This window comes from Dicentrarchus labrax, unplaced genomic scaffold (assembly GCF_905237075.1).
Source record: "Dicentrarchus labrax unplaced genomic scaffold, dlabrax2021, whole genome shotgun sequence".
NCBI classification, from domain to species: Eukaryota; Metazoa; Chordata; class Actinopteri; family Moronidae; genus Dicentrarchus; species Dicentrarchus labrax.
The window spans coordinates 7,938,518-8,064,247 of NW_026136706.1; the positions used below are offsets into that span (position 1 = coordinate 7,938,518).

General features: G+C 38.4%; 8 protein-coding genes and 1 pseudogene across 9 annotated transcripts; 3 read left to right on the forward strand and 6 right to left on the reverse strand.

Annotated features, from left to right (window-relative positions):
* Positions 1 to 31,001: 31,001 nt before the first annotated feature.
* LOC127365884 (olfactory receptor 4M1-like) lies at positions 31,002 to 32,436 on the reverse strand. Its single transcript, XM_051404440.1, has one exon. The coding sequence runs from the start codon at positions 32,383 to 32,385 to the stop codon at positions 31,453 to 31,455; it is 933 nt and encodes a 310-aa protein (XP_051260400.1). The 5' UTR covers positions 32,386 to 32,436; the 3' UTR covers positions 31,002 to 31,452.
* A 2,692-nt stretch (positions 32,437 to 35,128) lies between these two features.
* On the reverse strand, positions 35,129 to 36,665 carry LOC127365883 (olfactory receptor 4M1-like). The gene has a single exon (XM_051404439.1). It carries the CDS (start codon positions 36,488 to 36,490, stop codon positions 35,558 to 35,560), a length of 933 nt encoding a protein of 310 aa, XP_051260399.1. The 5' UTR covers positions 36,491 to 36,665; the 3' UTR covers positions 35,129 to 35,557.
* A 1,584-nt stretch (positions 36,666 to 38,249) lies between these two features.
* On the reverse strand, positions 38,250 to 40,304 carry LOC127365881 (olfactory receptor 142-like). Its single transcript, XM_051404437.1, has one exon. It carries the CDS (start codon positions 39,871 to 39,873, stop codon positions 38,941 to 38,943), a length of 933 nt encoding a protein of 310 aa, XP_051260397.1. The 5' UTR covers positions 39,874 to 40,304; the 3' UTR covers positions 38,250 to 38,940.
* Positions 40,305 to 41,005: 701 nt separating this feature from the next.
* On the reverse strand, positions 41,006 to 43,870 carry LOC127365880 (olfactory receptor 142-like). The gene has a single exon (XM_051404435.1). The coding sequence runs from the start codon at positions 42,865 to 42,867 to the stop codon at positions 41,935 to 41,937; it is 933 nt and encodes a 310-aa protein (XP_051260395.1). The 5' UTR covers positions 42,868 to 43,870; the 3' UTR covers positions 41,006 to 41,934.
* A 60-nt stretch (positions 43,871 to 43,930) lies between these two features.
* On the reverse strand, positions 43,931 to 45,192 carry LOC127365885 (olfactory receptor 51E2-like; annotated as a pseudogene).
* A 32-nt stretch (positions 45,193 to 45,224) lies between these two features.
* On the reverse strand, positions 45,225 to 46,972 carry LOC127365882 (olfactory receptor 6N1-like). Its single transcript, XM_051404438.1, has 2 exons — positions 46,832 to 46,972; positions 45,225 to 46,649 (listed from the first exon to the last, which is right to left on the reverse strand). Exon 2 carries the CDS (start codon positions 46,524 to 46,526, stop codon positions 45,594 to 45,596), a length of 933 nt encoding a protein of 310 aa, XP_051260398.1. The 5' UTR covers positions 46,527 to 46,649; positions 46,832 to 46,972; the 3' UTR covers positions 45,225 to 45,593.
* An 8,446-nt stretch (positions 46,973 to 55,418) lies between these two features.
* On the forward strand, positions 55,419 to 60,006 carry zgc:162396 (uncharacterized protein LOC555292 homolog). The gene is made up of 6 exons (XM_051404188.1): positions 55,419 to 56,640; positions 56,889 to 57,049; positions 57,178 to 57,394; positions 58,287 to 58,387; positions 58,734 to 58,871; positions 59,060 to 60,006. The coding sequence occupies exons 1-6, from the start codon at positions 56,530 to 56,532 to the stop codon at positions 59,148 to 59,150; spliced, it is 819 nt and encodes a 272-aa protein (XP_051260148.1). The 5' UTR covers positions 55,419 to 56,529; the 3' UTR covers positions 59,151 to 60,006.
* A 102-nt stretch (positions 60,007 to 60,108) lies between these two features.
* On the forward strand, positions 60,109 to 67,105 carry zgc:162780 (uncharacterized protein LOC555377 homolog). The gene is made up of 6 exons (XM_051404187.1): positions 60,109 to 60,810; positions 60,928 to 61,088; positions 61,939 to 62,155; positions 63,080 to 63,183; positions 63,755 to 63,892; positions 64,053 to 67,105. The coding sequence occupies exons 1-6, from the start codon at positions 60,700 to 60,702 to the stop codon at positions 64,147 to 64,149; spliced, it is 828 nt and encodes a 275-aa protein (XP_051260147.1). The 5' UTR covers positions 60,109 to 60,699; the 3' UTR covers positions 64,150 to 67,105.
* A 5,709-nt stretch (positions 67,106 to 72,814) lies between these two features.
* Positions 72,815 to 117,364, forward strand: ube2f (ubiquitin-conjugating enzyme E2F (putative)). Of its 2 annotated transcripts, none has more exons than XM_051404861.1 (10): positions 72,815 to 73,062; positions 76,665 to 76,851; positions 78,690 to 78,719; positions 81,922 to 81,987; positions 90,983 to 91,050; positions 93,867 to 93,937; positions 94,354 to 94,411; positions 102,173 to 102,205; positions 103,424 to 103,486; positions 113,861 to 117,364. In XM_051404861.1, the coding sequence occupies exons 2-10, from the start codon at positions 76,737 to 76,739 to the stop codon at positions 113,909 to 113,911; spliced, it is 555 nt and encodes a 184-aa protein (XP_051260821.1). In that variant the 5' UTR covers positions 72,815 to 73,062; positions 76,665 to 76,736; the 3' UTR covers positions 113,912 to 117,364. The 2 variants fall into 2 exon arrangements, with proteins under 2 accessions (XP_051260821.1, XP_051260822.1); XM_051404862.1 differs by lacking the exon at positions 72,815 to 73,062 and adding an exon at positions 73,175 to 73,313.
* Positions 117,365 to 125,730: the final 8,366 nt, after the last annotated feature.

Genomic DNA, 125,730 nt, shown 5'->3' on the forward strand with positions numbered 1-125,730 from the left:
TGTGTGTGTGTGCATTTTTAACAGTATAATTTGCTGCATGATATCAGAGTCACCAGCTGCTGAGGGAAGATTTTCTACATCTAATCCATTGTGTTACTGAATTACAATTCTGTAACTGAGCGCGGTACTCTACTCAGCTATATTTTGCTACCCATGAATGGGAACTCAGTGATTCAGCAGTGAGTGTTGATGATTCAATAGCTTAAAGGGGAGTGTTACCATTTTTTAAAAAGAAAAATAAGTTTTTCCATCCATTCTAGAAACTTCCAGGTGGGCTGAAGCAGGTCATATGACTTCTTACCTTGGATGCTTAGATCAAATGGAGACAATGGAAGCAAAACTTATTAAAGAGTCTTTATTCGCAGGGAGCTTAAGTTTTTATTTTTCCAAACAGATTCTCAAAATGATGTCTTATAAACTATTCTGTTTATCAGGTATTTCACTGCTACACCGAATGAGCACCAATAAACAAGACATCTCTTGCTTTCACCAAGGTAGCATTTATTTTTAGACTGTTTACCCCAAATTTTACATGCTTTGGTGTCTGAACTCGCATATCTGTTAAACGGAGCCCCTTTTGCCTGAGTCCTGAGCCTTCAGTCACTTCCTAGCAGCCACATTTTTGTTTGTTGTCATTGTTATGGTTGATGTACCATATGTGCGCTCATTTTCATCTCCTGCCATGAAGTGTAGCTAAAAGCAGAGTCAATTTCGTAACTGTTTGGGAAACTAAAAAAAGCTGTTGCGAAAGAGTCAGTGGAAATAATTTAAGTCATCTGGAAGGAGCCGCTCAAGCTCTCAATTTGTTTTCATTTGGCCAGCTTCACGTCGGTTTATAACCCTGAAAAAGGTGCGTGGAAAATAGGTACATAGCTGCTTGTGATCTGACGCATCTAGGCCTGGTAATTATGGCTCTGAAAATGATACAAACGTCTTACCTACAATTATGACACTCTTCAAAGTTTAGAGAAAGAGTCGACAGCAATAAATGTATAGTGTTTAGAGTCTCAAGACCAGCGGGGAAACTCCAGATTAGAAAGGTCAATCAGCAATGTCTCGGTGCCCTTGATTGAAACCCTTTAAACACTTTTGCTCCAACTGCAAGATTTACATTTATAAGTAGGAAAAAAAAAAATTATTTTAATGAGTGGCTCTACATGGTAGTAAAAGTACGTTATAGTATGAAGACAGTTGCTGAAAAAGAGCATGCACATGGTATAAGAAGACTTCAAACCCTTCTCCTATTATGACCACAGGCTTTTGTAAATCCCAACATGCGATGATAAAATGCATCATTCCTCCAAGTGCTTTAAGAGTCCAGTCAGCCATGTCTGAGATATCACTTGTGACACATGGACAAACAGCGGAGAACACCCTTGGGCCAATTGGTATAATTGCAAAAATGCCAGGACAGAGTGGTAGAAAGTAGCCATCAACCCCCACAGGTTTAATTAAAACATGATCAATAAGATAACAGGTCAAAACAAATGAAAACAAGGAAACACGGTGTTGTTAATTTTCTTAAAAACCCTGACAGACTGTCATGCAAAAATGTTGTGACATGACTGTAATATAACCTACTACTGGAAGAAGTAAGATCAAAGTTTGAAACACAAAAGAGGCAAGGAGAAGAGAGGCAAGTGACTGAGCCCTCAGAGGAAAAACACACCACTGCAGCGCCAAGCGATACTGTCATTTATGTCCAGCAACCATCATCAAGGCATGTTCCCCAGCTGTCGTGTTGTGACACAGGGACAAACATTCAATCGGAATTACTATCCAACAGTGTGTAGTGCCTTGAGTGTCAACACAAACGTGACAATTATATCAATTCACATCAATTAGTGAAATGCACTGTGCACCCTCAGCCAGGAGCCAATCACATATAAAACTTTAATTTGTACCTCAAAGCAACATTTCTGCTCCCAGTTCCATGAAAGAACATGTTTAACATGGCTGTTAACTGTATCAATAAACTGTAGCTATTTGGATTTGGATGCAAGGAATCATGAGCCAAGTCTATAGGCTCTGTCTGGGTAAAATAGATTCTCAGAGGACAATTCAAACAAAGCTACACTTGGCTGTCTATTGTTTGTTGCTGAGCCATTACAAGTGGCATACACTAGTTAAGAGGGTATTCCAAAACAAAATACCAAATTGAGCTCTTGGTTGTAAGCCTGCAACACAAATGAATGTGTATGAATTTGTACTAAAAGTTATTGTAAGATAAGGTTGCAACGGTATATGATTTTCACAGTACAATAACCATCTCCGAAAATATCACAGTTTCATGGTACAATGATATACAGTAGCACTGTACTTGACACAGAATTGTTTGATTAGATTTGGCTGTACAATGCAAGGTTCGACTATTCATTCTCACTACACTACACTACACTACACTACAGCACTACGGTGATGTGAAAACATCAGATTTCCACACAGACAGAGAAAGTAAAAGGGTGCATCCTGCTCACAGTTCACTCATAAAATTCCAGCACACCACAGAGCGTCTCTCTTGCTGGGCTGCTGACAGCGCTGTCAGCCGAAGAGTCAATCACAGTGGACTGCAGTAGAGAAAACCGTCTGGTTTGTAGTTGAACAAAAGCTTTATGATTTTTTTTTGCAACCCTTATACAGTAAAATTCAATACCGTAGATATGTAAGATGGTATGTGGATGGTTCCTTTTCCATACTAGGGCCTGAGTTATAATTGCATATTGACCACTGCGGCTGTGATTTAACATCTGGAGGAAGCAGGTGTGAAATTTGCTGCTCTGTTGCAGACTGCTTTATCGGGCACACCCGGAGGGACAGTCGGACACAGCGAGAGACAGATTAGACAACATCATCTTGAATATTTTTAGTAAAACTGATATGACCATTAAAACTACTTCAGTGACCAAAACAGAATACTGTAGCAGATTAAGGGATGTGTGCAAAGTCCAGGAGGACTGAAGCTCTCTGTTCAGCAGAAAACATCCAGCAATGCACTACAGCATTTTTTCCCCCCATTATCTCACCACCATTCCTCAGCTGCCTTCCACTTGTGTTTTTCTAAAATAAATGTAACAACTGAAACATTTAAATACATATATTGGTTTCTTCAACTAATATTTTGAGTTCAGCTGCAGAAAACACACATTTAATACAGTCCTGTATTAAATCTTAATTAGCAGTACTGCATACAAATTAATTGAACTGCGGCTGTGCTTATTTACATCATCAGTCTTACTATAAATACCCCACTGAACTGGAAATGTGGCAGCATTAGATATTGCAGCAGTGATTTGCGATTGCAGAATAAACCCCCCTTGTGTATTTTTTTCTTGCCTGACAAGCTTCTTATTTCACAGCAGAAGGTGCGTGAGTCTTTCTCGTACATCCTCTTAAATTAGACAAGAACTGAAATACAGCAGAAGCAATGTGAGGCAAAGCTATGCGTGAGGTGAAAGGGACAGGTTCAAGCGGGTGATCTAAAAACAACCAAAAATGATGTATGTTTGGCCTGTTGTTTTTGCAGATTTTTTCATCATGGTGAGCAATTGGCGCATCGGTGACCCACAGCTTAAATAAGGTCATTCAAAACCGTAAGTGCCGGATTGCAATTTGTGTCAAACATCATACTCATAATCTGCACATCTGCAAAAACACACCAACATGATGCTTTAATTCAGTGTCACACTTTACAAGGTTATCATTATCTCTGGTATCCATCACAATTAAACATCCCTGCATCCACTTAGAAATCACAGAAAAAAGTTGATCCTTGTCATGCCAGAACTTGCCTTACCACGAAATTCTACTGGGCACAGCTTAAGAACGTCGCCTGCGTCGCAGTTTGGCTCTGTGATCTGCGCATCTTCATCTCCCACGAGAGTGTTTCAGAAGCAGAGCGTCTTCAGAGCACGCTGCCTGCCACACGTTGTCTACTTGTGTAATTTGTCCTTAAAAAGGGATACAAGATGGTTTCTTTTTCCGCTTGATACAGAGTTTATACGCTGTATTTTATTTAAAAAAATTACCTGATTCTCTTTGCCATTTCTGTGTCTGACTTCCTGTTAGTGCGATCTGCTCTGTGCTGCTTGGCGCAAATGGGTTGTGGTTTGCCTAGAATGGGCGGCTCTGGCGACCGCAGCAGAGCTGTAACTGATCATGGCTGTGCCTGGTGGAATTTGGGGGTGAAAATAATCCTGTTTTTTGGTACGTTCTAGTAATCTAGTGATACTTGTCTGTACATCCACACGTTTAAACTGGAACTGCTAATAGCTAATTCGGTGTACATTTAATGGTGTAAATGTTTTAGAATGTAAACAGATAGAACAAATAACAAAGAAGAACAAATAACAGGGCTTATGATGTAGCCCACAGTTAAGTGACTCCATGGCTACATTATACTTCCTTCTTATACCCCCAAATTATGGGAGCTGTAGTTACAGAACTTAGAGCATGATTATCTCTCAAATAGAGACAAATACAAATAATTTGAAGCCAATTAAAATTAAATGTCAATAGTTGCTAGCAGCTAAATGGAACTGGGTTTTCTCCCAAAGTAACGACAGTCTTAGGACCAGCAATGATCGGCAACACCTCCATGATTCATTGGTCGGCATAAAGAAAAAAAATCAATCACCAGGCAACAACTAGCTCACTGATGACAGAGCACATATAACTGTCACTAAGTAATCAATCAAAAGCTTTTGTCTTAGAGTTTATGATGGCTACGCTGAAAGGGTCTTGATGACTGCGACAGAGCGATGCATTCGAACAGAAATGCAGACAAACAGACACGGGGCCCAGCTCATTGGCTGGTTAACCACAATCCCATTTATCTCTGCCATAGCGCGATCAAACGTTGGCCTCATAAATCATAAAAGCTGTCATCATTGTCTATGCTCCTTTTAGCTGCCCACAGACTACAAACGAGAGGAAGGAAAATTAATATTATAAGAGTAATTGAGCTGCGGGCACGAGTCAGATATCAACTAGCGTCACTGAGATAAATATTTCATCCTCTGTGGTCTTTTCACCGACACAGCGGAGCATTCCTGGGCTCAGACATGTGTCAGAGGTCTGGAAAAACAATGAGAACAACCAAAGGTCTTAAGTCCAAATACAAAGCTCTGTGTTTTAACTTTGTGGAGGAAAAGAAACCCCATCTTCATTAAGTAACTTCCAACATTTCATAAAATGTTATCTATGTGTTATCTAATTAATCTAACAATTAGTCAATGTGCCTCATTCGTGACACATTCATATGCAGGCCAGAGACACTTTTCTCTGCCAGGCTCTATGTTTCTCCGGGCCCTTCCACAAAATATTAGTCATTTAAAAAAGTAGTAGTTCATCTCTGTCATGGTCACGCAGAAGCAGGTCAGCCTACGTGACCTTTTCCTTCGCAACATTATCCAGCTTGTCCTGGGGTATCTCTGTGACCTGAGTGATGTAATCCCTCGTTCTTAATTTTTCTATATTCTGATGTATATTTTCCACAAGTAGACTGTCTGCATCTGCACATGGATGAGGGATAAGGATTACTGCTCATATATTTATTTTGGTGTTTTTTTCCTTATAATCACAGGCTGCAGGGTGCGTCCAAACAAGAACAATTATGATTCACAAAGGTTCACACAAGGGTACAAACAAATCAGTGGACTGCACGATTCATGAATCAGACGTAGGTGTTCTTATTTCTCCTCTTTATCTTTCCCACACTTACACAGATTTAGGAGAAAACTCACAGTGAGGCTTGATGTTACTCGAGGCAAAACCAAACTGTCTTATCATAATTATTTACATACATGACTTAATACGATTACTAAAAGAGTTTGTGACATACTGTAAATTACATAAATCTGTTCCAATTGATGGTCACAACTCTGTTCTGAGCTTTACTCAAACATCCAACATAAGCAGGCATCAGAAATGTCCCCTCAAATTAAAGGGGGCCATAAACAACAACCAAATTCCACAAACTAGCAGAATTCACCAATGTGGATTACAAGGCTCCTTAGAGAAAATTTAATTTTGGCACAAAAAGCTCCTCTGACAAAAATATCTATTACAAATCTGTGGGGGTGGTATCGGAAAGCATGGTCTGTCCTGCATAAAGTCACGATGTTGAACTATTGAAGCAGTTGCACATGAGAGAGATGAGTAAGGCCTGCCGGAGGCGCAGGTTAAGCTACAACGCTATGCCCTTGACATCTATATTGGGAGTCATCCTCCATGTACAAAGGTCTCTCTAACTCCTCAGTTGGTTCAAGTTGCGTAATGAAGACAGAGTTCAATGGATGACAAAATGGCTTCAGTTGTTCAGCTGTAGCTAAAACTTCCGTTGAACTGACTTCTATACAAGTATTTGAATTACAGCATGCCATTCTCAAACAGACAGCCAAGCCCTCGAGGGCGAAGAGCGTACTTCCAAGTGATTGTACAATGAGTCAACACCAAATTTGACGAACGCCATGGAATTCTCCAGTAAAGTCTAATTTAGTGGGTGGGGGAAGTGTGTGTTTCGGCTTGCCAGGCAGTATCAGTGTTTCCCCTTAAAAAAAAACTAAACAAAAGAATAAAGACATTTTTTTCCACGCATACAAATCACGCTCGCACGGAGAAGCAAAGTTTAGTCTTAACATTAAGTAGGGGATAAAGTGATAAACTATCAGCACTGCTGTGCAAAACTCACCGTTCCAGAGTATTTTTGCCTGTGTGTTTCGTAATAGACAAATTCCCCAGCTTTCTGCACATAAAATTTAATCTGTAACAGGAAGGCTGACTACAGTCTTGCGTGAGCTGTATGTGACATAACAAAAGCCCATTTGATGAGCTTGCAGACTTTTTGATTTCTCAATGGCTTTCCTTTTTCTTTGCGTTGCTTACTTTTACTGTTTAGGCATCCATTTAGTGCAATATGTCGACCGAAACGGCCTCATGTCCATAAGGTCCTTTAAAAGATTTTCCATTAAACCTCACAGAACTAAAGTTTAGTGAAGGAATGATTGAAATTCAATCACAGGAAATTCAGCTATTCACATGCGAACACAAACAACGTGTCTACGCGGATAGCACTTTAATCATCAGAAGACCAATATGTAATTAGTGCTTTTGAGTAAGCACTATTAGCACCAACAAGTAATTAATACTGGATTCAGGGAGGGAAAACAAAAGAAAGGAAATTAAACATGTGCCCCCCATTAATCCCTTAAACAGCCCCGAACGGCTGCACTGCTTCCGATTCAACAAACGTGTTTCAAACTCCCCTCAACACCGTCTCCTTTAAAGCCTCCAAATCTTGGAAGCAGGGGGAAAAGAGCTCCAGTTAAAAAGTCTTTATGTACTCTGCTATGAACCCGTCATTCCTATACGACACAGCAGCAGCCATTCAGTCTGTAGGAGACAGTACGCTCCAACAGAAACCCCAGCAGTGTCTGTGACCGTTAACATTACTGCATCTAAAGACAAAAACTAAAGTTGGGAATTAATTAGCACTGAGATTTAAATGAATCTTACACCACACAGCACACCGGCAGGAAGCTAGAAGTCTTCTTTTGGAACAACTTGTTTTTGTATCCTTGCGCTGGTTTTACCTGACCTACTGTAGTTTAATCTGATGTATGGACCATGTTTAATTAATAGAATGATAAATGGGTATCCAATCTGATTCTTGAGTGATGCTATGGGTTTATGACTCCTTACATAAACCTTTAATGAGCAATGATATGACTAAACTCCAAACTGCTATTACATTGAATTTATTTTTCCACTCTCTTATCACATATTGGATCACGTTAAGGTGTTACCTTTATAATTTAATATCCTTTCCGCACTGTCTGGTGACTTTAAATATAAGAAAAAGGCACTTTATATAAAGAACTTGACTCTCTACATACGTAGTGGATGAGCTGAATATCACCTACAGATCAATTCCGAAATTCTGGAGGGATGACCTGGTCTCGACCCAGCCAACTCGAGACATTCAAGCTTGCAGGGAACTGTACACACTGTACAGGACTGTATCCTCTGCCTCTTCTGCATATCAAGTTTCTAATTTTGAGAGTGTGTGCACAGCAAGGTACAGACCAGTGTGAGCATCATGAATGTAAAGTCCGTCAAAATGAATGGCGCCACTCTGTTACACAGTTCACTTGCGCTCATATAGAGTGTCTTTTCACTCACTACTCTTTGGCAGGGTACAGTCAGTGGCTTGGAGAGAGCACACTAACAAATGGACCAAAGTTTCAGTGTACTGTAGCTGGTGACATTAATTACATACAGTAGATATAATCTACCACTGGTGACATTGATCATTTAAACCAGTGAAAGCATTCGTCACTAGTAACATTACCTGCATGTTTCCAACATTGGCCTTTGTGAATAAAAAAGAGGAGAAATTGTTGGTGTCGGAGCTTAACGAATGCAGGTATTTTGGTGACCGGGTACGAGATCCAAAATGGAACTGGCAAACCCGAAATCAGTCATAGATTGTCCTCAAAGTTGATCTCTCTAGTGACTGGCAGTTAATCCAAACCAGTGTTTGCATACATCTCAAGGGCTTCTTTGCCTCATCCGTTCTCTAAGTACCAAAGCCAGCTTTGATATACAGTACTTGCAGCCAGAGCCATAATTTTCAGTTCTTGAAGCCCTGAAAGATGCTGCTGAAGTAACAACACTTGATAGTCAATAACACAAAGCAATGTGTCCCAGAAAATGTCATTTCGTTTTTTTTTTTCTAGACTTCAAAAAGAGAAATGGCCTTCAATTACTGAAAGGCTGGCGCTCACTTGTACAGTTGAATTAAATAAGTGGGTTTCAATGGGCTTAAGTAAAAACTAACATATATAAAACATGCTTGAAATTTCAAAGGCTTGCTGATCTTGTCACTGTGGTCTATGAAACATCACCTGTTTGTTACAGATATATGTCAGCCTGCTTCCTGGCTGCCGCTGAGTTTTATCTGTAAAAAAAAAATATCACTAAAAAAAATGTCACTTCACCAGCTTCCTCACGTAGCTATAGTGCTGTCAGCTCCTCACTACAAGGATCTGTGTTAGCAGATCCGCCATTCAGTACCCAGCCATTGGTATTCAACATAGGCTAATTAGGCTGTCACTGGCCTGAGATCAATGGGGAAGCTTCTCTGTCACACGTCACTCGCTTGAGCACACCTTTCCCGTTAATTTGGGGAAATGTTGTGGGTAGACTAACAAGCTGTATTAGGACAACTCAACAAAATGTGCAGGTTTTTTTTTTAAGTGGTCTGTGTGTCAAGTTTGCCTCAGCCCACAATGGTTAATGGTTGCATATTGGGCATGGTGTAGCTTACTGTCTGCTAGATACTTGTCACTGAGGTGGAAAAATTATTTTCATTTTCAACTCGTTATCCTGTGATATTAACTTCTTTTCCAGAGTGTACACTGTTCTGGCTGCAAGGTGTGCATTATGTTCAGCAAATGGCTTCAGAAGACCAATGTTTATGGTGACCGTTTGACCTTCAGGTGAGCTGATCCAGAGTGGTAATTGGTTGGATGACCCAGTGGTAAAACACCTTCACACAATGTCACCTTGACTTTATGCCTCCTGCGTTATGTGCTCAAAAAGGGCCTGAATGCTAATTGGTATGTGCTTTAGTGTATGCATACAAGCTCAGTTCAGCTTGAAAAAAACCATCAAAGAAGTCACCCTTGCAAGCTTGTCCATCCATGGATCCTCAGTCTATATCATTACAGGAAAATATTAAAACAAACTACGATAAAAGGACACATTGTCAAAATTAAAAGAAGCATTATATTAATTAAAGATGGTGCTTGGGGGGTTGTCTGTTTTTACACACCATCATCCTTTTACAAATGGAATCTGGATCAAAAGCCTTTTATAACCTTGAGAGGGGATTTTCCTTTGCTGCCGTGTCCTAATAACAGTTTCAGTATCAAGAAACTGTGTTACATGTATATAATAACAGTGTTTTCCCACATAACATTTTCTGGGCGGCCCATCCAAACAGATTGCCCCAACCTAAAAACATTTGGAAAGTTAAGCATTTATTACACTGAGCCAAGACAAGGAAGGCAGGCAATGATCAAAACTCTACAACAAAGTCGTAAAGGTTATAGCTAGTCTTTATTCTACAGATGGTAGTCTAGTTTCTAAAATCTGTTTTCAGTCAGCAAGGACCACACCATCCACAAATACAACAACAGCACTATCATAACCCATTCTTGTTTACTAATGGGTAAGTTGCCAAAGGCATTAAATGAGTTGCATTTGGTAGTTCTGACTGCATCTATTCATCTGGAGCCCTCCACAATGCAATACATATGACCTTAGAAAAGGCAGCTTCTGGTTTTGCAGCTCCTTTTTTACACACCCTCCTTAAATAGAATTGCTCTCAAGCCATCTGTAAACTGGAGAGCCCGATTACCAAGGTATTACCAAGGTATAATAGCAGTAAAGCTGGTGAACTGCAGACCAAACCTGGGCATTTCATCTTCTACAGTCCTTAAAGGACGATGTATGAAGCTTCAATAAGAGCCAGAAAGCTTTTGACCTCTGCTATTCCATCACGGTGTCAGACAATTGAACACGAAAACTGCCATGGGGTCAAAGTCTTCGTCTCCCTGCGAGGCATGTTGGGCCATTTTCACATTTTAGGCTTCAGTTGTTTCACACAAGAGTCATCTGACACTAACACATTTATTGATATGGCCTGACTTATTTTAATAACAGCAGAATAAGAGCACGTAAGAGCAGTTGGCGTTCATATGCTGCCAAACCAAGTACAAAATGTAATATTCTATTTTAGTAGTTATTATTAGCATGTGGCCAATCAGTATAAAGGTTTAACTGCTAAAATAAGGGGGATACATCTGCCTTAGAGATAAATAGTATGTTGCATTGTTTAACTCAATGAGATAAAGTGGAAAAAGAATTGGGTGTTAAGATATACTTTTCATATGGAAATTAAATTAAATATGCAATAACACAGGTAGGTAGGTTTAGTTATAGTCTAGAATTTGTATTATTCTTTAAATTTTTTTACATATTTGGAGAAAAAAAGCTACATAATAAGAATTTGATAATGACAGGAGACTAACAATACTGTACTGGTAGTAGATTTGGATCAAAATGGCAGACAAACTAAGAATTACCATGCTAGAACATATAAAGCTATTTTTAGCCTCATGCGCTCATTAGACTTAATCGACATGTGGAGAATGCAGAATCATAACCAAACAAGATGAGATGAGGAAATCAGGGAAGTAGAGCAGAATATGTCTTAACATCATTTTCACTGACTTTGAAAATTAATAAAGTTATGATTAAAGAGAGGTTCAGGCCAGATCGTCATCTTAAATTTTACATATGCATCAGTACCACAAAATTTCAAAGGGGCCTGTGGTATTGGAATTTAAACCTGTAGTTATTAAAAGATAAAGATGTCAAGATATAACAAATTCATTAAAGAGTTCAATTTATTTTGTACTAAATAGTGACATTGCTGAGTCATTTATTACATTGGATGCTTTAAAATGCTCCTGGATCCAATATAGTTTGAGAAAAAAAAATTATCCTCCATAGCCAAAATAGACGGTTTAGCACAACAGGTAGATAACAATATGAGTGTGTCACAAACTTTACTGGACAATATTTAACACAAGGAAAGAGAGTTAGAAAGATTATATGCAGAGTAAGCTAACATATTTGAGGAAAAAGACTGAATGGATGGAAATGGGTGAGAGAGTAAGTCACACAAATCCACACCTTTGTCCAGCAGAAAAAAATATTCAAAGTCTACGGGGATTTAAAATAGTGGCAGTTTATAAATATATGTAATCCAGCCAGTTCCGGCGTTTAATGTGTAAGCACAGCCTGCAAGAAAGAACACTTTATACTTAGAGCAGTCACATCCACCCGTCAGCTTATTCTAACCCATCCCTGTGGCACACTGGCTTTCACCCTTAACCTCATACTCTGTGGGGAATATTACACAATGACAAAAAGTTTCAACTCTAACACGCACACACACGCACTCTGTGACATATGCATCAGCAGACCCGACCATATGACAAGGAAGACTCCAGATTTGCAAGGTCATACCAGAGGACGTGGAGCCAGATCGGGGAGCATCACAAATAGAGCAGCACAAGGGCAACAGGAATAGAGACTGACTGCAAAAGACGGGGGAACTAGTTGGTGAGGGGGAATGAATCAACAAAACTGTGCTGTCAGCATCCCTGGGGCCAGGAGCGAGCATTAAGTGAGTTGACGTGGGCCGCTGAGTCTCCCCCTTTTCTCCTTCCTCCTCTCCTCCCTTCCATTTCTCCTTTTGTCTTTCTCTCTCATCCATATGGCAGAATCCACCTCTTCCCCTCCCCCTGCCCTGCTACGCACTCTATTGAAATGGCCTCTCTCCCACACACACAAACCCACGCTTGCTTGCACAAGCATCCCACATCCCCTGAGCCATGTCTTATTTACGGTTCGATTACGGCCGACCGCCCTCCAGGACAAACGTCCTCCTCCGCCTCCTCTCCGCCTTGTGCCCAGATGTTGTCCAAATAATTAGGGGAAAACCTGTTTTGTTCACTGGGGTCATAACAACATCTGTGGCAAATGCTGCAAGAAAGCTGCAGCGGTATCTTCACAGCGCTGGTGTCGGAGGAGGAGAGGAGAAGGATGAAGCCTGACACGCACATATGACCTGTGGCAGACACAGCTATTTATCTAAAACACACGGGAGCGTTTTTAGAGGTTGATACATAGAAAAATGCACCTCAAACAGCACAAATGCTACTGTAAATATAAAAAACAAAACAAATCCCTCTGCAATACATAAGTTAAGAGTAGAGGGGCTCTGCAGCAAGTGCACACACACACACCTCCACAGAACAAGGTAATAAAGTGTGCGCCAATGATTGAACAGAACCCCTGGGAGGCACAACACAGCACTATCCCTGCTACAGAGGTGAGTAATAGGACTGCTACATCTTCCTTCCAAAAACCACTAGCGCTGCCTGCCTGCCTGCTGACGCATTCCACTGGAGTCTGCAACGCACTGCTCTGCACCCTGTAGCAAACTGTGAGGATGCAAAGCTCCTCTGTGGTATACAAACACCTCCTTCATATGGGCTGGTGAACGTAGCAGCCAGAATTAATGTGACATGCTTCTGATGAATATTAAGAGGCCCTTTTTACCACACTGACTGTGTGTACGCCCAGGTCGGGGATGATGGGTGTAGACCACCAGAGAGAATTTGGCATTTACAGTACAACATAAAACGTATGGTTAATATATAAAAAGATAAAGTTGCAAGTTAGCAGAGTGAGGAATATGATATGAACTTTGATGGTATAAAGATGGATTTAATAGAACTTAATAAGCCTTTCTTTCATCGCTTTGTCTACATCCACCTAGTACTAAATAGCATGAGACCTCTGGGTATGTCAAAGTCAAATTTCTCTAAAAATATCTGTAGTGTAGGCATTCCCTATATATTGAGTGCAACTACTGATTATTTCCCATGGCAGGAATCATCAATCAATTGTTCTGGTCAATTGGAATGAGGGGAAATAGTGAAAAATGTCTGTAACAGTTTTCCAGGAGCCACAAGTAAGGTCTTTAAATGGCAAACAGACCAGTACCCAAATGTAACGCATTGACTTTCATAGAAGACCAAAAGTTCTGCTTACTAAAACTGAAATAGACTGTTGCCAGTTATTTTTTAGATTTATCAAATAATATACCAAACATGAATTTGAGACACTGTAAACAAGAATGTTTGGCATTTTTGTTCATAAAAATGACAAAATGCTTTATTGATCATGAAAAGAGTTGCAAATCAATGTTCCCATAATGGACTCTTTGTGGTCTTATGGTTTATTAGCAAATATCAGAATCACTTTATTGGCCAGGTATGTGCACACATACAAGGAATGTGACTCTGGTTTTTACTTGCTCTAAATGTACAAAGTTCAACAAAATAGATATAAGTGAACTTATGGAAACATGTTTTAAGAATAAGTTCAAGAATGAAATGAGCCTTTGTCTGTGAGAGGTGAACAGACAGGATCACATAGCTGTGGATGTGAAGAGTACAGTGGCTGGCCGTCAAATCCAAACAAAAAGCTTTGTGTTCAACAGGCAAAGGGAACAAGTTTCAACAAAAGCGACTCACAGCAGAGCACAAAAACAACACAAACATAACAGCCCAAAATCTAAGTGGCACACATTCCTTAACTTGAGACTGAGCCCTCCTTTCTGAAGTATCAGATGTATAATCATACCATGTTTGAAACCTGTGTAGTTTCACTGTACTTTTCCTTTTTTTACACAGCCATTTAAGCAACATATGTATATTTGTAACACAAACACTCAGCTATGGCTTTGACCCCTGCTCACTTAAGTAATAGTTGTTTATTTTACTACTGTAATCATTTTAAGTCTCTTCAGACAAGTGGATCAGCAAACTGCCAAAAATGTAATTTAAATGGAAGTGTACAGAACGGCAGCCATCTGCCCTACTAATCCCAAACAAGCTAGAGTGTTACTGAAAGTGTTGTTCCCAGACTTCCAAATACCCCTTGCTGTTACACTGCCATTTAAAGGCAGCACAACACTTCTGTGTGCGAGGTCACTGTTTAGATTCTGCCCGTTAGCACTCCTTCCCCCACTGTGTCTATTTAGATCATCAGGTTGAGTTACACAGATCAATCGGTTCACATTATTGAAAGACAATCATCCTGGTAAGTGCATTTTGTCCGCAGTGGTTACTGTTTTTAGCACGCAGGGCATTACATAACTTTATTCACGCCTTGCCACACACATAAAGCTCTCTGAGATACTATCAGATGAGTTCACAAAGGTATTCTCTCTGGCTGTTTTTGTTTCACACTGCAGCAATACGATGGGTAACTTTCAAATAAAAAAGGTTTAAACTCATCGCCAGGGGTGGCCGGTACAAATAAATAACTCCTGGTTGCCAACAACACATCGCTAATTCCATCAGCCTATCAATAACTGGAAGGCTGGAATATGTTCAAAGTGAAAAATTAGCTGCTGGTATTGAGTTGTATTAGGAGTAGATTAACATTGATCGGGGAAGAACGTAAAAGTGAAATGAGTGAAAATAATTTGGTGATTAAAAAGGCCATTTCAGTCAGAGAAGAGACAGTAGCAGAGACATTACTCTCGTACTGATGCAGTAAGTCCTGAAAAATATACAATTTACTGAATTTATCAAGACAAAAACATAAACACGGAGAACGTACTGAGCTTGCTTTAACTATCAACCATGTGAAGTTAGGAATGTATCCTGTCTCTAATATAAATTCCAAGTAAAGGCCTGGTTCTCTCTGACATCGACATAAATAAACTAATTGAAGTGGTTTTGTTTTTTTCTTTTGTTTTGCACAGGCATGTTGTTGTTTTTAAAGAGCTGCCACCTTCGGCTACAACAAAACTGAAACTGTTACGCATCCAAATACTTGTTAGATTAGGGCCATCAGGTCAAGGCTACCTTTCCACTTCATGATATCAATAAACCACTGACTGCTTCCAGCCTGTGAGATAAGAGTTATATTTAATATTCACAAATACTCCCCAGGAAACTCAAGATTTTCACTTAAGGAAAACAAAAGCTTTGTGCCACACACACAAGGGACAGACTAGCAGGCTTAATTACATACTGCATTTCAAGGTGTTGATGGAAATGTAAGCCTCTTATAGAGGGAAAAAAAAGAAAAAAGCTGCTAATGAAAAGTTCAGCACCATGCAGTGCACATTTGAAAAGTGTAAGATTTGGGAGAGGTGCTAAAAACTCACACCTGCCTCTGGTACAGCAGAACATCCTAATTTAGGCACATCTTTCATCACCACTTGGTCTAAGTGAGAGAGTGTGTTGCCTGGAGAGAAAAATCCTCAACCCTGGGAATAACAAGGAGAATGTGCGTGTGTGCGTTTGTCCATGGAGAGATGTCTCTTAGGCATACAAGCAGTTGAAAAACTGACGGAGGAAAAAAAAACTAATGTGACAGTACAGAAAGACATAAAACACTCATGATTCTGGTGATTCACAAATAATAGACTACTATAATATAATAGGCTTCTACTAATACTTTACGTCTAACTATCAACTTGGCTGAAGAACTGCGACACAGGAAATGAAGATAACTATCAGTGTTAAAGAGTCTCATTTGACTGCAAGTGATGAACTATGATGTGATCCAACTACTGACACACTTGTCAGATGAGCAGTCGAAGGCTGAGCGCCAGAGCTGAACTGACAACATAGTGAGCGTTCACCCAAAACTACTCAACAGCAGGGGCCACACTGGGAGTCTCACACTATATAAACTTTATGAACTTCTTCTATCAAGAGTAGATGTGAATTCAGCTGAGTCGCACACGATTCGTTAAGCTACAATGATGTGGCTGTAAATATATTAGGATTTAACATTTAAAACACTATGGTATGCTGTATGTTTGTGGCTACATTGAACAAATGACAACAAGCAAGAACAGAGACCAGAACAGAGGTGGTACAGCACAGCAGACCCACGACCAGAACTGGCATAACCTGGAAAAACAAAGCGACCCCCATTATACAGACACATGCGCATATCTAAAGACACATGTAGAACGAAAGTTAAGGCTTAACAACACAAACTAGCAATAATGTGGAGGTGGGAAACCTTTCGGAACTTTATTATTAGATTTTCAGTTTCGGACTCATGTTTCAATTTAAATATAAACTCTCCACTGTAATTGACATATTTGAGTGTGGACCAAAGAGGTGGACCAACCAACCAATACTGCCATCCCTAGAAATAAAAAGTATAACATTTAAAAGAATCTGTGTAGAAGGATAAACAAGATATAAATAAATAAACTAAAAAAAAAGCTAAAAGACAGCCTGTGGTGACACTTGAAAACTAACTAGTAAATTAGCAAAGGATCAGCTGATTGTAACAATCATCAGTTTTCATTTAAAACGAATACAAACTGTGATATTGAGGAATAAAATGTAATATTGAGTTGTGATGATTTGGTTTTTCAGAGCATACGATCTGCAACTTTAAGCACGTAGAGACAAAAAACAGAGAACATTCCAGAGTGGCATACATGGATTTTCCACTACTGAAAAAACAATACTGTCTTTATCTATTGCAAATGCAGGCTGTGTGCTGAAAACAAAATTCCAGCATTTGACTCGTCTTAAGTATTCTCAGAATCAATGAATTATTTATCATTTATCGTGGCCAGACGAGAAAGATTTCTTTCGGATTGGCAAGGTGGAATTTTTGATCCAGGTAAGTCAGATCCCTCTATTCACTGATAGTGTGTGATCTTATGCATAAAGCCAAATGAAAACTTAAAGGACGCATTAAAGCGGCACAATAAATGTCCAGAAACCGAGTGCGTGTTTTGACGACTGTTTCTGAAAACACATGGAGCTGCACCTTTTCTGCATCACTACAGCGGTTTCTGTACAAGCGCTGACACAAATTGCCCAGGGGTAGAACGAATCCTGACCTGTTTTATAGAAACAAAGGGATCAAATTAAAATGTTCCCACTGAGTGAGCAGAGTACACAAATATGCCCCCATGGGCCAGCAGCACCTGCTACGCTCTGCTCCCAGCAAACCCCCCCCAATTCATCTGAACCATGTTCAAATCCAAAGCATCTCTATCAGTTCTAAATATCCACAGATCAGCATGGCGAGCAGATTTTAAAACAGTTATTTACTCTAATTTAAGGTGCCATCGTTTTTATATCTGGCCAACTAGCTTTCTGTCTACATTAATAACTAGCCTTCCTTCCATGGAGCACATTATTAACTAACTAATTTGTGGGAGTTACGGTATAAAAGTCCCATTTTCAAGTAATGCATCTACTGTGTAGTATCTCCCCTCAGTGTGAAGGCAATTAGAGTTAGCACGTTAACATTAGCACCACTGTCCGAGTCTTAATTGGATTCACCCTCTGCAAGCACAGCCAACATTACCCGATATAGTTATGTTTGCAAAATACATGTAAGTCTTCATCCTAAAAGCTTTTTCTCTTGTAAAATTAGAAACGAAAAGCGAAGATCTAAGCTATATATTCCGCTATCACAATTAATACACTAGGATTGTCTTGGCTTTCTCCCTGGCCGCAGTCTTATAGCATGATTTCAAGGATGTAGCCATCAAGGACATAATTAAGACCCCTTTCACAACATTCTTATTAAAATACAAGTCAGCGGGCCAAATAAGGTAATTTCAGTTAACAAAATTGACAGTTGGCTGGCTGGAAATGAGAAGCCTGCTTTTATCTACCTCTGTCTGAAATTAAGTATCCATCCCTTCACCAATAACAAGAATTTCGAGTGGTAATTTTGCCGTTATTAGCAACGTAGACTCCATATGTGCCGTACGAGAAAGGAAGGCTGAGGCGTTAGAAACAAGTAAGGTGAGTGGTGGAACTGACATAAAGAGCCCGTCTAGGGAAGCTTGACAAACAGTAAATAAATACGTATCTGATCGCAGCGGATAACACATATACAGATCCTTTACTAGTTGTGTCCAGGGACTTAAAGTGGACACTGAGGGACTCCTCTACTAGCCACAAAAGCGATAGAAAAACAGCATAGAAGCCTTGACTCAATGTCAATAATGGGCTGTATAAAGAAAACAGGTTTTGCTCAGTTCTGAAACTTCATAGCCATAATAACAAAGGAAGCTAGAAACTGGAGAGGCTGTTCTTTCACAAAGGGCGTTTAGCCAGAAGGTATTGTGGTTAATTGAGGAAGTCTATCTCAGACTGCTGAGGCTTGACCTCCTCACCCTGAGTCACTCCAGGACAGACAAAAACAATCTACTGGCTAAATCTGAGCTTCGTGAACCCTTTCAAACAGGAGCGTTGAATCGAGATCCCCAGGACAGCACACTAAAAGGCACTCACATTTTCCTTAATCTTGCTCCTCCTTTTTTCCTTCTATATATAGCCATATCACCAAGGGGTCTGTGCAGAGCTCCATAGAATATGGAGGACGAGAAGGAAACAGAGAAGGTTGATATATATTAAAAAAAAGGGCATGCAAGAGAGGGATACTTCACTCATTTATCCAGCTGCAGACTCTCTTCAGACACTCAAAACTTTAAAGAACAATTCGTTGTTCATGGGCAGAGGATTTACTGTCTGACTGTACCTTCTGTAAAAGGCCAAGGAGCAGAGTAGAGCTTATAAAACAAGAAAAGAGTGTTTTCACAGCTACTCCATGTGGACTGCATTATTGATGGGCTTAGCCTAATCCACTGTGAATACATGTACAGCCACATCATGACACAATCCATGTCTTCTGGGGTGATACACACATGGTGAACTCATATGACGTGAACCTTTGCGTGGATATGTTTTTGCACAAATGTTCACAAAGCCTGGCCGAGACTGTGTCGGAGAGGCACATAGCGGCTATACTGAAGGACATGGCAGCCGACTACAGCCGTACCCTAGGGCAATGTGGCTTTTTTTCTCCAGTATGCTGAAGATCTCCTGCAAGCTCTTGTGAAGGCATTGACAGGTGCACTTCTGTCTGAAGTACATTTGGGAGACATGAAGAGCAGGGGTAGCGCAGGAGTACTCTCCCACAACTTGAAAGGGGTGTCCAACGTAATAGCAAATGGACTGCGTGGATGCAAAATTAAATACTTCTAGAAAGGGAACAAGGTTGGCCTGTTATATTGTGTGTGGTGTGAAACGGCTGATATAACTAAAGTTATAATCATGTGTGTGAAGTCAGAACAAAATGTCTTTTAAGAATTTAAGAATAGGTTAATCAGACAGTTTCACTTGTATTTTCAGGCTTTAGTTATAAGTTGCTATATTCACATTAAGCTCAACTTACAGCAGTACAACAGTAAGAAAGCTTACATGCACAAAATGAATGAGAGAGGATGTGGAAATGAAAACAGATGTGAACATTGGGAAACAATAATCAGAGATTTTAATTCCATTGATCATGATTATCTTAAAATTAGGACAAACTATCATTTCCCATAAGGTGTAATAAGAAATTACTTAAGGAAATAATACATACACACAATATAAATGCTTCATAACACGTCAGTTGCTTGATAGAAAATAAAAATGTCAGCAGCAAAGACTTCCTAAAGCTAGCATTTACTTATATTAACCCTCACTTACTGGATTCTGGACTCTATGTGGCCATGAAAGTTGTGGTCGGAGTGAGACGCCTGCAGTTATAAATGACTGGAACCATTTAAAATGTGAAGTTCAGCAGAGAGCAAGCATGAATATTCAGCCAGACGTACTTCAAACCAGCAAAGGTTACAGAACATAAATAAACATTCTGACCCTTCTACAACCAGAATACTTTTTTATTTTATTTTGCATGATATTATTGCATAATGGGGGATGCTGAACATGCTAATGCATTTAACTATAATATTTAATTCATATCACCTAAAAGCAGTGAGTCCTTTCGATGCTGCTGACAGCGTTCAGTGTCTGACTCCAAAAAAGGCAACACGGGAATGGCAAAATATGTAACACCCCCAAACATGAATGCTTTCATAAGGCGGCGCGTAAGCATTATTTTCAACCCAGCAGGAACACAATTCTCAAATCAGAGTGACTGAAGCATTTTCACACTGTGACATACGCCTTTTCCTTGCTGCAGTGTAATTTACTCTGTTTAAGCATTATTTTTACAAACAGGCTACGTGAGCGTACGTCACTGACTGTTGTGTCATTCACGCTCTGATTCTAACCTCGTCTGGCATGTGCATTAGTGCTTTCTTCTGTTCTCACTGAGAACTCATCTCCACTACAAGTGAAAAGAGGTTGCAAAATCCCTTGATCAATGACGAACTCCTGTCCTTTTATTCACATAACCCAGCATCGACACTTACTGTTTCCCCCAAAGTAAAGAGTGATACATTATGCATTCACGAGTGTGTCACTATCTTAATGTATACTGCATGAATAATGGCCACAAACCTGCAGCTTTCTTGCTCGCAACAATGTGGTGACAGGGGTGATGGGGCGGCATTGATGTGGCCCCCTTCAGGGATGTGCAGAATGTCTCAGTCAAGCAAGCCAGCCTCATGCTGCTTTATTTGCACAAAACCCCAACCCCGCACCACCATCACCCCATCCTCCAAAACTACAGCCTGTTGTCAACTGACTCAACTGCTAAGATGGCTATAGCCCCATATAGTGGAGTGTATAAAGAAAGAGGTCTGATCCCCATGTGATCCACAAATGTTGAGAGTGCATGAGACTGCAAGGTGGAAGGGATTACATCTGTACATGGAAGGTTTCTTTTATTTTTGTCTTTTGTTGGTCTGAAATGCAAAGTGCACTTAACATGGCATGCCTTGCAGGTCAAGGGAAACTCAGAAGAAATTAGTTGCTTTGGTACACTTTGTACAAATGCACGACAGAGGCGAAAGGTTCTCAGCAGACTTTGTCCTTCCCTCCAAACAAACTTATCTTTTACTGGAAATGGTGGTGAATTAAAAATAGAACAGCCTTGTTAGAAACTTTGTGACATTCCTTTTAAAAAGATATTCCGCATCGTATGGTTTCTGAAAGAGTTTTAGGAGTGGTGCGATAAGTGTACACAAAAGGTACCTACAAATACACAACATCACAGCTCTATTAGATCTTGACACCCCTGACACAAGGTCATACACCCCCTCTTTGGGACCAGATGTATAAATGTACACACAAAAACCATGCGTATGTCTTTTACCACACATAAAATGCTATTTATAAAAGAAGAATGTGCGGTGAGAGTGTGAGCAACCTCACACATACACACGGTTTTCAAGAGATAGCTGCGGGTAAAATGATGTGAGGTGGACATGAAATATAAGTTGAGAGATTTAACCTTAAAACATTGTTTGCTTTAGGTGTTTGCTATTTTTCGGTCTACACAGTGTTCTGTAAAATGTTACTCATTACTCATTTATAAACCTAATTTTGAATTATTTATGAGTAATGAATTATTTTTATCCACCATAATTTCCCAGCTAATGGTCTTTTCATTTGATTCGTGAATCGTGAAGCACCAAATTCTGTTTTGATATGAGCTCTGTAAATGAATCGTTGATCATCATTCTCACCCTCCTCTGATGTTATATATACTATGTAATAGTCATAAAAATGATTGAAAGATTATGATGGTTTACAGGTACTTCTGATGAATTAGTGGTACCAGCGTTTATAACCATCACAGCCGTTGTGTTTTCTGTTGTTCTTCTCACTGACAGGTCTGATGAGTGGTGGAGCGGGCACAGGTAATAGGGGTGTAAGAAATTATTAAAAAAATATCCTATCGTGATATTTTGTTTTGTGATACTGTATCGATTCTCAGAAGACACTGGATTGATTTTTGGGTTTAAACCCCGAACCATTATATTGCTTATGTGATTAAAATAATGCCCATGCTTATTTCTGTCTTTGTGCGCACCAAGGTTATTATAGTTAACTAAAACTAAACTAAACACTAAAACTAGGTATGAAAACTCATTTTAGTGAAATAAAATACTGAAATAAAAATCTTAATTAATACTGAAATTAAAATTTTAATTAATACTGAAATTAAAATTTCAATTAACACTGAAACAATATTATTTACTTTAAACTAACTAAAATTAACTAAAAATATACAAGAAATGTGTTTTTTTGAATTATTTTAATTTTAGTCTATCAATTTGGTCAAATATGTCAACACAACAAGCATAAGGAGGCATTGGTGCATACGTTTATTGAGACTGTTAGTCAATGTGTTTGTATTGTAATACCTATTCTAAACTATATAAAATAAATAAATACAACTGAAATGAACACTGAATTGTAGAACTAACAACAACTCTGGTGCTTACACTCAGCTTTAGTTGTGAATCTACACACAGTTTTATGCATCTGGGCCCTGGGTGTGTGCGTAGTACTATCTGGTGTTAAATTCTTCAAACAACAACAAATATGACAGAACAACGGTGAATAGTAGAGCACAGTAAAAAAGTATTTTGGTAGTTACACCAAACAAAACAATATCCTCTCCTAAATAAAGCTAAAGTTAATGATTCTACAGTATGGGAGCAAAGCCTTGGAGACAGCTTTGTTCAAACCTTCATTATATCTGTGCAATAAACCATAGATAAATATATATCCTTGACCCTTTACTTTCCAGTGGTTCAGCAAAACATTTTGTGATTCCTAATAATAAAAAGGCAGCCAGGACAGTCTAAAAATAATGTAAAACAAACATGCATCTTTTATACATCCTGTACACAACTGAGAGGACATGGCTTTTGCGTTAACATACACAGACAGATCACCCAGCTCATTCCTCTCCAGGGGTGCCTTTGATACTGTAGTTAGTAACAGTAGCCTTGAGCAAATATTATCTATTACAGAATGTTTTACACAGACTGATTAATTGATTGAAACTGGCCACTCATGTAAAATTAAGTCAAAAATCAATTTCAGCTCTAATTTGAACTGGACGGGTAACAACAGCGTTGTAGGGCGACTTTTCTGTAAGTGGCAGTGAAATGTGAAACAGCAAGGTCAACTGTAGCCTCATTATATTGTGGCAAAGACTGCACGGTACACGGACTGTATTTAAACTGTGCTTTTCAAGCCGAGTAGGCTTCACAAAGCCTCTCAATCACCCACACATCCACACACATCACTGTCGCTTCAGACTTGGATAAAAGAACAATAAAAAATGAAAGTGTGATCAAAGCAAAATGTCTTTTTGTTTATTTAGTCTTTGTCCTACTCAGCTGCAGGAATATCAGGGTACGAGACTGCTGGATGCACGGCGACAAGAGCACGAGTCAAACAACAGTTTCACCACATCTTGTGAAGCCCCTGAACACTTATTTAATGTCCACTCTGTCCCATACCTCCGAGGCCTGTACGTTATATGCTGCAAATATGGAGCAGAATAGCACAGGAATATACACACATATTACATACCTATCAAGAGGAAATCCCACAATTCTCTTCGTCTGTAGAGTCACCGACCAAAGCTGACTCGTGTTTTCGCCTATGCTCTACCACTGTCCCTTTTAGACTGTATGACTCCTCTGAGTGTCCTCCACCACAGACGCAACATATCTTCCCACAAGGACTGGGACCACTGCGAGTATACTGCTGGCTGGCACTGTCATTCCTATCATTTACCCTTACAGGCACTTTAAAACTCTTCTTCTAAACTGATTACGTATTATAAGCAACCCCTTTCTATTTTTCAGTGAACACTACGCAACTCGTGTGTTCCTTCCTCTTAAGGCTAACGGCAGTAAGGATAACTTATTTGGTGAAAACAGAGACAGGAAGGTGGAGAGACTGCTGAGTGTCACACACAGGACTGACTGGTTGACGCAACGCCATGTAATACTAGCTGCTGTTTGCTTAAATCAATAACTAAGTGAGGGAGAAGAAAACAGGATGCCTGCTGTGTTTCAGTCAAAGTATACAGGACAAAGGATAAATAGTAGTAAGCAGAAAGTGGCACGCAAGTGGCCACTGATAAGAAACACAAGGAAGTCATGACGGGCCCCCTTTATAAGAAAATGTTAATTGGAGAACCATGCATCCCTGCAGATAGGCTGTTTGTTTCCATCCACATTACTGCTCGTGGAATTGTTCATGACACCTTGTATTAACAATTCTTGAACTAAAGGAAGACAAACTGACTAAACTTTGTCCTACCAACCGCGCGATAAGACTCGACTGACATTTGTTTTCGCAGCACTAACACTATCCTGCTGGGGAACGCAAATATGCTCAGGAAGGCATCCAGAGTGGAGGTAGCCAGAGCAATTTCATTTCATCCAGCCTATGCACACAAATATTTTGCTTGCAAACAATTACTGGCCCGTCTAGCAGGTGCTCCTCTCGCCAAAGGAACGATTTGCCCAAATTTGGGGCTTGGCAGGTGTTCGTTTGCTCTGCAAACACCAGAATTCCTGACAGTGCGACAATCCTTTAAACACCAAACTAGCTGCTGCTAGTGACAGTGAGAAGTTGCACAAACTGTCAAACAAGACTTGCCCTTTCTCTGAAGGTTGAATATCAGTTTTAAAGGTCGTGTTTAGGTCATGAATGAAGGATTGTATGAAGGCCTGTATTTGCTGAAGGGGAGCATGAGTAGTAACAGAGTAAAAAGGATGTTTATCCAGCAGCTTATCACAGTAACAACTGACACCGAGCCCCTGTGGTTATCATCAAATGTGTATCCTCATCAGCGCCCATCAGCCCACAAATCCCGGGGAAGTGTACTGTCTTTTTATAGTGCCTTATCCCCATGATATAGCAAGGGTGTATTCATCCAGACTCAAACAACGTCCTCAGGGAAGGAAACATATGGATCCCTGACAAAAGCTGCTGTGTCCACATGGGGCTGTGTGAAGGTATTGGCTACCATTTTTGTTGCCTCCAGTTATACTTTACAGGAGAATAAAAAGGAGAGCGCGGTTCCCTTTTCCTCTGACAACCAGCAACAATCTATTAACGTGAGCAGCAGCAGCAGCAGCAGCAGCAGCAGCAGCAGCAGCGGCTTCTCTCCTGCTGCTGCTGCTGCTGCTGCTGCATGGGTCCACTAAACACAGAGCCAGTGCAGCATCTCAGCTGCATGATGCTTTCCAGTGATGGCACAATGCTGCAGAGCTGAGTAAACTTTGCTCTCTCACACACACACACACACACACGTAGCCACACAGTCAGTTTGGCACTGTACATCGGTGCCTGGCCTAAGCGGTTTCCTCCTCTTTAAACTTGTCACCTCAGCAAGTGGAGCCGTACTGCAGCAGCTCTGTGAAACACACAGAAAGGGCGACTGTAGCCGGCCCTTCAACTTAGTTTTGATCAGTATTTGCTAAAGGTGAAACAGTGTTTTGTTTTAGCTGACTACTGCAACTGGAATTTGCAAAACCTCAATTACTCCCCTTTAACTCAGCAAATCAGCAAAATTGCTCTTCCCACACAGTTGCGAATAGATTCGATCATTCCACATAATTTCTTTAAGCAAAAACAAGTGTTTGTCAGCACAATGCTTCTCCTGCATTGCCTTTCTGCACAATAATCCAACTACGCCACTTTGTCTAAAAGGGGAAATGTGAGTCTTTGTCACTTAGGCCAAATCTCACACTAACTTGGAGGGAGGCTGCCTCTGGGAATGGGGTACCTTCAAGACAAAAACAGCACTTTCAAACAGTCTTTCTTCAGGCGCAATGGTGACACTAACAAACACACACACACACACGAACAACTGGGCAGTGCTACATAGCAGCTTGTAGCTTGTGTCTCCACAGGTCAGATGCAGTATACCGGTCCTTTAACTGATTGCAGATATATCAGTGTCAGCCAAGTAAGACGCAATTTCGTTGCAGATTGGGCTGTACAGCGAGAGTCAATGAGAACTTATCAAAACGCCTGTTCGGCGGGCATAAACTCACCGACTTACTCAGCCACAGATTGTTCATCAGGTAGAAGAAGCATCACTGTGGAATACCACTGTACAATCACGTGTTTTTGTAGTTCCAACAGAGAGACGGGTCTTCTCTAGTCGCGTTACGTCAGTCTCTCGCGGTTAATTTAATCGATATCATATAATTAAATTATTTTAAATAATATGTATCTATTATACATGTATATTTATTTAACTATGCACACTGAGAAACTTTGAAATTTCTTTCAGGCTGAATTAAGTTCTGTCTTATCTTAATTAAGTCTTCTAAATCTAAACTTTAAGCTGTAGTGATTTCAAAAGCTGAACGCTAAACATATATAGGTTCACTAGGAGGTTTGAAAGGATTCTCACTCCAACTCCAACCGGAACTTCAAAGTCAAGACTTGAAGTCAATGTCGTCATCAGATTTCAAATATTGATATTGAGATTCAGTACTGGTCAGACAGGCTACAGTTCTGACTGCAGCTGTCACAGAACTTCTGCTTGGTCTTCATCTGTCTAGGCACTGCAGCGTATTCTGAGTGCACAAAGCAATGCATTGTTGGACTGACAGATTAAGGATTAGTGCCCCTCGTATGGCCAATGCATACATCTGCTGATAGATGACCGTTGCGAAGATTTGATCTGCATCAAAAATGGGCCTTCAGAGCAAACTGGATGTAGAATGTAGAAGATGGGACCAAAAATACTAACTTAAAGATTTCTCAGAGAATTTCAGCGGGACAAGGGGGCCACACTTCGAAAACTGGAGGCTCCATCTGTGTCAGGAAAAAATAAACTGTTTCTGTTATAAAAAATACGCGAGAAACAGAATCACACAGAAATTTAATTCTGGATACTTTCCTCACATGACACAGGGATGCAAAACAGCCAGCGCATTCACAGGTTAAAATATGCAATGTGGTGAAACTTCACCCTCTATGATATGCACGATTATAGAAATACCACATACCAGCTTTAAGTTATAAGTAACAGAGGAGAGTCAAATAAAATGTCACTGACTTTTGCATGTCAATAAAGCAGCTGTTACACTTTTATGCAGGAATTACTTCCTAAAGAGCCTTTATTAGACAGCAGCATGCAAAGAAGCACTTCTTTGCACTGTGCTGCATGCACAGTAGCCCACAGCGGTTAAGTCCTGGTCGTCCAACAGGGAAATTAACAGTGTGTGCAAAAGATCTGGACCCTGCAGCGCATGCAACCTGCACCACTCTCGGATATGTTGCAGCAGCCAGTATGGCGTTAATATTACTGTATCTCTGTGAACTGTACATGATGCGGTCTCCCCGGGAAGACCTTCACAGGCACCACTGACAGGGTAAAGCTGAGGTAAGATGACAGCCATAAATCCCACTGTCGCGCTGCACACACACACACACACACACAAGGTAATACCACAACGCGTACGGAGGCTGAAGTGCACATTTTATGGTTGAGCAGCGGTGTTATTTTGACCGGTGAGCCACCAAATGTCCGCGGTGTTTCTAGAGGATTACCAGCCTAATATTACATAAACACAACCGGAACCCAAATCATATTAGCAAACCCCGTCTGTTTCATCCTCCGCAGCCTCCAGAATAACCCGCTGTAACAGCCTACTCACGGTTTCGGGTTGTAACCGGAAAGTTAGGGTCTCCGCATACGCTGAAAATCGTCTCCGCCACTTCACTTCAAAACACAAATAGTCTGTTGTCCTCCGTGTCGTCGCTGGCGGCGGAGAAAAAGGAGCCCAGTGCTGAGAGCGGTTGTACAGTCGCATGTACTGCAGTGTACACAGTCTGCTGTCGGCCCTCTTCTTCTTCCTCACAACCTCGGCGCGGTCGGTGGAGTCGGTGGCGCATTACCGCCGACACGTGGTGGGGTGGAGTCAGTGCAGGTCGGGTAGTTCTCCTTGGGTTGTTTTTGTTTTTGGGGGGTTATTTTCTTTTATTGAATAAGTTTTTAAATCATACTATTATTTTTAAATAAAACATTACACCAAAAACACATTACAGGACTATATAGTATACACACACATGTCTAACATATATAACACATATCCTGCTAGTATATTCATATATATATATCTATAATGTTATTTTTTATATTTATATCCCTCTACATATGCACATCACTACTGCTTGTTGTTCTTCTGGTTAGATGCTTAACTGCATTTCGTTGTCTTAGTACCTGTACTTTGTGCAATGACAATAAAGTTGAATCTAATTAAATATAAATATATATATATGTTAAAGTTCTACTGTTTACATTGCTTTACTATTCTGCAGTCCATGCAGCTTAGTGTTTCAATATAGTGTCTGAATTTTCAATTATTTTAGGCTGTTTGTGGTTTCTTTTTAACTTGTGGTTTCTATATAAAAATAAATAAGTCTTTTACAATCAATATCATTCTTATTATAGAAAAATATAATGTCAGCTTCTTAAAAATCTATTGTACACCTAACCAAAATAATTTAAAGGTCCAGTGTGTTATATTTAAGAGGATCTATTTGCAGAAATTGAATATAACATGTTTTCATTAGTGTAAAATCACCTGAATATAGGAACTGTGTTTTTTGTGTCGTTATCTTAGAATGAGCTGTTTTTATCTTATATGTTGAATGACCATGTTTTCATCTAATGTCATCTGAAATAAGGATTACATTTAAACTGCAGATTCACATCAAACATGACGAGACCAGAAGGCATTGCATCAAAAACAACTGTAAATTCTTCAGGAGTAACTGGATTTAATTTTAATATATTAAATATGTCACCAACAAGTTGTGTTTATAAATAATTATCCAGGACCGTATAACATATCTACATATGGTAGACAGTTTGACAGGAATCTTTAAATTAAGGAGGAATTCAATACAAATTGTTAAATTAAAACAAAAATAAGTTCTGGAATAATGTAGCATAGTTTATCCTCTCCTTGTATATACTTTTTTATTCAATTGACCTTGAACATTGAAATATCAAAGTCTAATACATGACAATATGTGTTATATAACACTCTCTCAAAAATGGGGTTTATTTCTCAAAATAGAAAACTCTAGAGTCAATCTGTTTGACTATTGCTTGAGGAACATCCAGAAACATTGCAGTATATACTGTATATATAAGTACATACTTATATATAGTATATAAGACTGATGACCCTTCACTTTTCCACAACAATAAACAACCATGTAACAATAAATCTCTCAGTAACCATATATCAAATTTAGTTTTAAGTTTTCCAATCAGTGGATTCAAATTCACGTCCACTCATCGATTTAGATTCTTGCATATGTTAATGTTATGATATAAGATCTTTTATAGCAGTACTGCATATTTCAACCAGGACTGCTCTCCCGCTGTTGGCCTTGCTGACTCACTGAAGTGTCGACTTACCTTCAGTAAAATTAGAAGGTTTTAGAAAAAATCAAGTAAAGGAAATAAAGAATGAGAGCTGACAAAATGAGGGATTCAAGGACATTAGTTTCCAACTGTTCTGATGACATGTTTTCATTAAAAGCCTAAATTAAATCTTAAATCTGGTCTGTATAAAGGACTTTATGTCATGACATTGAGTGGTGGTGGAATGTACATCAGTACTGTGAAGTAGTGAGGTAGGCCCTGTTTGTACTAAAGTCTTTTCTTTTAATGCAACTTTCTACTTCAAATATTATACTTTTTACATTACTACAGTTGTTTGACAGCTTTGGTTACTAAGAACTTTACAGATTAAGAAATACATAACTAGGTAACTTTCATAGTCATGGAAGATTACTAGTATACAATAATCTATTTGTTTATTCAGTACAAGCTTAGATTCAAATATGTTGTCATTCTAGTGAGCAGTGGTATAGTGGTGTGGGTATATACTCTTAATTTATGCCCTAATTGTTTTGTTTTTTTAACACTGCTACATAAAGGTGAGGATTTGCTGCTTTTCCTTTTAATCGTTTTTTATTAATATTAAATTATTTTGAGTGTTGGACTGATGGTTGGATACAATAAGCAGTGTGAAGGTGTATCTTTGGGCTCTCTGTAATTGTGATGCCATTTCTCATTATTTTCACCAAGTGAATTTTTTCAAACTAAACAGTCAGCCAATTAATTGAGAAAATAGTCAGCATATTAATATTAATATATAATATATATAAATATTAATTAAAATAGTCAGTAGTTGCAGTCCTATACAGAATAGTTAAAAATGAGCTCCACCTCAACCAAGTACAACAGTAAAATCCTGCATTTCCATTAGTTATAATGACATAATTATATAATATATCATCGTATAATAGTCACAGTGGGTTTTTCTGCATTGAATATGTTTACTTTTCATACTTGAAGTACATTTTCCTGATTATACTTGATTTAAGTAACACTCAAAATGCAGTATTTTTACTTGTACCAGAGTATTTTTACAGTGCCGTATTAACGCTTTTACTTAAAGATCTGAATACTTCCTCCACCACTGACAATGAAACAAAAAAAGGCAATGATGTGATAAGACCATGACTACAAATTCTGGTACAAAATAAAAGGCAACAAAGCTTTCAGTTTATTTACAATATGATGCAGATATTTCACAGCATAAGCTTTTCTTTATTGCTTTACCTGCATCTTTCTTTTTATTTTGACTTTGAACTTTATTACTGACACAGAAAAGTCCATGTTTTACAAAACATATAAGAGATAAAAACCGAGACAGAGAATAATGAAAAAGCAAATACATACTAGATGCTACCACTGCATTGTATTCTGCACGTTTCTTTTTTTTCTTTTAACAGAAGCCTAACACATAAATCCCAAAACAGGCTTTAAGCTTAGCACTTAACATTTCCAAGAGTGAACACACATTTTAATTTAATCAAATGTAATCTTTAGGTTGAAATCAAATTCAAAATATACACTCAGGGTTTTACCAACATCAAGTGTAAAGTAAAGACACAATTTCTTTAATTTGTAGGAGTGAAGTTTATACATTTATTATTTTAATTTAATAGTAACAAAACACAGAATTCTGTTTCGAATTCCAGACAATTTAAACCCATAAATCAAAGGATTCACAATAGGAGGTATGATAAGAAATTCCATTGCAATAAAGTTTTGAAGGGTTTGAGGGAAATCTTTTGAACCATATCGTATAAGCATGATATCAAGAAGTATAGTTAGAAGAAAACTGAATAAAGAGGTTAAATGTGGCACACATGTTTGCATGAACTTTGCCCTGTTGTCCATAGAATTCACACACGTTTTAATGAGATACACGTAGGACCAAACTATAAAAACACCATGAAATAAATATATGATTATTGTAATGTATGCAACTATGTTGTTAATAATAGTCTCAGCTGGAAAACAAGCAAGTTTAACAATAACCCAGTTCACACAAAAGAGCCTGGCAATATGTGGGCTGCATAACTTTACTCTAGATGTTAGAAAAATATTTATGGCTATAATGCAGAAAGGTGTTAACCAAGAGAAACACGCTAACTTAATGAGTCTTTGCTTTGACATGACAGAGTGATACTCCAGAGGTCGACATATGGCCACATATCTGTCATATGCCATGACTGCAAGAATTGACAGATCACTGCCGACATATAAGTATATCACTAGAGCCTGAACAAGGCATCCAGAATAAGAGATAACATGAACAGGAGAGAGCAGATCCCAGAGAAACTTGGGGTAGAAACCTGTTGTCCCATAAAGTCCATTCATACAAAAAGTGCACAATAGAATATACATCGGTTCATGCAGGTGTTTGTCCAAGATGATGGTCACAGTAAGAGAAAGATTTACCAGCAAAATAAAACAGTAACACAGCAAAGTGAGACAGAAGAGAGCAATTCGGTAGTTCATAGTTTCATTTAAACCAGAAAGGAAAAACATTCTTATTAGAGAGACATTATCCATCATGGTTAGAAAACCTTTTATTTTTATCCTGTATAGCTGTATACCTCTGTGAGTAGCCCCGTCCTTAAGTGGATGTTCCCTCATCTCGCTGTCATTAATATGTTGTCTGAATACAGCAGCGCACGATCTGGGAATTCAAACAAACCAATCAACAGTCTAGAAAAGCTTTCATTTTTTATCACCTAGTTGTCTATCTATCTTTAGGAACTGTACAAAATTAACAACAATAAGAGGGGAATTCTCCACCAACACTTTTACCTTCTTTTCCTTTTGTATTTTGAAAAAAATACATAATTACAAATCTCTTAAGGCCACTTCATTGTAATGGATGATTACTAGTATAATAATCTATTTCTTTATTCAGTACAAGCTTGGACTCAAATATGTTGTCATTCTAGTGAGCAGTGGTATAGTGGTGTGGGTATATACTCTTAATTTATGCCCTAATTGTTTTTTTTTAACACTGCTAGTATGTTTCTCTCATAGACAATTACTACAAGAAAGTGCAACATTATGATTTCCATTATAAACACCGTACTTAAAAAAATGCTAAGTTTCTATACATTTCGTATCATCTTTGTTGTTCACTGCCAAAAGTGTTGTTTCCAACATCAGAAAATATCATTAGACTGGGTCAGTAGTGGTCCTCCCCTGCTGAAAATAGCCCTACCTAATAAAGAGTCATACCGAGTCATCTAATGCCTCTTTGAAGCCTACAGTCCTTCTCTACTGTCTCCTCAAACTCTTTCCACGTTCCAAGTTTCTGTGTCCACAACCACAGAAACTGCAGTCCCTCTGGTCACCCTGTACCTACCACTTTACGCTAAAACAAGGTGTTTGTTATGCATGGTCCAAAGGGTTGTGCCCAAATGCAGGGAAATTTAGAGTTTGGTGGAAAAATGAACAGGGATCACATTGTAAGACCAGGTTTACATCACTGTGTTTGTTTATGTGCAAAGACTAATGAAACCCTCAATGTCCTCTGTACCAATCGTGACGTCAGCAAATCAAATCAAAGCAGCTTTGTACTGTATGGTGCTTTCTACACAATGTATGTGTGTGTGATTGGTATAAGGAACAGCTGTGTTACATGTTATATGAGACGTGGTGACACATCTCCGGTGTTAAGCTACCAAAAAGAAAACATGAAGCCAAAGAGAGAAGTCACAGAGGTCTGCATTTTTGTGAGAAATGGTGTCCGAATGATATAGGAACCCCGAGATCCTGGCTAAAATATGAAGCTTAAAAGGTTCAGAAAGGCTGAGAACAAGCGGTAGTTGTTTTTAGTCAAATAATCCATGTTGCAGTTTAATGTCCAGTAAATGTTTTCAGTTTACCAGCCATTGTAAGTTATTGTTAGTGAGTTATGGCATCTGTGTTTGCTTGCAACGCACACGATCCTTGAGTGCAGCCATGCAAGTGGTGGGCCATAAGGCAGAGGCCCCATGTCATCACTTCAGGCCGAATCCGGGCCCCATTGGTGTAGCCCCGGCCATTACAGAGCTTCTCTTGCAAGCTTAGTTCCAGGAGAAAGGCCTTGAGCTCTCTATTTTGGGATACGTGAGGAGGATTTGGGAATTGTTCCTAGTCTAACCCCACGTCCAGGAAGAATTTGACTTGTGCGACCCTGCCAATAGCTATTGCCCCCAATAACACAGCTCCAGTGGTTTGGAGTGCACACACCGTTCTACCACGTTAAGGTGGCAGTTCTTATATGCAGGAGGTTAATTCATAATACATTTGATTTTTTGTATTTTTCACAATTCACACTTTCATTGTTGTGTATCACTTCAAAAATAAAAGCACAATAATGCTGGATTGTGCAACACAGTCAACATTCCCCAGTAAAGGAGTGTTTCCATGCCCTAATGAGTCAATTTTCAACATAAGATCAATATTCAATTTAAAAGCTGTAAACCAGTGAAAAGGTAGGTATTATATTAAGAAATAGATGAATTATGAAAAACATAATATTTCAGCTCTCATCTTAAAATATTTGACTCTCAAAAGTGTAGAAACCCTTGGCCATAATTCTGCTGATTGCAAATGGCATGTTAGAAACAACTTCATGGCCACCACCACGCCCTGTGAATAATTAGGTAAAGGTCATCTCTTTTATAAAGGTCAAACTTCTCTCAGCTGAAACATTAAAGAGTTTACTTTGAAAATTGAGAATACATTTTTTTTTTTTTTTGTTATGCAGCCCATGAATGATATAGGTAACTCCTCACATTTTTGTTCTAGATTGCCAGTCCATCTGTATCTTATTTGACAGGTTGAATATTATATTATGTTTAGTTGTTCTTTCTATTTTGGCATCAGTCTATTGTTAACAAAGACAATGAGAAATTTCAGGTTTTGTATTCACATTAATTTCCGAAAGAAGTTAAAAATTAGCTCCACCTCAACCAACTACAAGAGTAAAATCCTGCATTTCCATTAATGCTTGAGTCATAATGAAATAATTATATATCATCGTATAATAGTCACAGGGGATTTTTCTGCATTGAATACGTTTACTTTTAATACTTTAAGTACATTTTCCTGATTATACTTGACTTAGGTAACACTCAAAATGCAGTACTTTTACTTGTACCAGAGTATTTTTACAGTGCTGTATTAATGCTTTTACTTAAAGATCTGAAAACTTTCCTCCACCACTGACAATGAAACAAAAAAAGGCAATGATGTGATAAGACCATGCCTACAAATTCTGGTACAAAATAAAAGGCAACAAAGCTTTCAGTTTATTTACAATATGATGCAGATATTTCACAGCATAAGCTTTTCGTTATTGCTTTACCTGCATCTTTCTTTTTATTTTGACTTTGAACTTTATTACTGACACAGAAAAGTCCATGTTTTACAAAACATATAAGAGATAAAAACCGAGACAGAGAATAATGAAAAAGCAAATACATACTAGATGCTACCACTGCATTGTATTCTGCACGTTTCTTTTTTTTCTTTTAACAGAAGCCTAACACATAAATCCCAAAACAGGCATTCAGCTTAGCACTTAACATTTCCAAGAGAGAACACACATTTTAATTTAAGCATATGTAATCTTTAGGTTGAAATCAAATTCTAAATATACACTCAGGATTTTACCAACATCAAGTGTAAAGTAAAGACACAATTTCTTTAATTTGTAGGAGTGAAGTTTATACATATATTATTTTAATTTAATATTAACAAAACACAGAATTCTGTTTCGAATTCCAGACAATTTAAACCCATAAATCAAAGGATTCACAATAGGAGGTATGATAAGAAATTCTATTGCAATAAAGTTTTGAAGGGTTTGAGGGAAATCTTTTGAACCATATCGTATAAGCATGATATCAAGAAGTATAGTTAGAAGAAAACTGAATAAGGAGGTTAAATGTGGCACACATGTTTGCATGAACTTTGCCCTGTTGTCCATAGAATTCACACACGTTTTAATGAGATACACGTAGGACCAAACTATAAAAACACCATGAAATACATATATGATTATTGTAATGTATGCAACTATGTTGTTAATAATAGTCTCAGCTGGAAAACAAGCAAGTTTAACAATAATCCAGTTCACACAAAAGAGCTTGGCAATATGTGGGCTACATAACTTTACTCTAGATGTTAGAAAAATATTTATGGCTATAATGCAGAAAGGTGTAAACCAGGAGTAACACACTAACTTAATGAGTCTCTGCTTTGACATGACCGAGTGATACTCCAGAGGTCGACATATAGCCACATATCTGTCATATGCCATGACTGCAAGAATAGACAGATCACTGCAGGCATATGAGTATATCACTAGAGCCTGGAGAAGGCATCCAGAATAAGAGATAACATGAACAGGAGAGAGCAGATCCCAGAGAAACTTGGGGTAGAAACCTGTTGCCCCAAAAAGTCCATTCATACAAAAAGTGCACAATAGAATATACATCGGTTCATGCAGGTGTTTGTCCAAGATAATGGTCACAATAAGAGAAAGATTTACCAGCAAAATAAAACAGTAACACAGCAAAGTGAGACAGAAGAGAGCAATTCGGTAGTTCATAGTTTCATTTAAACCAGAAAGGAAAAACATTCTTATGACAGATATATTATCCATCATGGTTAGAAAACCTTTTATTTTTATCCCTGTGTCATGTAGTCCGTGCTTAAGTGTCTGTTACCCCATCTTGCTGTCATTAATATCTTGTCTGCATACAGCAGCGCACGATCTGGGAATTCAAACCAACCAATCAACAGTCTAGAAGAGCTTTCATCTTGTATCACCTAGTTGCAATCTACAGTTGCACTGTACAGAAACAACAATAAAACAAGAAGGCATTTGGAAAATGGATTTCTCCACCAATCATTTTTCATCCTTCTTTTGATCATTTTATTATTATCACTAAGCGCCAGACACAGCCCAAGGCCAGGTGAACAACAGGATAAAGCTAGCAGATGTGTTAATGTCAGGCGATGGACCATGAAGGGACATGTTTTTTTTTTACTGGAGTAAGAAACAGACAGCAGTGGGCGCCCCAGTAACTCTTCCTGGTAGAGCTGGTCCCCCATGTACCAAGGCTGGGTCCTCGCTGCAGCAACTGTGGGTTCCACTCCGATTCTTGTCACTCTCTGGCTATCACTATCCATTAAAGGCATAAATAGCCCTACAAAATATATAGAATAATATATGCCTAGACAATGGACTTTGTAATCGCCTGAGCACAACCCAACTGAAATGGTGCATTAGTGGCCTTTGATTGAGATTTTTTTTTTTTTTAAAGAAAATCTTTTTTTACAAATAGCTTCGGCAACATTACAACATGAATACATACATTTCTTTACCCTGCAAGTAGTCTGTAAATGCCACTTTCATAGCTATGGATGAGTACTAGTAAAACAGTTATGAACCCTTTTTTATTCAATACAAGATTGCCTATAGACTCAAATATTGTGTCATGCCAGTGAGCAGTGTTCACCAGAGCTAAACAAAGCACCCATGTTGATTGCACCATATTCCATGGACAAGTGTCAACTTCATATTATTTTAATTTACAGAAATATTGATGCTATTTATCTGAGTCAAACACAATATTTCAGTTGAATACTATTTATTATTCTTTAGAACTTAATATTTAGTCATAATTTGTTCTATTTTATTTGGATTTTGGAGCTGTTCCTGGTCTAACCCCTTGCATTAGACTCATTTGCCTCACCCTGCCAAACCCCTCCACCACATTAAAGGGGCAATTCTTGAATGGTGGGATGTTAGTTTATAATAGGTATGAATTTTATATTTTACATCCATAACCTGAGAGAGACAAAATCACATGCCAACAAGTAAAGATATGTATTTCAAACAAGTAAGACATACTGTAAGTTGCTTATAATAATGCCTATTGTTGTTGCCTCCTACTTAATTCAAGTAGGCCTCATTTGAGTGAGATTCATTTGAAAAGGAATCCAATGATGTGATCAGACTACTGTACACAATGCTTTTGCTTTCGTGATGATCACTGTGTCAGATTTGTGGATCATAGAGACATGGCAGACTATAAGTTGAATTGAACCAGTTCTCATTAAAGCAAGCAAAGCATGTAACAAGGCATTTTCTTTTTTTTTTTAAATGTTAAATACAAAAACATTGTTAAAACTTGGGAGTATATAAATATATAATATATAAATATATGTTTGCATGACTGTTCTGTAAAATAGTAGATTACATGTATGTCTTCAATCAACTGCAATTTCATGATGGAAAACACTCTCTTCTAGTGAGACAGCACATTTAAACAAGACAATTTAATGATTAACAGAGGAAACAGTCCTTCCTGTGACTATCCTGCTGATTTGGACAAACCAGTATGGTAAAGAAGACAATGAGAAATGTCAGGTTTTTTATTTACATTCACTTTCATTTTAATTTCTTAAATGCAATAAGACTGACCATCCAACATTAATTCAAAGAAAGGTGCAAAAGATATTTAATGCAAACAACTGGGTTATGTAGACAAATAATTAAAAATGACCATTGGTGTGACCATTAGGTTAAAAAAAAAGCTGTTTTTGCAAAATGCAAAAAATATGCAATCTTCAAAGTTCATATTTCAAAGTACAAGAGTTCAAATACAATACAAAAAATATGGCATTTGTTTTAGCATAAAATATGGAGAAGAATAAAGAATCTTTCTGTTCAACTTTTCCAAAGACATATTAATGAAAAGGGCAATATTTAATGTGATTGTTTTTCTAAGGAATATTGGAGTTCCTCCACCATCGAAGACAAAATTGTAAAAATGCAAAGATATGCCTTCTGCAAAGTTCATGTTTAAAGTACAACAGTTCATAAGTATTACTACTACTACTACTACTACTACTACTAAATTAAGCATTTGATTTAGCATTTTTAGCCTGATGGACAAAGAATAACAATTCAAAAGAAAACCAAAATTAGCTTTCTCTCAGATTTTTCTCAAGGCAGACTAAGGAAAGCTTTGATGTTGTGCAATAGATATTTAAATTAAGGGCATTTTTGAAGGAATATTAGACTTACCCTACCACTTAAGAGAAAAATCATTTAATTTTGAAAGTAATAACACCCAGAATTCTGTTCCGAATTTTGGTCAATTTGAAACCATAAATGAGAGGATTCATAAGAGGAGGTATGATGAGAAATTCTATTGCAATAAAGTTTTGAAAGGTTTGAGTGAAATTTTTTGATCCAAATCGCGTATTCATCACATCAAAAAGTATAGTGACAAGAAAAACGAGTAAGGAGGTTAAATGTGGCACACATGTTTGCATAAACTTTGCCCTGTTTTCTATAGAATTCATACACATTTTAATGAGATACATGTAGGACCAAACTATAAAAACACCATGAAATACATATACGATTATTGTAATGTATGCAACTATGTTGTTAATAATAGTCTCAGCTGGAAAACAAGCAAGTTTAACAATAATCCAGTTCATACAGAAAAGTCTCGCAATATGTGGGCTGCATAACTTTAACCTAGATGCGAGAAAAATATTTGTGGCCATAATGCAGAAAGGTGTTAACCAAGAGAAACACGCTAACTTAATGAGTCTTTGCTTTGACATGATAGAGTGATACTCCAGAGGTCGACATATAGCCACATATCTGTCATATGCCATGACTGAAAGGATAGACAGATCACCGAGGGCAAATGAGTATATTACTAGAGCCTGAACAAGGCATGCAGAATAAGAGATAGCATGAACAGGAGAGAGCAGATCCCAGAGAAACTTGGGGTAGAAACCTGTTGTTCCATAAAGTCCATTCATACAAAAAGTGCACAATAGAATATACATCGGTTCATGCAGGTGTTTGTCCAAGATGATGGTCACAATAAGAGAAAGATTTACCAGCAAAATCATACAATAATACAGTAAAGTGAGAGAGAAGAGAGTAAACCTGTGGCTCTTCGTTTCATTTAAACCAGAAAGAAAAAATATTGTTATTTGAGAAACATTACCCGTCATGCTTCACTTGAAAGGAACCTCAGTTCCGAACAGCCTCTGGTCTCTCTCCACACTGTTATTAATATCTTGTCTGACTACATCAACGCACAAGCTGGGAATTCAAACCAGCCAATCAAGTAATCCTCCTGTTTCAGCATGTTGCAGTCTATTGTACATGCATACATTGGGGCGGCTGTGGCTCAGATGTAGAGTGGGTCGGCCACTAATCGGAAGGTTGGCGATTTAAACCCCGGCTCCTCTCGCTACATGTTAAAGTGTCCTTGAACAAGACACTGAACCCCAAATTGCTCCTGATGCTGTGTATGAGCATCGGTGTATGAGTGCGTATGAATGATAAGTTTCCGTTCTGTTGAGCAGTTGGCACATTTCATTGCAGACACCGCCATCAGTGTACGAATGTGTGTGGCATTGAGTGGTCGAAAGACTAGAAAGGTGCTATATAAGTACAGTCAATTTACCATATACAGTGCATGAAATTAACAAAAACCTGAAGGAACTTGAAAAGTGGAATTTTGAACACTTATTACTTATAGTTAGGAGTTGAAAGTGTATTTGTTATAACAATTATCCAGATCCAGATCCAGTTTGCCAGCAGGGAATGCCTTTCATCTATATCACGAGCACAAGGTCAAGTAAAGAAGTTAAAGAGAACAATAATTATTTCCTCTCTAGATTCACGTTTCACTTGGAATTTCAGAGTTTTCTGGCAAAAATGTTCTGACTCAGACTGACAAATCCGAGTCTGCTGGAGGGACTGACCATCACAGGAAGTTCAGATATTGGTTTTGCCCTCCGTTGATATCCTCAGAAACCCGTGGAGGCTCAAGAAGTTCTTATAAAGTACTGCAGCCTGCACAGATTTGATGTATACATAATATCACATTTTAAGTCAGGAACTTCATCAGTAGGCAAATGTGGTGGCAACAATCAGGAATGATATTGGCATGATCAAGTGTACTCTGAGGATGAAAAGACTTTTATTTAAAACATATAAAGTAAAGTTTTAACACATAATGGGTATAACCTCATTTTAATTATAAAATATATATTTCTACATTAAAATTTGCAGTTGAAATTACTGAAGTACTGCAGGAGAGAGGGAGAGAAAAAAGAATGAGGAGGGCTCTTTGAATTAAGAAAGTAACATAATTTATTGTGTGTGCCAACCACAACAGTATTGTTTGTACTCCGTATAAGTCATTATAAATAATTTACATCAGCCACATGATATAACATTGAATTGCATTGAAAACGGTGGTTAATAATCAGTGACAAGTGACATGACACGTTTTATGGAGCAGACACATTCGTTCTTAGTTGCCTCTAGAATAAAACCAAAAGTGCAGTTTGTGTGGTTTTAGTTGACAGAGGAGCACATGCATGCCGCTCTGAAAAAACACCTTTCATTTATGAGTTTTGCCTCATTTTGCTCTTTAATTCCAAATCTATGATAAATTGAAATGTTCATAAAAAATACAACATTTAATGCGATTAAGATTCATTCCATTTATTTCATACAAGCAAACAGTGAAGGGACACTGAAGCACACAGAGTGCATTTTGTGACATCATAGAGCATAAATGATCTGAGATGTAAACAACTGTTCAACAATATGAATCACTTTACTGCTTAGATCGTTGGCAAAATGTATATAATTAAATAAAATAATAAAAAAGCCAATAGAAAGCATACATTTTAAATTATCAATATTTATCAGTACCATTACAGAGTACAGAGTAAAGAATAACACGTGATTTCAGTACCCTAAATGTTGAGAATAAAGAACATTCACACACAGAAATGCAAATGTTAATGTAATATAATTCAAACTTCAGAATACAGGAGTTCATATACAATGCAAGAAATATGGCATTTGTTTTTGCATAAAAGATGGAGAAGAATAAAGAATAATAATACAAATTCAAAAGAAAACACACAGTCTAATAAAATCTGGCATAAAGGCAGACTAAGAGAAGGTTTGATAATAATTGTGCAATAAATATTTAAAGTAAATGCATTTTTGAAGGAATATTAGACTTACCCTACCTTGTAAGAGAAAAATCATTTAATTTTAAAAGTAATAACACCCAGAATTCTGTTCCGAATTTTGGTCAATTTGAAACCATAAATCAAAGGATTCATAAGAGGAGGTATGACCAGAAATTCTATTGCAACAAAGTTTTGAAAGGTTTGAGGTAAATCCTTTGATCCAAATCGCATATTCATCACATCGAAAAGTATAGTGACAAGAAAAATGAGTAAGGAGGTTAAATGTGGCACACATGTTTGCATGAATTTTGCCCTGTTGTCCAAAGAATTCACACACATTTTAATGAGATACATGTAGGACCAAACTATAAAAACACCTTGAAAGACATAAATGATTATTGTTATATATGCAACTATGCCGTTAATGGTGGTTTGTGCTGGGAAACAAGCAAGTTTAACAATAACCCAGTTCACACAAAAAAGTCTGGTAATATATGGGCTGCATAACTTCACTCTGGATGTTAGAAAAATATTTGTGGCTATAATAAAAAAAGGTGTTATCCAAGAGAAACAGACTAACTTAATGAGTCTCTGCTTTGACATGACCGAGTGATACTCCAGAGGTCGACATATAGCCACATATCTGTCATATGCCATGACTGCTAGAATAGACAGATCACTGCAGGCGTATGAATACATAACCAGAGCCTGAACAAGGCATCCAGAATAAGAGATAGCATGAACAGGAGAGAGCAGATCCCAGAGAAACTTGGGGTAGAAACCTGTTGTCCCATAAAGTCCATTCACACAAAATGTGCACAATAGAATATACATCGGTTCATGCAGGTGTTTATCCAAGATGATGGTCACAATAAGAGAAAGATTTACCAGCAAAATAAAACAGTAACACAGCAAAGTGAGACAGAAGAGAGTAAACCTGTGGTTCTTTGTTTCATTTAAACCTGAAAGAAAAAATATTGTTATCAGCGAAACATTATCCATCATGTCTTGTGCTGAGTACCCATTAACTCTTTTGCCTCATCTCACTGTTAATATCTTGTCTGAATACAGCAGCACACGAGCTGGGAATTCAAACCAACCAATCAAAGACCTGGAGGCGATTCAGCTTGTCGCACTCTGAAAGCCAAAATAAACAAGATAATACCTAAGTCTAACTAAAGTTTAATTTTGGCTTGCTAAAGTTCTGCTTAAGCCTAAAAAACGTCCTGTTTCGCTTCATTCAGAGGAGTTATGGTGGAAGCTAATAACACTATAGATTATTTTAGTGCCATTGTCTTCTGGTCAGTTGCAGTTGCTGAGGTGTATTCAGAAGTGCTGAATACACCACTATATGAGCAAAGGTCAGATCTAGAGGGACTTTTCCACCAGCCAAGTAATCGGTCAGATAGTAAGTAACACACACCTGAAAGTCGCTTCATTTCACAGTACATACTGTACATTCAGTGTGTCTGCAGAGAGGATGTGCTCAGTTTTTTGATATTGTATGTCACAAAAACATCACAATCTCTACGCTCTGTGTAGCCAGTGAGGTTTTTATCCTTGTTAAGATGCTCCCCTTCTTTTTTTCATTTGTTTTTGCATTATTCAATCTCTTACCGACGGCTAACATTATGACCACTGGCAGGTGAAGTGAATAACACTGATTATGGCAACATTTTGTCCTCAAAGTTAATGTGTTAGAAGCAGGAAAAACGGGCAGCGTGAGGATTTGAGCGACTTTGACCAGGGCCAGATTGTGATGGTTAGACGGCTGGGTCAGAGCATCTCCAAAACTGCAGCTCTTGTGGGGTGATCCCGGTCTGCAGTGGTCAGTACCTATCAAAAGTGGTCCAAGGAAGGAAAAGCGGTGAAGCTAAATGTTACACACTGAGCCTTTGAGATGACACTAGAGTTCTTTTGAGCACTATAAAGTTAATCTGCATTTTTCTTGCATCATGAGGTAACACTGATTATACACTAATGAAAACATACCTATATTATATTAAATTTCTGCCAATAGATCCTCCTGAAAGTTACACTCGACGTTAAAGAACCTAACTGCAGATAGTATTTTTGTTTTAGGCAGTTTATTTGATTATTTAACAGTTAAATTTTTTTCTTAACATCAGATCATTTGGGATCCTTGACAAAACATGTGATACACGCACCTTTCTGCCATCATGTGACAAGAGAATACAGAATAACAGAACATTTGCAATGAACAAAGAGTTAATTAATATTTTTTTGTGATGTAGATAAGATGCTTTTAATGTCAAAATGAAGAGAGCGTTGAATTAACAACAATCTTTCAGTCAGTTATTACAACAATAACTTAAAGAAAAATGAAACAGATAAATATTCCTGCCATCAAATTTTCATTTTTAGATATGAAAAAAGGAACTGATTTGTTTTCTAACCTGTTGCCTGAGAGCTCACATCCAATAGGAAAGATCATGGGATGACACATTTTTCCTTCTGATATTAATTAAATTCAAACTTTTGTTGACTAAGTTTGAATCCATATATAAGTGGATTCATAGTCAGAGGAATAAGCAGAAATGCCACTGCCATAACATTGTTAAGGTCTTAATGAATTTATGAATGAATGAATTTATGTATTTGTTTATTTTTGTGTGTCTTGTAAGCCCATGAGGCAGCATGACAAGAAAATCAAATCAAATCAATATACAGTCAATCTAAAAGCACAGCTGTTGTTAAGCATGTTTGCTTAAACTTCGCCCAGTTCTCTTTAGATGATCTGCACGTTCTTACCAGATACACGTAAGACCAAAAAATAAATGTGTTCCACAGCGTTTGCTTTGGTTGGTGAGCAAGCAAGAGTAGCAGTTAACACAGTAGATCCTATTTATGTGTGAGCCACATAACCTTGCTCCTAATAACGTTGCTGTGTTCATAAACATACAATAAAGAGGGAAAAATCAGGATAAAAGCACAAAGATGGAGACTGAGACTTTTGTCATAACTGAACGGTTCACTAGAGGTCGACATAGAGCCACATAGCTGTCATATGCCATCAAAGCTACGATAGAAAAATCACTGCGGGTTGTTGAGTGCATTTAATCTAAATGTTTAGATTATACAAGTAGATATATACGTGGGTTAATGAAGGTTTTTATCCATAATAATGACAACAATCAGAAAAATATTTCTCAAAAGCATCATTAAGTACCTCTTTAATGTTAACAAGAAGAGGATAATTCTTTGTTCTAATCTAAAAGTTAACCTGAAAGAGAAAACAGCAAGACAACTTAAATATTTTCCATCATCTGTATATTTCAAAGCATAAGCGTAACCAGTAAAATGACCCATGACACCAGCTATGGAAGTATCAGAGAATACAGTGACATTTTTCCCAGTGATGCTTTTATTTCATAATGCCACTTTTCATCACACACTATTTTTCTGTCAATCCAAATGTACAAGAAAAATATTAGTGCCTTGGAGTTTTTTTCTCATATATTTTATTTTGTGACACCACTGAATACACCGTAAGTGAGATTTTTTCCATTGATCAACAGAAAAAAATACCTTTTAATATCAATATTAAAAGAAATGTGTTTGCACAGGTATTCAGTACCTCTAATATGTCACATCATTGCTGCAGCCAAGTGTGTAAATGAGAGATTTTAAAGTACTGATGAAAGAACTCTACATAAGATCACTAACAGCACAGATTAATTGCGTTATCCTTATTTCTAAGGTATCATTTGTTAATCAGGCTTTGAGCATGATATCATTCTTAGCATAAGTTTTCTTATTTCTGGTAACTTCAGGCCATACACAAGAGGATTCAGAATAGGAGGAATCACAACAAACTCAAGTGATAAAATTACAGCTAGAAATGGATTAATATTTTCAAGATTAGTTCTACTGAGAGCAACATCACAAAACACAGTAATGGAATAATTGACAAACGTAATAATGTGTGGCAGACAGCTTTGAATGACTTTGCCTTTGAACTCTTTGGAGCGTTTCCTACAAACGAGAAAAATACGGGCATACGTATAAAGAACAAAAGCCAGGGGCAGGAAGACTGTACTTGTAGACACAAACATGCCAACCAGGTTATTAAGCACAGTAGTGACACATGACAATTTTACAACAGGCCAGTTGGCACAGAATACCTTTGGTATCTTATTGCCACACAGTGGAAGTCTGGACGCCAGATAAACACAGACTGCAACAGAAAAGGCCGGATAGATCCATGCCAAGAAGACCAATTTAGAGACCAGCTTGGAAGTCATTTTGTTGTGGTAGTGTAAAGGCTGACATACAGCAACGTACCGATCATATGCCATAATGCCTAGAAGGGTGAGCTCGTAAGACGCATAGGTGTAAATGACATAGATCTGAGTGAAACAAGCCGGTCGTGAGATCAAATGAGTATCAGACAGGAGGTCTCCCAGAAATCTGAAGATGAAGCCAGCAGAGCCGTACAGAGAGTTAAAAGAGAGACACATAATAAAAATATACATGGGCTCATGTAAAGTTTTCTCTCGTGATATTACCACTATTATGACAAGATTGGCTGAGATAATAAAAGTGTACAACAGGAAACACAAGACAAATGTTGGGTAGCGGTAGTTGCCTATGTTCACAAACATAGTGAGGTTAAAATAGGGGGGATTAGTGCTGTTTTCCATTTACCCCATAAACAGTACCAGAGATTGTTTAGTGAATACAGAAAATTCTTCAGCTGGATCCTGTCAACAGTAAGGATACAGCTGCAGCTCCCTGTTATCCCAAGGTTTGGTATTCAGAGAGAACTGAACCAAACGAGAGAACAGAGATTTCCAAAGTGATAAATGATGGAAGAGGATTACAAGTAAGTTAAAAACATTTGAATAATATGTTATCAACAATCAACAACATCAACAATAAGCAAGGTAGTATCAATGGCTACAGTTTCAGTTGTATTAAATGTTTAAATCCAGTGTTTTTCACCAACCCTGAAGGTTCCTCATGTTGTCCGTGTGTGGTCTGTGGCATGACAGGTAACCCCTGTGGTTTTGCAGGAGAAGCTGAAAGCCTATTTAACTTGTCACACATAATTATGTCATCGAAGTCATAACACCATGGGGAATCTAGGATGGAAGCTGTTGTTAAGCATGTTTGCTTAAACTTCGCCCAGTTCTCTTTAGATGATAATGAAAACATACCTATATTATATTAAATTTCTGCCAATAGATCCTCCTGAAAGTTACACTCGACGTTAAAGAACCTAACTGCAGATAGTATTTTTGTTTTAGGCAGTTTATTTGATTATTTAACAGTAAAAAATTTTTCTTAACATCAGATCATTTGGGATCCTTGACAAAACATGTGATACACGCACCTTTCTGCCATCATGTGACAAGAGAATACAGAATAACAGAACATTTGCAATGAACAAAGAGTTAATTAATATTTTTATGTGATGTAGATAAGATGCTTTTAATGTCAAAATGAAGAGAGCGTTAAATTAACAACAATCTTTCAGTCAGTACAATAACTTAAAGAAAAATGAAACAGATAAATATTCCTGCCATCAAATTTTCATTTTTAGATATAAAAAAAGGAACTGATTTGTTTTCTAACCTGTTGTCCAATAGGAAAGATCATGGGATGACACATTTTTCCTTCTGATATTAATTAAATTCAAACTTTTGTTGACTAAGTTTGAATCCATATATAAGTGGATTCATAGTCAGAGGAATAAGCAGAAATGCCACTTCCATAACTTTGTTAAGGTCTTAATGAATTTATGAATGAATTTATTTATGTATTTATTTATTTTTGTGTGTCTTGTAAGCCCATGAGGCAGCATGACAAGAAAATCAAATCAAATCATATCAATATACAGTCAATCTAAAAGCACAGTTGTTGTTAAGCATGTTTGCATAAACTTTGCCCAGTTCTCTTTAGATGATCTGCACGTTCTTACCAGATACACGTAAGACCAAAAAATAAATGTGTTCCACAGCGTTTGCTTTGGTTGGTGAGCAAGCAAGAGTAGCAGTTAACACAGTAGATCCTATTTATGTGTGAGCCACATAACCTTGCTCCTAATAACGTTGCTGTGTTCATAAACATACAATAAAGAGGGAAAAATCAGGATAAAAGCACAAAGATGGAGACTGAGACTTTTGTCATAACTGAACGGTTCACTAGAGGTCGACATAGAGCCACATAGCTGTCATATGCCATCAAAGCTACGATAGAAAAATCACTGCGGGTTGTTGAGTGCATTTAATCTAAATGTTGCATTATACAAGAAGATATATACGTGGGTTAATGAAGGTTTTTATCCATAATGATGACAAAAACAAAATTCCAAAGCAATAACCTCTGATTTAACAAAAAGGAAACTTTGTTCTAACTAAAATAACCGAAAACAAGACAACTAAATATCCATCACTGTATATTTCAAAGCAAAGCATAATATGTCATCGAGTCAAACACCAGGGATCAGGGAAAAAGTTAATGTGTGAAAAATAGGATAAACACAAAAACACAATTTTGATGGCGACGATGAAAAAATGCTTGACTTTCATAACAAAAATGTCTATAAATTGGCAAGAAACTGTCAGTGGCAGTTTAACTGGCTGTATCAGTTGATAGCATATATTGACAATCTGCTTTTCCACTGCAGTTTCAGATTAGAAAGAAGTCGGTGGCCTCAATTCCAAATCAAATCCGGGATTAAAACAATTAAGCATTATTCTAGGATTTTGTCACCTCAAGAATTGATGTTTTAATTCCAATAACAACTTACTGGTGGCTCGTGGGTGTTCAAAGTATACTAGTTTAGCCTAATGATGATGAAAGGGTGATTGCAGTTATTTAATTGATTTATTAAAAATATAGGAATGGCAATATCGGTCGGTCGTCCACCACTTTGGTACAGACAGAGGTTGGTATTTCAACATCTGTCAGATCGATTTCTATGACATTTGGTACAGATATCCTTGGTGCCAATCAAATCAGATTGCCATCAAAACACACACATTCTTGCCACCCTCAGGAGGAATAATCTCTTTGGTGAAATATAACAAAACATGCTAACCTAACATGGCAAACATGGTAAAAATACCTGCTACCAGCATCAGCATGTTTTGTTAGTATTGTCATTGTGAACATGTTAGCATGACGTACAGCCTGCTTGCATGGATTTAGACCGGTATATTATTTCAGTTTAACTCATTATTCACAAGGTTCTCTTTAATATATTAGTAGACAGGAGACTTTGATACATATGACTTAACATTAGATGTACATGATTTATTATGGCGAAGAATCAGAGGGCCTCAATCCATGCAGTGCACATGAATAAGTTTAAGCGGGGTGAGAGGAGATAGGAGAGGTTGGACCAGAGTGAACGCTGAACTAAATTTACAATTAAGTGCTAGCACTTCATTTCAGTCTCACAGTTCTACTTTCACTGGCTTTAACCTAAAATCCTTTATTGTGAGGGTAGGGCAAGCATCCAACCTCCTCCATACCCCCTTATTACCTCCTTTGCTCCCATCATAATTTCTATGGCCACTAGAGGGCTTTGTCACTCTTCGCTGAAATGACTGATGTGAAATACATCGACTCAAAGAGAGGCCAGAGGCGATGAACTGTACAAATGGGTATTACGGACCCATCCTTTCTCTCCTTGAAGGCATACATGGTGTCGCACAGTGTACAAAGGACGCTTGAGCGATCAGTCGACTGTGCCTACTTTCACAACTCCTCACTCAATCACTGTCTAAAGTGGGTGTCATTTGGAAAGTTACAAAAATGGTCAGACACAACCACTGGTGCACTCACAGGGTTTCAGATGTGGTTAAATGACAGTCTCTTATTTTGAAGCTTACTGAGGCATATTTGGTCTGATAGCAACAGGCCAATGTAGCATTCATGATTTACTAAACTACAGTGCCCATGTTCATTGCGATGAAGGAACGCGTCACCCAATGCAACAGGGTGGCCCGCTGATGTGTTTTTAATAGTTTTGGACAACAATGAACTCTGTGGCACAGAGGAATATATCAGACCTACATAGACAATACCGCAGGCTCAATCCACTCATTGTCATTGGATTTGATGGGAGAATAGACAAAGTAAATGTGTAGATTTAAAAGAATCTCATTTTGGAGGTTTCAGCATTATTCAAGTCTAGAACTCACAAACAGAAAAGATGATTGATTATTAAATAATTTCTTAAACCTGTCTTCATAATGAGGCATTAGTGCAACCTCATGCAAGTGTTCACCATTAACTTATGCACACCTCGATGTGCCAATCTGAGTCATTCAGAAGAATCTGAAGAAAAACATGAAACAGTACTATGAAAAGCATATGATAATAATTTATATTTTGTTTATCTTATTTCAAAACAACTGGTCACACATAGGTCATGTCATTAGTGATGTAAGGATACTGTAATGACTTTTATTAGTCCCTCAGCCCTCCTTAATGCCCATCACTGCCCTGACATCCCTAGTGTATCTTCACAAGGTGTTGAAACACATAGGTTGGGGAATAGTGTCATTGTATTCTGGCTTGAGATGTGTTTTGGTTGAAGAAAAAGGACATCACATGTGATACATATGAGTTCAGCTCAACTCCTCTGATGCGGTGTTTGATGATGTCAAGACTAATGAGATCCCAAGGGACGGGACACTGTATGCTTTATTCTTCAAAGGTTATAAATGTAGAATAATTAAGTTTGAAATGGTCAACAGGTCATTATCTCCATTGTCCCTTGAGAGCAATTAAACATGCGTTGCTACCGTGGAGGGCCGTCCTTAGTAACCTAACCAAAACAAAGATGTTTTTCAGTTTAGTAAATGGTCAAGAGAATGAACCACAAACTTCGACAAATACACACTCGACATCAACAATAGGTTTACTCAGTGGTTAGGAAAGACAGAGATGACTGACCTAGTGACCCCACACATGCTTGTAGACTGTTATGACAGTAGTAGTCACAAACTTTTTGTACTTTTATGTAGGGTCTTAACCTTGTCAAACATAACACCACAAATGGGCTGGAAGTGACTCACATTTTGTCATCTGAATGTAAGAGCATAGCCAAATGCACTGACACATAAGCACACTGTAAGTAGGACAAAGAGGTGTTTAGATTCTAAAATCAAGATTAATTGAACAATATGCTCAGTCATTACTTTTCCTAAGAACACCCTCAGAGTGAAAACTGATATAAGCCCTGAGAAGCAAGTAAGAGGACCTTTTATCTAAGATTATTTTGTTAAACGCAAGCGCTAAACTTAATTCACAAATCATATAAGATAGAAAAATAGAAAAAAAAGTAGCATGATAGATTTTGTGTGTAAGTGCAAATATGTCAACAGACTTAAACTGGTGATAAGTTCCAAATGTTCCAAATGTTTCCATAATTCCTTGCAGCTGGGCAATCACTGTGTAAAGTGGGTGAAGTCATTACGGAAAGTTACAAAAATTGACAGACACAGCCTCACCCTATATGTTGCCGTTATAAAAGGGGTTTTAGAGGTTGCTAAATGAAATGCTGCAAAGTAAGAAAATACAGAAATTTCCTTAAAAGGTCATGCATCTGCCCCGAAAAGGCTCTGACATGGTTGTATAGGCCTAAAGAAATGACAGTTTGTAGTTCCTTCATGCTGCACACACAGAAAAAAGATAATTAAATTCATAAAATAACATAAAAGATAAATAAAATAGAATAAAGATAAAATAAATAAATCTGGCTGAATGTAAACATCAGCAACAACATAGTGATGATAATCTGGTTTCATCTTCACATAAAAAGAAAGTGTCCATTCACTCTGACTGCGTTTGAGCAACAGTTTCTTATATCCTGTTGTTTGGCCAGTCCCATTTTGTCCAAAACCGGACCTCAGCCTTAAGTCCATGTTGGGCCAGCATGGACAAGCATCTCTTCCCTCTCCTCCTGGACTGTTGATGTGTTTCAGCAATAAAAAATATATTACATTTCTTCCATATTCTGCTGATAAAGTCCCCTAAATCATACACACTGAACATTTAAATAAGAAAAGAAGCTAGGTCATAAAATGCAATAAACATGTGTTGTATGAAAGCAAGACCGTCTTGTTTTTATTTTATTTATTTAACCTTTATTTAACCAGGAGACGTCTCATTGAGATTAAAAATCTATTTTACAAGAGAGTCCTGGCCAAGACAGGCAGCAGCACAGTTCCACAGTTACAGACAATCATTTAAAAACAACAGAGAACATATGAATAGAGTCACAGTCAGAACATCATCAAACAGTGCATGTACAGACAGAAGAGCCAGCTTCAACATCATTAAGAAAGGATTAAGTTTTAGCACTTTTTGCAGTTGATTCCATGTAGAATAACTAAAAGCCCTTTTCCCCAGTTCAGTATGGACTCTTGGCACAGTCAATAAAAACAAGTCCTCAGAGCGGAGCTGATAAGTTCCTGTGCTTTTCTGAATTACATACTTCTGCAGGTATGTAGGAAGAACACAGAGGATAGTTTTATAAATTAGGATATGCCAATGATGGAGTCTGCGGGTGGACAGGGCAAACCATCCAACTCGAGTATACAAAGAGCAGTGGTGCGTGAGGGTTTTAAAATTAGTAACAAATCTCAGTGCTCCGTGATAGACCCTGTCCAAAGACTGTAGGTATTTTGAAGATGCATGCATATATAAAACATCACCATAGTCTAACACAGACAAAAAGGTTGCAGCAACAAGTCTTTTTTTGGCTTCAAAAGAAAAAAAAGATTTGTTTCTAAAGTAAAAACCTAATTTTATCTTTAGTTTTTTCAAAAGCTGCTGGATATGAGGTTTAAAAGAGAGAGCATCATCAATTATAATTCCCAGATATTTATATTGAGACACAGATTCAATGATAGAGCCCTGCAAAGTGGTTATAGGAGGGAGGTCCGAGGGCTTTGATTTAGCTTTTGTGAACAGCATGAGCTTTGTCTTGTCAGCATTTAAAACAAGTTTTAAATCACACAGGTTTTGTGCACAGTGTTAAAAGCAATTTGGAGCTGACAAAGAGCCTGATTTGGTGTGTCATCGACATAAAAGTGAAAATTTGTGTTCGGGGCTTTACAATCCAGACAATTAATGTAAATAGTAAATAATAAAGTTCCTAGAACCGATCCCTGTGGCACACCCTTGGATACATTAAGAGAGCTAGAGGTAATACCTTCTGCTCGCACACACTGAGATCTGCCTGATAAATAGTTTTTAAACCAACCGACAGCTTGATCAGACAAACTGATGCTACAGAGTCTTTCTAACAATAAGGCATGATCCACAGCATTGAAAGCCTTTGATAGGTCAACCAAAAGGGCTGCACAATGTTGCTTATTGTCTAAAAATTAAATAAAATCATTCACCACTTTTAAAGCAGCTGTTGACGTACTATGTTGTTTCCCAAAACCAGATTGAAATTCAGATAAAATACTGTTTGTTGATAAAAAGTCCTTCAGTTGTTGACTTACAATGGATTCCAACACCTTATTTACAAACAGTTTGGAGATGGGCCTATAGTTGTTTAGCACAGTGGGGTCCCCCCTTTTAACAGTGGGAGAACAAAGGCAGATTCCAAATAAGGGGAATTCGTTTGTCTCCATTAAAAAGATAAGTCAGAGGCGATGCAATAAAATCAGCAGCTAACTTAGGAGTAGGCTTCAAGATGGTCTGGACCGCCATTTTTGTTTCATTGTAACATTTCAGGGCCTTATGTGTAAACAGCGCCAAAAGTAAAGCTGTCCCTCAAAAAACAACTACTATCAGAGCAAGCGAGGACCTGAGCGTGTTTGGATTAAAAGGAACCAGAGCAAAAAATGCCATTAAAACAGCCAAACATGTCAGCCTTTTCATAAATTTGGGTAGAGTCTTTGACAATGCATGGAGGTAGCACAGTAACATTTTTATTTCCAGTTAATGATTTAATGGTTTTCCAGAATTTCAATGGATTGTTTAGGTTATTTGAAGTTTCAGTAAGGAAATTATCAGCTTTGGCTTTTCTAATTGCCACTGTGCTTGTATTTCGCAGCTGCCTAAAGAGCAGCCAGTCTGATCCAAGACCAGTACTCCTGGCTTTAGACCATGCCACATTGCGCTCATGGAGTAAGTTGGATAACTCTGGTGTGAACCATGCATTATCCCTGCCCTTTATTCTATACTTCCTAAAAGGAGCGTGCTTGTTAACAACTTTTCCGGCATTTTCAACATCAGAAATGACATTAATTTTCTCCCAGCAAAATAGAAACAGCTCATGAAAAAATGCTTGCTCCACAAAAATTTCCTTTTTTTTTTTAGGGGTTTTTTTGTTGAAGTTTTTTTTTTTTTACTGTTGCAGATGACACACTGATGTCATTGGCAAAAACAGAAGCAGCAGAATATTTATGAGAAACATCGGTTAAAATAAGATCAATTAAAGAGGATTTTTCCGGACATTTCATATTAGGTCTAGTAGGGCTGTCAACAATCTGAAATAAATTAAACGAATCACAAAATGCTTTAAAATCGTCTGATGCTGGTAGCAGCCAGTTCCAGTTAAGGTCACCAATAAAGACAATTTCATTGAAGTTCAACCCAGATAAAAGCTCCATTAACGATGGTAAGGTGCAGCTGATAGCTGAAGGTGGCCTATAGCAGCCGACGACAGTCATATGGAGAGTTTTTGAGATTTCCACGTCAAGAGCCAGAAGTTCAAATTGCTTACTCACTGATGTAGAGAGACGGATCTTCACATGAAACTTAGATCTGACATAGACTGCAACCCCTCCACCCTTTTTTGGGTCGGTCAGTCCTATACACATTATAGCCGTCAATGTTGATATCCTTGTTTAAAACTGCTTTGTTTAGCCAAGTTTCAGATATGATAATAACATCAGCATCAGTTGTATGAGCCCAGATACGAATCATATCCAATTTTGCAATCACACTGCGCACATTTAAATGGATGAAACCAAGTCCAGACCTCGTTTTAAATTCAGCAGGGGTGTTAAAAATAACAGCAGACTCAGCAGACCCTGGGCCTGGGTTACATTCCCTGAAATCAGCAGCAACAGAACAATTATACATCTATAATCAGACCTTATAGATTTGTTTGAAGGATCTTTTTTAATCTTTAAAATTATAAAAAAAAAAAGTCACGAAGGCAACTTGAAGGAATAGTAAAGTTGTCTTGTAAAGCCATCAGGCTGACCAGACGGGCCAGGTCCATAGATGAGGGGGGGCAGAAGAGTCACAGGTGACACACTAATGCCCAGTGGACTGCCAGAAGCGCTCGTCCCCCCGGTAGGGTAAAACCGGAGTAGAGTTCACTGGACGGGAGTTTTCCCCGGTGCCGCTCCAAATGAATAGGAAAAAGGCAGCCACGAGCAGCGACATTGTACGTTGAGATCCCGAAACACGAGGAGGAAAAGCAGCCAGACTATTTCACCTCAATCAACGACGCCACACATTAGTGCAGGGAGAGTCCTCCAGGAATCCGTTCTGTGGTTTCCCAACCACCCGATCAACTCAGGGCAATACGTTTCGTGTCGTCAGACGTAAACAGGAAATCAGGCCGGTACATCGCTCCGAACAAAGTTAATAAACTGGACCAGCCGGAACCGACCCCGGGCAGCAGCAAAAAGCAGCAGGAACATGCACTACCCTGATAGATCAACGGCGTGTCCTCCCAGGCTCAGATAGTCCAAGGAGAGGCGATCCAGGTCTTGCAAAAGTCTTGCATGCAAACATGTTTGAATGATAATGTGCGCAGATGACTTACAGAAAAATCACTCTGTCATATTAGTAAAACAAACAGTCACAGTTAGAGACAGAAGGAGACGTGTGCTGCCATATTGGTTCCTAATTGAAACTCAAGACAGTGTCATCCTTGTAATGCCCAGAAATGTGTCTGTTAAAAAAACACTTGTGACTGTGCTGAATTAAAAAAAAAATATATATATATTATGTGTTTTTACAATCATGTGCCATGTGACTTTTTGTCATTTGCAAAAAGAATTGCACATGCAGATACACTTAATACGCCAGGAGAACTGTAGTAACTAAGAGGCTGTGTTTTGTCACTTCTTTACACTGTAACTTCACAATATAATTCATTATTATGTTTATGTGGCTGTTAATATACAACCAGCTGAAAATCTTCTGGCCATGAAAGGGTTAAGCAAGACTCTGTTATGTAATTGCTGAATAATGTGCAGCTGAGCTTTCAGACTCCTGGAATGAGGGTCAGCTTTCTGAACTGAAAACCCTTTCTGTATTTTATTAACAAAAGAATCAGTTTTACTCTGTGTGGCACTATCTTCAAAGTTGTAAATATCTGTACTGACTGTTTAACTCAGTGATTATTTCCCTGTGTGTCAAAACACATGGGAGAAACTACAAGTCAGGAAGTGGGTGGAGAGTTAAAAGAGTGCAGACCGTGTGAGTGGCAGGGCAGAAAGCAGGTTTTCTGAAAACAGGACGCAGGAAGAACACAAGAAGACGCAACATAAAAAGAAACATAGAGGATAAAAGAGACTAAAAGCAAGGAAACTGAACAAGGGCAAACCAGACAGGAGACTGAAGGAGAATAAAGAGAAACAAAGGAGGCTGTTTTGGAGGTCGGAGAAATTGGCAGCAAAATAGAAAGAGAAGAGTGAATATAACAACACAATGACATTCCGGCTGTTTGAGGGGAAGGACCATGCCTCCATCTACCAAAAGTATCGCTTTACGCCTCCGGAAGAGGTCAAGAACATTATTCTTCAGTACCTAAATACAAAGGTATGCCATAATACATTTTTATTTATAAGCACTTTTCTAAATACTCAAAGACACTTTACATAAAAACATAAAAGCGTATGCCATGAACAAATACAATACTGTGGATATACAGAAGCCTACATTGTGTTATTATAAGGTGTGCAGGTCCCTTTAATAAGAGTTTCTGCTTATTTGGTGAGCAAAATGAAGCAAAAAAGTATTCAATATATTGATATCAACAAGTACTGCATATCTGTTAACATCCTCAGAAAGGACAGCCACACGTGTTGGCGGTGGATCTGGGATGTGGGACAGGTCAGAATTCCCGGCTACTGGCCCCGCACTTCCAGGAGGTGGTGGGCATCGACGTCAGTGATTGTCAACTGGAGGTAGCCAGAGCTGTGCCAGGTTACCCTAACGTCACATACAGGTAAGAGTGTGTGAGTTAATCTGTATGTGTGGACCTCATTATGCTTTTAAAATAAAGTATGACTTTGAAATGATAGCACCCCAGAAGTATTTGGAGTTACAAGAGTGACCTGACTGTTGCACCTGCAGGAAGGGGACTGCAGAGGACCTTCATTTTCCAGATGGCTCTGTTGACTTGTTGACAGCAGCGTCAGCGGCCCACTGGTTTGATCAGTCGAGGTTTCTGGCTGAGGCAAGTCGGGTTTTAAAACCCAGGGGTTGCATGGCTCTGCTTGGCTTCGCTGATTCTGACACCAGACTTCACTATCAGGACTGTGGAGAAAGACTCAATCACATCTATGAAGAGGTGGGTGTAGAGTTAGAGCTCTACTTTCATTGGAGTCATGTTAAACCTTATCAGCAGTGCAAAGTTTTGTTGACACAAAGTGGCTCCATCTCCAATGCCTAAACGTAATAGTAACACACTGAAAAGGAGTGGCAACATAAATATAATCACCTTCATCAATGCTAAATTGAACAGTTCAGTTGCTGGAGTCAGGACATGGTCAGCTTAGCTTAGTATAAAGACTGGAGGCGCAGCACAACACCTAACCTGGTTCCATCCAAAGTTTAAAATTCACTCAAACACCTCTTAATCTTACTAATGTCACTTTTATCTGCACAGAAATGTAAAAACAAAAAAATTATTTCTGGGTGAACCAATCACAGTGCGGTTGCCAGGTTTAGTACACATCATGATTGTACTCAGACTTATATACTAAAACGTGTGCTTACCGTCCAAATCTGTAGCTGACGATGAAGTGTGCATCAGATATATACACTGCTGTTGTGGAGACATAAACAACAAAGCTTTCTGTCTTTTACAGGTGTTGGTAAGCACATTTTTAAAGAATGGACAAAGCCAGGCTAGTTGTTTCCCCCTTTCTCCAGTCTTTATGCTGAGCTAAAAAAAAACCCACCCACATCCAGATCTGCACCTAATGCAGAGGCACGGGATAGATATCAACCCTCCCATCCAATTCCTGAAAAGAAAGCATAAATATATTTCCCAAAAAAAGAAGTACCCCGTCAAGATAAAGTTTACAATGGTAACCATTGATCCTAAATGTTATCTTGTTTATTGGTTTATTTGTTTATGTATATACGTATATATATATATATATTATTTACAAAGCACATGCAGTACAAGCTCAATGCGTAAATGAACAAGTTAAACATTCATATACATTCACTTCCAGGTGAAGCAGGTGCTGTTGCCATACACTAGCAACCAAGTAGCTGTGTCTGAAAGTAAGCTGGAAGACCTCTACACAGCCATTCCTTTTCCAGACAAAGAGAGGTAATTATCACTCAAACACTGACTGTACCTAACCAACCTAAACACACCTCCGAGGTAACTAAACACAGTATCAATGACTGTAGAGTATTAAGTTGTAAATCAGTAAGACAGGGCAAGGAGAAGTAACTGAGAATGCAAAACCCCAAACCAGCAATTTTGTACCTCTGTCTTCCTTTAGTTTATTAAAGACAGGAAATAACAAAGTAGTTCAGGGCTGAAATCACAATCTGCGCTTGTTCCTTAAAACGGTAATGAAGCCATCTTGAATTAGTGATATATGCAAAGTTAAATTATGTCAAAGACAGTGTTTTTTATGTAATGATACATCAGTATAGTCATACAACAGGATTGAGTGTATTTGGGTGAACCTGACAATCTCGGTGAGGAACCTGGTGGGTTTCATCACGTCCTGGTCCATGTTCCAAGCTTACAAGACGAAAGATCCTCAGGCTGCTGAAGACCTGCTGCTCAACACTCAGAAGAGGTCAGCTGTCCACACACACACACACACACACACACACACACACACACACACACACACACACACACACACACACACACACACACAGCGTATACACACTGTACATGTCAGTTATTATAATCCAGTATTTCTTTTTCAGTTATTCATTTTGTGAATATGTCTGAATAATCAGTCACTACATTTCTTCACAGGTTTCTGGAGGAGATGGGAGTCACTTCTCCTGACACTAAAATGGACTTGAAAATGGGATATTTCTGTGTCCTGGCATCAAAACCGCAATAATCAACAATGTGGCACTGGCTGTGTGATTCTTGGAGTAGGATCTTTCAAAACGTTTCACAATAGAACAGAGGATTCCTTACAGCCTTGAATGCACACTGAGAGGTTACATAACTGGAAATTCTTTTGAAATATAACATGCCTACCACTGTTTATTCACAGAAGGGGTTCTAAGATGTTTTAGCTAAAGTGAGAAGTCATTTAGTTGGGGTATTTTCTTTAGCCAGGCCCCTCGTGACATACTTGGTGGTCCATTTACTTTACTGCTTCAGTGCTCTTCCTTTATTCTTTGCTCTTTCTCAGTAGGTGGAAGCCTGCTTGCTGCTGCTGACAGTTTGTATTGTGCCTATATTGTGCAACGTAAAAGAAGCCACAGTAACTTATGTTTATGGTACAGCTTTTTATGAAGATTTCTGTGTTTTAAAATCTACAGTAATTATCTTTTCAATAACAAATCTTAAGAAATAGAATATGCACAGGAACAGATATTGGGTAACCAATGTGTAATGTTGAAAGCTGAAACTCCAGTTAGCAACAACTGACATCTCACATCATAAGGGGCACATTTAAAGCAGCACTATGTAACTTTTGAAAGAAAACATAACACATTCTTTCCTTTATTTTGCCTCACTTAGCCTGGTATGACGAGTAGCTCATGGTCACTAATGTTAGCAAACTTTGGATATATATTTGCTGTGTAGGTGACATTATTGAGATATTTTGTAGTTTAGGGGGGTTAGACTTTTTACTTGTGCTACTGTTAAACTATGTTTTAGCACATCATGCACGTTTTGGAGACTAACTGAAACTGAAAAAATGTATTCATGCAGTTGAGCAATAAAGTCGTTGTTGAAATGTCTTTATGTTTACTGCTCTTTACACCAGAAAGTAATTAAATTCTGCCGACCACAACATCAGGGTGACACAACACTGACAATGAGTAACAAACAGCCGTGGTTAAAGAGTGCCCTGAGATTAGAAAGTGCAAGAAATCAGCGTTGCACACATAATTGTACACGTGCCGTGTGTGGGTACATTTGTACCCCATACACATCATCTGCAGGAGTTTCTATTGGTTCTGACAGAAACACATACCATCACATGACCCATAAGCTGACCCTTTACCACACAGACCTTTGAGCTTGACCTTAATTTCCATTGAACATAATTATTGTGGATTACATTCAAAACACAGCATTCCAATTATCCACAGAAAACAAGTTAAAAGCAGATGCCACATCATATTAAAAATGTAGTTTTGGACCTGTCCCTTTAAAGGCCCCCATTATCAAACATACCACGTACCAGTTGAAGTAGTGGGACCTCCCAGTTCCCAGGCACCGCCTGGTTTCCTCTTTTGTGTGTGTGTGTATGTGTGTGTGTGTGTGTGTGTGTGTGTGTGTGTGTGTGTCTGACTGCCACTAGAAAGGAATATACAGTCTTTTCAGTGTGGAAGTTATCTCATCGTATCCAGTAGAAAAACACGAGATCATAAGATAGATTACTATAATCTCTTTTTTAAAACTTATGCTCAGAGAAGTATCATCTAGCTATGACTTATCGTCTGTTTGAAGGCAAGAAGCATGCTTCTTCCTACTGGAAATACAGGATCTCTCCATCAGATCATCTAATACAACAAGTGCTTGACTTTCTGGAAAAACAGGTAGGAACAAGTGGAAAAATGCTGGTACCCTCTGTGTAATTAATTAATTATTGTAAATAGTTAATGGTAGAACTAACATTACAGCAACGTCATATAACATGTTCAATATTTTGTCAGAAAGGTCATCCCTTTGAGCTGGCAGTGGATGTGGGTTGTGGCTCCGGACAGGGGACAGTGCTGCTGGCTAAACACTTTGTCTCTGTGGTGGGGACAGACGTTAGTCCTGCCCAGGTGGAAGTGGCTCTGCAGAATGCTAAAGAGCCAAACATTACATATAGGTAAGCATGGACCAACCAAGAGTTGCAATTTATCTATTTTTCAAAACAAGAACTTAAACAAAAAATAAATAAGATACAGTCAGTGAAATACATGAATACATTCTGAAAGCATGTTGTCTTTCATCATTTTTCTTGTGCCTTAATTGAAAGTCCATGTTTCCCTGGTTAAAGAAGAGATCAAGCAAGCCTAATAAAATGCATAGTGAGATGTTTAGAAAAAAAGCATTACAATTAACATCACATTATTTATTCAGCTCTGAAACACTGTTAAGCTACTTCATTGAGTCTTGGCCAAAGGCCGAACAATGTAACCCTTGTCTGGTGAAAGTCGGTCATGCACTAAGGCCCATGCAACAGAAGAAATGTCCCATCAACACACAACATAAAATGTTTGGCACGGGTTGGTTATAGGTTCAGTACTAAGATGAGCCTTTGATAAGCAATGTAGCATGTTGTCATTTTAATTTGTATTTATTTTATTAGTGCTTTACATTTTGTTGTTAGGAATTCCACTGCTGCCACACATTTATTTTTATGAGGAGGAGTAAATCCCTTGGGCAAAGCATCATATGAATAGAAGCAGCAAGGGAAAAGTACATTTCCAATAAGTGAACTGAGAAACTGGTGCTGAACTAACAAAGTTTTTGATGCACTAAGCACTGGACTGAAATTTACACAGCAAAGAGTAGAACAGATACCCGGAAACCTCCTAAACTTTACTGTATCCTGTCACCAGCTGTGTTCTGGATCAACATCATGCCTACTGTATTGTCATATTTGGGTTATTTCTGCTCACATGGTCCTCAGCAGTGGCCAGAAGTTTTAGCAGTTCCTACTGTTTCATCTTTAGACAGTGTATGGCCGAGGAGCTACCATTTGCTGACAGCTCAGTGGACTTGATGACAGCCATGTCTGCCTTCCACTGGTTCGACCGACCACGCTTTCTCCAGGAGGCCCACAGAGTCCTGAAACCCCGTGGCTGCTTGGCTTTGCTCAACTACACCATTGACATGGAGCTTAGCTACCCTGACTGCTGCTCACACACACTCAACCAAGTGTGCAAAGAGGTGCTTACAAGAATAGAATATTCACCTTTTTGTAAATGTGCACTAATACACCTTCAGCCACATGTATAGAGATAGAGATAATGCCATTTGGCTGGGAAAATAGTTTTGCATAGTAACATGGGTATGAACATGATCAGTAAACTGTGCATAAACTGTACAAAGAGATACATTTATGATCACTTAAGGGTGATCTATGCCAATATAGTTTCTAAACTGTCCATAGTGATCAACACACATGCTTCAGAGACCTATTGATAGTCATGGACGAGGCAGATTTTGGTTCCTTGTTTGTAAAAGAACAACCACATCTAGCAAAACTGTGTATGTTTATATTTCTAATCTTGGTATGCAGTATTAAAAAAGCATTTAGGAGACTATACTTTCCAGAAAAGCAGTGCTAGATGAACATGGACCTTGGTTAAACCAAGTTGTTTCTCCTTTGACTAAAGTCTGATCAGTGAACTCATATGCTTTAGTATTTGGTATAATATACTATTCACAAAAGCACCAGCATCACCACCTGCCTCATCTGCCTGATCCATAAACTAACTAACTACAATACACTGACATACACTGCCGGTCATCACCATCAGACACATTACACAATTAAAAACAGCACCATCTAGTGGAGGTTTTTGGATAAAATATTCCCTCGACTGAGTGGCACAGTTATATCAATTGCACTCAGCTTGCATATATTTATTAAATTATGTGAAAATGTGGATTATGTGTTGATGTCAGGGGTTAAAGAATAGTTTACACTAACTCTGGATAGATTTTAGGCTTGTATTTAAGTTTGATTATTTTTAAATGGCTTAAGCAAATTAATGAGTGAGTAAAATATATCTGGTTCAGCCTATATATCATGCCATTAATGGAGTTAAATAAACAATCTTATTTCTCCCTGTTTGTTTGTTTTATCAGTTTTATGCAGCCTTGCAACCTTACCGCAGTCCCCACCTTGGACCCAGCTCTATTGAGTTATACCGGGAAGCCTATAAATCAATCCCTTACCCTGAGAAGGAGTGGTGAGTGACAGCATGCCTAGACCTGAAGATTTTCATTACCTCCTGCTATCAGCCATTTTTTTATATTTGTCTTTTTTTCCCTTTCTTTCTTTCTGTCATGGAAAAGGTCACTTTAATTTATCCTTTGGGGAAAATCACACTTAGTGGGACTTTATTTTTATTTTTTTTTAAAGCATTTTTTTTGGCTTTTATTGCCTTAATTTGATAGGACAGCTGAAGACAGACAGGAAAGGGGGGCAGAGAGAGAGAGGGGATGACACGCAGCAAAGGGTCGCAGGTCGGATTCAAACCCTGGGCCGCTGCAGCAAGGACTCAGCCCCAGTACATGGGTCACCAGCTCTACCCACTGAGCTAACCGGGCGCCCTAGTGTGACTAATTTGACAGATTTCCTTCTCCTCTTCCTCTATAGTTAGTCTGTGCACAACACTGTCAAATGAAAGAAGTAATGCTACAGTATGCTCTGTAAACTAAAGACTGAAGAAAATGGGACGACATGTACGTTACATCTACAGTAGCTTCATATGGACTCTGTGTGTGTGTGTGTGTGTGTGTGTGTTTAATGTATCCCAGGCAAGAGTGTGTATGCGTGAAAAGGTCCATGCCTCTGTCCAGCTACATGGGGTTGGTGGAGTCTTTCTCCAGCTATCAGGCTCTGCTGAGAGAAGACCCGCAGAAAGCCACCAGACTCTCCCAGGACATATGTGAAAGGTAAATGTCTAATGGCAGCATACATAAGTACAGTACGCACATTTATGCAAATCACACACACTTCACAATGAATATGTCTGAGAGGTAAGCTTCCTGTTGTCCCTGCACTACACCCTCAGACTGAATGATGACACACTCTCTGCTGTGTTCCTCTCCCCAGGTTGATGTCTATAATGAAGGTGACCTCTGTGGAGACAGATGTGGTGGTGGCTGTGAAGTATTTCTACCTTCTGGCCTGCAAACCACAGGAAGCCTGACTCTTGTCAGCACTCGCAGTTTCAAAAAAGTCATGAATGTAGTTGTGGACACAGAAACTTGAGCTACCCCCCAGTTATTTATCAACTTTTCTGTGAGCTAGTATGTTAGATGTCTGTTACTTATGTATAATTTTGAACTGCCTACAAATACCACAAACAGAATAGTTTGATATTTTGGGAAATACTGTTACTCACTTTCTTGCTGAGAGATAGCTGAGAAGATTGATACCACTTTAATATGGTAAATATGAAGCTGGAGCCAGCAACTGGTTAGCTTAGCTTAGCACAGAGACTGAAAGCAGGGGGAAACAGCTAGCCTGGTGCAAATATATATATATTTTTTTTATATTTTTTTTTAAACATGTTTTTACATGTTTTTTGCAAGAATCTAAAAACGGAGATATAATGTGTTGATTAGTGAGCTTTAGAGGTGCTTGTAGGAAGATTTCTTTCTGTGTGTGTGTCCTGTCTTTATGCTCAGCTAATCTAACCTGCTGTTGGCTCATCAACAAAATGTACCATACAGACATGAAAAGGGTGTCGGTCTTCTCATCTGACTCTAACAATCTAACTCGGGCAAGAGAACCTTCTGAAAATCTCAAAATATTGCTTTATATTCTGTGTTGGTATGTTGTACAGATGATCAGCTTTTATACATTTACTCTTTGCTAGTAAGGTGTAGATTTGTGTTTGCTTCATGTTAGCAGTAGCTACACTTGAATATTGTAAATGATCTGTTATGTCATTTTATAAGGAATTACCTTCTCTGTAGGTGTATGTAATATATAGAGAGGGTGTTTTAAAAAATACCACTAGAGGGAGACATTTGATCAAAATGCATGGGACTCATCATCATAGGCAATGACAGATACAGTAAAATGTTAACTGTATGTAAACAAAATTGATATTGTGTATGTTTTATTATTTTGTTCTATACAATAGTGACACTTAAGGAAATTGTCCTGCTGAAAGTCCACTGTGTTGTTGTCAGAGTGGAGATAAAGCCGGCTCCTTTAGAGAGAAGTCAGGCACTTTCAGACTTTCTTTCCTGGCTTGAAGGTCTCGTCAGAAATTCAAATTCCTATGATTCTGGTCATCTGGTCAACATACCTGACAGGATATGGCTGATGCAGGGATAAGCTGGGTCAGCTGCCTGTAGCTCTGTAACCTAGCAGGGGACCACAACCACCAACCAACCCATTCTTGTGGGCTGGAAAATGTCACTCCAAAACTCTGTCACCGACCGACAGTATCTTTGTAAGTTGCACCCTGTGTCAGATTTATTTCCACCTATGAAAATGGCTTATTGAAATGAATGAAAATGATTATTGATCTGATCTTATGCTATTTATCCAAAAGGAAGTGTTAGAGAAAGGGATAATTTAAAATCAGGGTTGTCACACATTTGGGCCAACACAGTATTTTACTTTTCTTACATTTGATACATCTACATATTAACAAGATACTGAAGGGGAATATATAAATTAAGATTTTTGTCAGCGCTCCATCTTCCTTTTCTAAAAGCAGACTACATACACAGTCCAACACAAGGTCATTAGGTTATGTTCCATGAAAGTTTCTCATAGCAGTGACTCTGACTCACTAAGAACCTCGAGATAATTTCACTTTTCATTTGATTTTTTTAGAAACCCATCTCAACCCATCAGACTCAGAATTTAGGATTCATATCCTTGTTATTTTTAGAGATGTTGTACTCACAACATGTTGGTAAGTTAATAATTCATGTAAAACAGTTCACGTGGAAAACATTGAGTTAAAAGAATACACATTTCATTTGAATATTTTATTAGTGATTTGTGAAGTAATAAGTACACCTTGTAGTAAAAGGACTTCACTACCCATAATGCATAAAGCTGAAAAGAAAAGGGCAATGTTATGGACATGGTTAGCTTTAGCTCTTGCCAAAGTTATGCACCCTTTGTGATCTTGAGCCACCTTGAGTGAGTAACCTATTTCATTCACTAAAGGTGAGGTGATTTTAAGTCCAGAGTCTCGTCATTTTAAAGTTAGACTAAGTTATAACACTAGGAGCTTTGTCACACAGTCTCACAGAAGTTGTTGTTAGTTGTGTTTGTGAAGCTTTTCATGCCCATGTGGAGATGCTCTCAGCAACCAACGCCTGAAAAATATGCTTTGACAGATTTTTTCTTTATCCACTTTCTTCCAAACAGAAACATCCAAGATTTTGCTTCGCTTGTGTGGTCTTGGCCTCTTTCTTGGATTTTGAATCATAGTCCATGTTGGAAACATTTATTGCAAGCACATTTTAGTGTTGGCAATGCAGAAATGTTACTGCAAGCCTTCAGTCCTTTTGTGCTATCGGTAGCTGCTGGCATGACTCGAGGCCAAGACCGGACTCTGATTGACACAGATGTTCTTTGCGGGCATGTTTGTATTGTCTGCACCTAGTAGCACATGGGTTGTCACTTTGTATAGTTTAGTAGTTTAGCCTTGAGCTATTTCATTTGCCAAATTCTACCCTACTAAAGCCATCATAATAATACGCAAAAGTGCTTTCTTGTTGGATAAAACATGATTTGGTGCCCTTTACGGTGGCCAGTGTGCAAGGTATTGTGATATATGTGCCCTCTAGGTTTCAATACATGCTAGAAAATTAGTAGTATTTAATAGTTATTCTTTATACTTTAAAAGAGTGTGTATGTTTCTAGTCATTTCTTTGGTGAAATAAACTGTATCACTGATCAAAAAGGTAAACATTTGTATTAGGGATCATAATGTTCCTGTAGGTTTGATTCTTCTGTTGACCTGCATGCAATGAAGTGTGAGATATACAAAATAGCAGAAGTTATGTGTGTAGCAGAGTAAGAAGCAGCTTCAGTGCTGCTGTATTGTGGGCCTGACTAGATAAACACTCAAATGTATTAGCAGCTGCTGTGAAAAGTGCCTATTAAATCATTACAGTTTACCCGTCAAATGAATCCGCATCTTTGTATTTATCATTTTGATGGACCAAAACATAATAATTATCCTTGTTGTAATTATAACGCAATCCTCTATTACACATCAAAGCGTGCTTTAAGAAAAGAGGGTAAATTGGTGATTGCTTAAATAAATGCAATGGTGATTCATTACAAATGGAAAGTAAGGCCACATTCGACAGCTCCAAGTTCTCCTTTTTTTAAACACATAGCACCATCTGGCAAATCTGAGCCTTCCTGTGTATCTGTTGTTGCAGCTGTATGAGCTCAAAGTTCCATTCAGATCTCCCACAAACATTCTGCTATTGTCTGGAAGATTATTGATGAGAAACATTACCTCTCCTCAAGGGGCTGCTGATAGGATGCTCCCTTCTCCAATAAATTATATCACACACATACACTGGGTTATATAGAGTATTTTAAGTGTACAATGCTGGGATAATTCAGGAGTCACGCACAAACCGAAGTCAGCCACGAAGGATTATCATACAAATGATTTTCGGCACTCATATTTGAATATAGGAATAAGAATTTACTTATTTCCATGGTCATTTGTATTCGTCACGAGAAACATCTTCCCTCCTCCTCCCATATTCAAATAAAGGAGGATTTCACTGATCAAACAAAAGCTAGTACTGCTCAAGTTCATTTTAAGTGTTAGTTCTGTGTGTATGAGTGGGAGACTTTAAATCCTTTTTTCTGTGACGGAAGAAAATGGACTCTAGCTCTTTACGTCAATGATGCCAGGCAGAGATAGTAACTCACTTGTTGCATTAAAATACTGCAGAGCTGGACTGACTTCAAACCAAACAAGCTGTTCTGTCAAACAGTGAGCATGTCTGGTGTATCTGCTGTACAGATGTTTTCCATCCCCTCATCAAAAGTGCTGTGGGTAACACCCCTCACTTATTCTGTGCTAAAACTAAAAGCCCTGACTACTGTGGAAGAAATGTTCTAATTAAAACATATTTCAATTTAAGAACAGAACAGAAGTGTATTATACTCATGTCATAAACTTTTTGCATTAAGTGTGTAACATTTAGGAGGATCTACAGGCAGGAATGGAATATAATATTCAAAGGTATGTTTTCATTAGTGTATAATTACCTGAAAATGGGAATTGTTGTGTTTTTGGTGCCTCAGAATGAGCCTGTTTTATCTACAGAGGGAGCAGGGCAGTGATGTTAACCATCATGTTTCTACACTAGCCCAGACTGGAAGTTTTTCAGAAGTTTCATGACCACGCTAGTTTCTCCTACATGCTTGGTAGGCTGTTGCCGTATTCAAATGGTTGCAATCTGCAACTTCACCACTAAATGCCACTAAATCCTACACACTGGTCCTTTAACAAAGCACATATTTATTTTGATTGAAAATGAAAAATGTATTATTTGTTACATATTTTTATTCATTTTTAAGTGAACTGTATTCCACAGGAGGTAACATTCAACAAATCTAATGGGACCCTGAGGGAGGAGCCACTCACCAAGCTGCTGTCCTGTAATGTGTCAGGCTGTTTATGTCTTTTTCTGACCTGACAAATGGGTGCTGGGGTTTACCTGAAATAACTAAACTAAGAGACTTACTCCTCTCAAAACCAGCTGCTGCAGTTACAGTAATTTAACTCAAGTTTAATTCAATTGTATCTATATTATGTGCAAAGCTTAGTTTAAAAAGAAAAGCCCTATGCCATTGTTTGTTCAGCCATCATTTTGGATCATGTGTTCTGTTTGCAGATAGGTAATTTGTTTTCTTGTTTCAAATGTACATTGAGTTGTTCTTGCTTGTTTTTATACCGCCTGTGGTTGTGGCAACCGTGCAACAGAAGTAAAGCAAGCACGCAGTATAAGACGGGATTTGTATTATTATGACATGTGCATTAGTCATGTTGTTGCAGAGAAGTTTTCCCCTTAAACTGAGTAGACACCACACTCACATCTGGGTCACATGGTCCAGCAGGGAGAACAAAGCCCCAGGTGTAACACTTTGGTTTTACATGATTAAGATTAGAGCCACTGGGGCCACTGTCACTGCTGCTGCAGTCACAGTCACGGTCTGATTTAAATTGACAGCCAGATGTCACTTTGATGGTATAACATGGATGATTTAAGATAATAAAATACATACCAAGTTATAGGTGAAAGGTTGAAATGGCAGTCCTCTCATTTATGGAAGTTGTTCAAATTATAACAGAATCCTTTGATCCAGACTTAAATATCTCAACAACTGTTGGATGGATTGTCACAATTTGTTGTGCAGAGATTCATGGTGCCCAGCAGATGAATCCTAACTCTGAACTTCTGACTTTGATGATCCCCTGAGTTCTGATCTAATGCCATCATCAGGTCAAAAATAAAATGTTTATGACACAATTCCTGCAAAACTAATGACATTCCCATCAGCCACAGCTGTACTTTGTCTCTAAGTACTAATTGGCAAATGGTAGCATGCGAAAAAGCTAAACTAAGAGACTGAGCATGGTGATTATTATAACTACTAAACAACAGCATGTTAGCATTGTCATAGTGAACTAGCATGCAGAGGTTAGCATTTTTCTCTGTGCCGAGACACCACAGTTTTAATGCACTCTGCTGCCTGGAAAATCATCATTAGATAGTGAGTATATAATAAAGTAAATGCATTAATTTCAAACACCTGCTAAAACACGTTAGCTGATGTACAGTAGTCTAGTCCCACCCTAATCAGCTACAGACAGTTCATACAGAAACCATTCATTTTACCTCCACTTACCATCTTACTAACACATTTTAAATTACATTTCAGTGATCTCACAGTTTAAGCATCACTAGACGCATCTCGTGTACTACCAGTGGTACTTGTACTATTGTTTAAGAACCAGTGAATTAAGGGAACTTGGGATCCTACCATTTTGCATCTTAAAAATGCATCGTGAAGGAAGGACGAAAAAAATAATTAAAAAAAAAAAAAAAAATAAAAAAAAAAATATTTTTTTTTTTATTTTTTTTTTTTTTTTTTTTTTGGTGGGGTTTTTTTTTTTTTTTTTTTATTTTTTTTTTTTTTTATTTTTTTTATATAAAAAAAAAAAGTTAAAAATATCAATTTTTTTTTTTTTTTTTATTAAATTTTTTTCAAGTGAGGAGAGTAAACAACACAACCTCAGATTTCTTTAGTCTCTGAAATTTGCATCACCTGCTCCACCTGCTGAGTGACTGAATCTCACTCACGGTCGGAAGGGTGAAGATGAAAGTGAGCCGACCAGTAAATTACCCCTCAAGACAACCCAAAGCCTAGATTGTACGTACACAACATAGCAGCGGGAGGCAAATCCTAATATTTTAATACCCGGCGTGCAGACAGCAGATGTTTTTTGACTTTAGGTGAACATTTTCCAAATCACTGTTGGGCTACAGACATCAAAGTTGACAGAAGCTAATTTAACATTTAATTTTTCAAGAGCTAAGTCCGCACAGATAAACAGAAATCTGAAATTCCTCAAGGTGCACCCTCTGTCAGTTAATTACCCCCTTTGGGTAGAAGAGCGCGACAACTTTTATTATCCCCCTCATTACGCTGTTGTTGAGCTCATGGACCCAGAAGTGACAGATATATTTCAGTTCAAACTGAATGCCTTCATCCTCAATGTTGGATTTACTCTTTTATGAGTCATTTGAGGAGAGGGTGGAAAGTTTTGTTTGTTGATACGTTCAGTATGTTCCTGTCCACAATTCTTGATCCCATCTGACCGTCTGTTCTTTATCTCTTGCTCCTGACAAGGCGGAACTAACTTCACCTTTCCTCACTTCATGTTAATTTTGATCTTTTCATTGTTTGACTGTAAATCTGCATTCTTTTAATTCATTCGTTTTATTTAAAGAGTTTATTCAGCTGCCCTTGTCTTGTTTGTTACAACTGTACAACATATTAGTACCCCTCCCATAAACAAATACAGATGTGTTGTCCTCACTTGACATTCATTGAATAACAAAAGCAATGTGTTAAGCACACCATGTGAAGAGGAATGAGTGAACATAACATTGTCATGAGGGCAAATCCTTCAGCGTGTGAGCATCCCAGAAAGCCTGATGGCCAACACCTGTCTAAACAGATGTAGATGAAATACAATATAATCATCCACTCCAAGATTAATAGACTCCTCTTTTTTAAAACATTCATCTAACCAGGCAGGTCAGTCAAGAACATGTTCTTGTTTACAGTGACAACCCCCATGGTCCTGGGTCCATAACAACTGGCTGAGTGAATCACAGTTTTGTCCAAAGACTTTAGGGTGAATTGGGTTTGCTCCAAGAAACGAATGAGCTGTTCTGTGAAACAGCGAGTCTCATTTTTCTATTTTGCAAATGGTGCTCTTTTCATAGCATATCTCTCTCTCTCTCTGTGTGTGTGTGTGTGTGTGTGTGTGTGTGTGTGTGTGTGTGTGTGTGTGTGTGCAGGACAGGTAGATAGGAGGTTTAGTCATTCAGTATGGATGAGTCTAACCATCATAATTATTATTTAATTAGGCTATAATTATCATTATCAATCTTGGAAGGTGTTATTAACGTGTTCATTTAGTTAATTTGGGGGTAATTGGCAAACCAAAATAGATAAATGAGTAAAGTAAATAAAATAAAGTATTACAGGAAAAGGTTGCTGGTCTACAATGGGGCAGAAAAGCTCACTCATAAGGAATATGACAATTAGAGCATAAATGCTTCTGAATCAGAATCACTTTTACTGGCCAGGTATGCACACACATACAAGGAATTTGACTCTGGTTTCACGTTGCTCTCAATGTACATACACAGAAATATAATATAATATATCTATAATAATATATAATATAATTACTATATATATATAGTTACTTTATATACATGAGGTAGGTGGATATGACAGTATATACTTACAAGTATGCACGGCATGAGTACACTTTGTGTTTGTTCAGCCAATGTTTTTTTTACTGTGTATTTAAACATGATAATAATTTCTTAAGTTTTTTATTCTGCAAAACTTTCTCTCATCCCTTTTGTCTGTAGCGAGATAATTTTAAACTTTGGTTAAAAAACAGCTGCCTATATTAAACAAGATTGGGGAAGTGGAACAATCTTTCCTGGGCTAATGTGTTAATGTGAAGTTTTTTTTTCAACGTGTAAGTTAAGTGACAGTATAATTGGAAATAAGACAAGATAAGATGGACCCACACTGGAGAAATTCACTTGTTACAGCAGCTCCAGATACAACATAGCAGATAAAAAAAAGAAAAGAAATACACATTAATAGAATTAGGGTTGTATGTACACTATATACAATGTTTTTTTTATACAGATGTGATTTAAATTAAAACAGAATATTACACAGGTTACAGCAGGAGGTAGTGGCATGTTATAAAATATAGAAAATATAAATATAAACAGCAGCAATTTAGCAAAAGGATAAAGTCTAGACAGGGCTATGAATATACAGTACAGGTTTTAAATACTAATGTGCATGTAAGAACTTACATACATCATACATAAACAGTAGTAGTGCAAACTAAAATATATATATATATATATTATAAAATGCATGCAGTAAAACATACCCACTCAGCAGCAGCAGGTGTAGTGACTGTATGTTAACCTTCAAACCAGAACCAACTAGAACCGACTCCAACCCGTGCACTGCCTCTGCGGAACTATTTATCTGCCGCCATGTCTACACGGACAACAACAACGACCGGTATTCACTGCGCTTCCGTTGCCCATGACACCGGAACGAAGTTCTGACAGCTGATTCTCCAATCAGTTCATATCCACTCCCCCCCTCCCCACACACACACACACACACACACATAAATAAGTATTTTTGAAGTTATTTACAGCCGGACGGGTCTCCTGTAGTCTCCGGGTGGAGTCGCACACGGCGCTTTGCACAGAGGAGGGCGGATGATTATGGTGTAGCACACGGAGCGCGTTAGCTCTGAGACAGTAAGGTAAAAAAAAGATAACACACACACACACACACACACACATAACACTGGCTAACATGGATACTGTGATAAGAGTTTTAAACGCTGAGTAAAACGAGGGGCATGTCTCGGTGAGCTGCGGTGAAATGTGCGGAGGAAAGGAGGCTGGTTGTGAGTTGGATAGTGCGTCTAGCTTAGCTGTGATTAGCAGTGTTAGCGGATTGTTATTAGGGTTAGTTAACGAGCTGAAAGGACACACACCAGACTTATAAAAGGTATTTTACATTAGCATTAACTTCCTCCATGTGTTGACAGCTTATGGTTTAATATGGTCATAGCAGATAGTGGTTGCACAGCCAGAAGAGAAACAGATCTTTCATGGCTGTGTGCTTGTTTATTTGTTGTTTGTTGTTCCACTGCCAGCTGTGTTGTCTGCTTATGCTGCATTGGCCCTGTTCCTATCCCCACAGCTGTTTGACTAACATCCAGGTAGTTTGAGTCTGTGAGTGACAGCTGAGGCAGGTGGGTGTCGAGTCAGACTCAGTGACACACATTTTGTGGGCTCACTGATACTTGATACCTTCACTTTCTGCTGCTGCCGCTTCCCCAAATGAGCTCAGACTGGACACACAGAGTGGAGAGATGTGAGGTTAAAGGAGTTCTGCACCCACCGGTGAAACTGTACCACGGTGAAATAGTGAGAGGGGGCATGGGACATTTTCAAAACAGCAGAAAAGGATCACCAAGACTGAGTTAAAGTACGTTAGGTGATTGATGCAGACAGTGTGTTTGGGTGGTTGTGAGTCTCTACTGATGCTGCTGCACCAGGAAACGAGGATTGTAAATGTCTTTTGAACATTTTACATGTCCTGAAAGCTGCTTTAATAGTTTGTTATTGTGTTTTTAGATGTTGACATAAGGCTTGGGCCGTGTTGAGGTATATCAGGGTATTTTGAAATCCCCAAATTATCATTTTCATCTGATGCCCCCCTTTTTTTTTTTTTTTTTTTTTTTTTTTTTTTTTTTTTTTGGGTGGTTTTTTTTTTTTTTTTTTTTTTTGTTTTTTTTTTTTTTTAATTTTTTTTTTTTTCCTCCTTTTTTTTTTTCCTCTCCCTTCTGGGGGGGGGGGGGAAGATGAAATAATACCCCCCCCTCCTCTTTTAAAAAATTTTTTTTTTTTTTTTTTTTTTCCTTTTTAGAGCCCCACATGTGAAATTGCGTTGCTCCGACTCGTTTGTTTCTCTGACTGTCTCTCATCGCCTCTCCCTTGAGTCAGTGCTCAGGTATGCTACAGTGACTTCTATCACCGGCAGCTCAGCTATATTCTTTATATACGATATACCCCGGTGCAATGTCAGTATAAAGGTATGAAGAAGTACATACCGCCTAAGCTGAGTTGACATACTGTATTCCTGTTTGTATTTCAAATCAACATTGCTTTTTCATTCTTAACTTTTGAATGACAACATTTTATACATAAAATATTTCAACACGTTATCTTTGCCAGACTGTCTCTGTTGAAATATTTGAATCCATTATGTGTATTATGTCTGATTTTACAAATGCACAATGCAATAAATGCCAAATTATCAACAATTGAAAGGCATAAGAAACTCTCCCAGGAAATCAGTAAACAACCACTCCGACGGTTGGTTCTCGGATGGCATTGATAGTTACCAGAAGACGGGTTTACAAGGAGTGAATGCTTTCATCTCTGAGTTTAACAATGTCATGCCATAGATAATGGCTTCCTGCCGCAGCACCATTAATAGGAAAGTTGGCAGAAGCATAACATTGAAGTACTTCGCTGTTACAGTGAGTCTGTTGAATATTATTTAGCAATTTGTGATACTTGTGTCTGTTGGCTCCTTCTGTCGGATAACCTCAGTTTTTTGAGAGTTAAATGAGAGTGTCGAAGATCATTTGTTTTTTTAATCTTTTATCTTGTTCTTTTTATTTTTTTTATGAACTTCTAAGTTTCTTATTGCTTACAACGGCCCCATAACTGAATACTCACTGTTGAATGTTAATGTATGGTTTTGGCATCTTTGAGCAGTGCTGAAATGTTCATCTGAAGGCTATACTTATGTGTCTCTCAGTAGAAATCCCCCAAAATATACAGCATTCTCCCTAAATGAACTCCTCTCATTTCTCTGAATGCATGCTTGATTTGATCATGAATGTAAAGAGCAGATGGTCAAAATTCAACTGCGTGGTTTATCTGTTGTAGAGGATAGGCTTTGTGTAAAGAAAAAGTTACACAAAAGGAGGCTGTCTAGTGATTTACCTCAGTTTACTGCAATTAAGATGACTACAACTTAACACTTACACTGTTAGACAACTTGGAGTCTAATTGCACTGTAATTAAATAGTGTCATGGTAGTCAGTTTATTGCTATAATAAGCGTACTAGATAATAGATTTGACCCTCTATTAAACACTCGCCTTTTCTATTCTTTTTATCTCTTTGTTATGAGATCTAGTCTGTAGATAGCGTGAACAAGCGATAGCTGATGAGTGTTACTAGCCCGATGTGAAAAGATCTTGGTAGGTGTAATTTCTAAGCACAACTGAGCTTTGGCCTTGGATATCGTTTACCTTTTTTAAAGACCTTTCTCTGATGTTTTTTTCTCCGTCGTTCAGCTTTCCGTTATCTATATCTGCTTCATCTGTACATCGTCGTGGGTGGCTGGAGTCTCTTCCTGCACACTGGGCTTAAGGCAGCCTGGACAGGTTGCGGGTCTTTCACAGGGCTGAGACGTCTAGACCTGACGACCATTCACAACTGCAAAAGTTTAGAGTTAGTTCACCTTGTGTGCATGTCTGTGGACTGTGAGAGGAAACTGAGCTGAGAATTCCTGGGAATGAGAACGGGCTATGAAGTGTGTAGTAGAAACTGCGGTATCTGTGAAACTCCCCTGTGGGCCCTATCTAGAGCAAGAGTTTGGTTTGTCCGGTGTAGGCTCCTATAGAAACATGGTGGTTCAACAAGGCAGATTCCATGCAAGGTATGTATGTAGATAACAACATACAGACCAGCTCATTCTAAGGTAACAAAAACACACAGATAGTTGTATTCATGGTGGGTCAGTGGTAAGCACTGTCGTCTCTTTCAAATTCCCGCAGGGGCAGGGGCAGGGGCAGGGGCAGGGCCTTTCTGTGTGGAGTTTGCATGTTCTCCCTGTGTTTGTGTTAGTGTCCTCCAGGTGCGCCAGTTTCCCCCACCATCAAAACATGTATGTTAGGTTCATTCTCCAGTCCGTGCCCTTGACCATCGTACTGGCTTAAAGTTGGACCCTAGGCGCTGCATGGTGGCTGCCCACGAATGCAGAGAATGAATTTCTCTACGAGGATCAATAATGCATATGATGAATGAATTAATTTAACACAGGCTTCTTGAAAACGTGGCCACTTTGTTTATTATTAAATATGATGTGTATCTGCAGTCTTTAAACATTATGCTTATTTGTGCGAAAAAAAACGTATTGTTTGTTTAAAATTGGTTGTAGGATTTGCATGTGTACACATATGTGTCCAATATTATGTCCATTTTATATACATTTTTGCTTGATTCTGCAATATAATTTGATTGATTAATAAATTCTTTATGTTCTCTGTGATTGTTAGGCATTTGAGAAGCAGTGCATTGCAGCACAGCACAGCGTGGGGCAGAGTGAGGAACATTACAGCAGCGTAGCCATGCTTACATTGGCCAGTAAGCTGAAGAGGGATGATGGAGGAAAGACGGGCCGTGCCTCTGGAGCCTCCGACTCCGCCCACAGGGTCTCCATCAGGGACCGCCTCCTAACCAAAGGTACTTGGGTCATGGTTCACTTCGTCCATCATGTATTTATACAGAAGCAAACCACAACTAGGCAGCTAAATGTTACATGACTGACACTGTAGGCCATGACAGATGTTATTTATAGTGCTGTCAAACGATTAGAATATTTAATCGCGATTAATCACACATTTTCAGCTATTCTAAATGTCCCTTGATTTCTTTTCGTCCCATTATTTTTTTCTCATTTTAATGCTCTTATCAACATGGAAAAGTGGATCGGCTTGCTTTGTGCAAATGTTCTTTTTATTGAAAACAACATTGGCATATACTGTAGTGTTCAATTTCACACTAACATTCTCACTTGGAGCAAATAATCTCTCACACAATGTAACACTGTCCATCAATAAAAGGGTGAAAAAAATACTTTGTCACACAAACAGCCCCTTAAACAGCCCTTTCTAAGGGATCAAAACAGGGTGATACAAAATAAAATGCTGCTGGCCCACTATCATTTACAGTATTATGTATAGGATAGTGGGGCAATATTAAAAACCTCTATCAGTGTAATGCCCTTCAGCACATCATCTGAGTGACTTACTTTTCTTTCTCTTGGATGGCTATTGCCTTGTGGAAGTTATTTTTCCCTCGAGGTACTGAAGTGGTATGGTTTGATGCTCACAGGCATGATAATAATACAAGGTCAAGTCAAGTTCTGAGGCAGGAAACCTCTAAATGAGCTGTCTTGGGACCTGGCACTTCCTAACGCTGAACCTGAGGATGACAAGCTTGCTCTAACAAACTGATGTTTGAATAAGACATATCCCATCTTGCAGAAGCACAAAGGATCCTGCTCCCTGACGAGATCTTATTGTTGTCTATCTGTCCTGAATTTGATTGTTTCAGTATCTTGGTCTGATTCACAAACCAATTCCCACTGATCACTACTTTTCAGAGAAGTTGGCCATGTAAAATAGCTTAATTTGAAATAGAAATACAGTGCTTGTTAAATAAACTGGGACAAAGGGTATATAGTCAAACACTAAAGCAGCTGATATCACTGTTAGGCACACCTTCAGCCAGAAAGGAGGACTCTGACTTAGTGTTTGGACGTCGATACACAGCTGAGAACCATTAAAATAAATTGTGGATGACCCTTGGGCAGAACTTTTTAAAATATGGATAGGGACCTGACATTTGGCAGACATGGGCTGCGGAGAAGAGTACTCGTTCTGATAAAAGCCAGTTGTATGTCTCACTGGACAAAACAGTAACTCCCCACTATCTCTGAGGGAGCTGTTAAATAGCTGACCCTCTGCTGTGCCCGCCATGTGGAGGGGGGGTAAGTGAAAGAAGTATCTAATAATTACACTCTGCGCATCTAAAAGAATGTGTTTGTGTAAATGACAATGGAAAATTCTTAGCATGACACACCAGAACAACAACACAGACGGCCCAGAGACGAAGCAATTGTTCCTCCCATTTTGTAGATTGTTAGTGTTAAACTAGCTGACACAAATGAGCAGTGAAAAATCCAACCAGACGCAACCCAGAGGCAACACCAGCTGAACATCTCTCTGCTCTTTACGCGTCTTCTTTTTCCGTCCTCCCTTTTTTGTTACCCACTGATCGAGTCATTCTTTTCTCCGCTACATTGTGTTGCATGCCGAAGACAACCTATTTTATAACTTGCATGTAAGACAATAATGTTTTTATTCAGGTAGCATTTAACTCATTTAAGAGTTAAGAGTGTGACAGTGTCAGCTCTCCGTGTGTAAAGATCTGACATATTTGCGCATGTGTGTTTGTGGCGTCGGTCTTTACCCTCTTCTCCGCTCTGCTTATTCATTATTCTTTTTCTCTCTTAACAGAAGTTGCAGAACTTGAAGCCAATCTCCCTAGTAAGTACGCTCTACACTTCCATACACACCGATCTCATTCAATTAGTGGAGACAGACTCATTCTCTCTGAATTCATTACACTTTCCGTTCCTCTCCGTGTTTACAATGCTTGTTAAGCCCCACATCTCCGTCTAGTCAATAGAAGTGTGACAGTTGAATAATAGACTTAATATACCACACATTCTTATAGTGTCCACCTGGTTCTGTTTCCCAACTAAGGAGCTTTTATTTAGTTTTTTTTTTTTTTTGTCTCTTTTGCTACAACATGGAGGAATGTTGCTAAACGAGGGTAACCCGTGCTTGATGTATTATTCTGGCTTTGCCGAATATATGTCAATATATTTGTGTTTCGGGAATGAGGGAATATTAGAACAATTTTCCAAATGTTTGAGATGAGGCAGGAAAACAAAAACCAAGCCCATAGATATGCTCTGTGTTCGGATTTTTGACAAGTTGCTTTGATCATTTGAGATGTAGGTTATTTGAAAGAATATTTTATGCCGTGTAGCTATTCAACCAGAATCTGATAATTGGCTTTTTCACAGTAAATTAGATAAATGTGTCAGATTTTCAGTAAATTATATTTTTGATTAAATAGGGCTTATAAGGTTTTCAGATGGACTCTTTTGCAATTGTCTACGCACGTCAAAATGTCTTCATTAAAGGTCGGTTAGTCTAGATTTTTAGGATGATCCATCTGCAAAGCCATTTCACGAAGGCCTGACATTAGTTAGATTTGGTTTTTGCCAGATTTCCCAGCCCTTATAAATGTTGCTGTATTAAGCTGGAAAAGTGCCATGCTTAAGTATAAACACATGCACTGTGAGGCTTGGATGAGTTTCATGCTTTTTATACTTTTGGCGTCAGGATTTATTTGTTCAAACAGACTGTAACCCCTACTACTATTTGGGTTCCTGGCTTTTATTTGAGAATTTACACTACAGAATATCAGATCTTGTTATTGTTATGCATTAGTGCTGAATTAATTATGATTGCTTTGGCTGAATTTAGCATACCGGTTTTTGTTTGTGGTCTGATCAGTTTTGCCCCGGAGCTGAAGACTGGGAAATATTATTGTGCCATACATTTTCTAAATAAGACACATATCAAACAAATACTGACCCAGCTGTGTTCAGCATTTGTAACACTGCAAGCCCCTGGAAAATATTGGTACTGGGGGGGGTGCATGAAGCATGATGCATGTGTCTGTTCAATGACCAGTGTGTTTGCTGCATACTGGAAGCTGACCTGCACTTGCTTATGTATAAGATATACCTCTGATTCTCAGAAATACATTCAGACTAACATCACAGTTGTTCTTGGGGAGCTGAGTGTAAACTGGCTAAAGGAGTAGGTGAATGAGGGAGGTGGAGTTAGGACACTGTGCCGTTAAAGAAACCATCCACGGCTCTTTTACTGTTTAAGCTCATCTAATCTGTTCTTCATTATCAACAACAATGATGAAATACGGTCTTGTGTAAAGTATTCTTTTGATTTTCATGAGGCTTCAGCACTTTGCTTTATGGAAACCTGGCTTTGTGCCATGAGTCTGGAGCTATATAGCAGAATAGAATAGAATACAGCTTTATTGAATGTGATGGATTTTCACTGTTAAGGGCAGACAGGAATTCAGGGAAGAGGAGGATGGGGATCTCTCCATATATGGTCTCATTTTTTATTTAATTTTATAATATTTTTTTGATAATTTTGGCAATTGTTCACTGTACACCACTTTATAGGCTAATACTTTCTCCTCTTGTATCTCTGTGACTAAAATACCCATCAGCTGCCTCCCATCTAAATCATGGCAAACTGTTTTATGGCATCTAACTTCATGTCAAAACATTCCCTCTCTATTTCTGGTCGATTGTGTAATAATATTTTGTAACTGTTGACACTGCTGCAGTACGTCTTTAATGTTTTTTCCTGCTGATTTCTGGCTGCATGACTTTAAGCACCACAGTGTGAAATTGCTCTTTTCACTCTCGGGTCAGTCAGGTGACATTTTTGTGTTGGAAACTTAATCACAAACACAGCAGAACTCGTAGCTTTATGTTACAATTTAGGGGCGTTCTCATGAACAGATGGTATTCTTCAGGCTGAAATGAGCAATTTACAATAAGAAACATTAAATAAGAAATAAGAGACAAACTGAAGGCATATTATACATAAAAACAGAGTATGTATTCAAAGCTGGATACCCTACAAGGATGTAGCTTTGCTGTCCAGGTGAAAGCCAGGATTCGGTGGCTACTGGGGGACATATTCATGTTCAAATCAGTTGAATTGTTTTTTCCTACGCTGCATGAAGAGCAATATAAGAACTCTTTTGTCTTCTCATTCAATAACTCTACCAGACTGAGAAGTGGAGACTCAGATGGGGATTTGTCCCCCAACCACACACACAAACACATTTTTATATTTTTCAACTAACATTTTAATATGCTGTCATATTAGTTATGTGATGTGTCTGATGATTGTTTGGGCATGCAATGCATAACAGCTTTCCGACACTTCATCATATCATATCATATCTCAACAGTTAATGACTCAGTCACTTCATATTTCCTCAGTAATGCAGGGCAAGTTGGTAAATGATCTATTAGCTTGGTGGAGAAAGTTTGGAAAGACAAATTCACTTTGAGATTTGATAAGAGGATCATTAATTATTTGTAGGGCACTATGCTTTACATGCAGCCCACAGTATATTATCTTCTCTGCCTGATTAAGAAGCAGTCGAACTGTTGCATTTAATTCCTTTTACATTCATTTAAAGTCATTATTATGAAAAAGATGTTACATAAGTCTCACAATATGCGTCATCAAGATCCTTGTATATCTCGAGTCTAATTTTACACCGAACAAAAAAAGATTATTCAGTAAAAGAGCTCATGTGATGTTAAGTTTGATGAACTTGGGTACAAAAATGCTCTCCGAGGTGATGCCAGTGGTCTGAAGCGCAGTACATGTCCTTGAACACCAGGGGGGAATGTGGTGCCACAGGGGGTCCCAAGGCATAAATCCTGCAGTCTCTGTGAACAGACAGAAGTATGAACATGCTGTGGTTTAGGAAGCATTTAATGAAAATACAATATATTATTGATTTTAATGCCATTATTTGGAACAAAAGCAAGTAATTACAACTTCTGGCTTTAACATTTGACTCTAATAACTCTTCCCTCCCCTATTTGTTCCTGTTCAGGTACATGCAAAGCCAGTTTCCCAGATGAGGACAAGCTACATCATTTTCAACTGGCAGTGTCTCCTGGTAAGAGAAAAAAAAAAAACTAAACATCTGTCTGTCTCCTTGTCTGTTCCAGAAATAACTGCTTAAATAATTTAGTAACTGCTTTGTTATTGGGACGCAGGAAATATAGTCACAGCTAATCTCATTTTAGATTCCACCTTTGCACTGTTAATATTGTATGAACTGATGGAAGCAGTGTTTTTGGTTGCCTATTATTTTGGTGGATGTTGAACTCAGACTCGTTCAAATTCCACTGGTGTAGTGTAAGAGATTAATTTAGGAGTGAGCTTTTTTTAAACCCCTTATCAAAGCCCAAGAAAATGCAGTGCACAAAACGGGAAAGAATTCCACCTGAAGATTGCTATGATGACACAAACTCTTTTGTGAGCAGGGAAACCCAGCAGGGACCCTGAACCAGGACAATGAAACACAGATTTGTTGCTGCATGTAGATTTTACAGAAATATTAAGGTAAGACTTCATAGGAAAAAAGCCAGAAACATATCCTTTCAGTTCATTATACAATTGTCATATCATAATTTACAATAATAAAAAATAGGACTGCTCACTATAAGCCGATGATTTGAACCACCACTTCACAAGACCCTCGAGTCATCTTGCATTTTGTAAGTCAAATAACTGCACTTTCTCAGTAAAGAACAGTAATGGAAAGAGAGGGCAGCACGAGAACTGGAAAAATTGCGATATAAATTGTCAGGCTAATGTGATGATCACAGTTCCCTGAATGTGAATGAAAATGATTTTCCTTAAACAGCCTCCAGTTATGTCCACTGCTTTCTCATTTTGTGCCATCTCACTTCCAGACAATATGCCTGGTTTGTGTGTGCAGATTGTGGGGGAGGAGGATGGTTGTGTATGATAGGGGGAGAGTAAATGCAATGTTAGCAGTTTGTTTGTAAGTCTATGTAGTGTCTTTAAGTATTCCCTTTAAATGGCATTCCAGTCCCCTCTCTGTATTTCGACATTACCACCGCACAATCATTATTCGCCTAGTACAATCTGCTTTCTCAGCACTGTTCCAAGCTAAGTGGGCTACCTGTCGAATATTGTACAAACCAAACACGCTGGTGTGGGATTACCCAAGTCTCTGGAGACTCTCTTACTTCTCACTTCCTGCTCTCTATTTGTCACACTTTCTCTCTGTCCTCAAGCCCAATGTCACCTTCTCATTTCTCTTACTTATGAAATGTGGAAATCCATTTTCATCTCTTATTTGGAGGATACACGGCTAGGAGAACACAAGCCAGAGACTTACAGAAAGTGACGACATAGCTTTGTGTTTGTCTGTGCTTGAGTAATGAGAGGGACAAACAAAGTATCTGGTGGTTAACACTGTTTAGACAAAAGCAGATTCAAATTCAGACACACATTATGCAGAAAATAGAACAAAATTATCCAGAATCAGCCAGCAATTCTGCATAATTTTATTCTATTTTCTGGAAGGATAATTTTTGTTTATTACAATTTGGGTCTTATTTTCTCCCAGTTTCTATCAGTTATGACAACATTGTACACAATTGAGCACATTGCTACAATGAAGTCAGTGATTAAATAGGTTGTTAACAAGACAACAGATGATTTAATCCACTTTATTTGGAGGTAAAAACGAAAAAAAAAATAATCCTGTTGCACAGAAAAAAGCGTGCACAACTTCAGACAGTATGTCCAATCAGAGTTTAAGCAAAGATTCTTACAATGAACAATCTGGCTATTTTATTATATATAAATATATATATATATAGGTCTTCTTTTTCTCCTTCAAATAAGTTAGATATAGAGCAGGTGTAGACCATACTCCTTATTAAATCATTAGGGAGATTTACTACTTAGTCTTTGTTCTGATAGCTCATCATTTATCTTATAATTCTCTCTGTATTTTGGCAAACGGTAGCAATAACATTTGAGAGGTGTCTCTTATTTTGTCCGGTACATTTGTTAGGTGAGGAAGTCCCCGCATCAATTTTTGTCAACTAATATGATATTTCAAGGCCCTGTCCGAGGTCTTGTGCGTGCGTGACTGCTCGTAAGCGCATGTGTATGTATGTGCGTATCTGAGATTCATCCGTCTTCCTGCCACCCGAGTCGGCACTGTAATGCCAGCTTAGTTTTCTCAAAGGCCTTTGTAAGCAAAATCTGCAGAGAAAAGCAAAGATCAGCAATTAGAGATGAGGTTTGGTGTCATGTTCTTTAAGAGGAGTTGGTAAGGAGATTGAGTTCTCAGAGAAAGACTTGCTCAATTATTCAAGACCTCTGTCTCTCCAGACATACACACAAGGCACACTCACACGTTTATACCCCCTTTTCACTTCCTTTCACTTGCTCTTTTCTCTATTAGTGGTTCTGTTTCTCCCCTTGTTTATTAATCTCTTTTTTGTTCTTCTCTTCTTGCCTGTTCTCTCTGTGTCCCCTCCACTGAAAGCTAGTCAGCCGATGTCTGCTCTCAATTCTCAGAAGCTGCTGTTTTAACACAGCTGCCTCAGTTTATCACTTTTAGTCATATTTCATTTGAGAATTGCAGTATATTAGTTAGACATTTTACACACAGAGGCTGTAATTTGTGCTGCAGGGAAGGTAATAGTGGTCAGACAGGAAAATAAAACATGCAAAGGGAACTTGCCTCAGGATGCAGGTTGTCCAGTGTCTCTTATATCCAAACCAGTGCAAGGTAAAATCATCTCGACTTGCTATGGGGAGAATTTATAGCTCAAGGCTTATGTAAGTGTTTCTTTCCTTTTCTTCTTTTCCCGTCTCCTTTTATGTTTTCTTCTGTTTGTGTTATCTTTTACATCTAATGTAGACAGTAGCACGGTTTACTCATGCTGCAGGTAGTGCTGTAATTTAAACATTTGATTGACTGCTGTTGGTCCAAAAAACCTAAGGCCCAATTTAATGGGTCCAGCTATAAAACAGGCTGCTTCGCATACATAGAACAAAATACATACGCCTTAATCCCATTTATATTTAAACTGTTTTGATATCCTGGATTTGCGTTCAGTGGTTTAACTTAGTCCTGTGCTAATTAAACATTTTGTACACATATGGAAATGTTTGACAAAGCAACAATAGTATAACAAAATCTCAAACTTCAAATCAAAGTGACAAAGATGTATTCTAGTCACATATCTTAACACTATCCACTTGTGGTTCTCACGGTCATTATGTCTCCTGAACAACAACACAGTGCTTTACTGGAGGGATGAGGTGCAATATTCCTCCAAGCTGCTTTTGTTAATTCCTTTTTTTATGAGAGACTATCTTACTCAAATCACCTTACTCACTAAAGAACAAAGAAACAAAAAGAAACCTAATCAAGAAGAAGACATGAATATGCACACACACACACGCAGTACACACACACACTCAACAGACATGCTTTGTGTCAGATTGTGCTCCCAGATCTAATTGAAGCAAGGCAAGCAGATTCTTTTATATTGTTTTAGTTGTTGTTATTATTAAACTGTATATTACATCTAAATATTGTATCACCATGTATTATTCATTCATTCATTCCATTCATTTTGAAACAAACAAACAAGAAACAAACAGAAAACTGAGAAATAAGTGATCTTTTTCAAGTTCGGCTCAGTTGAATGTCTCTTTAGTTACTTAGTTTGTTTAATTTCCTTTTCCCATTCAACAGCTCTGTGCTGTGACCTTGTAGCCCCAGACCCCTGTGTCTTTGAGGAATGGGGACAGCAGCAACACTCCGGGGTAAACACATTCTCACATGTCAATGTTCGGATTAGAAGTACAACGATGAAAGAAAATTGATGTACAAAGTGCATTGTCTGTTCTCAGATGTGTACTTTTTCTGCTTGGTTTCCATATGGATAATTAATGCATTGTTGTGCACATTGCTGCAGAAACCTGCAAAATTTGAGTGTATGAGCAAAACTCTGTAGGGACAGAAAAAGTACGTTTAAAAAGTACATTTATGGCAAAAATGTGAAAAAAGCTTTTCAACACAAGATGACCCCTTATTGGCAAAATAACAACAGGTCTTATTTAAATCTGTCACTACTTGTACTTTGTGTAAGAACACTCTGCAGCAGTCATATCTTGCTGTCCTTTCGAATGTATCGAACACCTTAGATTACTTTTTTCACTTTTACTCAGAAGGGGTCAAGTTCAATCTTCTGTTAACAGCTATTCCACAGGTTGTCAATGTGACTCATGTCTGTGCTTGGATATGACGAAGATCTGGAGATTTGTGTTGCTCGGTTTGTCGCAGATGCATTAAAATTTAAGGACACTTCCTTGTTGGTGGTTTACTTGTAAATGTGCTTTTGTGGAGCTGAGCCAGTAGCATTTGAATTTTGGCTGGCCAAATATTCGCTTGGCCGACATAGTGTACTGGATGGGTTAAATACCCTACAAATTTGGGTTTCAGATATTATGCCAATATTGGAGCTTGCTGGTGCTTTTCCCGAAGCTATTACACTGATAAACAGAGTGAACAAAGAATTAAGCTAACAACAACAGTGAGAGGTGCTTTGGGGTAAACAACTGCGTCTTTTTTTTTTGTTGGTGGACGGCCAAGACGTGGTTACAGAGGCTACGCGGTCATCTGAAGTTCATCTCTGCACAGTAGTGTGTGTGCATGTGTAGCTTCATGCACATGTCACAGTGCAGCTGTATGGGTACACAGTGTTTCATATCACAGCAGCCCTGTTCAGTATAATTTGTATTGCAGATTTTCCTATTGGATTAGGGTTAGGCTGAAATAACTTGCAATATTATATTACATTTATACAATAAATTGGAGATATTATCAATATTATATTCTCCACGTAGTTGGTCAGTCGAATCCCTGGGACATGTTAAAGACTGATGTCAGTGATGAGATGAGGGAGACTACGCAGGGTAATGAGCCTTCACACTGAATCCTTTTGTCTAATGATTACATTGAATTAATAATCTTAAATATTTTCATTTGAATAAATGTCTGTAAGTCACTGTCTATCTAAAATACATTTAACAGAAAAGTAGAAATATCTGTACACTATAAGGAACATTAACAACAAACAGCATGCCTAATCCAAAGAGAAGAAGGAAAGAGAGACGTTTGTCATACTGGGAAATACTGGGCAGATTGATTGTATGTCTGTTACGAATGGCCCACTGATGAAAGTATTGCAATATTTATATATTTGCAGTATATGTATATTTTCAGTATTTATATATTTGCAGTATATGTATATTTGCAGTATTTATATATTTGCAGTATATGTGGTGACATACCAAATATTTCCTACGGCTGAAGCTTCACATTAAAAGCATTTAACTGGCGAAACACGAGTTGCCAATGGTCATTTTCAGCTTTTTTTGAAATATTGCAGGAAGTAATGGGATATAAAGATAAAATGATAACAGATAAAGGCTGCAGACCTCCAGATTCTAATTTTAAGTAATTTCCCCCTGGGATTATTAAAGTATTTCTGATTCTGATTCTGATTCTCAGTGTGGTAGCCATCTCCTTTCACTGTGCCCTGCTGTTCACAGACTCTTGCTATGTGCAGCATAACATCAGATCATGGTCGCTCTCAGAATGATGGAAAGTAAAAAGACTTCTTTATTAAAACAACAATAGTTTGTTTTGCTGCCCACAGAGTTGTGACATTTAAAGTATGCATCCAGGAACAGTTTTGTGGCAAGGGCATGTGTTCCCAGGGGACAACGACCACATCTCACCCAAGCTTTCTCTCCTGTGTCTCCCTCCAACCTAATAAAACCTACCTGAATAAAAACCTGTACAAGTGGACAAACAATAAAGGAAAAGGAAATAAAGCTCTTCTCAGGACCACTGTTTTATTTTAACGACCTTATATTTTCAGTGCCATGAAAAAACGAAACATCCTTCTTGGTTTGTGTTTTTCAGATACTCTCTTTCTATTGTGCTGGCTGTTATGGACGTGTCTTTCAGAGCTCTGTCAGAAACGTTAATTATCTATCAACACCAATCATGCGCTGTACTTGTCACTCTGCTTCACTGTCTCTTCCTACAGGCGAAATCACAATTAGGATAATTAATCTGGGTATCATGGCCAAATTTTTCCTGACATGATTTTTTCTTTGCTGCGGTCAGGTAGTCAGGTACCTCTTCAAAAGATTGGTCTCGATCAGCTTTTACTTGAACTCTGGTGAAGTTTCTTTATGGTGTAAAAGCAAAGCAGACCTATATATACTTACACCTATCGGCATTATCACATTATGACCACTGACATCTGAAGTGAATAACACTGATTATCTGGTTATCATGGCACCTGTCAGTAGGTGGGATATATTAGGCAGCAAGTGAACATTTTGTCCACAAAGTCGATGTGTTAGAAGCAGGAAAAGTGATGTACGTGGGGAGCGAGGCTGGCCCGTGTGGTCCGGTCCAACAGAGGAGCTACTGTAGCTCAAACTGCTGAAACAGCTAATGCTGGTTCTGATAGAAAGGTGCATCGCACACACAGTGCATCGCAGTTTGTTGTGCATGGTGCTGCATAACGGTATGACCATTAGGGTGCCCAGGTGGTCATTATGTTATGACTGATCGATGTGTGTAGATAGATAGATATATATATATATATATATATATAATATATCCACTTATAATGAATTCCATCTATTGAACATGGAAGCTGTCAAGGAAGCAATCTTCTATACAGTCTCCATGAGCAAACTATATATATATATCAGTTGGTAACCATGGTAACTTGACACCCAGGAGCATATGACTGTGGGGACTTTCCTTATTACATCAGGACATGAACTGTAGTTGTCACAGGTGTGTTGACCAACTAACTAACCAGGGTGTCTCTGTCATTTGAACATTATGACCAACAACTTATGAGAGTTATTATTATCCAAAAGATTTGGACCTCAGTTGTTCGGCTGTGTGTGTGTAGGTGTGTATGTGTGCAAGCACAGTGTCGTGTGACAGTAAAGACTGATTGTTCCATTGTACTGAAGACGCTCATGAATTATTTATGACTTCTGACTGCGGTTGTTAGTCAGTAGATGCTCTCTCTCTTTAAGTTTTCTTTTTGCTTTTTCCCCCTTTTGTTATTCTCTCTTGTCCCTTTTGTATCCATCCATCCTTCACTCGGTTTTGATGCCGAAACTTTTTCTTTTTCTTCCCCTCCTTTCTTTTGACACTTGTTCAGGCTGTATCCCTCAACTTCACACAACGTTCCTCTCCCTCTGTCTCTCCTCATTTATAATACAGGGGAGACTGTTTGTGCGGTCTAATTAAATTGTACCTCTGCCTTTGTTGCAGCGAATAGAATCGGGTGAGGTTTAGATAGCCCTTTTACAAAGGCCTTATCTCAAATTGCTTAGTGTTTTGAGTACACAGAGAGGAGGGGGGAGTGAGAGTGATAATGGTGCTTGTCTGTATGCCAGTTTTGTGTGTACATAAATAAACCTTTACCTCTGAATCAGGATTTTTAGGTGTCATTGATATTTGTAGGTGTCATTGATACTGTTTCAGAGCAGCAATAACTTTTTATTGCATTATACTGTATTGTAGATGTAAATAAAATGTTTGCCTCACCATATGTGTAAATGAGATTGTACAAAAATGTACAGCGGTAGTGTATGTTAGTGTGTGGTCCATGTACAACTTCTGAGCAAAGTATTTTTAGATAAAATGTGCAAATCTGGGTACTGGCTGCTCAGTCAATCAAGCACATACACATGTTCACACGCACACACAGGTGGTTCATTACATGGCTTATTACCAGCCAAGTGCTTTCCCTTCCTCTCTAGCTCTCGCTCACTTTCTGGAGTTCAGTCAGAAGTTGCCAGGAGTATCAGTTCACCTGAGTGCACCCTAACAAGGTGTGAGCTCCATAGGGAGTTATTTCTTTCTGTCCAAACCTGATTTTCTTCTCTACCTTCCCCTCCTCTGATCCTTGGAAGTACCATAAGATCACAGCAAAAATGCAAATTTTATCCAACAAATTAAAGACCCCTTTTTAAACAGGTCCTGTGCAGATGTCCTGAAAAAAGCCTTTAATTGGCTTTAAAGGCAACATGTGGGGAGCGATTTCTTTAAAATATAACTCCAACTATTGAAAACTGCCTCATATCGCTTGCCATGTCATGTCTTCTTATCTTTAGCCAAACAAATGTCACCGCAGTTGACTCAGAATATTTCATTTGAGATGTATGCACATGCGTGACCTTACATGCTCGCATGTGTGTGTAGCCGTCTCTACATTCGTATGCTCCCAGTGGATGTGGTGTAATGAATATGTGTGTGTAATGTAAGCAATCATTGCATAATGGAAAGGGAGAGTTAAGCCGTTATGTTTGATCTATAGAATGTGGTCAGACTGAAAGGTTACACATTAGGCCAATGCTCCCCTAAGATAAACTCCTAGATTGAGATTCAATCCTTCCAATTGGTCATCTCATTTTCTCTCCTGCCGCAGATGCATTGATTTTTTTTTTTTTTAGCTGGCAGCCACAACAGTTCACATTAGTGTTCATCTTGCAGTTGTGGAGATGGAGTATTGATATCTAGCAGGACTTCATGTATGGCATCTTGTCACCGATACTTTTGGCAACATGACATTAGCCTCTTAGTGTTATACCTATACCTAGCACTCATTATCTTTAGTTTTTATTTTTCATGATATTTTGCTGTTAACAGATGCACTTGCTGAACTATCCTCATTGCAAGAAGAACTTATGTACTCTAAACTGCACTATTTCTGGAGGTAGGGGAACAGGAAATTCAAGTGATCTACTCATCTATTAATCGACTTAATTTGAATTTTTCCAGTTAAAATTGATTACTTTTGATCACTGCCTGCCTGATACCTAATCCAGAATGTCTTGATTAAACACATTTTTAAACCCTGATCAGCAGTCTGTGATGATACTTGAAGGCCCTCTTTCCACAAGAAATTCTAAATTGATGTTTGTCATTAAAACACATATCTTAGTGTACACATTGGTAAAGACTGCTGTCCTGTGTCTTTTTTTCCTCTATGTGCTTCCAGATGAGGGTTACTACCAAAGTGGAAGGTTTCAGTTTGAAATAGACGTCCCCGAAGCCTATAACATGGTGGTGAGTGGTCCTCTTATGTCTCATTGTTTGGTCCATTTATGTGTCTACTTGTGTGTGTGTGTGTCTGTGTGTGTCTGTGTGTGTGTGTGTGTGTGTGCCTGCATGTGTATTTGTGTTGTCAGCATTAGTTGGTAGCTTCCTATTTTGGCCTGTTAAAATTACGACCCTTCCAGATTTCCTGTCTGATTGTGGTTTGTTCTGCTCTGGTTGTTTTGTGTATGAAGCAGTCTCTAGACCAAAACTACTGGTGCCCTTTCACAAACTAAAAATGTGTTCATGGTGGAACCACTATTGAATTTCCTTCAATTAATATTCCTATAGGAATATCGAGGTACAAGGTATATTTTTGTTTCTGTTTGCATAACACTGCATTTTTCACCCGACCTTCTTGAGTTGAAGTTACTCTACTCACCTCTCTTGTTTTGTCTGTCCTTGCTACGCAGGCTTTATCTCACCATGTCAGTGTGTGTTTTTATGTGTGAATCTATGTGTTTTGTTTGTGTTTGTATGTGTCTCTACACATGTATATATGCTTTGTATCTTCGTCTTCTGTCTGAATCTTTATTACACATTTATACACACACACACACACACACACACACACACACACACACACTTTTCTCTACATGCAGCCATCTGTGGCAGTTTTACGATACCTGCTACAGAATGGTAAATAAACATTCAATCATGAAACGTCAATCAATTCTTAGAGGTGGACCTACTTTCTCATTAGTATATTTCCTCTGATAAAGTCCCGTTAAATCCATTATGAATTGCACAACTGTAACGGTAAAGCGAGCCAGGAGAATGATAAGTAAATATGTAAACACGTTCCACTGCCTGTTAGTCTACACATTAAATCAGTTGATGAAAAGCTCTATAGCCTGGTTTGAAATCTTACTTGTAGCTCACATTACAACAGTCCATTCTCTGACTCGCTGGTTTTGGGTTAAGGCTATGGTCTAAATGGGTTTCACTCCCATTGGGTTTACCAAAATTTGTTTTTATTTTTGCTGGTACACAGCACAGAAAACAGCTCAGGCCAATGAAATTCAGTAACAGCAATAAATAATGACTCAGAAATACACCTAAAAAAACAACAAGTGTCTGTTTGCAGGGGACCTTAATTGAAACAGTTTAAACAGTTAAAATGACTGTAACCACTTATAAAATGCTTAAAAATCTTTAAAAGCAAATGGAGTTCATCAAATTTGTTCTAATGTTTCTACAGTTATTTGAGAGGAAGCGGGAAAACATCATTAAGTTAATAGACATCAACTTGATGATTTTAAATTTAGTCATACAATGCAGTATGTTGCAGTGCTATACAGACATTTAGCCAGAATTTGATCAATTTGAAAATGACTAGCATTTAGTCACTAGGTTTGAATTATTGGGAAATCTTCTTATCAAGCCATTTCAGGCTGAAAATATAGAGATACTATTTTTCAAGCCACACTGCCAGCTCTACCATTTATATTGACAGAAAAAATAGTTTTCACCTCTGCACTCTATATTGTAAAAGTAAAAGAGAATGCGCACAGAGTGCAGTGTACCTGTGTGTCTTTATCTGTAAGCGTTGACCTGTGTGTCATGAGTAAACAGCCATGACACACAGATCAGCACTTACAGGTAAGGACACACAGGTACACTGCACACTGCTCATGTTCCCTTTTACTTTTGTGTGTCTTTTATCTGTAAGTGTAGATCCATGTGTCGTGGCAGTTTACTCATGAAAATTGTCAAATCTTCAAAGTTAGACATGACAGAGGGATCCTGCCCACTTGACTGGAAGCTCTGGTGTCGGAGCACTAATTCTTGGTCTCCTATCCTTCTCTGGTGCAAATTAGATTTTAGAGAGGTTGAAAATGATTAGCTAGCTTGCACAAAATGGGGCAACTTGAACCCCTCATGAAACCCCGCCCAGCTGAAATGTATCACCCTTCCTCGCTTCCTGCAAGTAGCATTATGGTTGGTCTTTAAGTCACTCGTGTGGAAGGAGCTGGGGTTTTTGTGGGTGGTTAAGTATTACCAACTACCAAGTAGATTTGCCTTTCACACATATAGACTCAGGATTCATCATTCATGTGAAAAGGACCTAGCTTTGTAGCTTTACTTATGTTCATCCCTGCCACAACTTCCCCGTAACTACAGTAAGAAAAGGAGCATACGCAGACATAGTAGGCACAAAAGCCAACAACAGAGAATAAACCAGCTGTGGACTGGGTTTTTAAGGCTGGTCTTTTTGACTGCCTACAGCTGAAGAATTTCACAAAAAAAAACAAAATCTGAAAATACGCCAACATCACAGCAGAAGCAAATGCTATAGTTTATTTATTTATTTTTTTAATGGGCTTGCATTTTCTTCTTTCGTCTAGTTGTGTATGCATCATGTGTGTCGTTACTGAATAAAGATATGTTTGAATTGCATTATCAAATAATTAAACATGCCAATTAATTGGTTTGGAGAGCATTTTACAAATTATCTACAGAGAAAGTTGACCTTGGAGAGTCATCAAAGATCATCTGATGATTGTGAATGTTTTTGTTACTTTAAAAAGGGCTGTTTCAGCAAGTAGCATACACAAACTTAAACCATTTAAGTGGTAATTATATTTGTTTCATAGTGGAAGCAAAATGTCTTCATACATCACGACATAATAGATATTACATAATGTTGAAAACATGTACTTTATGTTGTGCTGACAAGGTGAATCTCTATTAAAAGTTTGTTTGAAATTAAATTCAATGATTAAATAAATAAAGATGTGTCCCTCTCTCCCCATTCTTGCTATTCTCTCCATGTTCATTTCCAGCCTCCTAAAGTGAGATGTCTGACTAGAATATGGCATCCTAACATCACAGAAACTGGAGAGATCTGTTTGAGGTAATCCTGCCTACACCATCATCATGACTTGTCTTCACCTATGCAACTTCTTCCTCTCTTAATTTCAAGTTGCCGTATTTTGTATTATGTTACATTATTGTTTTTCCTGCCAAGACATTGATTGTAATGGCAAACAAAACATAGTATTCCCTTCCCTAGACGTCCATTCTCACAAACATTACCTGGAATTTAAGGGTTAAGCAGTTAAGCAGTGTAGCCAGTCACATTCTCAAAAATGTGACAGATTTGTTTGAGATTTTATTTACCGTGGACTTGTATAACATTTGGCGTTACATGAGGGTCACAATACTACAGAGTTCATCGTACATGCAGATATGATTTGCCACAAAGTGTCTTCAATAACCTGGAAGTATTGTAAATGACTGTGTGTTTCTTTTCTCTTTAATTGAATGCAGCTTATTGCGGGAGCACTCTATTGATGGCACAGGCTGGGCACCCACCAGAACATTAAAGGTAAATAAATTGCATTTATTCAAGAGAATGTGTATTTATTAAAGAAAATGTTACCATATATGAGATCTCTGACTTTGCAGGATTTATTTATTTTTTGCAGGAGTATTTTTTTCTAGAACAGGAAAGTAAGTATAGTATGTATTCATCTGTTTGCTTTACGCAATAATAAGGAATTGGCTCTTGACATGACCATTTTAAATCAAGTTTACATGTGATAGTCTGTGTTTCAGCAATGTTTAGTTTCACAGTGAAGTTAAAAATTGTTTTTGCAGCGTCTACAACTATTCTGTAGCAGAATAGACCTTTGTAACATTTCATGGAAAATGTTAGCAAAGACACATATACAACCAAACCAACACAGAAGTTCAATAAAGGACACATTAATTAATGTGGTTTGTTCTGGCTTGCAACAATCACATGTCTGGAGTATTCTTTTATTGTAATGATGAAGAAGTAGTACAGGGGAGATTATGTGTATCACCACATGCCTCTTATGTTTTTCTTGGTCCATAGCCAGTCAGATAGTTCCAAGAACTCCTATTTATTCCTGAGGGAATCCTTTTTGTTGTTTTTTTGTTGTTGTACAATTTAGGCAGCATATTAATCCTATATTCATTTTATTTGTAGGGTTAATTGATAAAGAAGTCTAGCAGTTTAGCAAAGTGCTCATAATCAGAAGTAGTGAAGCTATGAAGTTGCAGACTTGTAAAGAAAGTTTATTTAGAAATATCACATTCGTTGATCAAATAAAGAGAAAATACAGTGGATTCTTTGAAGAAACCCATGTCTATGTAGGGTTCTAAAGCGCCCTTAAATCTGGCAGAAACATGTGAGCCCAAATTAGAATCGTGTAATGATGCCTGCATTGTGTTCAAATCTTGAAGGAGTTGATAGCTATTGGATAAATGGAAACTATAAAACCTAGGTTTCCATACAGTTGGTAATTTAGAACACAAAATACCTGAGCGGGACAATCCTTGACATAAGACCTTTTCTATATTCAGCCACCTTTTCACTTCAGCTCTTAAACTGACAAAAAGGGGGGTGCAAGAAATACTGCTGAAAACACTGCAGAATCCTCGCAGGACATCATGAAAAGTCTTTTGTGGAGCCATGTGAAGGTAAACTTCACAATGAAAGGCTTTTCAGCTGCATATTAAAGCGGGCTTTGACTTCTTACGCTTTACCCTTCACTCAATTGAGCACTTTTTGCAAGCAGTTTAGAAACAGTTACCAAAGTTTAAAGCAAGGACACCCTCTGCCATCCTTACTCAAGATTTGACAAAAATTATGTTTGATAGTACGGTGTGGAACTGAATGTATTTGTGTGGTGAAGCTCTGGTTTCCATGTTGATGCAGTGGAGTAACAGGGATTTTTTAGAGGCATTGGATGTCCCTCCTACCTCTATTACCCGTTTGACAAGTTTAGAGGGTCATCCAGTAAATCCTCTTGGTACCTCTTGAACTTCCTGCCAAGACTGCTCTTGAAGTTATTGTCAGGATTTGTCTTATCCTGAAGGTTTTAGAAGTTTGTGTCAATCCAGGTTATCCCTCTCTTTTTGCCTTATTTCTGGTGTTGTCTGCACACATTAGCATACTTGGTGGTCTGTTCTTCCTGCTTTCAGAAGAACCCATATTCCGTTTGTTGTTTTTCTTATACAGGAGGAAAAATATATTCTACGTAATTGAAAATTGTCAAGCTACATGTGTGTTTTATTGCAATGTCATTACGACTCTCCACATCACTGAACACATTATGTTACGCTGTGCTTGATGTCTTGATGAAGACTTTGCCTGGAAAACATAGCTCAAAAACTAATTACTTTGTCCTTCTTCATCTATTTCTTGAAGTAAATTCTCCAATATGATTGCATTCTCTCTTTGGTCAGACCCACAATGCTCCCATTCAGCCTGTCATAGTGGTAGCATGTGCACATACTGCAAATGAAACCTTTATTTCACATGTTTTTTCCCCATACTACACTTCTGTAACTGCATTTCGAACTCACTCAGCCATACTATTTAACCAACACAAAACATCACATAAAAAATCCAAAGCATTAAAAAATCCAGCAATAAATACATACCTGTATCTAAAAATGTGATATGGTTTGAATAAGTTCATTAGACTGATTTGCGTGAAAGATATTTTATATATATATATGCAAATATATCAGTTTATTTCTTCACTTCATAATTGGTATGTACAATGATGGGGTTTTAAATTGACTGAAATAGTGTGCAATGGTGAATAAAATGTTAGGGGGATGTAAAGAGAACAGCACAGAGAAAATTGAATAGAATCTCCCGAGGCTATTGTGACAGACTACGATTCATCAGAGTCATGGAAGTTGTTGTTGTTGTTGTTGTTGTTGTTGTTGTTGTTTGTTTGTGAATTTGTGGGGGGATACAAATCAAGACCTTGAAAACATTTGAATAGACATAGGTCATTCAAAGTGCTTGAATAACATATATTTTGTGCAAGAATAGACGTTTTTTTTTACTTAATGTAAGTAAATAGGCTACTTTGCTGTGTTACAGAAGGCAAGAGACCATAGTCTGCCATCATTTTAACAGCACAATTGAGAAGCACTCATTCAAGCCTTTCTCCCTTTTTAATTGTGTGTGAGCTTCTGTAAAGCTCGCGAGTCGTTATTATAGAAATCTGAACATAACCAGTCGTCCAAACATGTGTTGGTCCAATTATGTTTAAGAAGATGGGGGGACAGAGCTCCAGCAATAGTTCGCGAGTAGTCAGCTATATCATTAAGCTTCTTGACATGTATTTCATGTATTTTGAATAGACGAGCGTACGTCATTTTGTTGTCCGAAAGCCACTTTGCACATAACTTTTCAGCTCAATTATGCTATAATGTGCTGGATTAAAAGCTGTATCAGTATCTGTTGCCTTGTTTAAAGTATATCCAGGTATCAGCATTGTCTGTCCACGGCAGAAAACTTGACCCGTTTCATTATAGGTGATTGTTGGATTGCTTCAACTACTGCTGAACCGGCTAAAATCAACTTTCAAACCAGTCATTCAGACCACAAGAGGCTAAGGATCAGTATGCCTTTAAGAAAAACACAAAATTAACAATGTTGTGAATGTTTGTGTGGTTGGCTCTCTACTCCTGGAAAAAATACTTTGCTTATGCGAACAACCACTTGTTTTGCATCACAGCCAAAACACACTCATGTGGTTCACTGTGAAAGGTACTATTGTGATGAAAATGTGGTTGTAAAAATAGAGGAAATTGATGACATAATAACACATACACTCAAGATAGGCCTTCTTTCTATTGAGTTGAAAACCACACATTTAGATATCGATTTCCACTATGTGCTGCCAAAACTAATAGCAAACTACACAAGGCAGAATTATAAATCAACTCTCTTTACTGTATTCACATTGCACTCTCTTTTTATTTCATTCTGCTGTAAAGTACTGTATGTCTGCAATCTCTATCTTTTTTTTTTTTTTTTTCCATTTATACATCATATGCAGCCAGTGTAGCGGTGGGTTGTGACAGGCATATATGCAATTTCATCAGCTGTACAATGAGAGTGGCATATAAACGTAGATACAGTGCACATGCAGTAAACAGACATGCACAGTCTTGTATTTCATTTTCCTGTATTTGATTACTTTCATGGGTGACTGTACATACTGTTCACATATCACATACTGCTGCCCTTTTCTAGTATTTCCTCTCTCTTACTTTAATCCACCAGTGGAGCTTCTCCAGCACAGCAGCCTTGTCTTTATGTACCTGCGTCTCCAGTCTCAGTTGTGTATTCTTGTTGTTTTGAATACTTAAGTTGCAAGGAAATCGGCTTTGCATGCAGCCCGAGTGCTTATCTTTGTGTGTGTTTGTGTTCATAGTAGCAGTTTTAACTATTGAGCACATAGTCAGGCTTAAAAAACATACTCTGTGGCATTGTAGCTTTTATGTTAATGCTCTGAATGCATTTGTGCAATCTTTAACTATACAGATACATGAATTAAAGCTGCCGTGTCTGCTCACTGTGAAATTGAGATAAAAGTCAACAGCTAGCAGGGTGATGCTTCCAGAAATGGGGCACACTTTCACACTTTGAACTTGCCCACCTTCATAGTTGATTTTAAATCACTTACAATGTATAATTGTTACTGGAAGTTACCACCTTTAACAACACAAAATTCTGGGTACATTTTAACTTCATTGGTGTGTTGGAATTGAGCTTAGGCTATGTATATATATATATATATATATATATGTATGTGGACTTCTCAACTGTCAAGCTTTGGACTTCTCTTACCAGTCGATAAAATGACAAAAACAGTATATCATTTTCCACTGCAACAGAGCAGTTCTGCACCTTGAACAGATAGACTGTTCAGGCGAACCAATAGTTTAAATCAAACGATCATACTATGTACAGTTGTTTTTCAGATTTCTGCAACTTTTAGCATGGCAATGTCACTGAAAATCTAATTAGTGCACAAAACCCAATGACTGTGAAAGGAAGCAACTTGAAACCAAGCATAGGCTGACATATTATTTTCTTTAGCCATGTTGAGTTCACCCCTGAAGGAAATCTACTTACAGATGTGGTTGGATTTTCTTATTGGTGTTGTCCTTTAATAATATTGTTTACTTAAATTTTAATTATGTTTAGGAGTTAGCAAAAAATAAAAAAGAAGTAAAAGCTGTGAGTCAGAAAGGATTGTGTTAGTTTTTGAGTGGGTGATGATGTCCCTCTTCACTGGTCACCACTCTTCTCCACTTCAGCCCACACACACACACACGCAATGTCACATAAAATAAATAAATAAAATACTTTTTCTTATTATTCAATAATGGCTTATATTGTAAATTCAGCACAATGTAAATTTGCTAAGCACTGTGTGGTGGGTTTGCAACAGGGGACTGCAGCTGGAATCGATTCAAGGATGCTGCACTTATGTAGTATGCGCCTTAGCTATTAAGGTGCTTTCAGACAGCAAGCTGTTGCCACTGTCGCTTCCTCAATTGTTTACGATGTAGACGCAACAGCAGCCGTACCCCTGAGGTTGATGGCAACGGTGAGGAGAAGGAGGGCGCCAGCTGTTTCTGTGAAAGCACACAGCAGTGCCACAGCATCCAAAGTTTATGGTGGTTTAGCTTTTTCAACTTCACAATGCACCTCGCCGTGTGACCATGGCAACCACAGAAACTACAACAATACCAGAGCTACGGGTACCTGAGTTCCCTTAATTATACACCTGTTTTCAAAGGAACAGACAGATCCTTGAAGAGAAATGGGAATTGGAGCGGATTTAAATTCTGATTATCCGGTCTGGGACAATAAAGAAAAATTTGATTCTAATTTGCAAATAATCATGTCGTAACCATTCCCTTTTTTTAAGGTATAATTTGCTCTCTAGGCTGGTAGAATCAGAGGTAACCAGGAGCCACAGCCACTGATTCAAAATATTCCTTGCTGGCCACACTATCTGAAATCATTCCTGCAGAGAAATAAATGTGCTGCACATCCACACAACATACTGATTCTCAGCAGATTTTTAGTATGTCGTGTGTTCACACTGGAAATGTGCATAAAGTATGCTCAAACCAGATAGCATGCAATCCAAATACAGCCGGTTTTTGAGTTTATGCACATTTTTCTCCCCCAATGCACAAAGAAAATGGAGGAGCAGTGTGCTTTGATGATTAGTCTGTAATACATAGTGTATCAAATAAGTTTGTTGTGTGGATTTGGGACACATCATTATTATGTACTCCAGTTAACACAAACAAAAATATTTAATGAGTTAGACTACTGTTTGTACATGACTGATGGATGGGAGGTCTTTTAATGACTGGGGAATCTAGGAAACAAACATCTCCTTTTTTATAATTATTGCTATAGGCCAGAGCCAGTTCTACATACTTTTTTCAATGTTTAGTGCAATCAGGGTTTGTGTTGTCTTTGTTTTGAATGTCACCATCTTTAATATTATTGCGATTATATGCTAACAGCAAACTCACAAACTGCAGTGAATATACCAGCACTGAATCTCTCATCCTGGGAAATAAATCATATTAAGTTTGTAAAAGAGTTTACCGTGCTGCCTTTAGCCATATAATAAAAAGCTAGCTGTAATAATAGCTGGTAATAGTTTGGCTTTAGCTGACCAGGAATAAAATAACACAATGATGTTCAGTTACTGGGTCTGGTAAACCTGTTAGTGTGTACTATGATACAGAGGAGATGATGATGGAGAAAAAACAAGAACTTGTTCTTTGTGGTCAGTTCAGGTTTTTTTCAGGAAAAACAATCGTTCACTAATTGCTTGTTTATTTAAATATTCAAGGTTCAAAGCTCTGTTTCATTATTTGAATGGGATAAATATATGTGTGTGTGGAATGATTGAAATATAATTGAAAGGAAGCCCTGAAAGCAGCGGCACCCAGTGACCTAAAGCTTCCCTTTTTTAGTTGGTCTTGTGTGATGTCTTCCATTGTTACTGTCACTGTGTCTCTGCTGTTCTCAGTTGGATTTCACTTGACTGTTCCTGTAAGCAGAAAGAGTGGGATAATGAAAGTCGAAAGCTGCAGTGATGAAATGCAATTATGATGCTGTCTGTCCTTTTCCATACACAGAACCGTGCAGTCTCTAGCTACTGTCAAACCTACTGTAGTCATACCCTGCATGTCCATTAAAGAGTCCCATGTGTCCTGCTGTCAGGAGGTTCAGGGATTTGAGGATTGTGGACTTGCATCTTTTGTTGTACTGCTGTGCTACTGCTTTGTCTCAAGGGGACTTGCAGGGGGAAATGTTTACTGTATATGGTTGTTACTATACTTACTTTACTTGTCTGTGTGTGGTTTCTTTGAGACTTTATGCATGTGATACATGTTTTGTTGCTTGTGGAAACCAGGAAGAGTAGCTGCCACTAAGAGCTTGCTTTTAATGAATTTGCTTTGCGACAGTCAAGCTTAATTAGGTTGATGTATGAATATATAGTATTTATTGCAATTGCATTCACTTTGTATTGTAGCTGTGGTTCAATTTCATAACTGTAAAATTGAACGTTCATGAGTATTAAGCAGTGGTTCTCAAACTTTTTCTGGCGTGCCCTCCTTGAGAAGCCAAAAAAAAGTTCACGTACTACCACCCCATCATTTTGTATCAATCACTACCAATGATCGGGCAAGCAGCTAATAAAAAAAAAGTTTAATTTTAGTGAATAAAGGCTAGCATGATAGCATCAGCGCACTCTTGTTTGCTTATTTTTCATACATTCATTACATTCCTGGAATCTAGTTTCACTATATTTTTCTCCTGGTCATCCACACCCCCTCTGCAGTGGCTCTATGCCCTGGTGTTAAGGAAACATTGTTGGGCCGCTGGTCTCCTGGTAGCCTAATAATGTTCCAATGAGATGAGTGATGGGACGGTACAAATGAGAGTTAACACTATGTCAGTGTATTTTTTCCTCATATGATCAGCATTTGAATATACGGCTGCTAAGTTACGGAACAGCGTCCAGAAGTTTACATATTGTAAAACTGACTAAAAAGACGTGCAGTAACCAAATGTCACACTTATAACCATGTTTTGCTTATTGTTGTTATTATTATTATCTTTTTTTTTTTTTTTTAGAACAGATCTTTTAATCTTTAGACTAAACAGAATGTATTTCACTTGTAACTCGAGTGTATGTTTTAATTTATATTCAAATGTGATACAATTTGACTATTTGATCATTCATTTCTTTTCATTTGTTTTTTCTAGGATGTGGTCTGGGGATTGAACTCCTTGTTTACTGTAAGTTTTATTTGTTTTTACTTAATCAACTTGGATATGGTGTTAGAAACTAAACTAGATTATATATTTAGAATATATATTTTGATTAAATGACCAGTACATGACCAAATGACCAAACAACTTATGTTTGTACACACAGTTCTCCCTAAAATCAGTTGTTTCCCTCCTTTAACTGAAAAGATTGAACTGAGTCACAGTTCTTAACTCAACGTTGGTTCCCTCGGAGCAAATAAATCTACACTATTGAGAAATAAATTTTTTAAGTTGCTTACTGTATGTCGGTTGTGCCAATGACATTTGTCCAAACTCAGATCAGAGTATCCAAGGCCAGTGTTTATCTCTCTTAACAGCTGTGAAACCAAATTTTTTAATCTGGGAGAATAATCTTTCTCCTTATGAAGAACACATAAATGATATGGCAATAAAAACAACAAAATGTGATTACACATTTTGCTGGTGGAAATGCATCCACAGCTTCTTCCAGAGGTCTCCTTGTGCCGTGTCTTGAAAGCATACTCATAGTTCAACAGTAATTCGTTACAAATTCTTCAGAAAATAAAGTTTAATCGTTTAAAAGAATATTCAAATAGGCTAAAAAAAAAGATGAAAGCATCCTTTTAAAAATAATTTTTTTAATAGTTTTTCAACAGATTATTTAAAACATTTTGGATGTCAAAGCAAGCTGCAATAAGCAGCTGAAAGTAATCAGATTATGTAGTTTAGTCCAAAGCATTGCTAATTGCAATCTTGCATAAATCCATCATCGATTACATTTTGAATGCATCCACACTTACCCCGAGGTCAGCACTGCGTCTATGATGATAATGGTGGTGGTAATCTGCACTGATGCATGGTCATGCCCTAAATCTTACCTCTTAATCAGGAAACAACCTCTCAGGCCATCCTCCCTTTTATCTCTTTAATAGCACTCGGATTCTTGCCTCACATGTTGTGCATGGCATCTCCAAGGCTACAGAATAATTATGCCATCTTGTTTGTCGAAGTTGCAGAATCCAGGGTGACATTGCAGACAGCAAATAGTGCTGAAGTGGGCAATAACTTCCTCAGCAGCTACAAAATTCTACCCGCAGACAGAAGTATTAAACCCTGAAAAGTTCTCTAATAAGATGACTCCTCGTGTTTCTTTACTGTTTTTGTCTTTTATCTTTGTACCTTTTTTTTTCTCAGTGTTCTTGTCTCTCTCTTCCTCTTCTCCAGGACCTGTTGAACTTTGATGACCCGTTGAACATTGATGCAGCAGAACACCATTTGAGAGACAAGGTGAAGTTTCACTGCCTTGAGGAGTCAAGACAATTAGTGACACATTCAAGGCTATTCTTACTTTTAATTCTGTTTCATCATCAAACATACATTTAGTGCAAACAGTGACTTTAGTCGTTGGCATGCAGGTGATTCACCCGTGAAGCCTCCTTGCAGTGTGCCAGATGTGATTATAGTCTCCATACTCGTATTCATAACCTTGCTTCTGTTGATAACCCGCATAGAAGATGTATGCGGACAAGTTGTTGTACACCTGCTGCACAAACGATATTTCCCTCTGCAGCTTTCAGTGAAGCCCTATGCAAACTACTTGCTTTTTGTAGGTGGAATTATGTTATATTCAGCTGAGAGGGCTTTACTCTGGTAGAGTGGGCTGAAGACAAAGAGTGAGCAGCAGCTTTTCTGAGCTGAGAATGGATGTGACGTTATATTCAAGAGCTGTATGCATGGAACTGGTGCATAAAATGTATTTTATTTATTTATTTTTATTTTTTTAAAGCACTTGTTCCAGCACGACTATTTAATTATCTGCCTCTGCAGTAGAGAGCAGGCTCTACAATTTGTAAGTCAAATCAGCAAACTAAACCGGAATTCCCACACTCACTCACTGGTCTTTTCTTGGCAATATGTATATCGTGTGTGAGTGATCATGTATGTATGTGTATACGTCTGCATGCATGGATGTGAGTTTGTGTGTGTCTTTTTACGAACAGTAAAGAGTTTTTAGCCAGCCTTTCTCTTAGGAAAACAGATAATCAAGATGTCTCTAAAGATAGGCACCCTGGCTAATTGATTGTAACTTATTACCTCTATCTCTCCCCATTTGCCCTCTCCCATTCATTTCTATCTTGTGTATCCACTATTCGAAACTTCTATTCAGTTCTTTATCAGTACATCAGGCAGTGTTAAAAAGTGTGGAGAAACTGATGTTCTCAGTGTTGTGCTTACAGTAATTACTTTCCTAAATTGCCAACCGAACCAATGGAACTCTACAGGGAGCCTGCTGACCGGGGAAATAGTTGTTAGTTGAGGCTGAGTTGAGGCTAGCTGAAAGCATTTTAAAGTACAATATTTGACCTTGGGCGCATTGCAAATACCCTTTCCCATGATGCATTGCAGGTCTACCCAGCAGTGCACGATAATGGTTGCCAAATGACCCCATTAGATGCCAAAAAGTGTGTCTGAGGCAAATGTGAGTGTGCATGAAATGGTTGCTGGTTTGTGGTCGAGGTTACGATTGTTTAGATGAGTCAATAGTCTCAGGTGTAGGAGGAGAGTGTCAATGTGGAGCCTTTCATGAAGTAAATACAACATGGTCTTCATTTTTGGTGTCAGAAACCCAGATTCGTTCAAAGCTTTATGGCTTTGGTTGAATAGAAACAGTATGAATTGGATGAATTACTGCTGGTGATTTAGCTTTGGTTACACACTCAAAATGTGTTCATGCATACAGAAGTGCATTAATAGACTTTTTAACTGCAACTTTTAGTCACTAAGAACTACACTTCCCTTACTATGTGCGGCTCTACACCTGTTAGAGATGACGCAAGATGATGATGATGATGATTAATAACAAATACGAAAGTGTTTGTGCAAGCGCTGGGGTCTTACAAGTTTCAAAACATAAGGCACACTTCTCTACCTTTATTTTCAGACACCTGTTCTAGCGTGGCCATTTTGCTGTTGTTGGGCAACTGTAATATCAGCTGTCAAAATTCAATAATGTTGAATGAAAATACATTCTCTAGAAGTTTTGGTGCGGCTTCACTGTACTGTACTGTTGTGGTTCTCTGGAGTCACAACAACTGAAAACACAAAGTCATCCATCCATGACCCCCCTCCCACTGAGTCACAGCCTGCTGTAATCAACTTCAGCAGTGAGTAGGTGGAGCTGTGGGAGTGTGTGTGTGTGTGTGTGTGTGTGTGTGTGTGTGTGTGTGTGTGTGTGTGTGTGTGTGTGTGTGTGTGTGTGTGTGTGTGTGTGTCAGCGCACACGCATGCTTGTGTACATGGACGTGTGTATTTGTGTGTGTTGAGGCTTTTGAAGTGGAACTCCTCCTGTGGCTGCTCTCTGAATACATTTACTGGTTAAAGTGGCTGAAAGGAAGCATCCTCATGGGCAATTTAGTGTGTGTGTGTGTGTGTGTGTGTGTGTAGTATGTGTGTATTGTTACTTGGTGCCTGTATTGTACCATTGTTGGTTGTGACACCTCTATAATAAACACAGTTAGTAAGGATGACACTGAAATGGAATAGGCTAACCAGCTCCAGCATTAGCTGTGTTTAGATGCACTTGAATATTTGTGTAATACTGAAATGTTTTAATTCCATACACTAGTGTTAGTAACCCTGATATTTCCCAAACCCTCTGATAAGGACTCGTAGTTTACATTGCAGGCTGTCAGGCTGAAATAAGAGTACATCCTCGGACTGCTGTCCAGGGTTTGTTTCACCCTCTTTGTCTGTGTGACTCCTTTAGTACTTTTAGTTTAAAGCTTTGTGAAGACTGCTGATGAATACTAAGCTTTGAAATGCTCACAGCCTGTGACAGCTTGAAATCCTCAGGAGAGACTTTGTTCAACTAAATAGTACTAATTAGGCTTTTCCATATCATAGAATGTGTGACAGATAAGGGCATTGATTGATATCGACAAATAATGTTTGATGAGTGTCGCCTGGGTTTACTTTAATAATTTGCCTCAAAAGACCAGGAAGGATTTGTTTTAAGCATTTGACATGTTTGCCCTAGACATTGATAGGAAATACATACCTGACAAGAGCAGGGGATTAGAAACACCACTCAGTATATTCAAATACTATGTAACCTCACCACTAATAATAAAGAAAGAATACCCTAGAATTGAATGAACACTGCTTATTGTATCCTCTCCAAAAACATAGCCTGTTAAACTTCACAAAGACAGGATTAAATAAGGGCTTTTGTGTTGTGTTGCATTAGATTGCACAGGTGTACCAAATATAAGTAATCTACAGTACATCACAATACAGTATGTACTGCATGTGTTCCTAAAGAGGAATACAGTATCTTAAATATATCCTGCATTTTAGAGCATTAGTTCATTTTCTAGACAGCAGGTACGGAAACTGAACTGAAGCACATCGACTCTTACCCCACCACCCAGCAGCATGAACACATGCGCCTTTATTTAAATGTGAAATGTCTATAAAATGGTTGAAAAGGCCAAACTGCCAGAAAACAGAAGAGCTCAGAAGTCTGCAGTACAATGAAATACTGGTGCCAGTGTATCTCGGACATAACGCAGAAGATTCTTGCGGGTACTGTAATGGGATATTGACTACTAGTAAAGCAGACAGAGTGACAGGGTCCTTGGAGGGTTTGTTCCCAGAGTTCTCACATCCCATCGTCCCCCTCTGCGTACTAAATCTTCTACATCTATATTGATTGATTCTCTCTCTCTCTCTCTCTCTCTCTCTCTCTCTCTCTCTCTCTCTCTCTCTCTCTCTCTCTCTCTCTCTCTCTCTCTCACTTCCTCAGGTATCTCAAGTGGCTTGGTCTCTTCTATCAATCAATAGTCAATCATGTCAAGCGCACACACATATACACACACACCATTTACAGCAATCTGGCTTCTGTCCTTGTTATTAGCTTCCTCCCCTGAGAAGTGATTGCTGTAGCCCCGTAGGTCCCGTTAATGTACAAAAGGAAGAAAAGACATCAAGGTTGTTCCGGGTCACATGAGAGTCTGATTATCAATATAGTTTTATTTTCATGTTTTTCACTTTTATCAGTCACCTGATCATTTAGGCTTGCTGTTAGAGTCACTGTGACTTCTTCATATCATTCGGTGGGGTTTGTGCAGTTTTGTTTTGTAATACATAATGAGAGATGTCTCCAAATGTAGCAGCAGTCTTATTATGGCCTCCCTTGTACATCCAGCTCTGTAGTGCTGCAGGAATGAGTCCTAAAACCCAGAACCAAGTTAGCATTTTAGCACTTCCAGTTCCTTCGCCACGGAGTTAATGTTTTTTTGGTTTTTTTTTTTGATTGGGGGTTTGGTTAGTTGCCTGAAATAAGGTCTGTGGTTAACACAAGCCTAAGAGATTTTCACATTTTGTTTTACGACCTAAAATATGTCAGTAAATACCCCACATGTGGATTTTAAGGTTTTACTTAGAAAAGGCAGATGCTAACAAGTGGCTAAGAGTGACATTAAACATCAGCACCCTGAACACAGAGACTTATATACTCACCAGTTGTCCTTTTACAGCCTTGTTGTGTTTGTACTCGTGCTTTTGAAAACTTCAAATTTTGCTGCTTGTACATTTTAATTACACAATTTAATTGCAAGTTGGAAGTTTAGTGGTGGTGACGTTGAAGCCGTTTTTTTTTCTGGCCATTGCATACCAAGTGGTGTTTATTTGTGAAGATTATCTTGCTGAACAAAACATGAAATTATAAAAAGTTGTTTGCCACAGAGCTTATTTTCTGCAACAATCCAAAATCCAGTGGGAAAATCCCATTTGCTTTTTGTCGAAGGAACCAGGATGATGCCAACTTCAAGGTTGGCATACAAAAATAAAAATGCATACATCATGCCTGCAGCACTTTATACCAAGTGTGTTATAAATGAGCGAGATAATGATAATTATGCAGTAACAATCTGTGTAAGTTTGTTAAGGCATGGATGAGTCCTTCAATGTTATATATGCAACTTGATCTCATCACAGTAATGTCAAACCTGCCAAACAGTATTACAGTAGCAAACACAACAAAGTAAGTGATCATCAATGCCAAGTGGCCCAGGTGGATGGTGAGACGCCTACAACAGACAGCTTCTACCTCCTGCAGAGTTGGGTTATACATAGATAGCAGTTGTTGTATTGCTGTGACCCATTTCTCACCTCCACATCTAGTGAGGTCAACATATAAATTATACAGTAAAATGTTGCTCCAGTCACCTCATTATGGTGTGTACCCGTTCTGTTAGTTTAGTGTCACAGTTCTGTTGTGGCAGCGAGGCAGTGAATCACGAGAACGTCAGGCCAACAATGGCCTATAGAGGGAAGCCTGGCATCGGATGTTAAGTGGTCTGTTAAGGAAATTGTTTGGATAGTATTTACTTTAGTGATTTATTTGTGACATCCTGTTGTTCCATATACCTTCCAATTAATAAAGAAGCGCCAAAATACGCTCACCGACTCTCGATGAAGTGGAGGACAAATCCAAACTAATTGATTTTCAGGAAGCACTGGGGCCATGGTGTTGTTTATGCAAATTGTGACAGAGCAATGCAAATTAAGAAGGAAGGTAAGGCAAATCTTAACTCCTTGTCACCCCATCCTATTCTTTCTCCAACCTGCTGCTTATGCATCCACACTCCTGAAGTATGTTTGTGATGGACAGTGACTCCCTCTCAGTGTTGAGGTGTCACAGTAATCGTCCTGTTCCTTCAGACTCATGCCTGTGTTTGCATCTCAGCTGTGCTGTTATGTAGGGCTGTACCGAATATTTTGAAACTTCATTCGTAACTTTGATATTGACATCGGCATTCTCAACTAAAGTAACATTCGAATAAAATGTTTTACATGTTGTATTCATCATGTTTAAAGTCGGTATTTCAAAAAAAAAAATTATCTAATGAAGTATTTCCTTCAGTCCATATTTGTTGGAGTTTATCCTTTCAAAAACACCATTTTCACTGCTGCCAAAAAACAGTTTGCTCTCCCGCTTGGTGCACATAAAGCGAGGCACACACTCCTGTATTAACAGGGTGTTAATACAGTATAACATAAAATATGATGACTTCGTTCAAAACACCTCAATAGAAGCATTAAAGGTTAAAAAAAAGGACTTTTGGTATAGCCTTACTATTATCTGTGACGGTATTGCACTCCCTCTCATACTGTTGCTTGTATGGCTGTTGAAAGATGAAATTGAATGCTTCGGGCTCTGTTGCTATTAACAACTGAGGCCCTGATCAGACAGAGCTCGTTTTGCAGGTTGCAAACACGAGGCACATTTGCCTTTTTTTGTTGAAGCCCACATTTTAAAAAAAGAGCATTGCGGTACGTGTTTTTTAAAATTGTTGCAAGGCGACCACCAAATTACTTGTCCTTTGATTTAGCTTTGAAGTAAATGTACATATCAGTACCTTTTATTTAAATATATATATAAAAGTGGACAGCCTCTGGTTGAAGATGAGAGGCTGCTCAATAGTACGCTGGACACAGGAAAACTGAGATCTATGTGGGTTAGGAGACCCAAAAGGACAAAAAAAAAGCTTAATGACAAAATGAATGGCCAGTGCAGTGCAGATTAACAATCTCCAACAACACAAAAGCAAATGATATCAAAACGACATCTTTACAAAACTCACAGAAATATCAAAATTTCTCCAAAAGTGTGAAAACACCCTGGGACCGTTGGGTGTTCTCCACACCTCTTCATCCCTCGTCATCTCTCTCTTCTCTATTCCATTTCTCCCTTTCCCTGTTCACACCTAACCTCTCCTCTTCCTTTCTGTTTACCAAATTCATCCCGAGGCTTTCCGTTGCTCAGTTTCAACTTCTAGCAGATTTTAAAGTAGCCATTGATACCCACAGGGTTTCATTTGCATCCCCTTCCCTCTGATAGTGGTACATATTTTGAGCACCTGTACAGATTGCTGGAGGACAGGAGAGTTAATTGCCTTCCACGGGTGAAATGGAGCCAAAAAGAAGAGTAAGCTGTAGCCTAACAAAGTTTTTAATCGACTGCAGAGTTTAGTTGGAGTCTTCAAACTAATGAACACCAAAGTAATTTGCAGTCTCAGCTGGTTTTCTGCTGTGAGAGAGAAAAGTGTAATGTAAATGTATGTGAATTTATCTGGTAAAAGTGTGAGATGTTTTTTTTTTTTTTTTTTTTTTTCACATTTCACATATTTTAAGATACTCTCCACTGTTTAACTTCACCCCCTCTTTGGTGTCTGTGCACCCTGCAGATTTCTGCCAAACTTTTTTCACTAAATGTCATGCTGTGGCAAACTATGTGTATGTGTATCTGTTTTAAGTGTTTATAGAAGCAAAAGATGCCAAAAACACAGATTAAGAGGGACAGATGAACCAATATCCCTTATTTACAAGTGGTGTCCATTTTACACAGAACAACTTGAGAGAGACAGATGGAAATAATTCTGGTAAGATCACTGACCGTGTTTCTTCATTTGCGTTTTAAAAAACTTTTTTTTTTTTTTTAAATGTAGGATATTGATATCTGTGAATATTCACTCAGGTCAGTCTTACTGTAAATCAGAATGGGTCTCACATTTCTGAAATGGAAAGTGCCATCAGGACTAACAAAATTTAAAGGCATTAGAAGTGAGAAGTGTGTAAAAGCTTTTATGAGTGTGTGCAGCGTGGTTCTAAGAATGGCAGTCGTTCTGTCTGTTGGGCAACCTCTTTGGTCCAGACTGAAATATCTCAACGATTATCAGATGGATTGCCATGAAACTTTGTACAGACATGAATGGTTCCCAGAGGATGAATTTAAGGGACTTTGGTAATCGTCTGACTGCCACCAGCAGGCCAAAGTTTTCACTCTTCCAGTAAAATGTAACAACTATTGGATCGAGTTACATCAAATTTGACATTCATGCCACCCTCAGGATCAATTGTAATCACTTTCACCATCCCGTAACTTTCAGTCTAGCGCCATTATCGAGCCAAAGTTCTGCACAATTCAATTCTATATCCAACAATGTCATATACTTCGGTTTATAATCCAATAGCTGCAAAACTAAGCTGGCATGTTGCCGCTAGCATGGCTGAAGACTCTTATTCATATTTTCAGATAGGATTTAAGTTGTGTGAAGTGATTCTCCCTTTGTGCAACTTTGACAGGCTCGTGGTTTTGTTTTTAGTACCAGTTCAACAGAAATAGACTTTCAGTGTGTTATTCTGGTGCAATTGATTTCAAGTTATTTGTTAGTTGCTTTGAGGCTTTTATTTTACAGTATTTAAATTTCACCTTGCGTGCACATTGCTCACAGCTTGGATTATGCGCTTTGCCTCTGACCTCAAAGTACGAAAAGATTATTGAATTATTGAATCATTTGAACCATTGACCTTTCAAATTGCATCAAATCAGATTATTATCATCTTAAACATAAAGGGAGCATCTCTGAGCACCCAGTGGTAGAATATTAGTCTGATTTAAAGCAGTGGTTTCTGAAGAAGTTGTCTCTTCATTTGTTAAGTCTAGCCACTTCACCTAAATAAACCAAAATAGTGTGCTTGGAGATACCTATGCAGTCCGTGCAACCAAAACCCACCACTTTACGCTGGTCATTGCACTTGTGGCATTAAAATAGAGCCTAGAGGGAGAGAGTTCCCTCGGCAGCAATAGAACCAATTCATCATCCCTCTGGGGACAGATATTCAAACTGCTGTCATCACTGCTGGAGTTTGTGTCGCTGGCAGCTTTTCAGCATTCCTGTCTGTCATCTGTACACACACACACACACACACACACACATAGACCATGCCTCTTTTTCCCCATCTTCTCTCCATCTCTGTTCCTCTTCCCTCTGACTCGTGTTTTTTCTCACGTTCTCTGTCTCTCTCTCACACACAGACGCCCCAGCAATGTGTGCGTGACTTACTGACCACTGGAACTGTGGCATAAATCAGTGCACTGATGTCCGTATGGGACAATTGTATGTGAAATTTCATGTTGGACAGCGTGACTCAGGCAGCATGATGGCGTTTAATGGCTCAGACCCCTGCAGTGATGAATGGGTGATAGGGGTACCAAGGAAAGAACAGGACAAAAGAGGGGGCCTAAGAAGAGGTGGTGGGCTGACAAAGGAGAAGTATGAAATCCCTCTTGAGTACGTGCAGCACACTTTTAATTTAGCCACAAATAACCTGGTTAAAATATTCTAGTGTATTTCTGTGAGGTGAATAGTAAGTTGAGATGTGGGAAGCAATTAAACATGCATGTGTGGAGCATTTCAGCCCAAGTACATGTTGTCTGGAGTGACTTTGTGGTGCACTGGGGAAAAAAATTCTATGCATTTATGTGAAAAACCATTTAAAACGGTCTTGTTTCGCGTTTAGACAAAAAACATAAACTGGTGTTCCACCCCACATTCAGAAGCTACTGTATATGAGTTGCTTTTGCAATCTTTATATGGAGGTCATAGATAATACAGTTCTTTACATGACCATGGGTGCTTTGATTTTTTTTTCCATTTTTTTTAAATTTATTAATCCCTGTGCCAATAATAAATCATAATAAATCACAGTAAAGAATGTCTCCTTAGCTGTGATAGTATGTGCAGTTTTTCTAAGTTATGCTTTCTGGTATAGAGAGAATAAAGGAAATCCTTTCAGAAAAGAAAGCTGCTGCAGCTCAAATTAATAGCAGTCTTTGATCAACATTCATGGTACTGTGTGTGTGCGTGTGTGCGTGTGTGTGTGTGTGTGTGTGTGTGTGTGTGTGTGTACTGTAATGTATTCTGCCTAATGTATTAAACAATAGTTTGGCTGATATATGAAGACGGTGTAGACACAAGCAGACTAAGTTAAATCAAGCGTGTCTCAGATTCAGCAGTCCAAGATGTTGAAGAGAAAGACATGGAGGACCCAAAATGATGGACAGAGCCGAGGAGAGGAAAGAGGGCAGCTGGAGAGTAGAGGTCACACAGAGCTCGATGTAACCAGGAGGGATGGGTCAAAGGAGCGGCAGAGGGGAGGTTACAGGATGGAGAGATGGATGGTGGATGGGGGTGGAAATAAGCCAAGCACAACCAGGAGGGACATGATGAAGACGAGAGTAAACATGGAAAGGGGAGGAGAGGGCACACATGACCGGAAGGAGTTTGACAGGGGAAAGTCAGAGGGCCGCCAACTCGATTTGTTTTGATTGCCACAGTCACGTAATATTGCCTTATTTATCACTATGTGCCAGTTATCAGATATTATCAGATTCTTATCAGATATTCAATTGGCAATATTGATAATGAAATTAGTAACAGGAGAGAAAATCGCTTTCATACATACAGTCGATTTATATCAGTGCACCTTTATTGGCCCGCCAGGAAACACATTGCATCTATTACTGTACATCTAAATAGTGGTGGTGGGGAGCATGCATCTGTTTACATTAGACTAACTTATAGCCCCAGTGTGTGGGTCACATCACCTGAAATGGACCCTGGTGCATCTTGGGTGCATTTGAACCTGTTTATAGTCTTTGTAGATGTTTTTTTCAGTAGCATATGTAAGTTAGGGATAGCATTACTCAAAGTGGTAATTGGTGAATTGGCCAGGTCTAAATGTTAAATATACTGTCTGTTGGTCTGGCTTTTCGAACTAACTCTCTCTCTTTACCTTTGCCTGTCTCCAATCCAGGAGGATTTCCGGAATAAGGTTCAAGATTACATCAAGCACTACGCCAGATGATAGAAGCATCGGCTACCTACATCAGCCTGCACCAACCAACCAAACTGCTCTACCTTGCCTCTGCTTATCTTGGCCAACTCCCTCCCCGCCCTACGTGTGTGAATCAACAGCTGGGTCTCTCTCTCTCTCCACTCCCCTCCTCTCGCCACCACGGCCCCCACCCATGCCCTGCAGTTCACCCAGTTGCAATAAACTCCACAGTGCAGAAACTAAATTTAAAAAAAAGAAACTATGAAATTAGAAATTATGCGTTTGAGCAAGGGCTTGCATACAAAAGAAAAATATGCTTTAATTATCCTAATCGATTGAGTGTTGCAATGACCACAATGTCTGTTCCGTTGTGGCAAGATCACTGAATGACGCCGCCTCACTATAAACCTGTCCGGAAACGAGCCATGGCGAGGGATTAGATGTGATGATTCACCGGCGCAAAAAAAAAAAAAAAAAAACATAAAAGGAAGTCACATTCAGCTGTTGACTAATCAAGAGAAATAATATCTGTTACTATCAGTTCTCTGTTCCAGTGCCTGCCATGTTTGTGTCGCTAAAGAGAAAAATGCATGTGAGTTCACAACATATACACATACATAGACACACACACAGTGTCACATCCTGTAGTAAAAGGTGAATAGATGCATACACAGGCCCACTAGACAGCATGTGAATGGCCACATTGTCGCGGTCTGTTGTCATTCTCCTTGCATGTGCACACACACGCACACACAAAGCTCACATGCAGACCTTCTGTGTGTGTTTTCAGCTCCAAGTGGGATAAAGTACGACTACTAAAACCACAGCCAAATGTATTGTACTGTTTTCAGCTTCACTTCGTCTCTGTGCCCCTGCCCTTCCTCTCCTCACTGTCCTTTTTTGTCCTCCCTCCATCTGTCTCTGTTCCACACTCACACACACACACACACACACACACACAACCACACACACAACCACATGCACTTTTTCCCATTGATGATTGAGAGGTTTATTTGTACTTACAGTGCAGTCAGAAAGTACTGTGACAGTGACACATTTTTGGTGGGTTTGCTCTGTACCTGTGCACATTTGGTCCAGTGTGTAGGATTTAGTGGCGTCACGCGGTGTAGTTGCAGATAGCAACTCTGTCACTTCACCCTTCCCTTCCAAACACAAAGGAGAAACTACAGCGGCTGTGAAACGTGTAAAAAAAAAAAAACGCAATAAAACGTAAACACCCCAATGTAGAGCCAGTGTTTGTCCATTCTGGGCTACTGTAGAAACATGGCGTTTCAACAGAAAGGACTCCACGGAAGGCGACCCTCAATGTCTATACATATAAACAGCTTATTCTCAGTGAACAAAAACACAATCATTGTTATTTTCAGGTGATTATTCACTAATGAAAACATACCTATGAATATTATATCCAGTTTGTGCCATTAGAGCCTCCTAAATGTTTCACACTGGACCTTTTAAAATGAAGCAATGACTGCACGTTTAAAAGACTGATTTAGATTGAATTTTACATCCAGAACAAATAAAACAGTGTAGGAATTGTTTCTCTTTTTGTTCATAGTCCCCCGGGTTTAATGGACAAAGATATCTGTATCAAAACAATGTGAACAGGGTTTGTTTGTAGTGATGAACCTGCAGAGAATTATCATCTGAATCTTCAGCTCTGCTTGGCTTTACAGAGCCATATATCGTCGGTCTGCATGTTCAGGATCGTTGTCCTAAAATTTGGGGATTACTACGAGTCCCACACTGTTCACCCAACGTGGATGTGAACACCTTAAAATACCCTTAAAGCAGAAAGTCAGCCATTTAACCTCACAGTCATTGTTTCATTTCATTGTGAGCGTGCTGCAGTATGGAATAAAATACATTGCGCTGTCCCAAGACTTTCTAACGGCACGGTACATCCCCTCTCACTCTGGTTGCTGTGGGAGATTTCCCAAGCTGACATGTGGAGTGTGTCGGTCTAAAAGGACAGTACTCAGTTTTCTCTTTCTTTCTTTCTGTGTGTGTGTGTGTGTGTGTGTGTGTGTGGACTGTGTGTGTTTTCACTGAGTTTTGAGAAGTCAGTAGCAGAGATTCATGAAGGCAACTCAGATAGCAAGCCAACTAGCTGAAGAAGTGAGTGAGCGTACCTTTTCTTCTCATCAAGTATGTGTGGTACTTGAAGCTCAGACATTGGGGCAGGCTAACCTAGGCTAAGCTAATAGGTTAAAAAAAAGCGACATGACACTGGAGGTGATGCACTAGACGCACTGTGGACAGGTTTGGGGTACTGAAACAAAGACGACGTAGCTCACTTCGTCGGCACGCTTGCCAGTGGAACAGCTTGCTCACTATGCTGCTCATTAGCTCACTCGTATAGGAGCTAGCTGCTGGATTTCGGGACAGCTCTGCTAATATTGAGCTAACCAGATAACCTCAAACTGTCTTTACGAACCTCTGCTATTGTGGATGTTGGCCATAAAATGCCTGGTCATTTTGTGTGTGTGTGTGTGTGTGTGTGTGTGTTATACAGAGAAAGAAAGAGACTGTCACTCAGTTAGCCGGTGAGGGCGTGGCGTCCGTATGCGTGTGAGCGCTGTGCCTCCAGTGTGAGTCGTATCTCTGAACATTAAGACTGTTCTCTCTCGCTCCTTTCAGATTTGTGTTCACACGTCTGCATGAGGCAAAGTCTATGTGATCCAGCCAGTAGTGCATTTTAATAAGGATGTCAGAAATGTGGTTGTTGAAGAGTGAAATTTTACATTGGAGATGTGTGTGATGGATGCGTGCGAGAGTTTGTGCTTGTTGAGCGTGTGTGTGTGTGTGTGTGTGTGTGTGTGTGTGGGCAGTTACAGTATGACATGTTGAAATGATGTGATTTGTTAGCATGCTCTGGTTCCCTCTTTTCTTTGTTATTCTGGCCCAGGGTTCAGCAGCTCGAATTATTTCTGTTTTCATGGTGAAAGTAAACAGAACAACAGACGACACTGGCTTCTGCCAAAATAAAGGACCTGAGAATATGACAAATACCAGGTCCAATGAAAGCGAATGTGAATGTGGGCGTTCCATGGCGTTTTCCTGCCTGGTCTTGGTCCACTCAAACCGTAAAAGGCTAATGCAACTGCCTATTAATATAAAGCCATCCTGTGTGATCGCCATGGCAGTTATTTGTCGTGGTAGTAGCTGCCTCCAGGATATGGTAGCCCAATACTCTGTACTTAATCTTAGCCTTACTAATACTCTGATTTTAGCTTCCTATTGGACAGCTTGTCATACGTCCTTTAATTTGGCAGTTAGCAGTGTTTTGTTTTTGTTTGTTTCCCCCCAGGATGTTATTGGGGAATGTCTCTGCTTGGGCTAAGTCCATCTTCGGGCCATGGGAGGAAGATTAACAACCTGTTCTTCTTCAAATCCTCAACTTTTTCTTTCTCAGATTGTATATCCATTTTTTAAGATATATTAAAGAGAATATAAATAAAACTAAGGTGTCTTGTTTGTTTGTGCTTCTTTCACTAATTTAATTAACTTAACTGTCACAAAGGACAATCAGCATTGCATGATAAAAGATTTTAGTCTTTTAGTCTTTAGATTTAATTATTGTAGGACTACAAATAATGATTATTCTCATTACTAATTTATCTGCCAATTATCTATAAGCAGCATCTTCAAATTGCTTGTTTTGTCTGACCAACAGTGCAAACCCTAAAGGATTATGTGGGGTGAAGGACATCAGGTGCACATGCGCGATATGGATTTATTAAAAAGGACAAAAATATAATAAAAATAATAACTAATAATAGATGAACATTGGACATCATGAGGTGCTTCCACCAGGAAATGCCTATTTTTCCTTTGTTTTTCTGTCACACAATGTGTGTGTGTGTGTAAAGTCTATCTTGTCTCGTTATCTCACAAAATAAAATAAAAAGACAATATGGATTTATTTATTAATTGCAGCGGAAGACTAAGCTAGCGTTCTCTGTCATCTCTCAAGGGAAGTGACAGTAAGACGATGCATTTGTAAGGAGGACGTAAACACCAAATTTAATTCTAGTTCATGTTATCGTTCGATTAGCTTTTATCTAATCTAACAGATTTTATTGTGCAATATAGTTTTATGTTAGGTTACGTTGTGGTACGCGCATTCATGTCTCCCTCGGGATAAATTGTAATCAGTTTTAATCTAGCGCAGTCATCAGGGCAACATTTTTTTAAATTGCCCAATACCTAAGTTTATAATATAAATTAAATTACAAATGCCTGCAAACATTCCCATCAACCTCAGCTGTACTATGTGTTTAGTGCAAATTAGTAAATGTTAGCATGTTAAACTAAGAAGGTGAACATGATAATCATAGCTACCAGAGCGCCCCAGCTGTTGACTCTTTTGATGGTTTTATTTTATGATTGTTCATATTTTATGTTCTGTAATCAGCGTTGGTTGATTAGGATGGGAGCTCTGCAATTTCAGTGATTCTGTGGATGAATTAACTGAATCTTGATCGTTAAAAGATATTAATTTCAGAAAAGGTCACAAAGTCTCACCAGTGAGGCATTGATTGATTATAAAAATAGGTTTATCCATTTTCTGTTAATAAATCAGTTAATCATTTCAGCATGAATTTATTTTAAACAGCTAGATTATTTGCAATGAATATAGCATTTAAACAGCACACACAGTTGTTATTGACTTAACTTAGAGACTTGTCTTCCTTGTCTTCAATTTCTAGTTTGAAATTACATATTTATTGAGGTTTAGTGTTAATTTTTGACATCCGAGAAAACCAAAAGTTCCATACTTGATTACAATTGAACCATCTGAGCAAAGTCATTCCACTGAAGAAGGCAATGAGATGTGACTACACGCTCCAATAAATAAATCTGGTAAGTCAAACATAATTATTTTCATGTATTGTATTTTTTCAATGGTCAGCTGATTGTTTTTTCTCTGCTTTTCAGCGACCTAGAAGTGAGGTGCACGTAGACAAGAGTGGGATATACGTGCGTGTTTGTGTGTGTGCTCACACACTTGCACCCAGTGTTTCACTCTGTCTCACAAACTGTCAGCCATACATGCATTTGACTTGACTGAGGAAGACACACACACACACACACAGAAAGAGAGAGAGAGAATGCCAACATCTGCCACTCACCCACACAACCCATCATTACACCTGGTTTTGGTGGAAACAATCATACTGTACACTCACCCTCTGGCTATACTGACTTATGAGTGTCCTGTGTGTGTGCAATGGCAGCTGACAGCCATAGACAGGTAATGAGATGGTTGAATGCTATCAGTCGTATTTCTTTAATTCTTACACACCTACCTGCTGAGCCCAAATCCATTCTGTATCAAGTCCTCTTTAACTAGCCTCAATTAAGTACATATTTCCACTTTTATTAACAGCCTCAGGGAGGAGGTGAGAAAATAATGAGGGGCAGAAATTGTGTCCCTGCAGAGTTTCTGTTGACAGCACACCTGCGAGCCACATTAAGGAAGAGATTAATGGGTTTAAATGATGGGCCATTTGTCAAACAAATTGGCTGCAGCTAACACCACTGTAACCTGGGAGCTGATTTTTGTAAAAGAGGATAATGTCAAAGCCTGAATTTAAATATCTGTTTCTGTTAGCTTGCACATTTTATGTACTGCAGCTGTGAAACTGAAAATGTGTTTTTCTTCAAACTAGAGTTTCAGAAGAGGGACATCTTTTTAAAAATAAAAAAATACAACTTACAAGTGACAAGCAGAATAAATAAGAATGTAATTTTTGAAAAGATATATATATGTATATATATAATGTATTTTTCTGCAGACTGAGGCCGGTTCAATTGGGCTAATTGCCACTAGTCTCGCTGATTGACAGTCTTTAAGCTCATCTATCTGGATGACTAGCCTACTCCTTTTTATATTATGACTCATCTCCCCGAGTCATTTCCTTATATAATCTCATGGGGCGATCAAAAGGAAGAAATTCATTTAGGAACTTCTATTCATGGTATCTTTGTTATGATTCAATGAGACTGGAAGTACACTGAATTTTGAATGTCAATACAGACCACTGTAGAAAGGATGTAAATAGTATATATATAGAATGTGGATACCCATGTCACTGTTATAAACATTGTGCAAAAAGGCTTGTTCATTAAAATGTTTAAACACTTACAGTTTCTCACAAGGACATTTGCACAGTGATCATTAACATAGTTACAAGAAGTTGAAACTGAGTATTGTCAAAGAGGAAGTTGAGATATTTTGTTTATCAATTCTCTGTCCTCTATTTTTCAACCTTTCTGACACACACACACACACACACACACACACACACAAAATCTTTCACGCAATCTTTCAATCTCCAGATGTACAGTGAAACGAGTGTAGCAGAGAAGATAATCAGAGAATATAATTTGTGATTCTTACCATCATTATCATCTGGTCTGATTAAACTGAATGTGTGTGTGTGTGTGTGTGTGTGTGTGTGTGTGTGTGTGTGTAAGCATACAGAGGGTGTCACTTAGTCCTGAAACCAGGCAGTAAGAGATAGATCAGATGTCAAAAGTTCAGGTTGGTTCCATTAATTCACTGTATGTGTGTGTGTATACAGTATATGTGTGCTTGTGTTTGTTGTGCTGAACCGGTGGGCGTTTTTCGTGCCAGCTGCTTATTTCTCTCCAGCCTCTCTGTTTTTTTTCTCTCCCATCGTTCAGCTGTATGCATCTCATCCAACACTCTGGCTGTTCCCAAGCTGTACCTCATTTCTGCAGCTTTTTATATACCATATTGGCCCTGACCGAATCATCACTGTGGAGCTACAACTCATACAGTGAGCACCCAAGGAAGAACCTTTATAGGAAAAAACAGAGTGTGTTTGGGATTGAGGTCCTGTAGGTTAATTGCAGGGAGGACTTGGCTGGATATTGCTTGGAGAATTAAGATAAAGATATTGATACCAACCAATAATCTACATTTATTTTCTTTGCAGCTGTTATTTTTCAGAAGGGTTAGAGTTATCTGCTTTTTCCTAAGCCAGACATTTACTCCTTCTGTACTTTTTTCTATGTGTCTTGCGCCCTTTTCGGACATTGCTGGCTTCATCTGTCTGTTAAAGTGTTTTTATGTCATTCAGATAAAGGAGACAATTATGCAAATGTACTTCATGGCTTCACTCCGACCTGACAGGGTCTTATACATATAATCTTACAATATTATATAATATAATATAATATAATTAGTCATTTGTGAAGAATGTTAAGTTATGAAACTAAGTGCATGTTCTGTGCCTTTAAAATGCACACAGGGTTAATGGATTTCATTATAGTTCCTACAAATCACATCAGAAGGCAGCAAGACCTCTGTAAAGCCCATTTTAACCTGAACAAAAAGCTCAGTAACTCACTAACATCTTGCTTTTGTTCTGTGGTTAAGAGTAAAATCGGCATTCATTCCCAACTGAAATGATTCTGCAGTCTTCATGGGTATTTATCGACTCCGGCTCCAAACAGCAGAGATGAAAAAATGACGCAAAGGTTGGACAAGTTAATTTTTGCCCCTTTTCTAGCACAATGCTAGGCACGTAGAAGATATGCTATTTTCTTCATTTTTTTCTTCATTGGCGTTGTCTATAGGAATCACAATCATAATATATTGGATATATATTGGAAATTTGCCTTAGTATATTGGTGCATAACAATAAACATAGTATAAGAAAATAGAAATAAAGATGATAATAAAAAAAGACAATATGCATAATATGAGCATTATTTAAATATATAGTATAGTTTATGCAGTTCATATTATTAAGTATAAAGGATAGTTGCAATATGCAAGATATAGTCCAAGACATGAGCGTTATTGTAAAATAGATTCAGGGTGCCATGGCAATTTTTATGCAAGATGCAACACTGGGAAGACAACGAGGTGAGAGAACTTCTCTTGATTCAAGGGGAAGAAGAAATACGGAGACAGGTTGCTACTGGCCCTGTGAAAGATGCTGGGATACACAACACAACGTAGTGAAAATGTTGAGTCAAAGAGGCATTACTCGCAGCCCAAGGCGAGAAACAAATGCTGCTTTCCGGCATGTTTGTGACGTCAGAAAAGAAATCAGACGTCAAGAAAAAAATCAGAAAGGCAAACTTCTAACTGGTAATGGGAAAGAAAACAAAAACAAAAACCTGCATTTACACATGGAGAGGGTATTAGTTAGGGTACACACTAGGCTTAATCTACATGATGAAAGTGACAAGTATTAGCTTGTGGCACGGTGGATCAGTGGTTAGCGCTGTGCCTCACAGCAAGAAGCTTCTGGAGTCGATTCATGGTTGGAGCAGGGAGTTTGCACGTTCTCCCGTGTCCAAAGTACATTAGGTTAATTCTCCAGTCAGTGCTCTTGACCAAGGCACTGGCTCAGATCTGGAGTTGGTTCCCTGGGAGCTGCATGGTGGTTGCCCGCTGCTCCTAGTACTTAAAATGGGTCAAATGCAGAAAATGAATTTCCCTATGGGTATTAGTAACTGGGTGTTACACTGAAATCAAACCTCTCATCTTCCATAACCTCACAAAAGTATGTCAGAGCTTTTCACCAAGCAAATTCACCTGTGCAAATTACATCACACACATTCAACTTAAATAATGTCTCACTCTCTCTAGAGAACTCTTTTTGTTGCTGCACTTTATTTTAACAGGAATTTTTTTAGGATTGATTATTCAGAGCTTTATATTTTTAATCCTTCTCTCCCTTGTCATTTAAAGTACTTGTTTGTCTTATTAGCAGCACAGTGTGACCCACAGTCGCTGTATTAAACACTTTTGTTTTACACAGATGGACACATGTACACATACACCATTTTCATTAAGTCAAGATGGGAAGGAGAGAGTCTTTGTGAAAGATGACTCAGTTTGTGTCTTTTTTCTGTATTTGTATTTGTATTTGTGTGTGTGTGTGTGTGTGTCCAGGTGTGTCTTTGTGTATGCATTGAATGGGCAGATGTATATAGGCGTACACGTGTCCACATACTGTATGTTCCATAGTGTGTGTCTATCAGTAAGTGCCTCTCTATTTCCTTTGTTCTGCTTAAAAAACTGCCCACATGCTCATTCCAGCCGTGGGAGGCATTTCATTGTGTTGTGAGATAAACTTGTCAGGCTGCAAACGCTAATACATTTAGTCATGCCAACTTTTACAGAAGCAGAAACAATGAGGACGTCACTGTAATTAAATAAAGCTCAATCTCCGCCCTTATTGCTTTGTGTAATTGGAACAAAGGTAATGTCAGATCAACATTCATTTTTGACATTACTATTTAAATGGTGGAGTGGTGGATGTGAGGCCATGCATGAATCACACTACAAGTCCTAAAACTAATTCAGTTCAGGTTTAATCTGTGTGGCACATCTTCATACAAATGCAAATCAAAGTGCTCTACCTGATGAAAGAAGATTAAATCACAAAAAAAAAGGGATAGCACTAAGAAGCTACACATTTTTACGCATTCAAACATGCTGGATACTTACTGTGATCACTGTATGGCTTTATGCATATCCGTCACATTATGCATGCCCACAACAACATTATGCACACAAAAATAAATCTTATGGGTTTCAATCAGCATTTCACACATCCAGCAACATTATGTACGTATAGCTCATCAGCTGTTGATGAAGAAAACTGTCAGCTGTTAATATTGTGAGGTGAGTAACAAGGAAATGTGATGGACTCACCAATCATGGAATAAACTACATAAGAGTTGCTTTCCTCGCCAGCTTGGATGCCGTATACATGTATACATTGTCAGATCATTAAGGTTTCTGTGTTTAGCCGTTATTTTGTAGCCTTAACTGAGAACACATTTCTTTTCTCACAGATAAAGTAAACATCATTGAGTCAGTGGCTCAATGATTTGTTGTCATACAGTCACACATGTTTGATATAAGAAACAAGTGAATGAAAAAAAACAGCTCCAGCGTAACAAATATGCTTCAATAGCTCTGCATATGGATCCCACAACTTATTTTCCAGGATGGAATCAAATTTCCCAGAATGAAAAATGTTTCATTACTTTTCACTATTCTGTGAAATGTAAGACACCTGTGTATATTTTGCCGTCAGCTGCATCCTACACCAATGACCTCATGAGCAGTTTCTGAGGTTTCAAATGGAATTTGCTTGCTAATTAGTTTCCAAGGGCAAAGTAGTCTCAGTTGGCTCCGTTAGACATCCTCCTCCTGTACTCATGAACCTTGTTGAGGATTACACAATCAGTAGAGATAATGTTTTTTTGAGAGACAATTAAATGGGCTGCTGAAGTCACTGGAGAGGAGACAGTTAATAATTTCTGTTTACTAAATGAGCAGTTTATTACCACCTGCAAGAGCGTTGGCTGGTATTGTTTTTACCTTGAGAGTCTGTGAGTCTCTCTCTCTCTCTCTCTCTCTCTCTCTCTCTCTCTCTCTCTCTCTCTGTCTGTGTGTGTGTGTGTGTGTGTGTGTGTGTGTGTGTGTGTGTGAACAGGGTAACATATGGTCCTGGAGACACCTGTTGTGGGAACTACCACAGAAGGGGTTTTGAGTACATTGCCAGGTGTCTATATGTCTGTCTGTCTGTCTGTCTGTCTGTGGACAGATTTAGTCAACTATTGTATAGTCACAAAACTTTAGAGGTGTGTATTTGAAATCAAAGTGCAAACCGAGTTCGAAGATGTGTGGTCCGAGGCGTTAGTACTGAGTACCCATGTAAAAATGTAATGATGACTACACTACAGAGTGATCATGGTCAATGTGTTGAAAATATGTGGAGGACAGGATGGTGGAAGGACTTCCTGTCCCATAGTGGTACTGCAGTCACTGTTAATTTTGTTCTCATACCTTTAACATGATTGACCTCCACTTTATAAGTATAATAGTATTAGGTATTCAGTATTAAAGGTATTGTGGTGGGTTTTTTAAAAAAATGAAAGTTGTTTACACTCAATTTTACTCATCAAAACATATCTTATCTTTGAGATCTAACAAATATGTTGGATGCATTTTTCTTCTTCATAGAACATTTACAAAGCCATTTTTTTCCTCTCATTATTTACATCCATGTTTGCTACCAAGAAGTCTTGTTCTTCTTTTCCTTTGCTGGTACATTGTTATGATTCATTGCACTATTCATTGACTAATTGCCAATTTTTGATCAAAACAATAGTGTGAAATCAGTGGCAGAAATATGTATTGCTTGGTGAATGTGTACAGTACAAACACAACAGGACCCACTCATAAAAACGTTGCTCTACGGCACAACTAGTGGCCAAAAACTCCATAGGGTACCTTTAATTTCTTTAAAGAATAAAAAAGTCAGATAATATTTATCATATATTTTCCAATTGAAAGATAAAGTTGTCAGTTCTCTCTGGTGGGCAAAATATGTAATGTGACACTGTTACACTGCAATTATTTTCTATTTAATTTATTATCAGCAGAGACCCGGCCCAATCCTACAATTATTTAATACTGGCCAATGTAATGGTTGGGCTAACTATTAGATATTATACTGAAATATGTTGACACATATTTTGCAGATACATGAAATCTAACATTGTGAAATATCAATCAGAAAGACTGTCTTCATGTTTACTACATGTATTTATATTTGTTATTCTCTTTGCCTTTTCCTGCCTCCAACTCCAATCAGCTGCCTGAGGATGTTTACCAGTTAAACCAATCAGATTTGACTTCTTTGACCCCATCATTTTCTTGCTGTTAAACTTTAAAACTGCTCCTTCGGGGGAACCATACAGCTGTACAGGAATATCATACGGTATGATGCTGTACTGCTCATGGTGTGATTACCTCTGCAAAA

Coding starts and splice junctions, on each gene's coding strand:
- LOC127365884 (XM_051404440.1), bottom strand. CDS start 32,385: ATGATGGATAATGTCTCTCTAATAAGAATGTTTTTCCTTTCTGGTTTA.
- LOC127365883 (XM_051404439.1), bottom strand. CDS start 36,490: ATGATGGATAATATATCTGTCATAAGAATGTTTTTCCTTTCTGGTTTA.
- LOC127365881 (XM_051404437.1), bottom strand. CDS start 39,873: ATGACGGGTAATGTTTCTCAAATAACAATATTTTTTCTTTCTGGTTTA.
- LOC127365880 (XM_051404435.1), bottom strand. CDS start 42,867: ATGATGGATAATGTTTCGCTGATAACAATATTTTTTCTTTCAGGTTTA.
- LOC127365882 (XM_051404438.1), bottom strand. CDS start 46,526: ATGGAAAACAGCACTAATCCCCCCTATTTTAACCTCACTATGTTTGTG.
- zgc:162396 (XM_051404188.1), top strand. CDS start 56,530: ATGACATTCCGGCTGTTTGAGGGGAAGGACCATGCCTCCATCTACCAA. Junction 56,641..56,888: donor TTCAGTACCTAAATACAAAG/GTATGCCATAAT, acceptor TAACATCCTCAG/AAAGGACAGCCACACGTGTT. Junction 57,395..58,286: donor TCAATCACATCTATGAAGAG/GTGGGTGTAGAG, acceptor ATTCACTTCCAG/GTGAAGCAGGTGCTGTTGCC.
- zgc:162780 (XM_051404187.1), top strand. CDS start 60,700: ATGACTTATCGTCTGTTTGAAGGCAAGAAGCATGCTTCTTCCTACTGG. Junction 62,156..63,079: donor TCAACCAAGTGTGCAAAGAG/GTGCTTACAAGA, acceptor TTGTTTTATCAG/TTTTATGCAGCCTTGCAACC. Junction 63,893..64,052: donor TCCCAGGACATATGTGAAAG/GTAAATGTCTAA, acceptor TCCTCTCCCCAG/GTTGATGTCTATAATGAAGG.
- ube2f (XM_051404861.1), top strand. CDS start 76,737: ATGCTTACATTGGCCAGTAAGCTGAAGAGGGATGATGGAGGAAAGACG. Junction 78,720..81,921: donor ACTTGAAGCCAATCTCCCTA/GTAAGTACGCTC, acceptor GTTCCTGTTCAG/GTACATGCAAAGCCAGTTTC. Junction 81,988..90,982: donor TCAACTGGCAGTGTCTCCTG/GTAAGAGAAAAA, acceptor ATGTGCTTCCAG/ATGAGGGTTACTACCAAAGT.